Source organism: Epinephelus fuscoguttatus, linkage group LG5 (genome assembly GCF_011397635.1).
Source record: "Epinephelus fuscoguttatus linkage group LG5, E.fuscoguttatus.final_Chr_v1".
Taxonomy (NCBI): domain Eukaryota; kingdom Metazoa; phylum Chordata; class Actinopteri; order Perciformes; family Serranidae; genus Epinephelus; species Epinephelus fuscoguttatus.
Window position 1 is genome coordinate 33,622,232 of NC_064756.1, and position 144,179 is coordinate 33,766,410.

The following is a 144,179-nucleotide window of genomic DNA, read 5'->3' on the forward strand; positions in this document are numbered from 1 at the left end:
TATCAAAAATAGGCCCACATGTTGTGTCATTGATTTAATTATTTGAATAGGTGAACTATATGTTACTTCTGCATTTGGCAGGATTATTGAGAGCTCAACTAATTTGCTCTGAAAACAAATAGGTCTTGAAAAAAAGAAGAAATTGAAATGTTGTTGTTGAATAGACAGTTTAAAATAGTTAGCTTACAGTAACAGATAAACTGTTAATAGTGTCACTGAAATAGTTAGCTTAAAAAAATAGATATACTGTTTGAAATAGTTAGATTAAAACAATAGATATACTGTTTGAAATAGCTTAAAACAATAGATACAGAGTTTAAAGTAGTTAGCTTAAAACAATATACCGTTTGAAGTAGTTAGCTTAAAACAATAGATACAGAGTTAAAATAGTTAGCTTAAAACAATAGATGTAGCTACTGTTTGAAATAGCTTTAAATATACTGTTTGAAATAGTTCAAAACAATAGATGTACTGTTTGAAATAGTTAGTAGGGTTGGGAACGATTTACCGATACGACCGTATATCCGGTTTGACAAGCGAGAGATACAGCTGTGTCAGTAGCAGCCTCCTCAATCGATACGAATCAGGCATGATTCGTATCGATTAGATGAATCGATTGTAGAGTCATGGATTGGGTATCGCAAGACTAGCAATCAGTTGACTGGCTTTAACAGTTTGCATCTCTAAAACAACGCGGGAGCCGGCGGCATGCTCCATAGCAGGCATTACTGACAACGATAATGGATGTAAACATCAGCGCCAGCTTGACCGGTGGAGATGAGGAACAGAAGCTAATGCTGGTTGGATAAACCAGGGAGCAGCCAAGCCGCAGCAGAAACTAACGGCCGGGGTCCATCAGGCACGTCAGCAGCGTGACACGTCTGCAGCGCGAGTCCCGTAGCAGCTCGCCCCCTTTAATCAATTATAGCGGCTCCACCGGCAACGGGAGCGGTGCAAAAACCCCCGTCTGCCACGCGACAACTCTCTATTTTACGCGGCTCTTCTATTTTTGTCGCGCTACGCTCCTCTACGCAACCCTCCAACAGCTAAAAACTACATGACATAGTGTGATAAACAAGCACAATGTGTTTTTAAATAAATAAACCATTATCAGAGGTGATATGTGATGATTTTTTTTCATGCATTTACCCATGTTTATCCGTGACATTGTGTAAATGTTCGTGGCGGACATTTGAAAGAGTAGATGACAAACAGTACAGTAAACTTGTAGATAACTCAAATATATGTAGGCCTAATAACTTAGGTGGAAAATGCTTTAACATTTCATGCAGCCTACATGCAGCGTCTTGGCTCGGCAAACGGTAAACAACCCCACTGGCTTCTTTACGTGTCGCTTCAGTACGCAGTCAGTGGAGCCCAAATGAATACGCCGCAACGCTATGCTGACATGATGCTTACGTTTGCAGCCGGTGGGGCCTGGCTGTAAAGGCGAATCCTACCGGTTGTGGGTTGAACGGGGTTCACAGACACAGACAGAAATACGTATTCCTGTCAAATACGGTGGCCATAGTGCTCCGTGGCGCAAGATAACGGCTTACCGGTGACCGAGAAGCCCAGCTCCAGGTCCAAGAAGTCTTTGTTGGTGTCATGACTGCCCAAAAATACCTGAACAGCCGAGCCGTGGCGGCACACAGGTATGTGACGTGTCAGAGGAGAAACGAGCCGTTCACATTTCCACAAACCTCACCGCACTTTAGGGACTGTTCTTTACTTGTCAGGGGAGGAGGGTGGCTGGTTGATTTTTATTTTATTTTTTTATTTTATTTTGATCCCCCCTATGTTAATCACTTATTGATGCTGTTTTTGAAGTATGAATAAGTCAATAAATAATTTATTCCATTGAAATATCATTGATGTATTATAGAAAAGTGATTTATCTTTTTATAAATGACAGAGTGTAGCAAACACAGAGAAATATGTAAGAAGGGATTTGATGGGATTTGTAGGAAGGGAGCCATGGTTTACTCAATCAATCAATCAATCAATCAATCAATCAATCAATCAATCAATCAGTTTTATTTATAAAGCCCAATATCACAAATCACAATTTGCCTCAGAGGGCTTTACAGTGTACAACATCCCTCTGTCCTTAGGACCCTCACAGCTGATCAGGAAAACCCCCCAAAAAAACCCTTAATGGGGAAAAAAAAACGGTAGAAACCTCAGGAAGAGCAACTGAGGAGGGATCCCTCTTCCAGGACGGACAGACATGCAATAGATGTTGTACAAACTGAAGTACTGACTTAGTAGTGAATTCAGACCCCCCCCTTCCCCACACACACACACACACTCACACACACACTCACACTCACACACATTCACAAACAAACACATACAAAGCCATGGTGGTCAATTATTGCACCCTAGTGTATATTATGTAATTGCTATGTCACTACTAATGTAACTACTAATCTGTAAAACTAACAATCCCCTTTCCATGCATTGCATGGTTTTATCTTAGTCATTCAGCAGGCAAGAAAGCATCCAGAAAAGCAAGAGACAAACTGCGTGAAGAAATAGAAGAACTAAAAAGGAAACTCAAACATCAATGTTGTGTCATTCATTCAACCCTGTTACAGTGTGTTCAACCCTGTTACTTGATACATTGTCATACATTTTTTGATAATAATAACAAATATTAGATAAATGTTTCTTGAACTGTATGCAGAGTTTAGAAGACAAGCAGAAAATATATGAAAGCCTAATCTAATGTTTATGTTAAAGTTTATTTTCATGATTTATGAAGACCGCTTGTACATTAAGTTGCCATATCCTACTTGACAGTCAAATTATTATTATTTAGAATCAAATAAAATATACTTATAATAAGTTATTTTACACAAGGGACAGATGATTACCAAGACACTGCAAGAATTAGTTTGAATATCTTTTAGAATTATATTCACACAGCAATCAAATTGTCCCGTTACGGGGTTGAATTTAAAACAATCTAAGTGACAAAGAAATTCCTAATAATGTTTGGGATTTCATGCCTAAGGTGGGGAAACGTATTTTCTCAGAGGTTCAAATAGTCCTTAATCAGATGCAATGTTCAGAAACACAATTATTTGTGGTATTTTTTTCAGTAACAAGAGAACCCAAAGTGCACCGAATTCAGAGAATCACCCACCTGTTGCGATCAAGGAGGTTGAAATAGTTGCTATATGGGGTGGGAGGGGCGAGCCCTAGGGCTTAAACGCACATGCGGTGTTACTATGACAATAAACAGAGAGCCTACGTGGGCCGGCCGCAGCATGCAGCTTCTTCTCATTGAAGGTGAATGCAAACGCGGGTGACAACCAATCATGCGGGACATGGTCTCAATTTGCGTGACGCGTGAAAAGAGACAGACATGCTGTGCAGTCCCACGCAATGCGGAACGTCTGGTCACCTCACATGTTTTTTTCCTTATCTTACTGTTCCATAAGTAATGGATAGTTAGCTGGCGCTTCATGGTTGGTTTTTCACGTACCCTACAGTCTGTGGCACACTGTACCGGACTGTATAGCTTCTGCTGCAGTATGCGCGTGCAGAGAGCAGCGCCAGATGTCCGGAGTGAAACACGCAATCAGACAAGCTGCTTCTCCACATCTTCCCGTTTTTATCATTAATGTGGTGAAAACGTGAAATGCATCCACAAGTAAAACAGGCAAGCTAACTACCAGTATTTGAAAGCAAATTTACAGAAATACAAACAAACTCCAAACTCCTTCTAATAAGCGGACATGGCAACCATGGTGCACTTGCTCCGTACTGCCTGGAATATGCCACTTGGATTGAAAATGGGGTGCAGAATAATTCAAATACGATTATTTAAATATAAATAAGATGAATTTAAGTAATTTTTAAATTACATTTTATATTGAAAATAGTCAGTTAAATATTATGCAACAACATTTTGACTTAAAGAGTTGAAAAAAGTGGTGCGGGGGCAAAATATGAGTTTTGCCCCCCCACCTTGAAAAGTGGAGAGGCATTTGCCTTACTTGCCTAGGCGCCAGTGAGTGAGCAGACGTTCGCCAGAAGGACGCTGGGAACAGCTGGTTTGATGGGGTTAGCTCTCAGCCTAGAGCTAACCCCTCCGCGCTTCCCCCGCTTCCATATGCTGCCACAGCGCTGCCGGCGTTTCCCCGTCGGCACAGCTCCAGGCGAAACCACGGTCATCTCAGGGCTAGCTCGACGTAGCAGGCCAAGCTTGCTATCCTGAGCTCTCTCAGTTGTAGCGATAGATCTCTGCAGCGGTTTCGAATGTTTGTTAGAAATTCGCGACTGTATTGCACTGAAGAATTTATCTCTTGTTGCACCGTGTTTACTTTGCAGGTGTACGCAGAGGCTGCCGCAAGCATTGGTCGCGCTGCCATGTTGAGTCAAACTTAGAGGCAAATTAAAAATACCTGTACAGCAGAAGCTCTGCGACCGTCTCGCAGAATGGTATAATTATGAGTTTTCATCTCTGGTGGAATTCACTTTTTTTCCAGAAAAATTTCCAGAAAGGTAGGTGTTGCTTTAAAACAATGGATAAGCATTTTTAAATTGTTAAAAACAAAATGGTACGGTGATGCCGTGATTAGCATTACTACCTCACAGCTAGAGGGTTTTTGGTTTCGAACCCGGGGTGGGGGAGCCCCTCTGTGCGGAGTGTGCATGTTCTCCCAGTGTCAGCGTTGGTTTTCTCTGGACTTCCTCCCACAGTCCAAAGACATGCAGGTTAACTGGTGACTCTAAATTGGCCATAGGTGTGAATGTGAGTGTGAATGGTTGTCTGCCTCTCTGTGTCAGCTCTGTGATAGTGTGGCGACAGTCTGTCCAGGGTGTAACCCACCTCTCGCCCAGTGTCACCTGGGATAGGCTTCAGCAACTCCTAACAGGATAAGCAGCTATGTGGAAAAAAAATAAAAAAGGAACTGATAAAGAGTAAACTCAAAACAATGGATAAACAGTTAAAATAATGAGATAAAAACAATGGATAAACAGTTTTTAAATGGTTTAAAGAACAATGGATAAACGGTTTGAAATCGCTAGTTTAAAATACTGGATAAATTGTTTAAAATAGTTATCTTAAAGCAATTAGATAAAGGGTTTCCAGTTTTACTACAAAGCAAACTTTATTAAAGCAACCTAAACATGCACAGTTCAGTCATATGAAGATAATATTACAACAATATCCACTTTTATGTAACTAGTGTTAAATAACATCTACTTTACTGCCAGCTCTGGACATAATTGTTCCAGATGAAGGGGAACTTGAGCCTGTCTGACAGGGCTGTGAGAGTACTCAGACAAAAACAGGTTGGGAACCACTGATTTAAATGATTTAAAGTTCTGCACTTTGTGTTAAAGCATTTTATGTGTTTAGGATTTTGTCTTTTTGCATCTAGGTCTGACTCTTTGCGGAAAGAGTTTACTTGTATAGAACATACAAATAGACTGCTGTAATCTGAGTGAAAACAATAGCAGGACACAGTTACATTTTGTTTGTGATGATAAATAAGCTTAGTGACCTTTGGATAGCGTCGTAGCAGAAAAGCGATGACTCAAATGTGCAAGCAGCGTGATTCAGGAGAATACTGTGACTCTAGCTATGAACTGAATATCCTGTCTTTGTATTGTTAGTTGATGATATGCGTGTCTCTTAGTGGCACCTAGAAAATTGCTCACCCTCAAATCACAGCCAGTATCCTGCTTAAATTGGCACGCATGCATTACATGTGTAAAAATACACCTCAGTAAATCACCATAAAGCCTGCATAAGAGTCTCCAAAATGTCTTTTAAAACAACAGAAAAGTCCAACATAATTGATTGATACCAAAGCAAAGCAGCTTGTTGTTCGGGCCGAGAAAATGCCAGTCAAATTTCACAGACACGTCACCTCCTCTTCATATTTAATACCACAACAGCAGCCCCAATTTACTTTTTAATTCCCATCTCCGACAAAGAACAAAACAGGCGGCAGAATTTGTAAACAACTGTCTCTGTTTTTTCCAACTCAGTGCTTTGATGTGACCCTAAGGTGATGCCAATGGGATTGACAACACGCTCCTGCAGGGCTTTTGGATTTGGAATAAATCACAGAGACAGGCCCTACCCTCTCAGTGTTGTGCTCCTGGACACTAATATATCTCCCATATAGCTCACTGCCCCAGTCACTTCGTTCAGATGAGAAAAACGACAAGGTGCCTTGGGGGAAATGAATTGGATGCATGCAATTTACTAATACATGGGAGAAATAACACCTCATAAATGTCGGTAGGTAAGGGGGAGACGCTGTAGATTTGACAGCGATTAATTTATTCCCAACAGCTCACTGCTTTAAATACAGAATGAAGGTGTGAGACATCTCAAACTTAAATCAAAGTAAATGAAGTCAAAACAGCAACAAATGAGAGACACAACAAAGAGAGAAGATGTCTGATATCATACTTTCAGATCAAAAGACCATGAACTATAAATGCAGAATAAGGTCAATGATGGGTTCCTCATATCACCTGGCAGAAAAATAACGAGCAGTTATAATTTCATATCATTTGGAGTATGGCTCTATAGTCTTATAACAGCTGTATAATTTAACAGTGTCAAATTTAAACAGCGGCACTTTAAAGCCATATTTGGAGCCGTTCTTCAGCAAAGGTGCCTCTGGAATTTGTCATTCGAGCCGTCATGCATAAGAAAATGAACCCTTGATATTTTGTGTGTGTTTTGTTTGATTAGGTTTCACCAGAAACGGTCGCAGCAGGGGCTTGCATATTACATTACACCCAGATTAATGCAAAACCAGTTGGCAGATTATCCTATGGCTGCATCACATCTTATTTCACGGGTAAATAAAGGATCAAGAACACATTAGAGACTACTCGCGTATTTAATCAAGTTACAGCCGAACATTATTTGCAGACATGACATAATAAAATGTTTCATTTCAAGTGGTTGTTAAGCATTTATGCCACAAATCACATGACCTCTCAAAATATCTCTTCCTTTTTCATATTTTATGCCTCCTGCCTAATTTAAAGGAAGGAATTAGAGCATAAAATTACTTAGCTCTCAATGGGGGAGGAGCAGTGGACACACACATGACATTAAGCGCTATCCTTTTCCTCACCCCGAGCTGATGACAACAAAAGAGATATTTCTTTTATTGCAGGATGTAAAAGTCTTTAATTTCAAAACATCCAGTTTCTTAAGGAAGACGTGGCACTTCACTTTCATGTATTAAGATGTTCAGCAGCAACAGATGCAAACGCATTGATATTCAAACCCAAACATGCGGGGTTGGGGGGTGAAGGATTACATGTTTCAGAATCACAATAACCTGATTAATTCAGATGTAATCTGTTGCCAAAAATGGAGTAGATCATGCTCATAGTGGAATAACAAATTCCTCATTCAGGTCATTTAAAATGCAGAAATGGAATTTTTAATTACAGCACTTTGAGCACAAACAACGCCGTTCATGCTGCACTTTGTAATAAACTGTAAGAAGTTGTCCATCATGTCTCCAGTTGACGTGACAACTTGTTGACCCGACAGTGACAGAAATCAAATCATATGCCGACTTTGAGTTGTCCAGTGAATTATGTATATCAATTTAAAGAAGCTGCACTGCCTGAAACCAGATTAACTGCATCTGTGAGTCATTTTTAATTTGGATTATTTTCAGTCTTACACAATTAACAAAAAAACTCTGCTGCCTTTAATATTTAATAACACAGTTGCACCAGTTTTTCTTCAACACTGAAATACTGTGTACCCTACTCTGCACCAAAATAGCATGGTGTTGATCAGAAAATGGTTCAAAGTTCAGACAAAGAGCAAAATCCTCTCTGACCACTCTGGCTGGAGATAATACAGTGAGCGCACACCAGGGATCAGTATCTCGGAGGATCCTGAGACGCATTAGTTAAGGCAGTTCTGACATTGCTTGTATACACACAAAGTCTGACACACAGCCTACTTTTAGTTCAGAACTACTCCAGATAACAAGCTACATTGCGTCTGTATCATTTCATTCACAACAAATAGAAATAGGGATCACAGCGGCAGAAACATGTTGATGTCGACGTGTTAAAAATACAATACGGGCTCTAAAGGTTGCAATAACAAATGTGTTTTTCCGCCAGCTGTGCCAGTGACAAAACAACCAACCTAATTAATTTCCTAAATAAAGGATCAAACTCTGTGAATCGTCACCTCATTAGACATTTAATATCGGTGTGCTTTGTGACCCCTACTTAACCAGACAAGTTAAATGAGGACAGTTCTCTCTTCAGTGCAACGGCCTGCTTGGGGGAACAGTTGAAGGGAGATGCATTTGCACAGACAGACCCACCGAGCAGCGCATACAACCACACAAACAGTATACACACAGTGTACAATGACAGCCTTATATCCCCAATGACAAATGATACATTTGCTGCCTGATATGCTGTAGCTCTGTAATCGTAATCTTTCTCTTTCAGATTTCTTTAATGTCAGTACATGAGACATGACTGCAGCTGGCACACTGCGTGGAGTGTACATGAGGAAAGGAGCCTTTATTATGGATGTAGGGGAAAAACTACTGCCTCATCCCTACTTTCTTTTATTCAAAGCAAAACAGAGGTTCAGTATTTCTGAGAGTAACAGTGAAGCTGCGGTGTTATACTGAGTGGTGTGTATTTTTCATCTTTTGCCAAGTTTTTAATGTAAAACCCACTGAAGCTACATTTGCATCCACTGACACACACACACGCTTGAGAGCGCGTTATTGTATGCATTGTACGATTTATTAAAAAGTAGAGCAAAGGCATTGACCTCTACAAGAGGTGCCACTTCTCAGCCTCCAGAGGTTCTATAGCCCAATCTCACAGCAGCATAACAGGATGTAAAACATGCATGAGTAGCTCGTAGCATCATGGGGAGTGTTAGCTAAGCCAGCCTTGACATCTCTTATATAATGCTAATAGGGAATCCAACAGTGGGATCTAAGTAGTCTTTTGCTGTCTCATGGCGATTCCACTGCAGCTATTTCAACAAAAAAAAAAAAAAAAAATTCCATTTCACCTCCCTTGTAATTCTGCCTCGTCTGTATTTCTTTTATTATTCTTTTTTCCTGCATAAATAAAATGAACGACCTGTGTGCTGCAAATGGACTTAAATGCACTGCCTTGCTCACACCAGATGCACATAGTGCTCATTGCTCAGTCAGTCATTTCAAATGTAGAAAATTCATTACACATGCATCATTGATTTTAAGCTGCATTTGCATTGTGTGGAGCCTTAGGTGTTGACTGGGGAAAGGAACTGTTTTTACTGGCAAACAAAACTCCAGCTAAAGCAGACACTAAGCACTTTGTTTTCTACCTCTCTTTGAGGGTTTCATTGTAACATCTTTCATGAGTTAATAAAAGCAGGAGCAGATGAAAAATGGCATTTCACACTATAGCTGCTTTGATTCTCTCAGACCAGCATGTTGGAGATTATTTGATTTAGTTCCAGAGCCAGAACATTACAGGCACGGTGATAATCATTTCTAAAACTTTTAAGGAAATGCAGCAAATTTTGTCAGTTTCACAAATCAGGTCTTACACAGGGTCTTTCTTTTAAGCTCTGCAGTGTCTGTTGGGGTGCATGCACTGCTGGATCAACACTGTGATCACAGTGTCACATTGTGGGATGTACTGCATTCATTTAGAAGTCAAATGTGGCACAGCCTACAGCTGCACTTCTGAACCTGTCTGGCTGGAATCCTCCGAAATCAAAGCGACAGCCGCACTTTGGTGCAGTGGAATGAATTAATTGTCTCGAACAGAGCTACTTCATTTAAAGAAAAGGTGGAATAAAATCTAAGGATTTGGTTTCTTTAACAGAAAGGGACTTTCATCACAGAGAGGTGAGACACCAATTATAAATGTGTTTTTTCTTTAAGTTCACAACTCATGCTGTTGTTTTCAGAGCTGTTGTTGAGCTGGTGACAGGAGTTCCATTTCCTGATTGCATCCACGTAAGATTTATTTGCATTTTGTTCACAGCAGACACTGACGATGTGACTCCAGTGACCGTGACATTGCCTCTCTGCAGGCTGGCGTAGTAGGAAGTTGGGAGACGGCCCTTAAAATAGGCTCAAGCGACAGCAAGCATGCAAGCTACTGAAGTGCCCTTGAGCAAGACACTGTAACAGCTACAGGCATGCTGTTCTGTCGCTGGAACAACACAGTGACCTCTGTGGATAAACAATTTCTCTTTCAGGAATCTCTAGCCTCTCATGCATAAAAAAAATCCAGACTGTGGCAGCTCTCCTCTTTGGTTACATGAATAAAATACGAAATATACAGAAATATTTGCAGCTGAGCTCAATTCATGGAAAAAAAAAAAAGTCTCTCTTAAGATATGAAAAGGTTTCAGTAAAAAATGTGGAAATTGCACTTGACTGTTGCAATGATTAGTCTAATCAATGCCAGCCGTAATTACAGAATGTTGCAATGTCTGTTGCTCTGTGGCTTGAGAAAATGTTTTCCTATCTCCCCCTACACCCATCACATTTTATTTTGTCTGTGGCTTTGGAGGACATAAAAAACTGGGCTGTTCCCTACCAGAGGGAGAGGACGGTCTCCGGGGAGAGTTTGCGACAGACGTGATTATCATCCATCTGTTCAATTAACTGTCAGCTTTCTCAGAAATGAATGAAAAGGGCGCAAAAATAAAGTACATTGATAAAGTCAGAAGACAAATTGAAACAGTGGCCTCATGCATTTGAAAGCGTGAAATATGAAAATGGACACATAAAATGCAAACTGGGAAAAAAAAGGGAGGATTTAGCTAATTTCCGAGAAGAGCCTCACAAAATATGCATAATATCGATATCTCGCCTCCCTGACAAGTGATAAGGATAATGAGCTTTTCTTCTTCCTCTGCTGGGTTCAAGGAAATCACATTCTCTCTGTTACAGATGTAAGTCTCATTATCTGACCTGAGTTTCTTCACTTCAATTCCCACAGTCTTTGCTCACTAAGCGCATCAGGCTGATTAAAGAACTTTTTCTAGGAGACTAAGCCTGTTTTATGCGTGGGTCCCGTGTTATCACACCACAAGCACAGCCCTGTGCTCTGGCGGCCAAACAGATAGTGTAGCCTACGCATCCCAAAGCTGGCTTTAACTCAGACGGCAGCTCATCACCTTCCTCGATTCCTCAGGTTCCCTCTCCTTCAACCAGCATCACACACACACACACACACACACACACACAAACATACACAGTGTGGGACCATCAAAGCATTCATGCAGTGAACTGTAGAGCACTTTTGCAAAGCTATACCAAACAGAATCACACAGCATCTTTCAGAATGTTTGGTTTGCTCAGATTAACGTTCACACACTTTTTTATATTCTTATTGGGAGCAATACAAGTTTATGTGCAGAAACCATAATAACTTATCTTAGCTGATCGACAGGAAATGAAACACTTCAAACAAAAAAAAAAAAAAAAAAATGCAAAACATTCATTGGCTTAAGCTCCTCAAATGGCCAACATGCTATTTTAATCTTAATCTTCACATTATATATTTATTCAATGATCAGTGATCCAGTGTTGTTGATGCAGAATAAAAACACTGATATATCGTCATCTTTAAAGCCCTGTTTCCACCAAACACTTTCAGTATGGTACCTTTGGAACCAAAAGTAACCCTTCAGACATGTACCTAGACCCTAGCTCTGCTTAGCGTTTCCACTGCAAACAGTAGCTACTCTTACAGTAAACGTAGGCGGGGTTGTTGTCACTCACTGCTCCGTCCAGCACTCACTGTATTTCCTCATTACCGGTGACACAGATGGAAGTCTACACCTCGTTTATTGTACACAAAACAAGGTTATGCACCGATATCTTCAGAACAAACTAGAACAGGCTGCAGAGTAAGCAAAGCAAGCCCAGGGATTTAGAGTTGTTGAGCCCACAGGAATGACGCTCCACAACAATTTTTTTTTTTTTTCCCAAGTGAGGATTTGGATATATGCCTTGCCGAACAAAATTAGTTTATGTAAACACTTGAAGATCCACTCATTACTAAAAGTTTCTAACTAATTGAATGGTCAAAGTTGTCAGTGAAATTTAAGGTGTGTTGACTGATTCATGTTGTCAGCTCATACATAGAGTGACATTACAAGCTGACGTTCCACCTTAAAAGTCGGTGGCAGTCAGCCAAATGAATTAAGTTATTTTTTTCTGACTACAGCTGCTCATGCATTTTATAGCTACAGTCTACCAATAAAACTCTCCACGGTATAAACAGTGGTTACATGAGCTTCAAAATCAGCCACAACTCAGCTCTGAGCAGAGTGACCGTCTGCTATTGACCAATCAACAGACTGCAGTGTTCACAGTTCCACCTTTTAGTACCAGATCTGTGTGCTAGGTACCCCAACACCAGTGACCAAAATTGGTAAGGGTACGGAACAGTTCCATCCACAACTTTTCATGGTGGAAACAGAAAAAGCATACCAAACTGAAATGTACCATATTTTACTGCTCGGTGGAAAAAGGGCTTATGATATGCTTTTATTTTGAAATTACCACGGCACATTTGTGTCACCATTTCTACCAAGCACATGTCATAAATGTCCAAATAGTGTTAGCGGCCTAGTGCCAGGTAGATAATGTCAAGCAGCCAAGAAAAAGACGGCGAGGGTATTTACTGATATTGTCTCATATTGATTGTAGGTACCTGAATTCAACAGAAACTGAAACTGTATCATGGAAGACTTTGTGATATCAGCAAATATTGTGTCATTGTCCAGAGAATCAATATAATATTGTGTCATGATGAAATTTACACCCCAACTGAAAATCTTTCAAAACCACCAGCACTGCACTTTTCATCATCCAAATATCAGTTGAAAATAATTCAAATAATTATCAGTTGCATCAAATACAGATTAGATGGTTTACACTGTACATGACATCCTGGGATATACATCCTGGTTATTCTATAAAGTGAACCTATTTATAACCTCAGAAACTTTTTGCCTCGGAGATCAATGTGAGGACATCAATACTGATGCATTTTTAATATACATTCATCAAATGAAAACACTGACAAGCTTCTTGTGCTCCCAACACACCTCTTGTGAAAGCTGTATGTGTCTGTGATGTCTTTCATCACTTTAACCTTTATTCATACACAAACAGTTCCAATGGGAATCAGTCTCTTGCAAGTGTGTACATGTTTACATCCATCTCAAGTGTTACCTTTGTATTCATATGTGGTACACTCTGCTTGAAACACACCGTTTAAACAGTTTTGCTATTACATTATCACCAAACAAAGATTCAATAGATTTCTTAAGATATGAACATTAATTAATTAATTTCCATAGGATTTTGTATGATAACAAATTGTGTTAAACACCAAAATGGGGTTAATACTTTAAAATACTTTAAAAATATCGTAAATGTGTAACATTACGTGTCCTTTTATAGAGTTCTCTCTATTTGGAGAGGTCATTATGCAAATGTAAGTCTGACTTCTAAAGAGGACGCTGTTCCTGGGTGAAATGATGTTTGAGATCCTGTTTGATCGAGCCAGTGTGATGGCTTCTTCCTCCTTCCATGGGGAAAGTAAAAATATTGTCAGGTCGACTTATCATCAAAAAGAGCCTCAGACTATGAGCGTCTGGCAGCCTTGTGGGACTGGCTATTTGGCTATGTTTCCATGACAACAAAAATGATATATAAATATATATATATATATATATATATATATATATAAATATATATTTCTTTTATGAGTTGTGTAGTTAAGGGGGTTTGCTTTGTGGTCATTTCCATGCTGCATCCTTCAGTTACATAACTAATATCGCTTGGTGTACAGGCTGGGAAGAGTAATTTTCGGACAACACATTGATTTCAAGCCCATTAGTTCAGCCAGTTTCAAAGGCTGAGAGTTGTCTGCACAGAAACGACAATGCCTCCAAAAGTGAATTTAACTTTTTTCTCTTTTTTCAAAACCCTTTTATTTGGTAAATCACATCAGATCTATTCCAATACATTTCATGGGCTTTTGAAAAGATGCTGCTACTTTTCCGATTTCCCCCAAGGACAATACGTTCACCTCCCTTCCATCAGGAGATATAATTATGTATGTTTACGACAAAAGGACCCGGTTTCCTTTTATTATAACAATACCACCCATTCGGTGTGCATTTCTTTATAACAAGTTGAAAACGCAGCATGACGCTTTGCATATTATTCAAATGATGATTTCTGCAGTGGTGGCAGGATGCCTCTTTTGACCATACAGGCCCAAATGCTTTTTGTTTTGACTCATCACTTAGTTTATGTATGCTGTGTTATTTATTTCACTCTCTCTAAGGACTTTGTATGTTTGAGCCACCCGTCTCTGCATCTATGTACACTTAAATATATATATACTCTGTTTATCAAGATAATCTGCATGCCTATTATGTCTTGGCTGGTTTGGAGGAGTCCTGGTGGCAAGGCACCAGTCGTGGGTGGATCAGTGAGACAGGCTAGGCTTCAGCTAGGCCTGTCTGGCCCACGGAGAGGCAGGAATGGCTGAAATACTGTAATTATACTGCCACTTGTTTTGGGAAATAATGGTTTATTTCAGCCTAGCATAGTTCCCATGTATGTGACTATTGTGACTCTATAGGTTGTGCTAACTTCGCCCTTTGTAGAGATTCGGAGAAGGCTTGCGTGAAACAATGTAAATCAGGGTAAGCTGCACAAGCCTCCTATTGGTCCAGTTAAATGGGATTTTCACATCAATTCAAATGCTTGTGTTTGAGTCCAGCTGAAAGTAAACACAAGAAAGTGGCCACCTGAAATAGGCATCAGGGCTAACTGCATTGGGCGCTACATCCTAACTAATCTCTATAAATAGATTATATATATATATATATATATATATATATATATATATATATATATATATATATATATATATATATATACAGGCAGCAGGACAAGATTTTGGTATCTAGTCGGATTGTAGTCCGAGTAGTGTTTACCAATCATGTTTGAACTTCAGATAAACAGTCCGTGATAGTGCAGATACCTGCTTACAGACGTTAGCGGAAATGACCATCACGTGGAGGAGAAAGGTAGAGCTGCAAGTGGAGCAGCTACGTGACCCGCCAACCATCAGTCCACGATCAGCTCCCTTCACCCCTAGGTCCGGAAGAGGAAGTCCTCAAGAAAATGCTAAGTTAGCGTGTAACTAGCTATGAAGTGTGAGGTTAAAAGAGAGGCGGCTCAAGTTAGGGTTATATCTTGTTTCTTGTAAGGTGAATCATGTCTTAACAAATAAAGCAAAGAATAAATGGGCTATTGCTATGTTTGGCCTTGTATTTATTCATGACAATGTTGCGCTGTATCAGAGTTCAAATACCCTTTGCATTAATGGGTTTATTTTGTACTGGTGGTGGGCATGGTTTCTAGGGGCATGTCGTGTAGGCTTCAAATTGAATGTGGCTGCAGCTTGAATTGTTGGCTGCTGCCAACAGAGGCTTTATCATTCTGAGACGATAGCCGATGGGTTCCAAGATTGCATCCTCACCACAATGCATATTAATCCATGCATGTCTGTATGTCTGTGTTTGTTTACATGTGTAAGACTTTCACTGTGGTTATGCTGTCTTCTAGGAAACTCTAAAAGCTAAATGTAATGCTGGGTTATCCCATAGACTGTAAAAAGGCTAATGTGAGTCATTTCCCTTTGACAATGCTCATTTAAGCAATTTCTACAAGTATTATAATAGTGCCTGATACTGTTATAGCTTTATTGCCCCTTTATTGCTATTAGAGCTTTTTGTATGTTTTACCTTTATAGCATCTAATGTACGGAAGGTGCAAACTGAATCTTGTTATATAATGACAAGACAGATATTCTGTTCTATTCTATTTTATGACCAACTGTATCTCAAGATTTGGATGCTGTGATGTAGCTCGTAGGTCATTTTGTCCAGAGATGCAGTTCTTAACCTGCAGAAGCTGTTTGCAGTGAATTTGAATCGACTGCCAGATCTTGTCAGCCTCGGGGCTGAAGCGCACCAGCGTCCCAATCGTCACCAGCTTGTACACTCCTCCTAGGAGGGTAGAAGCCTGGGGGGATGTGCAAGGAGCAGCATGGGATCATGCCTCATTTCTCCCCTCCATACATGTCAGACACATGCAAGGAGAGAAGTACAGTGATGGATCAGTCAAGGAAATCACCATCGCTCTCCTGATCCTGCTCCAAACCTGTAGAGCCCTTTAGTGGGCGTCCCTGTGACCGTAGAGCTTCAGCTACAACATGAAATTAAATGTTATTTTTATACCAAAGATAAATATTTAGAGTAAATGCTGAAAGGCGTGCAATGATAGCTGAGTTTTGTCAACTGGCCCTCAGCTCCCATCACGTCCCAAAAGTGGCCCTTGAACTAAGCTATTTGATTATCACAGATACAGGATGTTATAAGTCAAAATCCATTCCTCTCTACTGCATTGTTCAGTAGATTTTGGTTAGATCAGCAAAATTCACATGCTGAGGAAAACGGGCTGTAATCAATTTCACCATCCTGAAGTCTTATCAGCTCCAGCAGATCCTCTTTTCTTTATTTATTTCAGTTATCTCCGTATTTTCAAATGTTGCTTCCTCGGCTGAAAAAAAAAAAAAAAAACACTTTTTCACAACAACTTTATAAGACAGGTTGTTACCAGGAGGTGATGCTGATAACCTCCTGGCATGCTCAGAGGGTATTATTCAAACTCATGCAGGCAAAAAGACATCAGAGATAGGCTGGTGGACTGTTGGGGTTTCAAACAGGAACATGAGACCAACATGACAGGATCACGTTTTTTTCTGATTGATGGTGTGGATTTATTAATCCGTGGCTGTTGGCTGGGTTTTATTTTCTGTTAGACGACTTATATTCCTGCAGCACACTTGCTCCTTTTGAATCAGATTGCACCTTATCAGGAGAAACAGACTGCGCAGAGCTATCTTAAGATACTGCGGCAGGCTGAGCTCTCGATCCACGTGTCGCTCAATAGGCACATTAGCCACATCATTATTGCAGGCCCAGTGACACTGCCGCTACTTTGAGGTAACCCCCTGTTGTCGGGCTTGCTAAATATCTAATTGAAAACCAGATGTTTCTCTCACATAAGCATTAAAGAGGATTGATCCGGAGCTGATTCCATGCCCCTACCGTGATAATGCGAAAATAAACAAGATGCACTGGAGTACTCCAGATACAAACAGCTCTCCATCCCTCTGTCAAACAGAATGTGTGTTTTTCTTGGTCTTTTACAAAACAAAACATGTAACACCTGAATGTGTTACATCTCTCTGCCTCAGACAAGAGATAATAATCCTTTAAGTTCCATGACTTATTTTTCCGGTGTTTCAGCCATAATAAAATGCGCGATGGGACTGGCTGTTGCCCGCAGCCAGAATTTATTCAGACGGACAGAGTAATTTTGTCTTGTGTGCACCTCCAGAATGGTCTCTGTGATGAGCCCTGTGTCACTGCCCACCCATTTGCTGATAGCCCACTGGTCACTCACCAACTCTCTCATTTTCTCTCTGCAGGCCTTTGAAGCCTGAGACTGAAATTAAAGATCTCCTGATATAATCCTTTCCTTGCAGCTCTTGGGTCTCCTTTCCCCATCTTGCTCAGCAGTTTGCCACGCACATTAACATGTGTTTTTGTGCAGCATCTGTATCTTGAATTTTGTTGTATGGTATACATGGCGTTTAATCTACAAGCCTGAATCTGCCACCAATTTTTTTTAACAATGGAACATTTTTACTTGAATTCCTCAGTTTCAGTGGACACCTCCTACAGCACAGCCTTCCAGTGGTGAAATATTTAGAAACTAAAAGACGTACTTTGCTATTTTAAAACCTGCTTTGTATCATAATAATGTGAGTAGGTTGTTTAAATGAACTGTGGTAAACTTCCCTGTAGCGGCAATCTTTCATCCATCCAGTAGGCCTGTTCCACATTACCATCACTATTAAGCAGTCCGTTGGCAATAAGCTTGACAAGAAATCAATCTTCCAAGGCAGTAACTCCGTTTGAAAACTTTAATTAAAAAATCAAAAAACAAAGTTACAAGATTCAGTCTTAATTGGCTCAACTAGGCACACCGTCAAAAAACTGTCTTGCTCCTTTGGCTGCTTAACCATCTCTGAGGGCTGTGACATCATCAAAGGCATACCTTAAAGGAGCATTTCCACATCTTAGTAGTAAGTAAAAGTAGTAAAACTACCATACGATTCTTACCAATATCAATATGGCTCTTACATTCCCTCCATCTATTTGAATATTGCAGGAGATGTGTCCCCTCCAACATATTATAGTTGTCCAACGTTCAAGTGATTGCAGTGTCCATTGTCTTTTTTAAATGAATGCATGGTATTCTGAGCTTAAACGTTTTGGCCTGCTGAGCCAAATGTACCTTTTTGCTGTTGCTAAAACTTTTCTCATGCGCTGAGTTTGTGACTGCCAACCACAGATAATAATCCCACTCAAATGACAGAATAAAATATATCTCCTGCCTGCAGTGCATTTCCTGAAAGCTTAACATAAGAGCTATTGATTGAATTTGGATGCACATCTGATGGCTTTTATAATTGTTAATATTGATGGCAGTGCAGAATGTTACAATGAAATTTGCAAGAACACAAGCAGTGAAATTACTTTCTGTCTGCTGCCATGCTGTTAAAAGCATTAAAGTGTATTTATGGAGTGCAGACATTGTCTGTCATCCTTATTGTGTGTATGAATCAGCAGACAGTCTCCTCTAAAAAGTCAAATGCTGCATTGACTGATTAACCTTTTATCTGCTCTGAGTTTCCTATTGTTGTAAAATGAGACAAATTAAAGGAAATTTTCCTTTGTTGCGATGATGCCAGGCAGCTATAGCAAATATATATATCGTCAAACTTTATAACACCAACTCTAAATGCAATCCAACTTATCATACAAACAAAACTTTGAATACAAAACACATACAGGTATACAGTGACTCAGCACTGTGACATCTGTTTCATGATCCCTACTAAATTTTTGGAGCATGATGACGACCAGCCTTAAAGTTTATTTTCACACTCTGCTGCTCCTGTTTCCAAATGCCAGCGTATTTAACTCTTTTTTTTTTGGCATCAATGCAAAACCAAGAGTGGCCTTTTGTGTCACTCCTTCCTGATAAATTTATGCTAATAACCTGCTGGTAAATAAATCATGAAATATAAATAGAAGTTAATAGGCACCAACAGAAAGCATGTGTCTCTCTGCAAACACTTTTAATGATGTATTTCTTTGAAATAAAGAAATGAAATCACCCGCCTCGGGCAATAGTCTGGAATAGCCTGAGCATGATGCAGTCAGCATTTCAAAATGTCCAATCAAGGTTTTTGTACATTTACTTTGCATTCATTTACAAAGTCCAAGGAGAACAACATTTCATATAAATCCATTTCTTTTTCTGTCATCACCCAGTGTTTGTTGGTTGCTTGGTTGGTTTGGATTACTTGCAGTCAAAAGCACAGAAATGGCAATCTGTGATAAATATAACGGTAAACAAAGCCTCTTACTGCAATAACTGTTATTTGTTGTTTACAAACAGCACATTGGGGGTGTGCTGTGTTGTGGAAACATTCACTCATCGAGGGGTTGGATTTAATGATCATGTCGTAGGTGACACAGCAGATGATAGACAATATAATTACAAACAAGCAATTTGGTTAACTTATTGCTGAGTCATCAAGCATCCCAACTGGAGGACTGAGACTCTGATAGTAACATAGCAGCTGTGCCACCTCTGGGTGTCCTCCTTGGAGTCTGACAGATGGAGATTTTGTTTCCTGTTATTACTTTGTAAAACTGCTGATGTAGTCTATATGTTGACAACGCTGTGGAAGTTTTTTCTACATTGCTTTTCGACCTTGTAGATATTTGCATCGCCTCTTTGCTCTCTAGATACTGGAGGCTAGAGGTGTGGTTGGTGGGTGTAGCCGACTTTAAATTGTCCTTAAATATTCCTGTAGTGTCCTGGAGCCAAGGTAACGGAGAGTCTTTATTTTCTACAAGGAGTCGTGCAGCACCGCTGGGGTTGTTTTCCAGCGTGCTAAATCCTTGTTGTATAGGACCAGGAAGGATGTCAATTATATTAGGCATTTTATCAGACAGGACAGGCCTGGAACATTTTCTGCAAATTTGTGAAGCACATGTGCTAAACCGTGGCTTTGAATGTTGGCACAAAAGCTGGATTCAATTCGTTCTCCATTCAGCAATCAATTCAGCAAAGTGGATATTCTTCAAAATTCAAAACAGTGAAAAGCTTTTGGCATGAAAAGGTTGTCATACCGAACCAGGAGATATCTGAGTGAATACTCGACCATTAGCAAATGAGGCAGTTTCTATTTACAATTTGAATTGATTGGATTGAAAGCGAATCAACCCCGTCTGGCACACATGGACACTAGTGACAGTAACCTGCCTTCCACAGCTTTACAAGGAACAGTTATGCTAAACCTCGTCTATTTTTAGCACTGATGAGTGAAATAAATGTGGCTTATTGCCATCAGGAAGGTACTGTGATTATGAATCCGTGAGTGATTTAGGGATGGCTGATAGCACCCTCAGAATAATAATTCATTTTTCATGTGGGGGGGTGAGTCTGGTCGCTTCTGTATGAGAGCAGAAACATCCACATTTTAACAAGACAGCCAGTCAAAGTGGAGACAGCCTAGCCAGGCTATAGGAGGTTGAAGTGGCTTGAAAATGAGCCCGTTGATAGATAGTTAAAACCATGTAACTTAGCAAGTGCTGCCATGCATGTGATCCATCTCATTATCCTCCGAGCAGAGATTTTATCCTGCTGCCACTGCAAAAGCGCCTCCGTGCTGAGATGTAGCTGTTGGATCCACAGTTTGCAAAGATTGCAATCACAACACTTCTGCACAGATTCAACTCGAGCTGAGAGCCGCAAAAATCAAGGGTGAATGGATTAGTATAGCTTTAAATATGGGAAAACATAAACAATCGGAAATGTGAGGGAGTAAATTTCTACTCGAGAAATGGTGGGGCAGATTCTAGTGCCAAAGAACATCAGTTACACTCATATTTCAAACTAATAATTTGGTTTTAAATCCTAAAGATGAAATTCTAAAGTCAAAAACACATTAAGTTCCCACTTTATTGTGATAGTTTGTCAGATATATTGTTGATGAGCCAAAGAGAAATGTCTTCTCTGTCAACTCAGCACTCTGCCACAATAGCTCTCTTTTTGTTTACTGGCACATAAGGCTAATGCTCACTCATTAGTGGCAGCTAGCTAGCAGATAGAGGTCAATTGTATCTCTGCAGATGTAACTGTGGCAATGCAGTACACTGTGAGCTGTTATTCCCTCATTTGCCAGCTTCCTAGTTATCTCATCTACTGTAGTAGGTAAGTAACAAGATGTGACTTCAGCTACTTTATTAGAGATTGATTTCCTCTTTAAATTGGAAAACTGGCATTTTCCTAAATGTTCCCTGAAGGAGAATCATCCAAAGTCTGTCTCTCCAAAGTCTGTCTCTCACATTCGCATATGCACACACACACACCCACATGCACAAGTACATCATCCTTCCTTGTCTTGTAACTGAAACACAGGCTTCATGAATAAAAGACTGAATACCTGCTCAGTACGTGCAGTATGAAATGCTGCAGGCTACAGTACGTCGTCTGTGTTTCTCTGGTTAGCCATCATCTTTGTGTTTTAAAACAAAAAAAGCACAACAGCACTGAACTATGGAAGCATATTGCGTTGGGCTTGACAAAGAAAAATCACCGGGCTTTCTTGCAGTAACAAGGTCTTTTGTTATGATTAGGAGATATTTTCTTTTTATTACAAAATCTGTTTCCATTCTTATGAAAAATGATCTAGTATTATCAAGGTTTTCTCTCTCATTATTAAGCATCTATTTGAACCCTTGTCATACCTTATTAAACAGTGCTCATCTCTTTAACCACGTATTTCAGTGAAATCTACTAATTGTCAATAACCGTGACATGCTGGTGATAGTAGTAATCATTTTTGTTAAAGACCTGATCAGTGAAACTATCAGTTTTAAAGGTCAAGTGTGTCGGATGTACTGGCAGAAGTGGATTAAAATATAATGAGCATGTTTTCTTAAGTGTATAATCACCTGAAAATACACACTCTTCTGTTTTTGTTTCATTAGAATGAGCCATTTATATCAACATAGGGAGCAGGTTCTCATCCACAGAGCCCACCATGTTGCATGCTGAAAAGCGTTGGAGAAATACTGATTTGTAAAGTGTAACTGCTTCATTCAGTGTTTTTAACAGTTTAAAGCACCGGGTCAACTTGTTTTGGACAGGAGGAGACCTCTGTGGACAATCAGCTCCCAGCAAAAACCTCATAAATGTCTGGATTAGAAATAGGTGAGCACACATGAGCAGGTACTGGGTTAACGGCCCCTCTGTGGCGTGTTGAACAGCGAAGAGAAACACTGATTTGTAAAGTGAAACTGCTTTATTCAGTATTTCTACTAGCCTGATCTGTGATCTAGCAATCCTAAAAATTAACGCTGAAGGAATCCTAAGCGGGAAAAGTTTCAGCTGGTTGCAATCTGCAATCCTAACCACTAGATGTCACTAAATCCCCCTGAACCTTACACACTGTTCCTTTAAGCTGATATTTTTTAATTATCTGCATAGTGATGCAGTGGTTAGCACTGCTGCCTCACAGCAAGAGGATTTGCAGGTTCGAACCCAGCAGCCTTCTGTGGTCCTTCTGTGTGGAATTTTGTTGTGTCCAGGTTCTCCAGCTTCTTCCCACAGTCAAAAGACATGCAGTTAAAGTTAATTGGCGAGTGTTAAATTGCCAGTGAGTATGAATGGTTGTCTGTCTCTATCTGTGTGTTCCATACTACCATACTATATAGTGTCCAAGAAAAAGGATTTAGTATGTCCCAGTACATAGTATGTTAAACACATTATGCCAGATACAACAAGATTTTCTACTACATCTGGTCCAATGTTGCAGTATGCAAGCCTGCATGCTTTTCTGGCTATTCTGACCCACAATCCTCTGCACAGCGGACGATACTTCACATTAACTGAGCTACGAACAGATGAGAGTTTGACAGGTCATTGACAGCTGATTGACAGCTGTCAGAAGTCGCAATGATGGATGACAGCGCATTAAAGTAACTGATGACCATTTGCAAAGTACTAATAGGTTAATTGATTGTTTAAGTGAACAAAATAATCATATATAATACAAACAACAACAGCAACATTTCCCTGTTGCAGATATAATATGTTAGAATCTACAATATATGCCGTTATAACTTTAAAGTTAATATACATAAATTGCAAAGTAACGACAGCAGAGCTCTCCGGGTTGGTCATATACTCGGGGAACTCAGTAATTGGTGTTGGTTTTATCTCTGAGGTAATGGATATATAAGCAAGAGGGTCAAAGGTCAGGGTGTAATGTTATGAGAAAGTAGTATGTCCTGATTGTGTGCGTACTGCATGCAACAGTACATATTATTAAGGACAGCTGCAGTACCTACTATGAGTAAAAAGAAATGGTATGTGAGTGAGGTGTACCCCGCCCATTGTCAACTAGGATAGGCTCCAGTCCACCCCCACGATAAGTGGTCACAGATAATGAATGAATTTATATAAGAACTCAGATTTTTTTTTCTTTGGGGGGGGGGGGACTACAGGCTATATTTTGTGGAAAATGCCTTCCTTAATATAGACAGAAACAGTAGTCCAAGTACCTTTTTCTATGTTGAATGTATTGTATAATGCTACTTATTCTAAAATGTCAAGACTGAATGTGGAGACCATAGATGCCATTTGAGGGTGTTAAATAGTATCAACTTCATTCTTACATGCCAGTACAAACACAGAGATCTGATAAAGGTGAAATTTACATACATGTACATTTCCATCAACTATGCAACATTAAACATCTCATATGACAGACAGCAGAGTCCAGATGTTTCCATTTGCATATTTGTCCATTTGAAGCACAGATCATGGACAAAGGTCAGATATCAAATGTATATATGCATATTTAATATACCACATCATTGTCTACTGTTAGAAACCTCATAAAACATTCATCATTGGCCACAGAGGTATTTTCCCTTCAATTTGTCCGACACCGAGGCACCAGAGGTGAGAGGAGCATCAATGACTTGTCATGTAATGTTTTCTTGGCTTTTCCTGGGCCCCTGCTGAGAGTTAAACTCTCTAAGACTTCTTCTTTTCTTCTTCCAGTGATTTTGGAGCACATGCTGCTAATGCCAGAGAGCCAATTTCTGTCCCTTTGATTGGTATTTGAAGAAAAAAAGATAATACTCTGTCAATGAAAACACTGTAACAGGTTGATAAGACCTTTCCGTTCACTCTAAAGGAGATTAGCTGCCTCATACAGTGCAGTGTTGGCTTTTCTCTGCTATGCTGTGTTTGTGTGTATTCAGAAACATGTTACCGAACATCTTCATGGTATGTCCAGCATAAATTAAGTCTCCTACAGCGAGTCATTTGTTTCACATGTCTTTCATGTTTTAGCTCTGCTGGCTGCATTGGTGGCAAATTATCTTTTAGCTGGTTACCACTGTGGTCCAGTTTAAGTAGGAGCTGCAGGCTGTTATAATGTTTGTCCCTTAATTATGTCTATAAATGATCCATAATCATCTGTGTACCTGTCTATCAACAGCTGGGAGATTGGACAACACTTGAAAATTAATCATTCAGTAGTTCAAGTTGTTGCTTCTAGAGGATTGAAGACATTACCAGCCTAAGTCTCTTGGGTGAAACAATTACTACCCACTGTATCAAGTCATTACTTTATGGTCAGTAATTTGTTTGCAATATAATTGCACTGTATTAAATGATGAGGCAAATCAGTTAACAGCAGCCCTGCAGGGGTGTTTCCACATGTTAATATGAGAATCATCTTTGGTATCACATGACTTCCATGTTCAGAGATAAACAATTATTTCATTTAACTGAACTGTGTAGATGTGTCTCTGTTCAGAACAAATACAGTTTCTATAGGACACAGATTTCTCTATCGCATGTTTTCCAGGCCAGGGAAACTAACAGTTCTGGATCAAAAAGGGTTGTCTGCTCTCCAGGGAGGCAGACTTGGGTCAGGCCCAATGCAGATTTCATGCTATTCTGGACTGCTAAAAACCTGGATTGTGCTTCGCTCACCAGCATGTTGCCAAACTTCTGCCATCATTTTTATGCTCGCAATTGCAAGTTTGTGACAGCTTACATTAGGTCACCAATATGACAGATGCCGTGTTCTATAAATCAATGTTTGCCTCACTGACAGAGGTGATGACAGAATGTGGGACAGAGGCAGATTAGACTCAAACCCTACTTCACACTTACAGAGAGATGACATAATGTAACTATTATTGATTGAACTATCATCGATATATGACATATTGTAACTGAACTGGGGTGTTGTTGATGTCTAGTAAATGTGCCCATTACGTTTTATGGGATTGTAATAGATAAAATTTTATTAATTTTTTTTCACTCAAATTGAAACAAGATGCCATAATCAGAATCTGATTCAATACATTACCTGCTTCTGTATTTGTTGTGCTAAGATTCAAGCAGGCACTTTATTTCATATCCTTCCCACTATATTTCTTTGAGGTCCACTGTGTAGGATTTAAGGGCATCTATACTGGCAGAAAATAATATTCATAACTATGTTTTTATCTGTTTATAATCATCCGGAAATAAGAATCATTGCGTTTTTGTTAACTTGGAATAAGCTGTTTATATCTATACATGAAGTGCGCCATGTTCCAGAGTCACCACTCATCCTACTAGCCCAGAATGGACAAATCAAACACTGGCTCTAGAGAGGGCCATTTGCATTTTTGTTTCACCCTCCATACAGTAGTTCTCCCTTAAGCTCGGCACAAGTGAGAAAGTTTCAGTTCTGCAACTTCACCACTAGATGTCACTAAATCCCACACACTGGACCTTTAAATAAATACATTTGCAATACTGGCATGAGCAAAATATCACTACTTTCTCTCTGCTTGAAAATAATCATCACCATTTATACGACAATGACGTATTAATCAGAAACCTTTCATCTGTACTGGGTCTACAATTTAGCCACTGCTACTTTTCTCCTCCATCTCCAAATATTCTTTATGCAGAACACTTCCTGTATCTCCACATTGGCTCGCGCCTGGCCTAGAGCTCTGGCACACGCTGTAGTTCAGAAAGAGTGTATCAGATTTCATCAGCCTGCCTGTAAATCAATCATAACCTCAGCCGCTCAATGAAGGGGGCCCTGGAGTTAATGCATCAAAGGCAAGGGTCACACCCGGAGTTTTTTAGCCATTAAGTGTCATAGGAAGTTTGGCCGAGCGTGGGAGCTTTTTGTCAGGAGATTTCAACTCAGACAGCTTCATACGCTTTCTGTTTGAGACCACTGCTGACCAATGAACTCCTGCCACTGGAGCAAATACTTGTTAAGTGCCTTGCTCAAGGGCACACTTAAGGTAGTTGCCCTTGAAGAGAGGATTTTATACTCCCTTCCTCCCTTCCAAATTTTCCATCAGATTAAGACTGCTACCCATCTCTTAATAGCCCCAGGCTGCTGCTGCTCTGACCTTTCAGGGTTTATGAAGTAAAGTGATTATCCTCTGAATGGTAAAACGTAGTGTAAAATTGACATTGTTAATTCATACTGTATACTTTATTCATAGCCCTGGAAATACTCCTGCTATCTAGCGTGATACCCGTGAGTTTTCTCTTTCTATGTGTGCCTTGTCAATCTATAGTAATTCATTTCAGCTGCAAATGACAGAGTACATCAGAGTTTAAGCTAAACATCATTTAGCTTAAACCGCTACTTTGGGTTAAGCATGAAGAATTTCAAGCAGCAGCTGCTTCATTTTTCTTCACAGCTTTTATTTGACAAAACAAAATGTCAGGTCTTACAGAGTTTATCTGTATGCTCCCAGTCGCTACCGATACACTAGTCTGGTTTCATTGCGTTTAACAGGATTGTAGGCATGTTTATTAACTGCACATCCTTCACTTAGAAAGGATAGCGTATGCCGTGAGTAGTTTCCCACTTTAAACAGCATGATTTATGTCGTCGTGCCCCAAACACTACACTGACCCTAATAACCAATTGGCCCGGTGCTGTTTTGTCATGCCAGGTAATTTCTCTTGCTGTTCAGCAGATAATTCTGCAGCGCTGATAGTGAATCATGACCAAAGACTGGACTTTGAACACGCGCAAGCCTGCAAACTCCAAACAACACAATCGACTCAGTGATATTAAGCATGGTCTGTTGTAATTATCTGCAGAACTACTGTCCACAAGAGGGAAGTGTTATCACATTCATCCTCCCATTCATTTCCAGGCAGTGCCTTCACAGGCCTGATCCTGTTTGGTCGCTTCTGGGGAAAAGGATGAACAGGCTCAGGAGTGATGAGGAAGGAAGGAAGGAAGGAAGGAAGGAAAAAGGGGGGCAGGGTATGGTTAGTTAGCTTTCACAGCTGGTTCATGAGGTGATATAGATCCCTCTCTCCCACACATATACACTCATGTATTGTTGAAGATGTAACGACCATCTTTCAGTGACTTTATTTTCCCCTCTAAGATCATCATCCAGTGTTGCTCCCCTTATTTTTGTTTTACAAAAAGTTACCTCACTATGAGAATATGTTGGGATGACTGTTTGGATTATATTTTAGCGTTCACTGCCCCACCCTGACATGTTTGTTATTAGATTTGTGGTTAACATGAGGTCTGGGGTGCTTCAGGAGCCATTGAGAGAATCTCTAGTGGCGTCTTGCATTTACCTAATTTGAAATATAATAACTGGTAACTGGTAAATGTCTGTTTCTTGGGGGTAGGCTATATCAATGTAAAATGTGACATGCTCTTGTGGTCACTGGACATCAGTGAGATTAGTTTAATTCAATTATCATTTAATTCAATTATGAGTTTTAATTGGGGAAACATTTTGAGAAAACTGACATGAAAAGATCAAAATCTAGAATTATTTAGTCACTGGTTGCTTCTCGCCTGTGGACCTGTCAGTACCTGTCAAAGTGAGGCTCAGGCAGCTTCCTCAACATAAATGAGGTAGTGTTTTTTTAAATATAGCAATTTCTCTAAGTGCCAGTTTTGGTTTTACCTCTCACTTCCCTCCAGTCTCAAAGGTTTCGGCGTCTCAGTGGGGGCCTGTGGGGTTTCAGCATATGACTGGTGTTTCACAATGCATTATTTCACTTCAGCATGACTGTACACGCTGTTATTGTCCTCGTCCCCCACATCCCCACCCTGCCTCTTCGACGGATCTATCGCAATCCTTCCAAAATTGTTTTTCCTTTGCGCACAATGTGATCACCATCTGCTCCAAACTACTCATTTTAAACACCCTGTACGTGCTCGAAAAGTTTGAGAGTCACTTCCTAGGGGGCTACTAGGCTGCTGTAGCTTTCTGGTTTTTTTTTTTTTTTTTTTTTTCCCAGGCGATGCTTTTGCTTTTTGCAGGACAATCCAGGCTCCTCCCTTGCACAACGTCACCGATCCCGATCTCTCCCAAAGCGTCAGCGATAGTCAGCAGCACACTGTGGTGGCAGATCAGCGGGGCGGTGCGCATAGTGGGATAAAGAAACACTGTTTCATCCACAGGAAAGAAAAACGAGGAAAAGAGGGGGGACATCCCACCATTTCCAGAGTTGCAACAACTTCACCTGCCTGGTGTGCTGATCTCCGGCTGGCCGTGGCTGCAGACAGGGACAACCGGGAACTTAAGGAACTAACACCGGGACGGTACCAGCAGAATATCTGTTAGGTGCTGTGTCAATTTTTGCGGACGGAAGACAACATTTCCCCGGCGGAACTCTCCAAGTGTTGGAAACTTCCCAGCGCAGCATCGATCGAGGACCTCCCGCTCACTTTACCTCTGATCCACAATCCTGGAAGGAGGGAGAGAGTTGTGCAGCCGCTGCGGTGGATGGAGAAACAAAGGCTCCATGGTTAAACTAGAAGAGCTGCTTTGATAACTCTCCTTCTTCTCTCCATTTGCCTGCTGTTACCCAACAGACTCCATCATCCACACGGCACATCTGCAGCCGCTTGGATCTCATTTTGGGGACCCCGGCCAGGCTCGACTTAGTGCAAACTCTCCGCCAGAGCAAAGAAACGCCGCAGACGTGCCATTGATGCTTTGGTACGGAGAAGCGCAACACCGATCCTCTAGTTTTACGAAAGTCTCCTACTGCTCAGTGAGGGAGGTAGACTAGTTCGGATCCGAAGTGGGATTTGCAGAAGTTGCATGCTTGGTCTTTGTCGTCTCGAGTGATCCCCGTTCATCCACTCTCAGGTTATCAGACGAGATCCGGATAGTTGAGGTGCCATGGCGATGTGTGTGGGGATATGGATACTCCTGTTAGCGCTGCACGTCCAAGGTAAGCTGCAGGGAATCATCTGAGACATATGTGCTTTATTTTATCATCACATGCCTGCTCCCCACTTTGTGTGTGTGTGTGTGTGTGTGTGTGTGTGTGTGTGTGCTGCTTGATGTTTTTGCAAGACTTGATTAATGCATGAATGGGTGGATCGATTTGATGGCGCGGTTTGTGTTTTGGAACAAGATGTGCAAATGAGTGAGAGAAAATTGGAAAGTGTTTTCAGTCCTAGAGTCAAACCCACGGAAAACGGCTGCAGAATACTTATTGGGCTGCAAAAATAATGAAGTTACCCGAGCAGCAGGCAGATGGCGATATGTGCGAACCGTGCAGGGCCAGCAGACTCCCAAGTTTTCCAATATCTCATTGTAATGGCAACTCGGAGCCACACAGTGCTTCTGAATGATAATTGAAACCTGTGGCCTGTTCTGCTCAGCTCCTGTCTGCTAGGTAAATATTGTAGAATTACTTGAAGGACTCATGATGTCTGAATCCTTCATTTTAAACTGTTCATCAAATCCACAGGCCTTTGCTGCTTTTCATATTCACTCATGATGTTTCCTGAGGAAGAGTGACTCAGGACGTGGTGACATTTGTCTTCAACCCCTGTCATACTTTGAGACACTGTCCTGAATACATAATAGATCATAGAGGAAGAGAGGTGGTGTGTGTGTGTGTGTGTGTGTGTGTGTGTGTGTGTGTGTGTGTGTGTGTGTGTGTTTTGGGTGGAGAATTGGAGCACTGGTGGTTGATAAATGGAGTGATAATTTGACATTGATCATCCTGGCATTAAAGCTTCCTCGAGTGGGTCTAATCATTTAAACACATGCTTAATAAGTGTATTTGACTGCTATTGGATGGAGCATCATTATTCTGGTTATATTGACAACCGTCTAATTGGGAAACAAAACGAGCCAGAGGCAAAACGTCATGTATAGGCTACGCCTGTGTTTGTGTGTGATCCATTATCCGGGGGGGGGGGTTAAGGCTTAGCTGAAAGTTTACTGGTTTGTTTACATCACGGACAGGTAAATTCTGTCTGGCGCCCCTATTTTAAGAAAGGAATGGACGAGGGTCAAGTGTGGTCAAGGAATGTCCGATGATGTTTTGAATGGGACTGGGATCCTCATTTTCTCCGACAGACTGCAGCTTGTACACTCAAATGTTATGTTTTGGTGGTCTTTTTCTCGTCTAATGCGTCTGTACAGGCGCATATTTTATGTCACATCTGAGTTGTTTTTCTCCCACCTCCCTTTGAGCTCGAGAACAACCAAGATGTTGACCTTGTTCGCAGCGAAGCTCCTTGTGGCGTCATGTGTTTAAGACTGATTGAATACTTTGATCAAAAGCCCTGTCTGATTTACATTGAGATGATCCCTTTGCTTGTGGAGAAGATCAGGATTAACTGGTTCCCTTGGGATTCACGGTGGAAATCTTTTGAAGCTGTTCAATCAAGGGAGTGGAGAAATGTCTCAAAAATTGCTCTTAAAGCGTCCTGGAGTAAAGCAGGAGGTGTTTTCTAAGCCTAATTAGACACCGTATGAACAACTTGGCTCTTCTGTCTTTTTTTTTTTTTTTTTTTTTTTATTAGTGTAGTTTATTTAACCAAAGTGACTGCACAATTTGTGCTTTCAGACATCACTGTGAAGGGAAGGGCTTGGAAAATGTTTTATTTCAGCATCTGTTTGGACCCGTTTCTTTTGACATGCAAAAACAAGAATCTGGTCTTTCACCCTGAGGTTAAAGGGTGTCGCCATAAATGCCCACTGTCTTTGATGGCCTAATTGATATACAACATGTTCCAGACTCTCTCCTCATTACAGAAGCACAAACAAGTCGGAGAATGGCCCTAACAAATGCAAGTAGCAGCAAACCCTGTTGCAGTTATCCATCAGGGAAAGCCATTTGTGCTTGTCATGGTAATAACCATTTGTAAAAAACACAAGAGAGCCAAATTCATAAACAGAAAATATTCCGAGCCGTTCGCCAAATAGATTATCAAATAAAAGGAACATTGAGAATAATGCATTTGTGAATAAAAACGGCAGCTCTGTTCCTGCTTTCTTATATTAACACTCAGTCTCTCCAGTCTGATATTTAATTGAGTGTGGATTGAGTTAGCAACCAGGTGGTTGTTTATAGCTTGGCTCCATCCTCGGGTCCTGGTGCTGTTCGAGCCCATATAGATATCACTCTCAGTGGTGGGATAAAGAGATTTTCCAGCTCTAATTCCGCATCTTAGTTGGATTAAACATTGGGGAAATGAATGCTGAATGGTGGACGAGCATCAACTTTGAATGTACAATTATTCAGGAAGGGAAATTGTGCAGTTGTGAATTATAATCTTTGTAATGACTTGGCAGCGTGCGGGCGAAAATCACTCTGCTGGAGACCCCTGTTGTTCGGTTCTGTCAGTCATTTCATGGCAGTCAGTCAGAATAGTTTCATTTGAATGTTTGCTGGTAAGTTTCTCTGCTATACAACACAGCTGCATTATTTTGTGTGTCACTGCCCTTTAATTGAGTTTATTTGCTGTGTGAGTCTCACATGACACTTCCTGAAGGATGCAAACCACGGGTGATGTTTCCTGTTTGCTTTTGATAGACAGCTTTATTGTTTGACTCTTTAGGGTTAATTGCGAAGCCAACGGCCTGATTTCTATGCACAAGCTTGTCACCGAAGTCTGATGCACAACAGTTCATTTTGACTCATGACAACTGGTCACATGCTGTGCTGCTGGAGTGTGTATTTATTTTCCAGAGGCATTCTGCAAACTGAAGTCTACCTTTGTGTATGAAATGTCACGTACTTCAGTTGGATTGATTGACTGAACAGTTGGGGGGTCTGAGCACAATTGCAGGCATGTTCGTGAAATGTGTTGAAATAGATGTTTGATGTTGAGCGCTGAAACAGGCAGGAAAGTGTTTCCTCAGATGGGTCACGGAACAAATACTGCTGGAACATTGCAATTAGCATTTTGACTTTCCCTCTTTTTGAAGAAAATCTGTAATTGCTATTCCGTGGCATTTTACATTTCATTTGGATGACAGTTGTGATATAGTGTAATGGAGAGCGTCACTATGGGATTGTTGGGCCTTGATGGTTCGAGTGTGAATGCAAATTGCTCTGATCCTCATTCCTTTGGGGAGTCTCCCTTTGGTCCCTGCTGAGGTGATGGATGGGAGAGAGAGCAGCGAGTCCTGGGAGACTAGCTTGAGGGGAGCTGACAGGAGATTAAGCTTCGTTTTTGCCATAGAAACTAATGGAGGTACTTGGCCACTCAAACTTCATCTCTTAGAGCATTTAGCTCATTGTACTTGTGCTGTCAGCTCTTTAGCAAATCCTTCTCCAATGACTGCGTGAAATGTCTCTGTAAAATGTAGTTTCTCCTTTTTTTATGCGTCTGCTTTGATTCTGGAAATGGAGTTGCCCTTCGTTAATTTCAGTGATTTCTCTTTTCTTTGGTAAAGTATGTGAATTAACTAAGTTTTGTTCCCACACCGCAGCAGTTAATGTAAAAAGCACATTCTCAGTTTTCTTTTGTTAGTTCACGATGCACATTACCAGCCCCTTGGTCTCTACATAAAGGCTGCAGTATCACAAAATAGATTAATAAAACATGACAATAAGCGCTGAACCTAAATAATGGAAAGGTTATGCCAAAATGGAGTGTTCTCTGCGTGCAGACGACTGCACAAATACTATTAAAGGCTGAATGAATTAGCTCTGCAACTAACAGTTATTTTCATTATTGATTAATCCGCCCATTATTCTCTCAGATAATCGTTTTGTCGATAAAATGTCAGAAAACAGTAAGATATGCCCTGTTTAATTTTTCCAGAGCCAAAGGTGACGTCTACAAACAGTGTATTATATCCAGCCTATAGTCCTAAAATCCAAAACTATTCAGTTTATCAGCCCTGTCACCAGAGGAAAATGTTGGCATTGTATGTTTCTGCAAACCACAGACAAGTTACATTTGTATGTTTCATACAGATCATATCAACGATTCTAAAGCGATGTAGTTCTGATTGTCCGTGTATGAGCTGACTTTTACATCAGGAGGTGGAGGGGATGGTGGACGGCGTGGCACCTGGGCGAGATGGTTTCCATCCGTAGACCACTGTTCTAGACCGGAGAACAACAAAACCAGTGCTTTTTAGTGAGACATGGACTACATTTTCATTGATGCCACCATAACTGGATGTTTAAGCCAAAGCATGATCTTTTCCTAATCATAACCTTATGGCTAAATTTGACCACACATTAGCCACAGTGTTGTTGAAATGTAAAGTTTACACATATCTGCAAAAAAAAAAAAAAAAGCACGAAACCAGCAATTTTTTTGCTTTCTTACTCAAGAACTTACTACCACAGTTATTTGGTTATGAAAAAAGTCACCAATGACTTTTCGGTCAATTGACTAATCGATTAATAAACTAGGCCTTATTGTTGCAGCTTCAGAATGACTGTTTAGCTGTTTTCTCATATGAACTCTAGAAAATGTCCAGAGAATCGGGTCTGGACATTGTTCGGAGTTCAGAATTTCCCTTTCACACATGCAGGAGATTGTCTGTGTCAGAAGCGCTCTCACCTTCAGGAAGTACTTTGTTTATCTTAAGTGAGGGGTGGTACCTTGGTAGAGCATGCAGGAAGCAGGACATAATGCAGATTACACAGCAGTCACATACCCGATTTGTAATTCGCTCATAAACAACCGAATGTCTTGCTGTTCCTCGAATTTGTCTGATGATTCCAGCTTTAGCCCTTGCGGACGGAAGTTTGCGAATCTCATCATCGCCCCAGCTAGACATTTTTATTGCCATCTTTGTGTAAATTACTCTACTTCTTTATCATCGGATGTTTGTTGTCTTCCAGCTTCGTGTGAGCTGCATGATAGAAACATCATCAATGCGCCCACTCGTTCATTGTGAATTCGCCAGACAGTAATATATAAGTCCGTTTACTGTCCGATCCAACTGATTGAGACATTTGCATTCTCACATACAGCTCCTTTGGGTAATGTCTAGATAATTTCAGGTTTGCAGTGCATGTGTTAGAGGGGCTTTAAATGAAGTTAACCTTTTTGATGGTTTGGAGTCGGTAGTTTACATGCAGGGTTTTAGTCTTGATAAGGAATTAATGAATGTGTCAAGGCCTCAAGTGAGGAGCTTACAGCTGCATGTCTCTGTGATGATGAAACACTTTGGATCACTGGATGAAGCTATTTTAGGGGATATGGAAGGATAGTCAAATATCACAAGTAATGTTTGTCCCAGACACCGGCTGTCTAAGGTTACCAGACAGCTTGTTTTGTCAGAACATGCAGTTCGGTATCATATGCAGTGTTTTGATTTGGTTGTTATTTTGGTGTATAGTGTCTGTTAGGTGTCCCTTTGCTTTCTTCACACCAGACAGTCACCATGTTGGATCAGGACGGAAAAGACGTTTATCAGGAAGCTGCAGCTGCAATTTTCTGCTTTAAATCCTTGAAATTCGTCTCTGTTTCAGCTCAAATCGCAGAATCAGCAAAGTAAGGAAAAAGGAAATCAATAAAGGGGATCAAATCTCGCCCTGAGCTTTTCTGATTTGGCATTAATCTGTCGAGTCGTTTTCTTTCTATTTAGCCGATCCTTGTCAAGGGATTAAATGGTTAAATTCCTGCTCTGCTCTTGAGAATGAGAATGGCATTGACTGACTACACTTGTTCCATATTTTCCTTGCAGTTTGTCAGATAGCTGTTCCAGCATCAGAGGATAGGCTTATTATGGTTCCTGAGTTGATGTAAATCTTCTCTGAAGAAAAAGCAAATAATCTCACATGTTGGAGGGATTCTGACAGTCTGCACTGTTTTTATGTGCCTGCGTCTTGGCTCGCCAATAGCTTGGAGAGTTTCTTTGCAGTATTTCTCCCTTAGAGCTCAGTTACTATAGTTACTACCTGTAATCAGTCATTTCAGTAAAGGCAAATCATATTTATTTCTTCACAGGAACTGCATCCATTTCTGTGTTTTTCCGAGCTGCTGTGCAAAAGAAGCGCTGCCTTTTAAATGCATCATTTTTATTTTTTTTGTGCAGTCGTCTTGTATTTTCTGCTTCACCGGTTAAAAAACAAGAAATCATAAGGGAATACCATGCTTTGCTCATTGTGTCTGGCTTTACAACTGGGGCATTTAGTCACAGGCTGATCTGGGATTGAGAGAGTGGATAATTCCTGGTCTTCCCACAAAGGCTGTATGCCTTTAAAATAAAGCAGATCTGATCAGGGCAGCCCCCACCCCCCCATGACTGCCTGAACAAGTCAATTTACAACAGGCAGCTGGGCTGATGTGCCTCCATTAAGGAGCACAGGAGTCCTGATAACCAGTCAGTGAACAACCTGCTGAGTTTGAGGATGAAGGGGAAAATGGAAGCTGTAATGTAAAAAGACAAAGTCTGTCAGTAGCTGACCATCAAGCAGTGTCTCAAAAACAAATAAATAAATAAAAAAAATGTGTATTTTCTGTCACCAGTTTGGATTGATTAGCTCTGAGGTTTTGTTCCATTGGCTGTGTATTGCACTCATGGCTTTTCTCTGAACTAGTTGAGGTGGACTGGGATTCATTTTAAAACTTGATGGACTAGTTGTTGCTGTTGCCATGTTTTTTTTGTTGTTGTTTGACTCAGTTGAATTTTGTGCTGACTTGTGCAGTCTGTTGACAGGAGCTGGCCTGCAGCTCTGCCTCTTCCTGTCCTGGGTCAGACCGATGTATCAGTTTGCTGATGTATTGCGCCAATAAGGGCCTTAAATTAGGGATTTAATCGAAGTTTCTCCCTGACAACAGTGTCAGTCTGATGTTGCTCTTTGCCACTATTTTAGACAATTCCACTGCTGAGATCTAATATTTCCAGGTTCAGTATGTAAGATTTAGGGGCATTTAGGGGCATCTAGCAATGAGGATTGCAGATTGCAACCAGCTGAAACATCTCCCAGTTAGATTTCCTTCAGCGTCATTTAGGGGGGTTTAACTGCATGATAAATTATCTGCAGAGGTCTCTTCCTCTCCAAAAGAAACACCTGGTTGTTTTTAAACCAGTTAAAACACTGAATGAAGCAATTTCGAATTTAAAGAATCAGTGTTTTGCAGATGCTGCAGAGGGGCTGCTAATGACAGTGGCAGACACTGAAATGCATTTATCCTTATCTAGAGACAGTGTTTGGTTTGTCCATTCTGGGCTTCTGTAGAAACATGGACGTGCAACATGGCGGACTCCGTGGACGAGGACCTGCTCTCTATGTAGATATTACTGGCTCATTCTAAGGTAATGAAAACACAATTCTTATCATGTTCCATTTCTGCCAATTTAAATCCTTTACACTGGACCTTTAATTGTTGTATAATTTAAGTATAATACATTTTTCATAGCCAACAATGCCTTTCCCTGTCTAAGTTTCTTCCATCCTGCCCTAAATATTTGAAAGAACCATTTTATTCTCGATTTTATTGGAGATTTCTTATGCCTTTGACACCCGCCTGCTGAATAAGAGGCTTTTCTATCCTTTGAAAGCAAATTCTGCTGAAAATTCCGACACTTTTCTGAATTTGTGACCTCAAGCAGGTCAACTTTATAAGACACTGAATATTTACACAAACTGCCTCCAACTTCTGACTGCAAACATCTGTACCACCTTCAAAAACCATATCTGTCAATCCCATTACAAGCCTTCCAGCTCACCCACTGCACATGCCATCCACTGATAAATACCCTCCAGGGGTGAATCTGAAATGGAACATTAGCTTGCCGAGCACATCCGAATGAAGATATCGAGCATTTCTGAAAATTTAGCAGCGGTTTCAATCCTTAGTTGCGGAAATGTTCAGAATCAAAGTGGTATCGAAATTTCCGTCATTGTTACAGAGCACCCGGGGTTTTGCGAGGCTCAGAGCTGATCTCCTGCCAGAACTTTACATTTTTCTCTTTTACTTTCTACAAACTTGGATGCACCCCCCCTTCCCCTTTATCCCTCTTCTCCCCTTTCCCCCCGTCTCCTCGCTCTGCCTTTGAGGACGGTGCTTGCTGAGAGTCGGCTTGGTTAGCACTTGATACAAAAGGGGGTTTGTTTCATGAAATGTTTCCCTTTTTAATGAGTGATGGTGTTCGCTCATTTAATATTCCGCACTGATATCTCTCCGGGAGCTGACTGTGCTTCAAAGCAACAGCGTGATTGTAAATGGGAGTGGGTGAAGGGGGGGCAGCAGCAGCAGCGGTGGCGTTGGTGTTAAAAGAGAAGGGGTGGGGGAGGGGGGGGGCTCCTTAGAAAACACAAACACAGGTTTATTTATTCTCCCTGACATATAGCTAAGCTTCCCGTGTGCTGCAGCTTGGTGCAAAGCTCCTTAGTGCCCTCGTCCTGTGCAGACAGACTAGCAGAATATGACTGATAACAGGTCAGCTCTGTGTCTGTCATATTTCTCTCCGTGTGCACCTTTCATTCATGTTTGCACCTTTCCCTGCTGTGATCGACTTGAGAGATAATTGCTCAGTTCAAAAGGATTTCAATTGCTTATATGCCATCATTTCTCAGAATATATTAGCTATCATTTTTCTCTTCGCCTACAGCAAAATAGACACCATATAGTTTAACATTGCTGGCCATTATACTGAGATTGAGGTCAGCCTACACGAGTGGTAGAAATTCTTCATATTGCCTGTTTGTTAGCGCACATGTTTCAACTTTGCTGTGAATGAGATGAAGATAAACACAGAGATGGCCTGCAGTTTGGCATCGATCCTTCCGTTTTGTTAGTAGGGTCTATTCCAAAGCAACTAATGTAGTCTGCTATTGATTCCCCAGTTTCAAGCCTGGCTGAATTTGACTTCAGTTTTGCATTGTTTTTAGAAAGTCAGGTGTGCCAAATGGCCTCCTTCCTGTATGCCCTGTCTGTTTTTTTTTAAAAATTGGCATGGCATTGGCTGTGGCTGTCAGTAGATTTTATATTTAAATGTGTGTGAAAAAGAGGTGGGCGAGTGAGTAATGGAATCACTAGTCCCACCGCAAAGCAGGGAAAGGGGTTGTGTTTATCCCTTTATCTCGAGCTGTACCAGACGGAGTCTGCGTCAGCACTGCAACTACTTAAACTATTGACTTGTATGCAGAAAAGCAAAGCTGTAGAGTATGGCTTTGTTGTGCTTTACCTACATTTCCTTAAGATCTTTTCAGTTCCTACATCTATTAGGAGACAATTCTATGAACGTGAACCAAAGGGACTTCCTTGCACATCCCCTTCACATTTGAGGTCTCCATCACAGGGAGTGAGCACAGGGCTGCTGCACTATCCCTAATGTATTATTTCAGGGACTGACAGGCTGGAAAGCAGGTTTCCCCCATGAGGTCCTGCTGATGCACCTGTCTGTCCTCTTCCACCCTTTGTCTCTTCTTACAAGGTCCATGTTTATATTTGAAAATATGTGACACAGTTCTTTAGGGATATATCAGCTGACATTTGCTGCTTGTTTACATGAATATGACATAAGCTTAAGATTTTGGCAAGGGTGCATCAAGTTAATTTTGAATTGCAGTAATGATATGTCTAAGACAGGACATTGTAGAGTTGCAGAAGAAGTGCCAGTGCGAAATATGACAGCAGATATAAAATAAAAGCACATTTTGAACGGTAAGCCATTGAAATTTTATGCAAACTAAACTTAATTTGCCAAACATTAGGGCGAAATATAAATAAAAATGGATCCCACTAAACTTTACATCAGTTTCTTTTTGTCTGCCAACATACAGTATATCGTGACGCCAGTATTTCTGTGATGCCCGTCTCTTATCTTCTATAGATTATATCTATCGGCAGCTACTTTGCATTTACCCAACTTGTTATTTTTAGTATCAGACAGAGGGATCACATTTCCAGATCTGCAAAATGTTCAGTGATAATGTCTTTCATTTGATATTTGTGTTACAGCAGCTCATGGCAACTAAAGTACAGAGTTTAGGTTACGGCTGTCGGGTTATGATTGATTGGTAGATTTTCAGTATGCAGCTAAAACAATGTGACAGTTAGCCACTTTGTTAGCATGCAGGTTGCAGTAACGTCAGCCATAATAGCTAGAGAAAACATTACTTTGCAAGACGGCTAAGCTGTTGTGTGCTGTTTTTTTAGATGAATTGCCAAGCTTGTTGTAGACTTGTGATGTGCCAGTTTCCTTTGGCATATCTGGCACTCAACTCTTTGGGGGTCATCTTTGTACATTTTGAAGCTATTACAGACTCTTCACTTTCTTGACATCTTGAAAATGTGTCTGTTAGCCTGTTGCAGGTGGTAGTAGTGTTGTAGTCACAAAACTAGATTGATGACTTGTTTACATGTCCTTGTCTGAGAGTAACTAATAATCTATGCTGATGCATAATGAATTCGGTTGGATCACTGTATTTTTTCTGATTGATGGGATTTTGGGGGTAATCATGAAGAAAAACGGAGCATTTTGATTTGGACATTGATTACCATGGCAGTGATCGATGCTTGGAAGCATGGATCAACCCAAGTTTAGGTTAGGAGAAAACCACCAAGGCAACTGAAGTAAGGTTAAACCATGGTTAAGTTTAGGCAAGGAAAAAACGAAAAATTCATTGCTTGCGGTTATAGAATGTTCCAGGTCATAGATGCCCTGGATTTGACTACTAGTCGGCATTGACTTTTTGTCTGGGTTACTTTTTACTATTTGCCCTGAAGGTAATCCTTTCTAATGGAGAATAGTTGCATATAAAATGCCTGCTGTACCCCCCACCCACCTCTCTCCTCCTCCTCACTTCTTCTTGCCTCCTCCAGCTAAATAACTTTGCCAGGGGTTTCCACATGGGAGCTTCCACTCTGGCAGCACACGTCTTGCTTGGCTACAGGTTTGCAAGTGGAATTAACCAGTCAGGAATCTGGAAAAGGGCTTTGATACCAGTAAAGGACTCACGCAGGGCCATTTTGTAGTTTACAGCAATTGTCAGCTGAGCCGTGAAGATGCCAAATGTCACTTCAGGACAGAGAAACAGACGGTTTGGGGGTCAAGCCCCCCCCCCCCCCCGTCTCCCACCCACGTGCCAAACATATGAGTTGTAACATTTATATGATGGTAAGTTATGCAGATATAAGTGGCCACAAGAACACCCACTCACTGACCCTGCACCCACGTAGCCCATAGTCTCACAGAGTGAGAGTGAACAGTGCAGTTTCCTGCCTTTATTGATGCATCTGAGTTCCTCTGCCACTTTAACCATATGTTCTGTTTACATTGTGCACAAGCATAGAAAATATTTATTTGAGATGGATACAGGGGCTTGTGATTGTTCCCGGGGCTTGTACCTCCTTCGTCAGCAATATAAAACTGAAAATAGACGCTAAAGAGGAACAAATGTTGGAACTAGAAATTTGATATAGAGGCTGTTTAATACCACAGCAAAACCGTTAAAATACCTCCCCTCCTCTGGCCCTGCAAACTCATACCTCTCACGATGCCAAGTTTCAAATTGTTCTGCAGAATGGGTCTAAGGATTGTACCTTCCTTTATAAGTCGTGGAAGAAAATTTGCAAGGGAAAATAACTGCCTACATGTAAAGAGGAAAAGGGGAAATGGAGATTTACATGTAGACCCTGCGGGGGATGAGAGTGTGCACAGGGTCATGCTGTTCCTGAATGAGACTATGTTCCAAGGGTGATTCTCGTTTGCCTTTAAATAGTGTTCTTGGCTGTAGTTGTATTTAGGCACATTGGGGCTGCTCGCTAGAAGAAAAGACTTGAGCAAATAAAAGTTCATTCAATTTTTTCCAGCTCATTAGGCCTTTTTTCTTTTCCTATGCGGGAAGCCAGTGAACCCCGACACACACACCAACTCATATTCTCCATTTAAGCTATCTTCAAACAAATGCCTGTTGCATAATTGTAAGAATATAATGACACATAAAACAGTAAATTAAATTAAAAGCTCCATGATGTGCTAAAGATCATATTGTCCGCTGAATTAGTTTAATTAAAGCCTCTCTTAATTTGAGTAATGAGTGATTCAGAAGCTCAATCAGATCTTTCAGAACAAGTGGGTTCAAGTCAAGATTAAATTGAAGTCCTATGTTTCAATAGAGTGCTCAATATGCTATGAAAGTAGTCACGGGTTGAAACTGATTGGATTTGCCCCACATTGTCATGGGTGTGTTTCATCCCTGCTGTTTGTGAAATTTTGGTGAGGCTGAAAAAATGAGAAGCAATTCCTGCCAGAGTGAGTGGCGCTCCAGTGGAAGTAATCCAAATAACAGGGGGCTGATTCTGTATGGCATGTGGGATTTATAGGGTTAATCCTATTGATTGGGTTGTGGGATTTGCCAGTGTAATTCTGGTGGAAGTTTTTCTGACTTCTCGCCGTTGGAGGGATTCGGTGTGTGAGATTCAGCCCCCCCCCCCCGTTGCCCTAACCCCTCTTTTGCACCACTGACGTTTCCTGACTGGCGTGGGGTGGGTGTTTGTTTTTCCTGGGAAGACCCAGGAAGGGGTTCACCGAGGCATGAACATGTGTGTGTGGGTCTGTGTGTGCATGTGCTCCGTAGAATGCGCAAATGCATACGTCTGTGCGCAGGCCTGCGGCAGAGGCAGCTTCACGTTGCCGGCCCTGCTCCCCCCTGATCCTGACCCACTTTCTTTTCCCCGCTCGGCGCTCCCTCTTTAATTGCCGCGCGGCACACTGAGGCCATCTGCTCGACTGAGGCCCGTCGCCATGGAGATGCTGGGAGGCTTTTCGGATTTGCTGTGGACTGACCAACAGGGAAAATAGAGGTCAGGGAATGGGGGTAGGGTGTTGGACAGTCATAGGGGCACCAGATCTGTGTTACCAAATACTGACAGCAATAGTACACCTGTATGATACATCTGAAACTGATTCTGTCACGTCCTCTCAGTGCTTTTTTTTTAAATGATATGTTGCTGGGCAAAATCAGCTTTTTCAGGATATTTGGTCCAATGGATTCAATGGGGCCTGAGAGGCTCTCCTAAATCTGAGGGGAATGGAACATTTTAATCCCCCAATTTAGCCTGAAACATGAAAATAATGACATTTTGAATTACATGGATTTGATCTGACACCAATAGCAAGCTACAATGTCCCAAACTGGAAAAAAACAAAAAGTTTATCTGAAACTTTTTCACATGCAGTTGTATTTATTGATTCCAGAGGGGGAAAAGTTTCTGAATATTACAAATTACATATTTCACTTTTGCTATGAGGGCATTTTTTTTAACAAAGGGCTATTCATCTGTGTTAAGATTACTGCATTGCCCCAGTCAGATGTGTATTTAGCGGCGTCTCATCTGCCTGCTCCGATCATATTGAGTTGTGTTCCTTTATCCTCATGAGTGTCTTTGTATATTTTGCTGCTCCTGCTTATTTCCTTTCCAATGACACGCCTCAGTGAGGAAGCAGTTGTGCTGTGTTTCCAATTAACACTCAGGCATATTTCAGAGCCGTGGTCGGCGCGGCTAGGCTGCCTCTTGCTCCTCAGTCTGTCAGCTGCACTTGCATCAAGCCTGTCCCGCGTGTTGTTTAAACATTCAGGTATTCCATGCTGGTTCCACGGGATCATTCAGCCAAATAGCCAGGCTTTTTATTCCAGGAGAATGTTTTACTTAAATGGCTCTAATGGAGTCTTGGTATTGACCTCTGGCACATGCACAGTGCTGAGCTTTGGGAGACACTCTTTATATTTACTCCTCTTTTAAAGGTCAATATTGGTAGCTGTCATTTCTGAAGTGCCATTTATAGGTCAATACCTCATTAGTAATCTGGGGGAGTTTGGATCAAATGCAGCTGCTGTCTTGTCTGCAGCCATTTACACTTTCCAGTTCAGAGCAAAGCCACAGAATTATTTTGCACAGATGCAGAACACAACATGTTTAATTTAGTTAAGATAATGGGGCTTATTTCATTCTGGAGCTGGATTTAACAATTATTTACCCTATTTTTAGCACAGGGATGTTTTAATTATTTTTCAAACTGTTTGATCCATTCAATGGAAGAAAATAATGAGAAGCTGGAATGTTTTTTGGTAGTTTTGCTTGATGAATGACTTAAATTAGGGGTGCACCAATTGTGAAATTCTGGGCCCATACCAATGTTTAAAGTAACAGTTTGGCTGATAGCCGATATTGATGTTTTTGTTGTTGTTGTTCTTATTTATTTCCCCCTTTGTGCAATGGTAACAAAGAAATCGTCATTATAAAAAAAACAACAGTTTTAAAGTCATTCAGCCCTTCATTGTGCTCTATTTGAAGGAACAGAAATTCAGTCCCACAAATCTTTGAAACTGCCTTTAATGTGACCTTCTTTCACCTGAAAACGTGTTTTTAAAAACTGCTTCAAAATACTTCTCACTTATATACGATATCATAATTCCCTTTAACTTCGATTTTATGTTGCTGTGAAAACCTCAATGAATTTCTCCTTCAAACAGCTGGATTTATTCAAGTTTCTCAGCAAAAACTAAATTTTACAAAAGTACATTTGAATACATCATAACATTATAATTTACCTTCGCCTAAAAGTCATTTTTACTGAATAGAGCTTGAACGCTTCATAATGTAACTCAATGTAACGTCTGTTAGCGGCTACCTCCGGCCACAGGCAGCCAACAGCTAATGTTAACTAGCTCTCCTCATGCCAATACAACACATATTGTTATTTCCAATGTAGCATTATCAGGGAAACAATAGGGTGCATCATCTGACGCATTGATAGGGAGTTAACTGCACCCTTTCGTCCTCAAGGCGTCCCCAGGGAAGATCTCTGTTTGTCCCAAATATGTTTTCTATTGTCCTCGGTTGATTGGACGCCATTAATCTTGAGCCCTGCTTTTTTGCCTGCGCAAAATTGATTTGGCGCAACGCAAAAACATCGGCCACTGCTATCGCTGAATATTATCTTATTTGCCAGTAGGCCGATGGTAGTCAACAAGGCAAATATCCGGCGATATCAGTGTTTGACCAGTAAATCGGTTCATCACTTACGGATTAATAAATTAACATAAATGTTGTCAATTGATTTTTTTATAACCAACCTGCATTAATTGACTCATTGTTCCAGCACTATTACAACCATTAGGCTACAGTCATGCTGTTGCTGTAGGATACAATAGCTTTAGTAGGTGTTTATGCGATCAGTAATGTGTGTTGTGTGTGTAGTCAGCATGTCGTGGCAGACATACTTTACCGAGAAGGCAAGTGTGCACCTCTTCCATGAAATTCTACTACATTGTGGTGTCTGAGTAACAGTGTGTTCCTACCAGATTGCTTAACAAGAGTCAGACCTCCTACGAGGGCTGTCAGAATGCGCCGACTTTGATGTCGTCACTATCTGCATAGATGCCTCAGACAGCTTATTTTGCTCCTCCATCACCTGCCAGTGACAGAGAAACACAGGAGGCTGTGACAGCGGAAAAGGTAGCTCTGTCAATTTAAACTCCAGTGAGCGCTTGATCTCTGAGCTGCCCAAATGTACAGTCGAGCTGAAGTTAACAAGACAATGTACCCAGTGCCTGTAATTGGACCAGGCCCTTTTCAGAAGTCTGGAGAAGATAGAGAGACCGTCAGTCAGCCTGCTCTCCAGTCAAGGTCACGATGTCGAGCGCTGGATGTGTTGTATTTGCTACCATGCCCTTCGTCCTATCACAGCTTATCCAGCTGCTGCTGTGCAGAGGTGGGGTGAGAACTGCTGCGCTCTGTGGGCAGCACCCTAGATTATGTGCTCAGAGAGATTAATCAAATCGTATGATGTTATGCTATGAAAGAGTGACCAAGTAAAGTTTCATCCAGCCGGTTTTACCCACATTTACCCCTTAAGCTGCATTGAATGTTGTTTTGTTTGTCCGTCCTGCCTTTGCCAAAGGGGCACTACATTTATAGCTTGACATGAACTGCTGCAGTGATGAGAAATAAACTGTCTTTCCAAAGGATTATGTCACGGCCGTGCACTGTGGACAGACCTAGTTAGCTGGAGTGATTTTCATAGTCCTTGTTGTGCCAAACTCCTGATTGCAGTTTGAATGGGGGCCACGCTAAAGGAGGACTCTAATTACCCCTCCTCAAGTGCACATGCTGACTGCGCAGTGGTGCCTTTTTGATTTGTTTAACAAGGGCCGCCTGCCTCTTCTCTCCTTACTTGAACTGAGCTTTACCGCTACTTTTAGTACCATCAGACTCCGAACTGTCCTCTGCAACCGTGTCTGTGGCTGCTTATGCTCAGAAGCCTATACTAAAAAGAATTTTATTCCCTTTTTATGGACAGCAGGAGGAAGAAAGGTTGTTCACTATTCAACAGTATGCAATCCACTCCACCACTCAACGGAATATTTATTTATTTACCCTCCCGGTGCCATTTTGGTCTGCAGAATCCCTGGAGAGGAAAATGCATTAAGCCACTCACTGTATTTACTTGTGTTGGATTGATGCTGATGTGTGAGGGCAGGCCAGAGGATGGAGGATGGGAAATTGATCATCGGTGAATGAGTGTCAGGGGAATCTTGACATCCACAACTGCTTTTCACGCTTGGAGCTCGGAGAATCCATCAAGCAGAAACTCTGCGCCATCTGAGAATACATCTACTTACAAAATAGATTAAGACATTGGTGTTTGTCGAGGCATACACACTAGTGATGCGCTTTATTTGATTGTATGAGATAATTGACTCGCTGTGCTTGTTTGCACCTTCCAGGTCATTATGGTAAACCCAAACACACACACACACGTCATGGTACTGAGCCCCGGTACATTTGTTAATGTGTTTCCGCTCACTTATAGTGACGATATGCTCATGCAGTGTGAAAATAAGACCATTTTCCATAGTTACACTTTCTCTAAAAGTATAAATAAATGGATGGATTGCAGACTTACAGATCCCTCCAGGAGTTTATGGCATTGATCTTTAAACACAAAGAAAAACTTGACACAAAAAAATCCCACCAAAAATCAGCAATATTTGCACCGGTCTTATGAACATCCCAGTGGTTTGCAGCAGCGGTGTTTGCCTGCATAGAAGCTGTCGATTTTATAATTCCTCTGCAGTACATCAACGCCAAATCAACAAAACACTGGCCTTTGACTCACTGCTGGTTGCTGCTCTTATGCCAAGGATAAACACAGAAAATGTCTTGATACATTTCACAACAATCTGCAGCACAATTAGCATCTTCAGTCACAATCACCACAAGATCAAGATAATCATAACAATCACAGCAGGAGGAACTGGTTAAGTACAGCCGGCTGTGAAGATGGCCACAGTGGTATTATGTTTGAAAGAAAGTGAGCTGTTAGATAACTGAAGGCTTGTGGTATTATATTAGGAAAAAAATGTCCAAGTGATGGGTGGATTAGCAGTTTTTTGCACTCAAATCGAAGAGCGCCGAACAAAATGCTCTGTGTAATAGTTTAGGTCTTTTGTGGAGGATCGCTCTATTGAGTATGGGAATGACAGTCATGCATTTGAAAGGTAATCCCTGGAGCAAAGGTCTGGTTTATTTAACATTTACACAAAGAGCGCCTCCAAAACTGAGCACAGCTAAGAGTCTGTATTCTGCAAATACAGTTTGAATAATGAATGATATCCTTTTAAAATTCCCTGCGAGATAAACAAAAGCCAGGAATGAAAGGCTTATCTATGTGCCTTTGAGGTTTGCCTTCCCACACACCTTGAACAGAGTTCTCATCTGACAAATCTTTTTTTTTTTTTTTTAATTTGAAAGGCCTGGAGAAATTTAAGAGGGGAACCAATGAAAACTACCATTAAAGGCTGTGTTATATTTTGAATTAAAGGCATTTCAAGGATGGGTACGAAGATCTCCCAGGCATGAATGAGCCCTTTGTGCTGCATGTGTAGACTCATTTGTTTAGCTCGTCTGGATGTAGACAGTAGTGATTTTCATGCGGTGGATGAGAAATTAGACTTCATGAATAACGAGAGGATTACAGGCATTACTGTTTCATGATAATGCAAGTTTACTTGAATCCACATAATTGTCGATTATTTCACAATCTTTGCGGGAGAGTAGAACTTGCTCCCACAGGTTTTTTGATGCCTGAGCATATTTCGGCAGTATTTGCTGAAATTACCAAGTCATTATTGTGAATCAAATTTTGTTCTGAGCTGATTTCCCTGGCTAAACAAAGGTTTAATTAAAAACTAAAAGCTGCACTGAATTAATGTACATATTGTGATGCAGTTACTTTCACACAAGTTGGGACTGAAACATCATTGTGCCCGTTCTCTCACTCAGGTGATGTAGCCAAGGGCGGCGGAGACAACTTCCTGTACTAGTTTATTCAGAGGATTAATTAAATTTAGTTAATTAATATTCTTGACTGGTTATGTATTTCAGATTATTCACCACCATGACTTGAACCTTAGATTTATGATTAATATTTATAAGAGACTGTCAGGAGCTGTCAGCCTCCTATGAATCAACAAGGCTTCGAAACTCAAGAGCAAGTTGATGTGCTATAAATCAAAGGTTGAGAGGGGAAAAATCCCACCAAGATGAATAAAAAGGATCCATTAAGAAATGTGTAACCTTTCTGCAGTGAGACTTGCTCTCTGATTTATTAGTCCAAAGCTGTTTGCTCCTCCTCCTTCTATTATATGTTTTAAGTATTGGAGGAGATGAATATGTTGGAGAGTCTGAATGAGCTCTGGCAGCAGGACTGCAACTCATGCATCACAATGGAGTGTGTAGGCTTCTCTTTCATGCAAAGTCGCCTCACACACACGCACACTCACACAGCGCTGAGGTACTACTATACTATCCAATCCCCCCGGAGCTTGCTTGCATGTGTGTAAGTATTTTTAGCAGCACACATGCACACACAGCGGTCTGTGTTTCCAACGCGATGTGTCAGGGCGGCATCATGTTAAGGATTCAGTCAGATGGTCCTTAACGCTTCGCCCAGAGCTCTGCAGAAGGGATGTGTTTGTACCCAGTACTGGAGGGGGGTCACGTGCTGACCTCATTGTGTGCACGAGTAAGTGCACTCTGCAGCATCACTGTGCAGCTCCCCTCCACATAATGAGAAAGCGACTTATTTCAGCGCTTATAGCTAATAGATTGATTTCCTTGGCACAAATATCCTAGACAGAAACATTTTTTTACCCTCTCAAGTCGGCGAGAGAGGCAAAGGCGGCAGTGAGAAATGAAAATGGACCCCTTCTCTGAAAACGGAAAGATTTAATATTTTTATCCCTAGAAAGGAACTGACACGCTTTATTACTCTTTGCCTCACCACCCCCGCCCATCCCTCATAGGGAGCTGTGTGCTACAGTAGTGCCGCACTGCTATGGAAAAGCACTTTGCAATGAAAAAAACACATTGCTCCTTTCGTAAACACAGAGGTTAATGTCTTATTTACAAGCTGCAGCCCCCACGGTTGACGTGTTGGCACAAATGTCTCGCTGTCTTCTTGAAACAGCGCAGGCAAAGGTGATCCAAGACAGACAGATCCATCTTCCGCCATCCTCTTCCTGGTGTCTTGGCCTCACGGAAGTCCCATATCCCCCCTCCTGGACCTTCAAAGATTGCAGCTGGCCGGCTTTCTTTCACCGGTACATTAACTCCTGCAGCCTGCGTTGCTTCACTGGAGCAGATGCAGCCAAAAGAAAACAAAGCTAGCAGGCCAGGGGGTTAATCACACTCATCTAGAGGTCTGTCGCGCCATTGCCAGGTGTGTCACACTCAAAGTACACTTGGCTTCCTTTTGTTGCTGCTCTTTGACCTCTGCCTTTCACACCAAGTGCAGGATGTGTTTGTGAGCTCGTAAAAAAAAGCAGGATCTATTCAGGATCCTGAGCCTATGGATTCTGTTACAGCCTATATGTCAAGTCTACATGCAAGAATGGGCAGGAAGTGAATTAAGCAAGGATGCTAAAACCTCTCAGTGGTGTTGTATATTTGGAAAAATGTAGAATTTAATTGCTGGAAAGTAAGAAAGTACAGTGGTCAGGAAACACTTGGAATATTTTTTTTCTCTGGTTTTCACTGAGGCTCATCAAACAGCCCTGAATTCTAGTCTCTGAGGGCCGAATCGTGCGAGCTGACAACAACAAAATACCACTGTAACCAAAGAAACACGAAACACCTTCAATTTGTTTCACATATCTGCATTAATGCTTGGTGGCAAAATTTGCGGTTGGTTTCAGCTATTATGTTTTCCGTTACGACTTTATGACATTTGATTTCACATAGTGTTCCAGCATGTTTTTATTCCATCTCCCATACATTGTCACACAATACACCAGGGCTGCCTACATAGAAAATAGTTATTCCTTCTCCTTCACTGATTTGTGGCATTCACATTGTAACTCAGATTGTATTGCTTGTGACAGATTGTATTTGAGTAAGGCCAGAGTTGTATATCAGTATGCTAGTGAGATTTCTATTATGTTGGCTCTTGGCAGCATATTAACTTTGTTTGCATTTGTAACCTGCAGGGAAAAGACATTTCTTTAAAAGAAGGACCTGTGAACGGCTATTGTTGGCATACTGAAATCATTTGAGAATGAGGTTGATACCTAAAGAACATCAGGGTTGTCTCTTGGCCTTGTATTGTCTCAAAACATAATGTGGAATTTTCCAAGCTGGTGTTGCTGTGGTTGAATTCTTGCTAAGTCTGTTACATGCTTATCATTTCTCTCAGTTTCCAGTGATGCATTTGTGTGGTAAAATGCCAATTCCCTCTTTTGAATGCCTCTCCTAAGACACAGCTGCCTACTTAGATAGCTAATGGCTGTGTTTTGTGCTGCAGCGCTGTGAGCCGAGTGTGGCGTGATGGCATTTGTTCTGTCTGCCCAAGGCCTGGTCTGTCATGGCGGATCAGGCCGGCCAGTGGCCATGACTCACACATGAACCCTCTGGGTGCTGAAGCTCACCAAGAAGACACAGGAGTTTAATGTTCAGCACCCGGAAATACATTTGTCGGTGTTTGGGGAGGGGAGGGGAGGGGAGGGGAGGGTGTGCAAGGGCAATGCTGATGAGGAGGTGTTAGTGAATATTTTCTCATCATAACAGCTGGGCCTGCAGAGGTATTCTCACTGCTGAAGGTGTTCCTTTTTTTCTCCACATCTTGATCTCGACAAAACCGTCAGGATTTTGCTCTGCAGAGGTATTCTCACTGCTGAAGGTGTTCCTTTTTTTCTCCACATCTTGATCTCGACAAAACCGTCAGGATTTTGCTCTGCATTTGCTGGAGTTCCCTCTGCAAGCAAACAGCGTGTCCAGTTCTGTGGCATCTGCTTCCTTGGATTTTCTGTTGATTTAGCTGATCTGTTTAGGCATTGGCCTTTTCTTTGTCTGCTCAGTCACAGTGCTGCTCATGCTAACCCCCCCAGCTCTCCTGTTTATTCTCAACAAACTATTGTTTTCTGCTTTTACAAACTTAAACCACATCACTTCCTGCCCGCTTCCCCAGGAGTGACGCGGCATTTAGCACGGCAAATGTAAAATCTTTCACAACCTTGAATGGATTGCTTCAGTTTCTTCATGAGTTAATGACAGAGAACAGCAAAACAAACAATAAAAAACATGTAAAATGTCACAGATAATTACTTTAACCCGGGTCCCTGAGATGTTTGCTGATATCGCCAGGTTTCTGTTTTTGTTCCCTTTGCCTGCCTTGCTGCTTCCTCTGATGGCTTCATCTCACAAGCTGACGTATTTTCAGAATCATATCCATCAATGGATGTCAGCGAGCGGCCCCCCGTTCACTGACAAAAACAGTGGCCGTTGTATAACATCATCTATCATCCTGGGGCCTTTGTTCAGCATCCTGTCTCATACGGGGGCTAGCAGCCAGTGCGAGGGTGGCATTCTATTTGACAGGCCAGTGCAGATGCTAAATGACAGTGACACAAAGAGGGGGCCCACCACGCAGGTCCTGACAGGGCTGTTTTCCATAGAGAAGAGGCTTGACTTGACTTAAAGGCCCAACCCAAAATCAGATTACAGCACCGCTCTTGACACCTCTTTGGCCCGGTTTTGATGTTTGTAATTTCCCTCGATAGGAAACACTTTTCATGTGAGCGCTGAACGTCAGATTGAAATGTACTTTGAAGCTCTTGGTGGTTTCTTTGCCTTTGTGTTGCTTGGAAATTATATTCATCAAGTGTCTTTGTGTATACTTATGATTGAAATGGGTTAATAGAAATGTCAATTCAGCTTTTAAAGATTAACTTTAGTTTCAAAGTTGGGAGTTTAACCATTAACTTGACACGATTCTGCTACAACTTCCCCAACATGTAACATCAACCTTGTGTCCTGTTCAAGTGTCCTAGAGCTAGAAACTGAACCGCTGTCAATTCTCTTATTGTAGTCATCCCGGATTAGAGCGTTTGCCAAATGCCTCAAGAGGAAATGTAACGATAGTATTCATTATAGTGTTTCAGTTTACCTTGTATTCATTTTCTCTGATGCCCTGCAGGAGAACTGCTGCTCTGAAAACTTTTGTTAGAATGCAGGATAAAGTGCATCCATATCTGTGGTCATATCTTTTGTTGGGATATGGGTAGAGAAATATTGCCCCACTGTAGTCAGATTACACAGAGTTGCCATTTGCAAAGTTGTCTTTCTTGACTAGGTGTGTCAAGGCTGGTCTTGGATTCACAACAGTTTTGTTACTGTACCAGCTGAAGGCTGTAATCTTCCAGGATTAGTGTCTTGTAAAATAATTATTGTCCCCTGTATTGTTATTTTCACTGTAGCTGTCATGTGAGTTTACTTTTCTGGATATTAAAGGTATCTGCAGAGCGCTAATGAAGAAAAGTTATTTTGGATGATCAGGAATGTACAAATTTACCGTCACAATGTGTTGCAAACATGCATCCAGAACCAGAAAGAGAATAATTACATTAATGGGGACATTTCAAAGCTCTTTCTATGCAACTTTGATGTCCAGTCAGTCTCATTGTGTGGGATCCATTAGGGAGAAGGAAAGATTGCCTTGATTTGCCTCTAGTGAAATAAATGAAATATAAATGCAGGGTATTTATAGATCTGAGGTGGCTCTGCGAGGATGTGGCTCTTTGAACCCGACAGTGACGAGAATACAGATAAAAGCACAGGACATGCTGTGTTATATGTTCACAGGTGACTGATTGTCCACCTGGAACCAACACGTTGATACATGCGTAAGACTAACAGACGGTTGTTACTCATGTTTGTGCTGTGTGGTGGTTGCAGGCATTCTGTGGAGCTGAAGTCACAGTATCTGTCAGCAGGATATGTTTCACATGTAGCTAAAGGTTAGATCATAGGCTAAGGACTAATTGTTAGTTTTGGGTGCAGATCTGAATCCGTTTGAATCCAAGGATTTCAAAAAAGGTCTTTAAAGGGGACCTATTATGCTCACTTTTAGGTTCATACTTGTGTTTTGGGTTTCTGCTAGAACATGCTGACGTGCTTTAATGTTCAGAAAACACTATTTTCCTCACATTGTCTGAGCTGAAACACCTGTAGTCATTCTCTGTCTGAGAGGGCTCCATTTATATACCCTTCTCTGGAAAAGGCCCAGTCTGCTCTGATTGGTCAGAGTGTCTGGGTCTTCTGTATCTTGGCATCTTTGCACTGTCATTGCAGCTGGGGAATGACTATTACGGAGAAAAGTTGCACTTTCTACTGTTCAAAAATTCCCCAGTAAAGTTTCTAACACAACTGGCCATGGTCCAGCAGGACTGTGATCTGAAATCGGGGAGAAATTAAAAACTTTGACAACCATATTTATGTGTTTCCCTGATGTTAGTATGTAGCTTCATGTAGCAGTGTAGGCTACCTAATGTGAGCACGCCAGAAGCAGACGACCATGTAAAGAATTCATCATGAGCTGACGTCATATTGTAGACAAAGTGTAAAAACCATTGAAAGCAGAGTGTTTAGAACGTACTGTATGCTGAGGTTTTTGCTCACAGGGTCACTCCCTCATACGTTAACCTTGTTATTCGAAAATTTGGCCGCATTTAATGTGTACATCCTTCATTGTAATAATATATATGCAACAGAAGATAAGGACAAGCATAATAGGTCCCCTTCAAACACTATGAAATGGGTTATTTTTAACACCTGTGCTATTTTCTAAAGAACTCCTGCCCTTGTTTAAATGGACATATTAGTAAAGGATTGTGCAGCCTTGGTGGTAGTATGCGCACTTTGAGTGCTCTCTAGGTAAAAATGCATTAGGTAATTTGTGACCTTTACTTATTTTATTAAAGGACATGCATTACATCTATATAAGACCTTGTGTTTTCTACAAGCCTCTTTATCAGGTAACCTGAAGTAGGTCTAAGGACCTGAATGTTGTATCTTCAATTAAGTTTATTGCAAGTAAAAGGACATAGTGGGAGACTTCTCTCTACTCTTGCCTGTGGGTATTTTTCCCTTTGCACCTGTTGACAAGAAACTGGAAGTGTGCACGAGGCTTTACAGTCAAAAATTGAGGAACTGTAAGAGAAACATTTTCTAAGGGCCCATGATTAAATACACCTGGAAAAATACAGCTTGCTTGGCACACAGTTTTGTGGCCTTGATTGCATGTAATGGAATTGTTGGTCTGACCTAGCTTTGGAAAAACGGGGTTGAAATAATTCAAATGAATTGTCCACCTGTTTAGTCTGTGAGTGACCACTTTTATGATGCACACTGCCAAAAACCATTTGCAAAGGAGTGGCACTGAGCTTTTGAAGCTGGAGGTCCAAACAGACGACACAGAGACACTGATGGCTCATAAAGCTGTCATTATCTAAAGGGTTAAAGGGACACCATGAGAAGGGGAGGGGGCTGCATTCACAGAACATGTTGTGTTAACTCAGTGCAGCTAGAAGGACGCCTTTTATTTAGTTTTGAATGGGTTTACCCATGTCTTAAAAGGCAGACTCGTGGGTTGGTGGAATATCTGACTACATTGTCTGTCTCCTTTCCGTTGTTAAAAAAAAAAAAAGAAACTTGCCTTTAACTGGCCTATTTAATGGCAGCATTTCAGACACCATCTTCGGGTATGACACAGCTAAGTTTCTTTTCAAAAGGGTACTTCACACTTGCCATTAGAAAAAGATATGGATTTAGTGCGCAGCCTGGCGATTCACTATCTAGGAAAAAGCCTCAGTATCTCCAGAGGAGTGCAGGAATTGCAAGTGTCAGCTTTAGCTTTTAGTAGCCTAAATGCCTGACATTTGCTTCAGCATTAGCCTCTTCTGTGTAGCAGTGTGGACTACAGGGATAATGCACCAGAGAGTTGAATGCTACAGGTCCTGCCATGATGTGAACTTACTATAGAAATGCTGAGAAACTAAACACTCTTCATATCCTGTTCACCACAGGGAAGGCTGACTCATCGAAAGACGGCTCAGTTTCCTCCTTGGGGTAGAAGTTAACAATTTTGTTCGTCCGGCCTTCTGTCGTTTATTTATAGTAATAACCTGGGGAGACTTTGTAGTCTAGCTTTGTGTCAGTGCGCATCACCTGATCCTTAAACTGTAACAGCATCCCTCTCTACACCTTGCCATTCTTTGCTGCAGAGCTGAAATTCCACCTTGCTTTCTTTCTGAGAGCTCTCTGCTGCAACCGTTTTTTATACGTCACTGCACACTTCTTCTTCTACATAAATAAGACACTGAGCAAGCAGTAAATTTTATTTTTAGAGCAAAACTATAGGTAATTAAGGAGACATCTTAAATAAAATGCTAACAAGCTAGCTTTTTTATTTCAGGAAATGAGGATTTAGCAAATTCCTGTCACAAGGCTCTAAGAGGCGACAGGCGAGAAGCGTCTGAAAAGCCTGCTGCCGAATGCAAGCTGTTTCCTGTGACAGCTTCATCTGTGAAACCATATTCTCCAAGGGCTCAAAGCCTGCCCAGGGATCACTGAGACCGTTTAAGATTACATGTCTGCTGGCAGGGAGCAGCAGATAGGTGAAAATAATTGGCTTCGTCACTATCCGCCCCTCCACCTCCCCTCCCCTTTTACTCCTCGCGGTGACGACAAACGGAGTGACACGGCGAGGTAAAGGGAACCCAACCTCCCAACACCTACCTGAGCTGCTCGTCTTGTGTGCACTGATGCCGTTACCCGGTTCCTGTGGCATATAATCAAGAGAGGGAACCCTCCTGCCCCCCACTGATTGGGTGTAAAAGAGGTTGCAGACCTAGTTTCATGCAATTAGTGGAGGAATGCCAGACTCTAATGGAACACAGAAGTGTTGGCAAAGCATTATGATGGGATTGTTGGGGCCACGGGAAGTAAAAAAAAAGAGGACATTTGCCCAGAGGAAGAGTAGCACTGTACAGTATATGAAACAATAAACTGGAATGGACTTGGGGGAAATTATCCACACACAGCATGCTTTTGGGTCCGGGGCTTATTAAGGAGGGGCATTGTGGGAAAGCGAGGCTGCTCAGTATAACATGATAAATATTATTGAAGTACTGCAGATGGTTAGGCGCAGGGGAGCGCTCTTGAGGGAAACAATAGTGAATGGGTATTTCTGTAGTAATTAAGCTCTAATTTGTGTTGACGGTGGATGCGGCGTTGATGCTTTTGCGAGACTCTCAGCCAAATCTGATTGGTGACAGCAGAGGGGAGGAGACCTTTTGTGTTGACACAAAGCACCTCAGAGGGGAAAGAAGCAGAACATCAGAACTTGGGGATTTATCCTGAATGCTTTAAATGTCACGCTTTGAATGTGCATCAGAAAAATAGTGATGCTTAAGATAGGTTGAATGTTAATGCTCTACTTCAGAGTCTTAACAAGACCGGGCAGGTTTCCAGATTGTGTAAAATTAGTGCCGAAATACTCATGTGCAAGTAATTTGGCTTGTTTATGTACTTTAGCATTAACAAGGCACCCTGTTGAGTCAGCTCGGCAATCAGTTTGTTATATGTTGGAGGTAACTTTGGAGTTGAATTTGAAAGGATAAAAACAAGGGCTGCATCATTTTCTTTATTGATTAATCTGTCAGCTATTTTTTACAATGAGTGGATTAATCTTTTAGTCCATAAAATGTCAGACAAAAGTGAAAAGACCCATTACAAAGTCTCAGAGCCTTTAAAATGTCTTGTTTTGCCCAACAAACAGTCCAGAATCCAAATATATTCTTTTTACAGTGATATGAAACATAAAAAGCAACAGTACCAGCAAATGTTGAGCATTTCTTAAAGGAGCAGTGTGTAGGATTTAGTGGCATCTACTGGTGATGATTGCAGATTGCAACCAGCTGAAACCACTCTTGTGTGCCAAGTTCGAACTCCGGATTAGAATTACTTCAGTGTTCATCGTTCAGGTTTTTACCAGGAGCTGAATTATCTGCAGAGGTCTCCTCTCCAAAACAAACAGACCAGGTAATTACAACTGGTAAAACACTGAATAAAGCAGTTTCACATTACAAATAGGTGTTTTCCCCAACACTGTTAGGCTCATTGGACACGGGCTGCTAGCCCAACACCTGCTGTTGTTGTGCTCGCCTTTTGTCACTGATAACTTAAGATCCAGACGTTCAGGAGGTTTTTACTGGAGGCTGAATTATCCGCAGAGGTCTCTTCCTGTCCAAAACAAATGGACCTGCTGATTTAAACTGGTAAAAAGACTGAGTAAAGCACTTTGATGTTAAAAGTCAGTGTTCTTGCGATGCTGTTTGGCTGCTAACTACAGTAGCTGGCACAAAAAGGCAAATAGCCCTATCTAGAGCCAGTGTTTAGTTTGTCCGTTCTGGGCTATTGTAGCAACATGGTGGGCTGAAGAGGATCCACTCCCTATGTAGATATAAAAGGCTCATTCTAAGGTAGCAAAAACAATTCCATAACAATTCTTGTTTTTAGGCGATGAACAATACAGGAAACATACTTATTCTATTATATTCCATATCTGTCAGTATATCCCCCTAAACCCTTCATACTGGACCTTTAAACGCTAAATTGCTTATCAAAAATGTTGGCAATTGATTTTCTGTCGAATGACTTTAGCCTCAGCACTAATATAAACCTTTGAGATACAGGGTGGAGATTTCAGACAAGAAGAGAAAGCAGACAGAAAGCCATCTTTCAGCTTGATTGTGAGAAGTGTTGCTGCTGTGTGAGGTTGATACATTCTTAAACCTCCAATGTTTTATTCAGGTCATGTCTATCAACAAGAAGTCATACAATGAGCAGGCGTTGCAGAAATAAAGATGCACCCTGGGACAAAAGTGGAACAGTGCTAGTTCAGCAGTAGTCGGGTCGAGGAATGCATCTTGGTTGGCTCGGTGGCATCCCTGTTAGCGAACCAATTAGAAGACACAAACCATGACGGATCACATGAAAGCAGCACAGATAAATTGGGAGATTTCTGTAAGTGCAGCAGATGCTCGGAGTTAGAGGGGATTGTAATGTCACCACCCCCGAGTCAGTTTGCAGCTATGGGGAGATCTGAACAATTTCTCCGGCAGTCTCTCGGGTTTTCTTCTACTTTTTTTTTTTTTTTTTTTCTTTGTTTGCCCTTCCCCCTCAAGAATGCTGCGCTGCCAAAGTGTCACTGGGGGTTTTTAAATAAATAATCACAATATGCACTTATCAGATGACAGCTCTGCATTCTGTGCACCAGCCACACTCATCTCCTGGAAGTTCAGGTTTGAGCTGTGACAGGAAGGACAAGTCCCTGCCTGCACCTACAATGCCAAACCAACTGTCTCTGTTGAAACAATTACTCATAATACCAGGGGCTCAGCCCACTGAATAGGGCTGTTGTTTAGCTGTTGCCATGCGAACATTCCTCACATGAGTCATTCTTGATATTTCCGAACCTGCACAGTTTACACAGACCTTGACATGGTGTCAGCTCGTAGATATTGAAGGAAAAAGGTTGGATCCAACATAGCTGTCACCTTGTGGAGGCCCTAAGAAAATCGTACAATAAAGCCATTTGCTTGGAAGAAAAGGAGCAAACAGATGGGCGAGTGAGGGAAGAGGAAGGTGTTTCCCCCACAGTACAGCTCTGTTATAGCCTGCACTGTTTTTCCTCCAGAGGCACAGTGTCCTTGGTACAGATGTTGGGGATTTCATGTGTGGTTAGATCACTTTCATAGCCTTTCAGACACACTGCTCCTTGTGAACAATGGCAGGAGACGGGCACAGAGTGGCTGTCAAACCTTGGAGCTTGCTTGCACAAAGCACGGGGTGAGGCCTGTTTGGCTGGTGACGGCGTTCGCTGGGGTTTCAAACGTCTCATATTGGCCATGTCGTGGTTTGGGAAATGTGTAGAAATTACATGTGACTCTGGCCAGAGAGTAAGCTGCGGCAGAGGCGGCCACACCCGGCTCGCCCACATGTCTGCGCCAAAGTGAAGGAGGAAAAAAAAAAAAAAAAAGAAGCAGCATGGTTGACATCAGCTGTGGACCGAGCTGTTTAACCGGTCTGTGGAAGGGAGTCGTAATCTAGAAAAGCCGTTAAACTCACCCTCAGGTGGTTTGGACTGGTGTGTATATGTGTACGTTTGCTAAAGAGGGAGTGTTTGTATAGTGTGTATTTCCATTAGGGATTTGTTTGAGTTCGGGAGTAGTGTATTGAGTGTGTTATTTAGACACTGTGAAAGCTGGGGATTAGTGTGGTCGAGTTTGCACAAGTGGACCCTGCCATTGCTAAATAGGGTCACATACATATGAAGGGGAGGTGATCTCTGTTTCTGATTCACTGTCATGCATGCAAGCAGGAAATGCTCTGAACAGTAATACTGCTATTAGTGCATGTCCTTAAGATCACCCCGGGTGGAGGAGGTTTAAGGAAACAAGAAAAGGACATTTTAGAGCACAACTCCCCAGAGGTGTGGATTTGAGTCACATGACTTACACTAGTCAGACTTCAAAAAGACCTGGAACTTGTCTTGGACTTTAACACTTTAACACCAATGACTCATGACTTCACTTGTACTTGAAACTTTTGACTTGAAAATATTTGATACCTTCCCCCAAGCCCAAATATTAAGAAGTAAGTTATTTAAAAACTGTGCCACTAATCAGTTCATTTTCTGAAACAACCAAGGCTAATCATTCCCAGGAGGTCAACGCTCAATGATCCACTTTATTTGAACCAATCTGACGCATCCAATCAAATTGCAGGAGAGAACTATGAAGAACTGTGACGACTTGAATCTTGTTTCAGCAATTGAAGTTGCATTAAGAAAGAGGGAAGAAGTTGAGGCTAATATTAGCATAGTTAGCGAGCTAATGTGGGTGCTATGCGCTAATAGTGGTACTAATTAATAGTTCTATATGCTCTGAAAGTACGATGTCATCACTCCTTTTTATGATTAAGTGGGACAGGGCAATTAACCAAAGCCAACATTCAGAACTTCTAACCGACATAATCTTGCCCATGTCAGTATTATTTTTTTGATTTTTATTTATTTTTAAATTTTGTTAATACTTTCCCCACTGTGTGTGTTCCTGTACTGTCCCCCTAAAAAAAAACGTACCAGCACTGTGTGCTGTGTCCGTTCTTTGGACACATTTGGGTTTTGTAAAGACAACACTGTACTGAAAAAAATCAAATGTAAACCCTGCAGGCAATCCATTACAAAATATCTAAATTCAGTAAGTAACAGTAAAGTGTTGTTCGGTGTGTGTTTCCTTTACTTAATAAAAATCACAAAGATAGGATATGCACTCTTTAATTAGAAAAAATATCCCAGCTTTAATAGTTGAGCATATTTACAGTACTAAGCTTGTCAGTGAACTATGAAGGCAAAATACAAAAACAAAATAATCATTCATTAATCCTAATTGAGGTCAAATGTTCAATTAATCACAATACTATTTTGAGTTCATATCACCCAGCCCTGTGATTAAGGCCAGTTGCACTTGTTTTAACAAATAAATACAAATTTTTAGAAAGCATTCATGATTTTTGGCATTTTGGTGAAGAGCACATTGTGATTAATTTAGGACTGGAAACTCAAAGTTTAGCACTTGGGAACTGACTTGGGGATTGTCAGTCTTCACTTGTGACTTGAATTGGTTATCAACTGCCTTGACTTGAGTGCACTGACTTGAGACTTACTTGTGACTTGCGAAAACAGTGACTTGGTACCACTCTGAAACACCCTGAATAAGACGATTTTTCAAGATTTGATCGACAAGTGCAAATTTCATTAAACTGTGTGGTTAAAACCTGCTTCGCTCTGCATATAGGCAGTGAAATGCTGTGAAAGTGACAGTTATATGTACCCCAGAGGTCTAAAAATCACTCACTTTCATCCAAATTTAGCCCAGTTTTAACCTAGACACCCAGACATCTTTTGACCTGCCAATCATTGTGAATTTCTGGGTTTCCTCTTACTCCCATTTGAATCTGCCGACTTACAAAGCTGCGATGTGCAGCTTTGATTATACAAGAAACATTACCCATTTACCCCCATTAAAGAAGAAGTAAAATTAATATTTTATATGTCGTACATGACACCAATAACAATGCATGTTTTTTTTTTTACCCAGCTTGCAGTACTGTGTCAATGCCAGGCTGACTGCTGTGAACAAATATGTCTTATTATGGGAGCAAGAGGATCGGGGACGAAAGACTGCATTTTAATAGAATCATTGAGGTAGAGCCAAAGGCAACATGGACACATTTATTCACTTCATTATATCCAGTCATAGTGCTGATATGTTTACCTGAAACATTCATTTGGGAAACGTGGCAAGAAAACACAATGAAATTCCCTCAGCTTTGACGGGTATTCATGTCAGGACTGAATACATATTTTTAGTGTCTTATTATTATTATTGATATCACTTGCCTTAAACCTGAAAGATATAGATGCTTTTTCTTCACAGATCTTCAAAATGAAATATTCACAGAACTCAAATTTGGTGCTTAATGGGAATTTCACTACAAACTCATGTGGCTTTTGAAAGTGTGATCAGTTCCGACTCAATTACCTTACCGTTCTGAAATATCACAATTTCACACTACAGACCATGAAACAGCCTTATCACACCAGCCAGCCCTCGCGTCTGCTGCTGTTAGGTGTGCACTGCTCTCCTGTCTCATCTATAGTCCAAGGATTTTTTTTTCTACTTCAAATTTATTGATCTTAATAGAAACTTTAGGAATTTACATTTGATGTATCATGCTTTCTGTATTGCATGTCCTGAGCTTTTGCTGTATAGCCTCTTTCCCTGTCAAGCAGCCCTCAGTGTATTGCTTTATTGACCTGCGCTGAACCAAAGGCTGCCTCGTCTTGGAGTTATTGAACAAGGGGAGAATGAAAGGGAAAAAAAAAAGAGTGGACATGCCTCCTTGCTGTTCTTGCACCGAGTGCTGGTTGTTCACACATTTTATTGGAGCAAATTATTAAGCATCCTGCCTACAATTTAATAAACTTGTTTTATGTCTGTGATTATTGTAATCCTGTGGGCTGTTTATTCATTCTTTTTACACCTACATTACAGAGCGCTATTTCTTCTCAATGGCACATCTGCTAACTGCATCTGTGAAGTGGGCGCCAAGGCTGGAAACCAGGTGTGCTGCCGTACAAGACCTGAGTATTGCACGGAGACACCTCATTTCTCAGGCAGAACGTTCTTCCCTCCCTCACTTATGGCTGCAGACTCTCTCAGATATGCGCTGCAATCTGGAAACGCTCTGCCAGGTTAACGTGTTGGCCTTGTTTTTGAAAAGGACTCGGATGCATATATTTTGTTGGATCAACGTTTCACGTTTTTTTTTCCCCCCTTTTTTTTATTTCTTGACAAGGCTGTCTTTATCAAACTCCAGCGAAGACAGCCTTGTCAGAAAGGATGACAAACGCTTGTCAAATGTCAGTTTAACCTTCTACCTATTTGTTTATTTCACATTTGTTGCCAGCGTGCTCCTTTCACCAGGTGCATTTTCACATCATTCATGTTTTTTTTCCCCATTTGAAAAGGACTCTGCAACATTTTCTACGTACCTCAGGTATAAATAAACACAGTCACAATGCCAAGGAGAGCATGCTAACAATGTCCTTGGAAGATCGGACTCCAAAGAGAGACTTGTGTGAACCTAACAAGCCAGCTACATTTGTAAAACTGGCTGAAGCTTTGTGGTTTGTTGCAGTAAACTCACCTTGTACATACATACATGCTTATGTTGCCAGGTGTGCCAGATGACTTCATGTGATGCAACCATCATGGCTTTATCTGTAGCAGTGACCCATGTGTGAAAAGCAAAAGTTATTACTTTCTAGGTAGTAGATAAACACAGTTACAGTTCATGACTAAAAGGGAATATATATCCTTTTTGCAGGATATGAAGTGTGTCTTCACATGTGTTTCTGTCATGAACATAAGACCTGCAACTAATAATCAATTAATAGATAGGTTGTCAGCAACAAGGAATGCACCGCTTGTAATATTCGGGACCAGTTCTAAGTTGTTATTTCTAAAAATAACAATTTGGGTGATAGCTGATACTGACACTGATGTTTTTTTCTTTCTTTTTGCTGTTATTTTATGTTTGTTGTTATTTATTTATCCTTTTGTGCCTTAGAAACAAAGAAGTCTTTAAAAATAACTGAACTGTTTTAGTCATTCAGCCCTTTATTACACTATCTTTGCATGAGCACAAATTCAGTCATACACACATATGACCTTTAATATAATTTTTTTCATATGAAAAACACCTTTTACTGAATCATAGTTCTCTCTCTCTCTAATATCTATTTTTATTGCTGTGAAAACACCAACAAATTTCTCCTTCAAACAGCTGTATTGTTCAAGTTTCTCACAAAAAGCTGAATTTTACAAGATTACATGTGAACACGTTATAATTTACCTTCGCCCAAGCTTGAATGCATCATAATGTTACTCAAGACAACCTTGGTTAGCTGTTAGTTACAGCAACCGGCTGCAAACAGGCTAATGCTAACTAGTTTTCCTACTGCTGATTTCAACACGGATTTGTAGCTCACAATGTAGCATTTTAGAGGAATATAGGGTGCGTTCCCTGATGCGATGATAGTGAGTTTACTGCATCCTTTCATACTGATGGACTCTGGGGGAAGATCTCCCAAATACATTTTCTGTTGTCCCCGGGAAGATGGGATGCCATTAGTCTTAAGCCCAACTTTTTACCCTGCACAAATATGATGTGACACAACAGAAAAACACTGGCCACTGCCATTGCTGATAGGTTGATGGCAGTCAACAAGGCGAATATCGGCCATTACAGGTGTTCAGATGATAAATCAGTGCATCCTCATTGGCAGCTAATTTGCTAACTGATTAATCGGTTTGAGAATTTTTTTTATTATGGAAGCACCTTCTTGTGAATATTCTTTCTCCATCCTCTTTGACAGTAAACTGAATATCTTTGTGTTCTGTACAAATCAAGATATTTGAGGGCGTCATCTTGGGCTTCAAACATTTTTCACCATTTTCTAAACAACTAATCAGTTAATTGAGAGAATACTCAACAGATTAATGGACAATGAAAGTAATAGTTATCTGCAGCCCTTGTGAGCACTGAAAACATCCTCCAAGATTTTTTTTCTGATCATACCCAGGAGGACCACACGTACACGTCTGTGAATACGGGCCTTGTTTACAATCAACACTTCCAGCTCTGACATGTTGGTTTGTGTGAGCATTTTGGCAATGATCTCCATGGAGACATTCCAGCACATGTTTGCTCAACAAAAAAGTATAAACAACACACAACACTGGAATAAGACTCGCTCTTAAAACTGTGCATGGGCGTATTGATTTGTGCCTCGCTCAGTTATTGTTAATGTGTGCATAGAAATGGATGACATGTAGGTATAGACTGAAATATAATGTGGCACATTCCGGAATAATTGCACGCACATTACAATCTAAATACATATTTTGCTCGATGGCCCTTCACTGTCCTTTAATTAGCTTAATTAAATCATTCAACTGTGTTCTCATCATGGTCTATAAATATGCCACATTTTTATTCAGCTGTTCCTCAAGGATATTTTCTGCTGCTTTGGTTCCATAATGCAGTTCTAAGCTGTGCACTGATGCTCGTATGAAAATTTGATGCACTACACGCTTGGTTCTCCCTCATCGCTGCACAGGGGCAAAACAAGCCTCTCCCTCGCTCATTCCCATTTGATCTGGCACCCCAGCTGTTTCTCTGCTCTCTGTCCTCTCCATCTACCTCGTGGTCCTTCGTCCTTTTCCATTCTGCTTGCCGCTTCAAATGTGGAGAAATTGAAAATTTTAGGCTTTTTTCGTGTCTCTGTGACATCGGTGCGGCACTGTCGGATTTCAGAAAGGAGCCAGTGAGAAGCTTATGTGTGCTGTTCATGAAGAATTCACCCTTGGCTGACCTTTTAGGTGTCAGGAATCATAGAAGCACAGGAACATGGCTTCTGGGTGCTTTTAAGAAACTACCTGGGGAAAACTGCTGTGCTGTCCGAAAGCGCACTTAGTGTGGTCGCTCTGTGTGGCTTAACAATCGATTCCCAAAGCAAAATTGAAATCAAAATAGAGTGACGTAAATAAATAGCAAACAAACACTCCTAATTCCCCTGTTAAACTGTCGGTGAGGTGTCTTTGAAATGACTTTGTAGTCCTTCCTAGAATAGTCCCTCACAATTTCTCTCTCCCAAATACCAATTCCTTCATCAGGAACTTCACTGTTTACAGTGTGGGCGTCGCATGTTCACAAGGTAGAGTGCAGTATCTTGCTAAACACATAAAAGAAGACAAAGGAGACAGAGCAAATGGAAGCGCCGTCTGATAAAATGAATCTCTGAGGAGTGAAAGTGCTCATCTCTGTCTTTCGCTTTCTCATCCCACTGTTTGTCTATTTTCGTGTCTCCCCCTGCCTTCTTATAAAACTCCCCTGCCTCCTTTCATTCTCAAAGTATTCTATAATAGTAGTAGGTTACTCTCACCCTTGGATGTGACAGTGTTTTGGACGTGTGAATGAAAATTAAAACAAAGATCTTCTTCTCTGTCAGCTTTTGGAAAGAAAACAGTTGGGTTTTTCACAGCTGGAGATGGCCTTTTTGTTTATCTGTATTTTTCGGTTTCTGTGTTCACTCGTCCTCCTGTCAGTGGCCCCTCTGAGGATCTGCTACATGACTCTCTGAGCCATACAGAGCAGGCCATATAGTCAGTGTAAACATGTCAGCACCAAGTCTCAGGGTGATAGCCTCAGCAAGGTCAGTCAAGGGCGGTGTTGTCTCAAGGAGAGGACACACGAACACACCGCGCAATAATGCTGAACTGCTATTTTATTCATGCTCTCACTGGGTTGAACATATTGAATATTTGGACAAGATGAAATTTAAATGTATCCCCGCTGTTGTTTTTATTCATTAGGGGCTCAAGGTTTAGAAGCAGGCCATTTCAGGTCAATGAATTCTAAATAGAGTAGAACCTTATTTTCCCCGGCTTTAATCCTGTCTGTAGGCGTTTGAATCTAAATGACTCTTTCACTGAATCATGAACTGCATGTAAAATATTCGACTAATTTCTGAATTAAGTGCAGTTAATCTGCAGCAGCACTGAGAGTACTTCCTGAAATCTGAACACTCTGTTCTTGAAAAGTCTGGATTAATGTGGTGGGTTTTTTTTTTTTTTTTTTTTAGACAGCAGCAGCTTCAAGGGCATCTCAGCAAGACGAATCGAAACAACTCTTCAAGAAAGAATAGAAATAATAATCAGTTCTTAGTTCGTGCCATACTGTTGTGATAAGGCAAGAGTTAAAGTGTCAAGCAAGTGACAGCAACATGTCTGATTACTTTAACCATCAGCGTGGCTAAAATAGAAATGTCAGCTCAGTTTGTGTCAAATAGTTGCCTCAGATGCGGGGTGAACGCCGAACACTCCAGCTTTATATAATTCATGGCACAGTTTTGGAATAGTTATTACGTATAGTGACATGTATCGAGCTAAACAGAGCTCATCGCTGCGACTGCATGTCCCACACTTCACTTGTTAAAGTGCTCGGGCTCTCGCAGTAGAAAACTCTTCAGACTTGGCTCACTAACTCAGGACTCCCAGCACTTAGGGACAGACCGAGGCTCATTTTGCCTTTGTAATCATCAGTACATTTAATACGGAAAGCTTTCATATTTTATGAGGTAGAAATTATATTCTTGTGAGTTAATTTATCTCTCTGGCATTTGGAGACTGCAGAGAATGTAGCTCCCATAGATTGCAGGAGTAGGTGGCTTTTTAAAATAAATGCAGCATTTTTTTTATTGCCAAATTATTTTTATGCACTTGTATTCCTCAACAATATAACACCATTTCTGTGTGTATTTTAGCTTTGTATTAATGCAGTTTTACTTTTAGTAAGTGGCTCTCCTTTTATAATGGCAGCTCTATTTCTGCGTAATAGAGGTGTAAATCACAGGTTTCATTTTGATGCAATATTTTGATACTATTCTTATGCACTGTTGGTACATATATCTAGGAAAGGAAAAGCACCGCAATTCATATATAACCCATGTAATCATGAGCCACTAAGTGGTGTAAAGCACACGTCGGGAGGCTGCAATATTGTGACCAGTGTGCTGACAGAAGTAAAGAAGGAAGTAGTACACCAAGCCAAAGTCCACAAAACGAGGCAGGTGGTAGATGGGTCAAACAAACATGTGACACTCCTGTACAAGATTGGTGTTCAGGACCGTGTGAAACCAAGTGAGCTTTGAGTTCTTTTTAGGTACATTGTCACTCTTTCTTTTCCTAGACTTAACCTACAAAACTTTACTTGCCTAAACCTTAGCTACGTAACATTACGTCAAGTAGGCCTACAGAACGTTACGTTAAATGCGTAACTTGACGACGCCCAACCGTCTTTTCCCAAACCTAACCTATGTAACTTATGTGAAGTACATAATGTGATGATGCCACTGGTAGGGTATTAATTCGTTAGATATCATACGAACCGTTGTACCACCAACGTACGAGGAAACGTTATATTGATTATTTAGGTAACAATAGGATATTTGCTGAATCTGGTATCAGACATTTTGCCACAATATAATTTTTGATTCATTTCAGGGGCCTGTTAGGAGACAATATCGGTGACCTCATTGTCTTTTTCTTGGCTGCTTGCCATTGTCTGCCTGGTGCTAGGTCGCTAGCACTGTTTGAATGTTAAGGAAGGAGGCGTGCTAGGATGGAAATGGTGACACACAATTTCAAAATACAGGTGAATCTTAAAGATATGATATGCATCAATGTTTGCACTTAGTATTGATAATATTGGATATTTTTGGGGGCTTTTTACCTTTATTTGATATGACAGAAATAGCGTGAAGGGGGGAGAGGGAGGGGGGATGACATGCAGCAAAGGGCTTTTTTTGTGCATGGGGCACCTGCTCTGTCAGGTGAGCCAGTGGGCGCTCCGTAATATCAATCATTGAATTGATATATTGATCCAGATTGATGTTGTGACATCCCTACTGTTTATCACACTCAGTTGTAGCTAGAACACAATGCAGACCACACGTCAGTGCTTTGAAACATCACTGACTTTCACCATCTTTAACAACATGCTGCTCTGTTACAGTCTGGACTGTATTTGGCCAGTCACATCAACGCAATGCAACACTCAAGAAGAAGAAAAAGAGGACATGCTTTTGTTTTCCTGCCACAAGCAACTCAGAGCAGCTGAGATTTACAAGGCTGCATGGAAGGTGTGATATTTTTAGATTTCAAATGAAAGTCAATGAGAGTTAGTGCTTTCTCTTGGACTTTGAAAAGCATTCCAGCCACAGATATGTGCACCTACATTTATGAAATACTGCCTGTGTAAGCCCTGGTCTTGTAAAATACATTGACTCTAGTATATTTGAGGATTTTTGTACAGGAAGGTGCCACTTAACACCCAGTATTAAAGCAAGACCATATAATTCTCACTGTAAGATGGCCACTGCAGCCATGAGTGACAATTACAGGATGATGGTAAAAGGTAAACTGCAGTGTAACAGTCGCAAAAGAGAAGAGTCATAAAGTCAGTGAACTGACTTAATAACATCAGTTTTGCAGCAATATAAAGATTGCGAACATTAGCTACCATAAAGCACTCATCACAGCAGAGCAAGTGAGACTGCAGCACTTTTCCCAAGCTACACAGTCCCACTTTAACAAGGCCAAGAGCAGTTTTCTTAAATGGGCTTTAAGTTTTTTTTTGCATCTTACAGTCATTCAAAAAAATATTGATGTATGTATTTCAACATTTCACAGATTATTACTTAAATTACGGCCTCCTACCTCTGTCAGACACTTGTTTAATCACACAAATGAATAGGCTCCTTTTTGTACACAGATAGCAGCCGTCCAACTGTTATCCAATCCAATTATACTGCCATCCACCCTACGGCTAATCAAACTTTTAATTCTCTCATGGTGCCTCATTCTGTAATTGGTTTACGTAGGGAAACCAACAAACAGTGCACATCTTGACTAGTAATCCCCTGATAGCTACACATGCTGACTCCGCTAAATTAGCTCTTAACAAATCAACAAAAAAAAAAACTTGAGAAAAGTTTAAGGAAATCCGACCCTTGTTAGTTGGATGTAGACGGCCAGCAGGGACCTGTCAGGGAGTGTTTGGAGAGGGGTTAACGGTAACTCTGAGGGATAAAGTACTAAGCCAGGAGAACCATTATAGAGTAAAATGGTAGATTGCAACATAATTGCTTTACTTGGTGCTTTTCTTACTGTCTGTCTGCCTAGTTTGAGTTTTACAACCTGCCATCACAGAGAAATTAGTCATTTTCTTTGTTTTGAAGTGAAGGAGTGATAATGTTAGTTATTTGAACATGAATGGCTGCCTCCTGTAATCACTTGGATTAACTGGAGTTGTGTGCTGAACTTTGAATGCGTGAATATAAACCTGTCTCCATGGACATCGACTACTTAAAGATCCAAATGGTTGCTGTTTTGAGACGGTCCCTGCGGCTGGCTTTGTGCAGTTTACCTGTTGTTTTAGAGTGCAGTAATAACACAGTGGGTGTAAACAAGGTCTTGGATTTAAATACTAGGTGTTTTATCCCTTTAAAACGGTTAAAAGCAAGAACAACAAGGGAGTTGTTTGCATGAATTTCACTTTTCAAGAGGCAGCTACTGAAAAAAACATGTTCGACATAGACAGAAATATGTTCTCCGTGCCGTAACATGAACAAAAATTCATCTTGTGGGAATTCATCTCACCATTTTAAGAGGGCTCTTTGTATAATAAGCATGCAGAGGTTTTGGCTGCCTCTCCCACTATGGGATTTTCTCAAGCTCCCTGCAGAAATGTACAATGGCCTCACCGATTGCTTTTGCAGCAGCCCCTTCATGACCCCCGGCAGGGTGAGCGTTTATGGTGCTGCTGGATTCTGTTCCAGCCAGTGTGAAGCAGATCTCGAAGTATACTGACATGAGGTGTTGTATGTTTCTGACTTGCAGAGAGTTGAAAGAGCACTACAAAATAACAACCACCCCAACACACAGGGCCTTTTGTAACCCCTTTTAAGTTGTGAGGGGAGAATTATCACAAAACTACCAGCGGAAAGCTCCACAGTATGCTTTGAGACCTATAAATGATGGTGATAGGTTCTCTGGCTGAGGTAGAGATGGCCTGTAGAAGTGATCTGAATAATGATTTAAAAAAAAACAGCAATCTCTTCACACACACTCACTCAGAAACTGTTGTTTAGACTTGTGAAGCAAGTTCCCTGGAGTTTGAGTACTCCATTGTCTGCGATCACAGGACTGACTCATTTTAAGTTGTGCAATGTAAATCATGTCTGGGCAGGTTTGTGGCATCGTTTATGCTCTTCTTCTTGTATTGAAACATAAGCAGCTGGCTGTACAGCCGCAACTCTTACATCCTGACAGTGAGGATCCTTCAGGTGTTCACTGGAGTGTGTCACGGGTGCAGCCGAGCCAGCTGATACGAAGGTTGAGAGCCATCAGCAGAGTTCAACAATGTTTCACACTCTTGCTCTGACTGGCTTGCCTGGTGAAAGGAAGAAAAAAAAGCAGCACAAACAACCTTGGAGTTGTGTCCCGTCACAGTTCATCAGCCAAGCAAAGTCAAGCTGGCTGAGCTGTGGGAAAGAGGGGAGCGTCACCTCAGCCTGTCCAGGCCTGCTCACCCTGCAGGGGAGTGGCAGCACATTAACAAAGCGCCTCAGCCTCCTGCAACGAAGAGCCGGAGCAGCCAGGGTCTGTCCTTCACCCACCTAATCAGCCAAGGAGTAGGACACAGACCTGGCTGCCCCGCGCCCTGCTAACAAACTGTCGATAAGGATCCCTGTGCAAAATATCATGCTCTGCGCGGCCGTTTCTGCATGGCTAGTCTCACGTACAGAGGGCGAGCACGGCTTTGTCATGTGGCATTCTTCTAACTAGGTCACAACAAGTTTCATTTTAGTGCAGCCGAGCGAGATCCGCTCGTAGCTAGAAAATGGCTATATAAATATTAAACAGTTTTTTTTATTCATGCTTTTTTTTTTTCTCTCTCCTCACAATAACAGGATTAAAAAAAGGGGATGAGACATTTGTATTCATAAAGTAAATTCCATTTCAAAACTATAGCAAAATTATGGTGTGCATGATAATTGCTAAATAACTAACTGTTTGGGGAGTAGGAACACAACGCAGAGTTAATTGCTTCGCACCATCGATGTTCCCACCTCCCAGGAAACTAATGTCTTTGATCATTGCTGGAATAAAAAAGATATGCAGTTAAATCTAAATGCATCTGCTATTAATGCTAGTTTGTTGGTTAATCCACTTTCATTAGGAACAATAAGCTGACATATTAATAAACTACTGTTGCTCTACTGACTCACAATGGCTCAAGTGGAAAGTCAGGATTGATAGATCTGCAATATTTAGGATCTTTTTTTTTTCATTTTTTGCAGCAACAAGCTTTCCATCAGTTAAAATCTTTGATCCTAACAGTCACCATTCAAGAACAACATTAACTCAACTAAATTCACATTAGCAAGTGAGTGATACTTAACCAATGAGATACAATATCAGCAATCATTCTTTCAGATGTTGTCTGATGCAAAATGGCGTCATCATTCGCCACTTTATTAGCATGACAAATGTAACCTGCGTCACTGGAGAAGCTGCTGATTAGTATAAAGCACTCAGGCCTGGCAAAACATTCAGAAAAAAAATATCTCTTATTGTCTCGGCCATGCATCAACCCCTTAGCCTCTAGCTTGTGCAGCTCCATGGACACCAGCACATGTATTATGTATGAAGGGTCGACTGTGTCACTGTACAGCATGTGAGCATACATTGCAGCCGAGCTGGAGCAGATAAAAACAGCTTTAAGAGCCCAGTTTCTGTAGAAATCCTTCAGCCTACCACTAGCCTTCATCAGTCAGCGATTTATTGGATTTTATTCCAAGACAGTGACAGTGTGTGACGGGTTAGCATACATTTTGGGGCTGTAAAAGGTTTTTTATTGCAATCCTCTGTGTCAAATCTAGCTGTGTTTGTATTAACAGTGTCCCCTTGCTATTTGAGCCAGGATTAGCAAAGCTACACTTCAGCTGTTTTATTGTAACTTAGTTGCCTCTGTGGCTGTTGTATCTGCATAGCTGTCACAAATAGCTCAAGTCTAGCCCGAGATAAAGTGATTAATGTGATTATTTGCCCCGTTTTCTTTTCTTATCCTAAACATATCCATCATTCTGAAATTAATACGAGCTGTAATTACCACCCTGGTAGGCATGACGGAATAATGCACAACACAATCTAAAATTATAAATAACTTTAAACAAGATTAAACACAAGATTATGCCCACAAGGAATACCCCTGTCACAGCTCACTGCCCGTTATTTCACTCTGGCCTGCATTAGCCCATATGTCGAGCCTTGTTCCAGCATCCATTCACAACACTTAAGTGTGTGTTGCAGTGTGAGCATCACCAACTTTGAACGCACAAACGCACGTTTTGTCAGTCGTCGAGACACTCGGCTCATTTCGGCTCAGATGTTTTCTCGCATCTCGGTGAGGTTGGGATTGCAGGTGAGTGAGTGCGGGAGCCCAGGGTACACATGCAATCTGTGAAGGGCACAGAGAAGATGAGACATTTTCACCCAAGATACTGTCATTTGTAGGCAACAGATATGTGCACTATCTAATGCACTGTGGCTAAAAAACACCGGCATTTATAATCCTGGTGGCAGGAAGTGTTCCCAAGGTGTCTATAAAACTACCCAGGCTGCAAGGCAAAGCTGTGATCCTTACCTAATGACAAACTATCTAAATCTCATTCTTCTGATTGTCACTGGTGCTCAATGATTATGCTGAATGCCACAAGTAACGATAGAGAGAGGATGAATTACTGCATGGTTTTATTTGTTGAAAAATGCAGTGTTTTCTTATAAAGATTTTATTTTCTTCACGCATCATGCAAAATGTCAAACTTGCAGCACTGTTTTTTGACAGCAGAATGATTGTGAAAAATTGTGCCGTACGTCTAAGGCTGGGTATAATTTGAATCTTAGTTCGTATCAGTGCGATATTTGGGTTCCATTAACAAGATATGTATGTGTTGTTTTGAAGAGTACAAACATAGTTTTCTTCAAACCTCTTTTATTTGGCAAAAAGGAAAATAAAATTGTGCTTTGAATCAGTAAATGTCTGAATAAAGAATAAGTAAATACGAATAAAAATCTGAGCATGCATTCAGTACCATTTTGCAATATAATACACATTTCAGTACCAAGAAAGTTGTGAGGTTTGATACCCAGTCATAAAGTGTCTTTCAAACATTCACCACAGATACCATATAGATTTGTAGCACCTAAACATTGCAACTCGTCTTCCCTCTTGTCCTTCTGACCTTGTCTGAGACCAGCTCTTTAGAATAAAAGGAAACACATTCATACATAAGAAAGGGCAAAGGAGCAGCTGCAAATGGAGACGTGACCTCGCACTTCACCAACACCTTCACCCTTTCCTCCTGCAAACCCACTTTCACACCTACTTGGGAACACTACTGGAGAAGTGTGAACTCTTTCACCTTGCGCTTGTGCTACATCTTCATCAAATATCTAAATGTGGAAACACATAGTGTTAAAGTGTGGTTCCCCAGATCAGTCGTGTATTGTTGCTCCTTATGTGGTGTAAGAAGTCATTAAGCACTTTATAAATAACCCCAAACAGCGCCGTGTCTTTGTAGTCCAGCTTTGTAGGCAAACACTGAAGCGTTTACAGTTAATCTATTTTTATCAAGTTAACAGTTTCTTATCTTTTGCGCTCATTAGTGAGATGATAACGACGAAATTATGACATTAAAGGCTCAAGTAATGATTCCCTACAGAGGGACAGATGAGGAAATGAGCAGGTCTGATGCTTTGATAATTCTTGTTTGGCAGTGTCTTAAAACATCTCTTTGTTATGCAAGTCAGTTTAGTCAGCGACTTTATTTTCTCACAGCAAACAGAAACACGATTACAAACCATATTAATGTGATAGAAAAAAACCTGCTGCACAATGCACCTGTGTGTTCAGCCACTGAATCATATCAAGAAAGACCAGCTAGGTCACTTTGTGGGGGAGGGATCCAGAAACCTGGGAAACTCAAGTACTCTGGAGATGAAAGTAGTGATGAGTGGTGTGTGGGACACGCTTCGAGATATCTTTTTGGTGAAAGTCACCCATCCCTTGAAGTCTTATCCCATGGCTAAAGCTATGGTATTAGGTTTCATTTTATAGATTACTGTGAGATACAATGTCAAAAGAAGAACATTTTCTCTTCTCTGAGTGGAAAGCCTACCAGAGGGGATGAAACCGGTAAGGTATCCAGGAGCAGGTATCTTAATTCACTATCATCCAAACTCAGGCTCAAGTAAATTGAAATGTCCATTTCTGGATTATGACTCCGGAGAGCATGACCAGCTGTTGCAGTGTGTGAAACCATCTTTTTTTTTTTTTTTTTTTTGAAAGAAAACTGGTTACAGCGAGTGAGAAAACGTGTGGCCAAGATACAATAAACTGTGTGATTCGAGAAACTTATTTGGAGAGACTTCAAATGAACTTGAAACATCTCTTTAATGATCTATAATCCTTTGGCAAATCTTCAGTGGGCAGCCGGGCTTTCAAAGTTATTTTTACCAGGATGTGGAAATCCATGATGAAGTTAAGTCTGAAGCTGGGAAAAAAATAAATACATCGCAGTGTGTGCTTGTCGCTCTACATTTTATTCTGGAGAGTTTCTTTTTTTTTATATACCTAAAGCAAAGGCTACTTGATGCCCTTGGTTGTACAAAAATATGTTCATCTCTGACTAAAAAGAGCACTTTCCCTTTTCCATATGACGAGAAGCAGAGGGAAGGAGGAAAGAGGAAGAGCCAGGTGAAAGGTTCTTTGCAAGCCAAAATAGCGCTGTCAGAAAAAAAAAAAAAAAAGAAAAGAAAAACGTTGGGTCTTAATGGAGCCATTGATCCTGCGCCAGTGGAGGACACACCCAGTAGGGGACTGGCTCACAGTGAGGAGACAGGTGTTCGCTCGATATCTGTCCCACTTCTCTGACCTTAAAGCTTTTAATCAGCTCTGCCAGGGAGCTTGTCAATCCTGTCAAACAATGAGCAGCCCACAGTATAGACACAGTAAAGGAGGGCAACGCGAGGGTAAGAGCTCCAAATAATACTCCTGCAGCCCCGAGGAAAAAGCCTGTACATGCAGTGTACCGCTATTTTGTCCAGGCTCCCACTGGACAGGCCGCGGTGTCTTTCAGCCAGCTACAGCGGTAGTCTGAACCATGTCAGCAGATTTCTAAGGCTATTAATGTCAAAGCATAGGCGTTCATGTGAGTGATTTCATCTGGGATGAAGTTTGTTTGTGGCTACAAAAAGCTTTGGGTTGACTTCCATACCATCACATAGAGAGACGCTGGCACCATGGGAGATGGGTCCCTCGCCTGCTCACAAGCCTAGCATGCTAACCAGACTTTTTTTTCTCCTCGCAAAAATCATTTCATTGCTCCATCGGTTGAGTGAGTGACAGGGATTTCAATATGGCCTAATTGAGTTGTTGAATCTCCTCGTGACTGCCTGCTTCACTTTCCCTGCGTCTGATCAATAGTAATACACTATCAGGATTTGTCAGCGATACTTTTTTTTTGTGTTTCATCAAAGCCCTACGAGCCAGAAGCCGTCCCATCCTCACAGGCTCATTTCACTGCATCCTTCTGCATTTCGAGTCCGAATTGGCACGCTGTGAAGTTTAACTACAGAATATCTCTTAACACGGAGGGTAATTATTGTGCTGGTTTGATTGCAGTTAATAGCACAAGCTGTCAGCAGAGCAGTCACACAGCAGTCACACATTTACAATTTGGCCACACTGAAATTGCATTGAACCGCACAATTATCTCCAGTCACTGGCAGCTCTCTTCGCCATTGTTCATTTTTATCTGGATGCTTCTTCATATCAAGTTTTAAATGTTGAGATCAGTAGCGAGTGATTGTTGATCCCACTGCTTGTATTCTGGGTTCAGTTTTCTCGAGGGCTGAACGCGTTGAATCCCACTCCTTGATTTCCAACAGCAGCAGCCACACATTGAAAAAAACAACAACTATGAGTTCATTTCCTGACTTTTTTTTTTTTTGTATGCCCACAGCCCACCCACTGCGGTGTTTTCTCATGAAACTGAGAGAGACCCAGAGTCATTGTGTGATTTTTGATTCCTATGATTGATTGCTGCTCCATTCTCTCTCTTCCCTGTCACATTTCAGAAGTGCCTGTTCTCTTTTTCTATCCATGTACATCTTTGAGAATACACCAAATGCTTTTTTTTGTGTCCTGGGTCTCTGTGTCAATACACATTGTTAGACATCCAGCGACCAGTGGAGACTGGAGTAACTCATACCACCCGACTCAGCTTTCAGGCTGTTCCTTTCCCCTTGCTGTGGCTTTGTGGTTCCCTGCTCATGTCTCCAAGCCAGTTGCTTTTCTCTTGAAAGGCCAGTTGTGAAATGTGCAGACATTTAAGTGCTGTTATTTCATGGTTTCTTTTAAAGCGCCCCATCAAAAATAATGTCACAATATGAACAATGAAAGGCACGGATACCCTGAAAAATAAATATCCAGAAAATTGTTTCCCTTGATATTATCATTAAGTCTTTAAAAGTAGCTCAGTTTGCCAATATTGTGTATTCTGCCCATGCTGACAAGTTGGCACACAAGAGAAATGGGTGTAGTGTCACAATGACATATAAGCTGAGATCCAAGATATTTCTCAATATCCCACATACTGGTGTAGAGCCTGATGTACTGAAAGCCCCGCATGGAAACATACTGAGTTGTGAGAGAGTAATGTATATGGTGAGGCTTGGAGACGGGTGGGAAAGACAATACTCGATCACAGCTGGAAAGCACATGCAGCAGAATATGAACATGGTCCTGAGATGTGGTGAGCATTCCAACGGTTGTATGTATGTGGAACATGGAGCCCTACTCGCCTTGGAAAGATAGCCTGTGGTCGTGGTTTAGGAAATGGTTCAGTCCCGGTCTCGGAGTTCTGCCGAGAACCGCTGGATTTCGCAGAGGTTTATGATCAAAACACACATGAAAAAGGGGAATTTGGCGAAGGCCAGAAGCCAACATTTATGCTGAAACCCTGCGTGTTCCCATGTAGCCATCTCTGCCACATGTTAGCATCAATCTTGTCATTTTGTTTACATGTCATACTCGCTGTTGGTGCTTCTGCTGTAATTTCTGTGGCAGTTTTTACAAGGAGCTGGTTCAGAGTCAAGGTTACAGAGATTTCAGGGCAGAATGATGCTGAACAAAAAGCGTGGCAACCGTGCAGTGTATGTTAAACCAGAGCAAGGAATACCTGATAAAAAATGTACATGCATTACCAACGTGAAAAATTATTTAAATAACAAGATAAGATAACATGTTCAGGCATGGAATAAGTGTAGCATATCTAACTTTATCAGCTTAAGTAACTGAGCACATTCATTCCTCCAGTGGTGAAAACAGGATACTAATCCATGCCTAAATGATGTGACTGCAGGGCAAAATTCATAATCGTGTTTATTTGTACTTAATTCCTTCCACACGTGTACAGAGATGCCTGCTTCGTTACAGTATTAGGTCGATGCTACTGGTGAGTTGATTCTATTGCCTTCGGTTCGCATGAGATGTTCCATGTGATGCGAGGGCTGGTAATCAGCTAAAGATTTGCCATTGTGAAAACACTTGCTTTGAGCAAATGCATGGCATTTGTCAGAGTCCCATGGTGATCATGACTCAGACACATACTAAGTGTGCTTGTTAATTGATAGCAGACTGGGGCTTCAGCCCACTGCCCACTCCAGCTGGAGTGTGAATTCCCTCTCCTATATGTTAATGGATCCGCTGTATAAATGGCCTGCGCCAGCAATGCTGGTGAAAAATAGCTCTGTGCGACACACCAACAAGCTGTGTGCACATTGCCCCTGCTGTCCTGTTTATGTCCCAACGACAATTAGAGATGCACTTTGATGACAGCCGGTTCTTCTGTTTTTTTTCCCCACGTCTTTAAAAATGCATGATATGCACAACATCAATTTATTTCAAGAAATCTTCGGAGGCTGCTCCATCATAAGGCAGGGCGGAAATGTTTGAAAAAAAAAAAATCACAAGTGACTCTAATCAAATATTGATTGCATGTTCTATTTTCTTGGTTTAATAAGCCAGTGGTCATGCAACAGTGCTTCCTGCTATACTGAAGCTATTTACCCCCCACAGGCGTCTTCCCTCCTGCAGGTCTGTAAGATATCAGCTGGCCTTTGTCAAAAAAGGCATAAAAAACTCCACCAGTAAAGGTCGATACAGGTCAGATGCCAAAAACGATATTGCTTGCTTTCACTGAGTATTTCTAAAGGTCACCTTGCATGGGATGTATGGATTTACACCCATCTGATGTGTTTTCACTGAGCGTGCCAAGCAGAGGGTCTCCACATCACGTTCATTTCTGTACGTACAACAATTGATCATCCAGTTTCAGCCGTAGAGTGGTTTGATTTTTGAAATCTTAATGTTTTATAATGTATCCCAGCACAAGTGCTTGGCATTATCACATGGAAGTATTCAGTGTTTGTACTCTATGCAAGACTTATCTTTACTTGTGGACAATGGAACAGATGGTGTGAGAGAAGGATTTGTCATGCATGGTTGTCCAGGGCCAGACTCTTTCTCAGCACTTTTTGGCAGGACTTTATATGCGTTTCATGCTGTATTTGCTGAGTGCTTAACAGAGGTATAGGGTACTGCTGTGGTGCTGGCTCACACTGAGCCACCCCCATCCTATACGTCCCACTCCAAAGCCATTCTTATAGATAATCCTGGGTGCTTCATTGTCCAATACATATTCAGTGAACATATTTGTGGTTCATACTTTGATTAAAAAAAAGCATTAACACTGACTCATGGAGGCAAAATGAACAACCATCACTACCAGCAGGGATTAGGGCGGCAAAAAAATATTATTTTTATTACCAATTACTCTCTCAGATATTTTTCATATGAATTTTGTAATATATAAAATGTCAAAAAATAGTGAAAAATATCCAGTACAAGTATGCATGCCCAAGAGGATATCTTCCAACCAACAATCCCAAACTCAAAGGCATTCAGTGCTATGAAAAGCAACGAATCCTCACACTAGGGAGGTGGATTAGCAAATGTTGTGTCTTGAACTGCATCCACACTTTAAGATTTTTGTTTTGCTGTGTTTATGCCTTGCATCCACACTACTCTGCCATTTCCAAACCCCTAAATTGGAGATCTTTGAAACACTGCTGACCTCTTTTTAGTTTGATTGCCTTTTGGACTGGACAGGCAGAAACAGAGTATTTTGAAAACAATGATACAGCCGTCAGCATTCACTTCCTGGTTCTTATCTGTGACAACATCTCAAGCCAAAAAAATTAAAGCTAGGCCTACATACTTTCGGTGGTTTCATCCTTCTTGTAAGGGTATTTCATTTTACATTGCCATGGCTTCATCCAGAGATGGATAAATGCTCCTGATGCCGCTCTAAAATGTTGCTCTATTTCCTTTACAACGTCTGTTCTCTGCTGCTTGACCTCCTTATACTCATGTGTTACTTTCAATAACACCTCCACCTTATCGTCGGTCCAGGCAAAGAAATCTCTGGTCTTACTTCTCCTCTGTTGTATTTTCTTTAACTAAGCAACCAACTGCAGAGTAGCCAATCTATTTCCTGTTTACATTGGTACGGGAATGATCATGTGATAAGCATTTTCAGGGGTGTTAGTGTGGACAGAGATAGTTTGCATTTGAAAAGGCTGTTTTTAAATGTAAACATATTAGTGTGGATTTACCCCAATAAACAAGTCATCAATAACCCCAATTTGTGATTTTTTTCTTTACCCGTTGATTGACTCTTTCAGCAGATTTTTTATCAATCTTTTAGTGTCTTTTTGTCAAACCCTACCTCTGCTTGGGATCATTTATATACTTATCCTTATACTTACCTACAGGTCCTAATGACAAGATTATTCATCCAAAAATCAGTCTTAATTTGGATCAAATAAGGTCTTTAAAAGCATTAAATTTAAGTTTCTGCTACCTGTAGACACCTGAGGCACAGCAGACCAAGGTTTGACTGTGTGTGGTAAATAAGGGAGCCTCAGCCCACCTTTAAGCATCAAATTACTGTAGATCTAAATTAATTTTCCTTGTAATATTCCATTAAGAAGATTTCAGTCTAATCCTCTCTGACCTTTCCCACGAGGGTTGCATCCTAACCTCAGGCCATGAGGCGAAGCATGCTCCTGCAGCAGTTGTGTTGTTGTAGCTTTATGTTGACTGTGTCAAAAGAAATGTGCACATAGCCTCTGTGTCACCCTGCGCTAATACTGAGATTTCCACGGGAGGTGTGTTGCCTGCAGCATCGTCTCTCCTCCACTTTAATATCCTGAGTGCTATAATCTGCTCACCACGTCTGACCCGCTGCATGTCACTCTCACCGCTTACCCTCCCCTGTAACTCCCCAAAATCCTCTACATCACATTTATGTAACCCCACCCCACCCCTCAACTGCTCTGTGCTTTGAGCCTGTACCTGCAGCCCCCAGGGTTCGGCCTGTCTCAGACCATAATGCATCACTTTGCAGCGTGCTGGTGGCCCCCTTTTTATTTATTGATCAGCTCTTTCCTATTAAGACGTGCAACAGCTGCCCCCGTTTGAAAGCCTAGGAAAACTTTTGCATTATTGAAAAACAACCATCATGGTGTGCTCGGAGCCCATTCTGTGGATGCGATGCTTTGTTGACTAATTGTCTGGTCTGTGTAAGTGCTCCACAGTGTCTTGGCTTGAGATCTGTCTCATAAAGCATATTATTATCTCGCTGTTATTGCTCTCGCACCACAACATTACATTTCTGATCCCACACTCGCAGTACCTGCATCTGTGCCCTGTTTTCCCCCAGGTTTCAGTCAAACAAGCACAACTGTAACTTTTACAGTCATTCATTTACCAGGTGGGGTGGAGGGGAGGGGGGGGGCTCGCCCTCCCTCCTTCCGCTTTTGTTTACTGACAGTTGCTTGTTATCTGGTATCAGTGGGTGATGTCATCTCGCCATTTGGTCAGGTAACGTCAGTGCTGTTTATTTTGTGTCGTAGAACCGAAACCGTGGTGGCCTTGTTTAGTTAAGCTGCAGGGGGAGGGAGGAGGGTCAGAGCTCTCTGATACTGTGTTTACACTCGGTACGTACTCTACTCTCCCTCTCTCTCTTTCTCTCTCCCTCTCTCTCTCTCTCTCTCTCTCTCTCTCTCTAGGGTAAAAGCCTTATTTTATTTTTGGCCCAGCTTTATTTGTCATTGCCGCGGTCAAAGACAACTAAAATCCCAGATTACTGCTAGCATGTTTCCTGTTAGACTAGAATAAAAAAGAGGCATTAATTACAGGAGATCCACAGGCACAGTTACCCACTGTATATAATAAATTCAAAGAATTATAGGTAGAGGTTCTCAAAAAGGGCATGATATACTCCACTGTGTCATCTCTGTTTGGTTCTTTGAAATAGTCTGATAACAAAATGGAGTAGCGGTGTTTTCCAGTGTTTTATTCATGGATGAATCATTATCACGCAGAACTAAGATGAGAAGCTCTGTTGCAGGCGAACTGATGCATCCCCTTGACATTTGAAACGCCTTAAAGCTGCTCGAGGGGCGTGTGTGTGTGTGTGTGTGTGTGTGTGTGTGTGTGTGGGCTCGTGTTCTGAACCTCTCGTTGCCTCAGAAACGATGGATGCAGCTACATTAGGTGAGAATTGGTGCGTATGGTTAACTGGCCTATGCTACGCGCCGTCAACCCGAAAGTTGTAATTTTATAACCCATGTGGAAAACACACGACTACTGTGCCGCGGCGCTCAGTCGTTACGCCTCTCTCTCTCCCCCCCCCAAACAAAAGGCCGTAGGGAATAGTTAAAATGAAATGCACAGCGCAGTTCATGGAGCAATCCCAGATTGGGAAGTTGCCTAACATAATAAATATTCCCGATAATCATTAACATTTACAGAGCAGCAGATGTTACATTGTCCTCAATGAACGAGTGTGTTGTACAAAGACTATTTCAAATTTGAAGCAGATAGTGGAAAATTAGGAACAGGTCTACTAACCATCTGTTCCAGCGAGGTTTCGCTTGCCTCTGCAGTTGAATGTTTGCTTGGGGAGACAGAGGGTAAAGAGAGCTGGTTTGGCAGGTACACCATTGTTTACCCAAGAGACCCAGCTGATGCACCATCAAATAGTGTCTGAGTGAAGATTAAAACAAATTGTCTGACACATACTGCTCCCGTCTCAACAGGCTGAACGGCCACGCTCAACAAAAAGCAACATTAAATATAGGATATGGCTGCTCCTGCTAAATGAAGTGCCCTATCTGGATGTATTAAAGCCTCCATCAGAGTGAGGGAGCTCCCAGTTATGCCTAAGAGTAATACCATCGCTTATTCCATAAAGCATTTTGAAAAGCACTTGTGTCTGTTGATAACATGAGGAAAATGCCACTGGTTGAGCTCCAAAATACTGACTGACGACAAAAAGAATATAAAGTGTTCCACCGGGGGAATAAACAAGCAACTAATGGGTGGTTGTTGTGTGTGTGTGTGTGTATGAGACAGAAGATTTGGACTCCCCCCTCTGAACACCCCATGTGTGGTCATGAATAGGGGAACACAGAGGCCTGTGCCATTGCCGTGGGAACTGGGACTACATTAAACAGTCATTATCCCGAGTGGCTCAGGCCATGTTTTATCTCTCAGCATCCCACTTAAGGAACAATGGGGCAACCAAAGCATATGAAGCATGAGGAGATGATGTGTCTTCATCTGATGAGCTTTTGAAGCTGCTTTTGGCAAGAAGTTTATACCAAAATACGCTGCTTTAATCGCAAAGTGCAGCTGCAGTTGACAAGATTGTCGCATCTCTACAAACTCAGATGTCATAGATTTGACCTATTTGCCTAAATTAAATTTCAGTGTCGGGGTCGGACAGAAGCAGGAGCTCTGCCCTTTCTACTGGAAGAACCTAGAGAGTGGTCGGCCCAGTGAAAATGGAAACTCTTCCTTCTCTCCTCCCCTCGAAACCACTGAGAAGTCGACATTTAGGTCCAAGACGGGTGCAGTTTAATGACATCACATTACACATTTTCTGGGGTTTTGAAGTCTTCTTCAAACTTCAAACAGAGACATCTCGCTGCCATTTGGGACTGACAGTGTGCCAAGTTGCCTTGTGCAGCTTTAAATAGAAGACATTAATGAGTGCCTCTTCTAAAATATGCATTGAGTCCTATTTAATCTTTGCCTTCCTCACATTGCTGCAGCTAGAGGTGAATTATTCTGAACTTTATTTGACTCAGGCACAAATGGATTTCTCTTGGATGAGCTTGGCCCAAGCATTGGTGAATGAGCCAATAATTGTCTTTTGAAATATTGTTGGTTGTGGGCCAGTTCAGCTAAAAAAAAAACCCAAAACAACAGACAATAGTGTTACATATCCATTACGAGATGAGTTGCCAAGTAGCAGTTGTTTTATGGAAAAGAAGCTTCCTAGGCTTTTAGGGAGGCGCCCTGGTTTTCAATTTAGGGTTTTATGGTGTTGTTATTGTTTTATATGTAGAGCGAGGTCTGGTTCTACATTGTGCTGAAGAATATCTGGGATTAAACAGATGGATGAATGTAGTATATTTGGCGTTGAAACTTTAATTTGATTTTTTTGTCTCTCCGCAGCACAGACAAAAAAGCAAATATTAAATGTTAATGTCATGTTTCTCATTCATTTTTGATTTGTTACAGAAAGGAATCAAGCTTCTTTTTTTTTCATATTTATGTTTGCTTTCCCACATGGGTAATAAAATGTCTGCTTGATTTAAAAACATTCAACCCTCAGCTTTTGTGTTTCAAACCCTTTGCAGTGGAGATAGCCCTGCAGGTTTGTATTTTCCTGGATATTGTCCACACACCAGAGGAAGCCCATTTGACTGAGGGCTGTTATTTGGTGCAGCATGCCCTGTGCATTGTCCAATGCGCCATATGCAAACAACACAAAGCACATGCTTTTCCTTGCTGCCTGACTGGCCAGATCTTATTACAGTTGAATGTTCCTGTGCACAGCTCTGTGCCGCGGCCTTGGGAGTCTCTTGCTATCAGTGCAGGGCCAGACGGTACAGCAGCTGTTTTAATAGTGCCCCTTATGTCCCCCTTGATCCAAGTCAGCTCACCTGGTGTGAATCAAACCACTTTTTTTTAATATTTTGCCAGCTTGGGCATACTTTGTTTGTTTGTCCTATTGCTTTTCCTTCCAGAAATAGGACTCCTCTCTCCACTGGCAACTCTCAAAGCAGTGTCTAGCCTCAGGTGTATTAGAGCATGACTACCCCCCACCCCCCACCCCTCCAAGTCACCCTGTTGTCAGTGTGAGAACAAAGCAGCAGCAGCATAAGCGACAATGCCAGCCAGCCTCAAACCCGCAGCACACCTACAAATCTCCCCTAAGCTCCGCCTTCCTCTTTGTCTCCCTCTCACCAGTTCTGCATCTCCACTACTTTGCCTATCTTTTTTTCCTCTCCCTCCTCTGTTTCTGCACCACTGGCTCTCATAACCCCCACAAAATCCACCTTCTTAATGCCTCTTGCATGTATATGGCTCTGCTCTTCTATGGCTTTGCCGCTCTGTGGTGTAGTCTGTAATTACAGCTCTACTGTGAGCTCAGCCAAGGACTCCTCCAGTCCTTGAGTGAAAGGGGTCCCCGTGGGCGCCCCCGGTCCTTTACGGAGGGGATTTGGGCTCTGTGGCTGTGTAATTATGCCTATTCCTCTGGTTTCCATTTGCGTGAGCTGCTGTTTATTTGGTTCAATCTGAGTGGGGAGCATCAGACTCAAAGGAGGAAGGGCAGAGGGAGGGAGGGAGGGGCTGCAGCTTTCCACACAGCCAGCCCCTGCCAGTATTGTTTTAGCATTCAAGTGGATGAGGTCTGGCCAGGTACATATTTATGAGTTTTTACAGCCCTCCTGAGCACACACACACACACACACACACACACACACACACATCCACCCACTTCGCTCCAACTTAAGATTAAACTTTAACTAGTGTTGTCACACAGTAAATTGTGTTTGCTATTTCAAAAAATATCATACTATAGCTGCCACAACTGGTAATCTAAGCTGTGATAAAATGGAGTTAAGCATTGCCCCGAGGTGCACAAGGACACAGGTGTTTCTGAAGGTACAGATGACAAGGTTGCCAGTCCTCCCTGTCAAACTGTATTAGTAAATCAATCTGTCATCGTCAAATCCCCCAAGTTTAAATCTCTATAGAGAGGGTCTTGCTGATGTGGTCCGAAGGAAATGAAAGATGATGTGCACTCAGTAACTTCAAAAGGTTGTCACTTTGTTTTTTTATATGATTTGATGTAGGCGGTGGAGGCTGTACTTGAGTGAGAGTATATAACAATGGATAGAAATTGCCTTTCTCTGGTAATGCGCTGCTTTCCAGCATAAGCCATTCAACCAGAGAGTTGTGCGCCCGCCGTGCAAGATGGAGAGAAATACAATGTTCATCGTAATGGTCTTCTAGCCAGAGTCTGCGCCAACTATTTCTTTATTTTCGTGCATGTATTGTGCCCCGGTGTCCACCGGCTGACTACCTACACTTTTCATAAGAAACATCTTCATAGCAGTCGCTGTCGCTGCTTAGACAGTTTGACAGCCCTGAGACACATCTCCCCCTCCTCACTGCTTCACATTCATGTATAGTTGAAGATAGAGTACATCAGATATTTTATTCAGTGGGTGTATACGTAAATGGATCTCTCTCTCACGTATTCTTACACATTTTAAAGCCCCCTGTGGAAACTTTATCTCTGAGCACGGCGATTATCCATCATTGTGATGCAGTTACTCAGCGCTAAAGAGCTGCTCTGTTTGTGGGGCATGCGTGTAGGCCCCAGTCCTCCACTTGAGGCCACAACATATTTTCTCTCCGTTTATGACTTTATTCACTGGTGGCTTTATGAGTCCAGTGTGATTAACGGAGGAATTTCACTCTTTCTTCCTGTGGGTCTCCGTCTATCCATAGAAGATAATTATAGCTGTGACTGGTTGTAAATACAGGCCCCAGCCAGGGGTTGTCGGACCGGGAAATGGGACATCATCAGACTTCACCTGGAAAGGAACATAAATCAGAGCCGGAGATAACAAAGATGTGTCGGAGACAACAGGATGCTGGAGCCCTGCAGCAGTTCAATGACACATCTGTTCAGACTGCAGTCATTCCAGAGCCCAGATCAGGTGTAAATGAAAGTCGTTGTTTTTCTTCACTCTTGACTAGAGCTGCACTATTATTGCCAAGATGATAATCAAGACTATTTTGATCAGTATTGAGATCACAGTTATTCATTGATTTTAGGGACAAAATATTTGTGTTGAACTTTCATATTCAAATAAATAGAGCCTTGCTTTCACTTCCCTGTTGTGCTGCGTTCCTGCTAATGTGCAACTCTTGTACAAAATAAGACTGGCTTTATTCACAGTGCATTTTGCAAAGCAAAATATAAGTATTTAAAATAAAAGTATTTATTGGACCCATATCTTTGGCCAAATTGAATATGATTGCATTGGTTATTACAGTCTGTGTTTGGAAGCTAGATGGATACAGTAACATGCTGTATGGCATCGCTGCGATGGATGTCTGAGTTGACACTGCAGCCGGGATTCAGTGAGGTAACATTAGCGACGTTAGTCTTCTTGCCCTTCATGTATTCATTGTACTGCAGAATTTGGTGGGTTTTTTATAGGTGGTTTAACAAGTTAGAGGTATTGCCCTGTGGTGCAGTCACAAGACTCATGTACTTTTTGCATATGATTTGTCTTGGCTTAACATCACTTGCTCTCAACCAGAAATACACCGAAACAATGGATGATGATGCGTTTAGAGGGACTAGCTCTCTGCCTTCTGCCCGAGACATTTTATTTTTGGTTTTGCTGGTCTGCAGCTGCAACACTCACAGTGTTTCACAGGCTACTGCTGTAGGGCGCACGTGCAGCGGCATGTCAGCTCCCCAGAAGCATCCGCCTATTAGTTTAGGAGTCGCTTGATTTGATGTTTAGCAGAGTTTTCCATGATCGGAGCACACGTTTCAAACGTTAATACTCAATTATGTTAATTTGATTAATTGTGCAGATCTACTTAAGACTCGGATTAAAGGAACAATGAAGGATGAGAGATGGGAGAAGAGCTGCAACAATTGTTTTCAATATTGATCCATCTGTTGGTCTATATTTTGATTCATCATTTAATTATTTAATCCATAAAATATCATAAGAGAGACAAGATATTCAGTTTACAGTGATACAAAAGCAGCAAATTCTCATTTTTGAGAGGCTGGAATTGGCAAATGATTGGCATATTTGCTTATTAGATGACTAAAGTGAAAAACTGATCATCAGAATTGTTCAGTTAATTTTTGTCCATCAGTTAAATGCCCCTGCACATGATAAAAGTAGGCAAGCTGAAAGGGACAGGCTGCAGACATATGATGCAGTAAGTAGAAAGCTGAAGGCCATGAGAAAGGAGGGAGTTTAGTAAGAGGTCAACATATGCATGAAAGATTAAACCACAGGCGAGTTTACAGAAGGTCTGTCCTTTGTAATTGACCTGTTTTTTTTTTTTTTTTGTTTTGTTTTGTTTTTACCAAATTCCCCACGGGCTAAGATAGTAGAGGAGAGGGGCATAATTGCTGTTTTTTATATAGCTAATGTGTGTGTTCTCATTGTTTTGAGTGCTTACACAGGACTCCACATTGTTTCTTTTAATAGGAGCTCCGGGCAGTCATTGAAGTATTTGTGAGTAAAAAGTAATTAAAATTACAATGGGCTAGCCAGTGTGTTGCTGGGGAGGTGGACGAGGAGCGCAGCAGACGATGACTTGGCTCCAACTCGCTGCCCTTGTACTCATTCATTAGTGATGCATTGGTTCTCGCCTGGCCCTTCCATCTCATCAGAAACCGTACCCTCGTGCACAAAGACAGGGGTGTATAGATCTGCCCATTATGTTAATAACTCCCCCGGCTTTTACACACAACCACCACCATGTACCAGCTCCTTACAGACGTTGCTTCTGTAGGATATGGGGAGTGAGTGGCTGAATCCACGAGGTTGACTGTGGGTGTTGTGCGTGCATGTACTGCCTAGGAGGCTGAATGGACTCCTTGACTTTCAGTGCATGTACTTGCTATTGACTAGAGTGCTTTGCTTGGCCTTGGACACTTGTTAATCGTAATTAAATGTTTTCTTTTTTTTCCTCCTCTCTCTTTCTTTCTGTCTCTTACTTCTAGCTGGCAACGGGCAGATGGTACAGATGGACTCCAGTAAGTCCGGCTTTGTGGGTTCACAAGTGGAACTGCGCTGCATTTTCATCAACAGTAACCCGCCAGTCAAGATCTCTCAGGTCACCTGGCAGAAGCTCCTCAACAGCACCAAACAGAACGTGGCCATAGCCAACCCGGCCCTCGGCGTGTCCGTCCTGCCGCCCTTTAAGGAGCGAGTCAGCTTCAAGCAGGCAGCGGTCCGTCATCGTACGCCCTCGCTGGAGGACACCACCATCGTGTTCTCCAACCTGCAGCTGTCTGATGAAGCTGCCTACATCTGCGAATATACAACATTTCCTGCAGGAAACCGGGAGAACATGGTCAACCTCACTGTATTTGGTAAGAACAAGTACAGAACACAAGTTACATTTTTGGAGATTATCACTAATATGAAAGATAAAACTGGCAAACGCCTCCACCTCTTCAGACCTGAATCTTTTTAATCTAAACTTTGTTCTCTTTGGTAGTCATGCAGTTTGTTTACTTCTTTATCTACATCTGATTTGTCTCAATAGGAACAGTAGTTGCAGATACAGCATAGGGTTTGAATGTATAAACATAAATTTCTGCCTCGTCAGTTCAAGAGGTTACAAACTTTAAAGGCTGCACCCTTTAAAAGTAGCATCAGCATTTTTCAGAACTTTAACGGGTGTCTTTTATATTGACAAAATGTTTGTCTGTGAAAAGCACTCAAACATCAACTGTTGATGAGCCAAGGCAACGGCCCAACGCCCTGTTGTAACTTTGTGACATTGATTTATTTTCCAAAAAAAGATATTAAACTTAAGAAGTAGGAGGATTTTCTCAGCCCATTCATAATCCTTCAGTTTGTTTAAGATATGTAGTTTTTGCTGGAAATCAGAAAATGCATTAATATTTAGTGCCACAACCTGATTGACTTTGATACCTGGGTTTTTTGTCAGCGCTGATGCCGTTTCTCAATTGTTCCTAACGAGGAGAGTGTATGTGGCCACATTTGGCCACTTTGAGAGTTTTTTCAGAGCTCTCCGGCTTTTTTGTGCGGCCACTCCGAGCGCCTCTTGTGGAACACTTTTGAACTTTTCACAAAGGCGCTGGTGATGTCAGTGCAACTTCTAGCCATCATCTATTATGAGCTGTGCAATTTGTCAGTCAGGAACTATGACTATAAGCACAGAAAAGCCCATTTGTGGGAGCAGGTCAGCCGGACACTGAATGCTGCTGGTGGGTATTGTTACCTGTGTAGTTAAACCCTCTGTTCTTGGATTGTTACATTAGGTACCTTGCTAACGTTAATGTCAAGATACTGTTGTCATAGAAACAAAACCCCCATGCAGCACCCTGCCACTGCTTTTCTGCCAAGGAAAATCACAATGTGGACACACGCCGTTCATATGCAACTGGTTATTTTCAAGCTTCCACATGTTGTAGAACAAAGATGGATTGGACAGAAGAGAGTGTGTAATTGTTGCAGTGAATCAAGTATATATCAGAATGTTTTGAACCAAAAAAAAACAGAATAGAAATCAGATTGTAAATCTTAGACTCAGTTAGGAGTTCTTTCCTCGAGCAAGTTATTGCTGGCCTGAAGAGAAGTCAGAGGGCTGTAAAACCTGTCACCTGAAGTTGGTTTGTCTTTGACTTTAGGCGGAGAAAAAACCCCCCATCTTTCTAAATCAAATAGCACAGGGTCAAACTGACATCCTCCTTTTTAGTATAAGGCTTAAAGACAATACTTTTACAGCTCTGCTCCTCAACATTACATTGCCACAGGCTTTGTTGTGAAGTAGGCTGAGTATCTTTAGAACACCTCGAACCAGATGTTGTTTCTCTCTGCTGGAACTGCTGCTGTAATCACGTTGTTTACAGTTCAGACTCTCAGTCTGTGATTGGTGAACAGCACCGCCATCCACGGTTGACTCTACAAGGCTATCATTCCATTGAGGACTTTGTTGTTCATGCATGTTCAACGCTGAAGTGAAAATAATTTTGACATATTCATGATGTGATGATTGGGGCGACGTGTCGTTTAACTCCAGTCCCAGATCGGCCCATGTGGCTTTTATAAAAAAGGAAACCGCCGCAGAGAGCAGTCAATAAAAATGGCAGGTGGGACGTAAATCAATAAGGCCACTTCAGAGTGTGTAATTTGGCTTGAATAATCTCATCTTGTGGAAAAAAATGCGGCGCCTGAGATGCAGTTTATTTTGGCAAGAGGCAGCTTTGAAAAGGTTGTGCGCTGACTCTGATTAGATATCTAATTAGAAATTAAGTGTTGGTGTGTTTTCCATTAAGTCTCAGTAAAAGAAAGAGCACTTGGCTTAAGTAGTCCCTGTTGCCAGAGCTTCTTGTCAGCTCTGAGTCCCCATTTTGTGTCACTGAGCCTCCCAGGTCTTTTTAGGCTTCTGCGGCTCAGTGAACGTCAGGAACCTGTGCGCAGATAACCAACCGGCAACGTTCAAAGAGGCCTCTTCATGGCCTATCTCTTTCACTTGTGCATTCGCTCAGGCTCAAGCCCGCCTTTTGATGTACTAAGGGTAGATTGCTAATTGGCAATTCACAAAGGATTCAAATTGGATGACTGTGCATTTGGGTAGGCAAGTGGGTTCTACATCTGTAAGAGCTTTGACAACTGCTTTGGGTTTGAGGAAAGGAAGAGGCAAAACTTTGCCTGATTTGAGTTGCATTGCTGTTTTCATCTCACATCCCTTTTAGGTTAATTTACTTCAAATAGCTGATTGTGAAGTAGACAAAATTAGACACTATAATGAGATGGAAACTGGAAGAAAAATCACAAGATCTATGTTTAACAAGCACTAATTAAGTTTCTTTGTCCTCTCTTCTCCACAGCTCGGCCTATGACACGTATGACCCTGACAACGCCCACGATTGTAGCCAGGGCCCAGAAACGCAAGATGACTGTTGCAACTTGTGTATCAGCTAATGGGAAACCCCCAAGTGTGATCAAATGGGAGACCAGATTGAAGGGCGAAGCCACTTTCCAGGAGACTCGCAATCAAAACGGGACGGTGACGGTACGGAGCAACTATGTGGTGGTGCCCAGCCGCGAGACCCACAAACAGAGGCTTACGTGTATTGTGACGTACCGGAATGAAAAGATCACAGACAGCGTGGTGCTCAATGTGCAATGTAAGAACTCCTGTATCTCCTGTATTAAGGCTTTTCTTTTTTAAAAGTGCTGTTTGTAACTCGGGAGAAAATAGTTGATCATTGAGTCTCATTCCTAGATCTTCAAATACTGACACTTTAGGTTGATGGTTTGGTCCAACCACCAACCAAAATCATCTTTATTTGAAGACCTGGGACTGAGGCTCAACAATCAACTACCTTTTATAACATACAAAAGCCTTAAATATTCACAAAAAAAAAAATCACGTTTTCTTTCTCCCTCTTTTGTTTTTTAAATGAGCAGTTGGTTTAAACTTAGCTTCACCTGGATTTCATGTTCCCATGCACCCAAATGTTTTCTGCTGCAAGAGTAAACCGATCTCCACAGTTTACAGTAAACACGATCCTCTTGCAAACGAAACTCAGAAACTTTCCCAGTTGTACAAAGTCAAGAGAGAAAAAAAAAGCAAATGAGCTGCTGAGTATGCACCAGACTTCCACTGAGAAAATGTTATTGCAACAAAACCAAATTTCCACAAAGAATGTTTTCACGGCTCTACTTTTTTTTTTTTTTAATCACAAAAAAATATAATGCATAAACAAAGCCTCTTTAATCAGTTTTGTGCTGAGAAGATGTAGCAGCTCATTGCTTTATTGTTAGATATCATTCTCGTGGGTACCTACAGTGTCTTATGGTTGTGTTAGATGATACGTGGGGCACGGTCACACATGAGCTAATTTAACACTGGTGAAACACTGGTGAATATTCGGCTCCCATTTGCTTCTATTCAGTGCAAGGAGAAGGGCAAATAAAACATAAGTTTCAGCCTGTCACATTCACTTTGTTGAACTTTGACCAGATAAGTCACAGCCTCAACCAAGAGCAAAGAAGTATGTGTGGAGTAGACACTGATTGTTGCCATGTTTAAGCAGCCAATGTTGTACGATACTGGCCATGAAAAATACAGACCCACATGAGAGTTGCTGCCTGGCTGGCTGGTCGGGGGACAGGGATGAAAAATATACCAATAACATTATATTTGTTTATACCTTACATTAGCTAAGAAGCTAGCTTTCCGTGCCTGGCTTTGAAGCCAATTTTACATGGTGGCTAAAAGTGGAATTGCACCGCCTGGTTCTGTCACCTATTTCCATTAGAGATGCACCTTTGAGTATCAGCCGATACCCGATACTGATCCAATACCATGGTTGACCTAAAAAGCTATATACCTTTACATGTAGAACAGAAAAGACTAGAAGCATCAGGCATTGATGACTACACTGTTGTTTCCTAAGATAAAATGAAACAAGACGAAACAGATCAATGCAATGATGACCTATTTATTTTTAACAAAAATAAACAATTGTGCAACAGCAGCAATAAAGAATTATCTATCAGCATTTTAATTAAAGTAAATTAGGAGGATACAAATCTTTAAAGAAACAAAAATACAAATGTTCCAGCCTAAACTGCACTGTGGGGTAATGTAGGAATAGTTATCAAGAACATTAATGGTCAAGATCAGGAACATTAATGCAATGAATGAACTACTTACTGACGTAGCTTGCGTCACGATAGATTTAAAGGGAAAGGATTGCCTCAGGTATAGGTTGCATTTTCCGATACCCGATCCATCTATTTTGATATGCCGATATTCGATCCAGATATCGGATCGGTGCGTCCCTAATTTCCATGGGACCCTAAAAAGGCGTTTTGCCATTTTGCCAACATTCCAGTCCAGAAGGGCTGCATGATTAAAATTATTTTTTCCCCATTCAAGTTAGCAGAGCGCTTAACCGAAAGCTAGCCATTCGGCTAACTCGGAAGTCAGGTACTCCACCAGCTGCTGTAAGTCTCCAGTGCTCTTGCCCTATGGGCCCCCAGTGCAGAAGATCCAGGTTATTTCATACCACGGATATTGAGCTTCCTTCGCTTCATGCACCACTGAGTAGTTTTGATAGAAATGAACAAGGGCCTGCTTTCAACGCTGTACCCAGTTCTCTTTATACATCCATGGTCACATCAGGGACTGCCCACATTAACAGGAATAGTGTCTCAGCAGGCGATGGTCACTCTCCTGCATTCGCTCATGTGTAACAGTGCCCATATATTGTACTTTGTCTTCACGTGAAAACAGTATTAACCTCTGACACCTGTAGTATCAAAACGTAGTAAGCAGTGATGAGTAAAAAAATGTGAAGAAATGTTCATGAGTTTTTAGCAATAGTTACATTGCTTCAACAGAGGTATAGTGATACAGTGTTTTTGGATAATGTTATGAAGGGATGGACTGACTTCAATGTGCCTTCCTTGCAGATGAACCTGAGGTGAAGATCGAGGGCTTCGATGGAAACTGGTACCTGAACCGTCAGAATGTTCAGCTGACCTGCAGGGCTGATGCTAACCCCCCTGTCACGATCTACCAGTGGAAACTGTGAGTCTGACTAAACTCTAACAAAACCCCTTAAGGCTCCAAAGACAAGACAGCATTGCTATGTGTTGTTCCTCTCACGTTAGGTTTCTGACTGGGGAAAAAAAAGAGGTGTTTTTGTGGAGGGCTTACTAAAGCAGAGGAAGGCAATTTTACAGAACAGCCCACTGGAATGGAGTCTGCTCTTCTCCAACATTTGTTTCAAGGTGCATGTATATATAGGAGAAAGTAATCTTCAAAGATAAAAACACACCAGCTCCCTTCATCCTTTCCAGAAATGTGTCTCCGCTTATTTGTTTGTTTATAAAACGTGTAATGAAGATAAGACCTGGACCCGAGGCGGAGCACAATGGTCCTATTACGGCTGCAACACACACCCCTATCTGCCTGATGGTCACAGATACTGGGAGATAAATGCAAACAGAACACGTTTTTGCTTTACACTTGGGGCTTTTGCTTTGAAGTCTGAGGACCAGCATGCAGGTAGAGAGGGTAAGAAAGCGTCGTTGTTAGTGCTGTTGTGTTCTGTGGATGGCAGCAGTTTGTCCCCTACACGCCGAGCAGGGGGCTGAAACTAAGAGCTGGAGTAGGAGACGTGGATTAGGTCGGCATACCGCTGGGCTGACATCAGTGTTTCTGCCTCAGACTATCACTGCAAATACATGAGCAAGAAGAGATACAAACATGTTTTCAAGGCCTCGGGGGAATCGCCAAATAACCTCGGGTTTGATCCGCTGTGAGTAATTGCATGAAAGTTGGTCATGCGGAAATGATGTAGTTTGAATATAAGCATTGAGACATGGAAGGCATACAACTCGAGTGCAGGATTGTTTGTTGTGATTTGCACTGATCGAACTCTGCATTTTGATGCCGGATACCAAAAAAAAAAAAAAAAAAAATGTTATACATAGAGGAACTGTTGCAGCTGTTTGAATATAACTCAACTTTTCTGAGCGTATTACGGTTTTAAATGAAAGTATTATATGTAAAATTGAGAGATAAATGTAGCAATTTGTCGTGCCATTGCTCGGTGAAGGCTGGGTTGAGAAATATGTCACTAGACTTGAGTGGATGTGGATTAATAGACCATTGTGCCCTCATTGTATCTACTCTACGGGCCACTGTTGGATTTTAATGAGACATGGGGAGTTTTTTCCCTTTTTTTTCTCCTACGCATAGATTTAGCTCTCAGGGCAGAAACACTGATACACACAGCAGCAGCAAAAGAAGACGACAAGATAGAGAAGATTTGACCTGCTTGGAGTTTTTTCTTTTTATTCAGAGGCAAAGGGAGATTCAGGGAGATAGGGGAAGATAGCGAGAGAAGAGGAGGAGGGTGAAGAGATGTGATCTAGAAAGACGAGGGCACTGTGCTGACAGATAGGAGGGGACGGCCATTGCTGCACTGAAAATGAGATGCCAAATCTGTTGTGAAGGTTCCCCTGGGCTCCAGTGTGGAGGTCAGCACAAGGCTGTGACGGAAGGATCCGGAACAGGCCGGCAGGGTTGCGTCACCACAAACACACAGACACACGAGGTGTAGCCAAATCCAATAAATATTTATATCTTTGATATAGATCAACATTATTTCCACAGACGATCAGTCGTGCAGTATTTATCTTACTGAATGAGATCCGAGGTTCGCATTGTTTTTTTTTTTTCTAATTCATTTGGCGTATTGTAGCAGCCATAATGATAAAAATAAATATATTTATTTTCTACTATCGGACTTTTTCTTTGTTCCGCTGCATTTTGTGGAGTGTGCGGAAAGCCTCGGCACACACACACACACACACACACACACAATCCTTGAAAAAAGTATCCGAGCATCTTTGATTTTTTTTTTTTTTTTTTTTTTTTCCTTTTTCTTAGAGCACAATGCCGGAGCTATTTCTCAAAATGGGTTAATGGGAAGCTGTAGCGAAATAACAGAGAGTCGACTAAAAAAAGGACACACCCTATTTGAACTTTATTGTTTGTTTTTGAAATGTTTGTTTGTAGGGCATTCTTCGCTCGCCATGCTCATTTGTTGAGTCTGTTTTAAGTGCATAATGGAGTTTTCAGTGAGCACAAGAATACTAAGTGGGGGAAGGGGAGGCTGTGGAGTTGTTTATGATCACAAAGAACTCAATTACTTGTGTGCTGCAATTTCAGACTTTTTTTTCTTCTTTCCCTGAAAAGCAGTACTCCAGCACGCACGCACATCCTCTCCATCCACGATGCATTGTCAGTTACTCAAAGATAATATGGGATTCTATAAATAAGAAAGCAGTGTTGTTGTTATCACGACATGTTGCAGTGTGATTACTTCAAATTCAGCGCTAATTAGCCAACTTCCTTATCTTTATTGTGAAAATGTGATTCTATTATTCATGTCCATTAAAGGCCACCGTAAAGGAAGCGTCGGCTCAATTCTGCGGTCAACAATGGCAGCGGCTAAAACGCAGAGATTACTTAATGTGCTTTTGAATTATCTTTAAGTCAGGTTTATGGCCCTTGTATTTAACATAAGTAGTTAGTAAATATCCCTAATGTTGTCTGCGGCTCCTCAAAGACACATCAAATATTAAACATGAATGTAAGAACACTTTCAGGCCAACTAAACAGATGGATGTTTGATTAAAGATGCTGTCATGTAATGCTACTTATTTGTTAGTTTGAAGTCCAGAACAAAAAGTCTCAGATTCTTCTTTTAATAGAGTGTTTTAATCTCCTCTAATCAGTTGCCTGTTGCCAATGTGAATTGTCATATTTTTAAACCTGATTACAAAGAACAAAAACATTTTACATTTAGTCCTTTAAGCACGCAAGGTCTGTTTTTCTGGATTCAAGTTTAAAGCCACCTCCACACGATCGAGCACTTAATATGGCGGGTGGATGGAAATAGTGTCCTTGAGTCCCCTCACCCAACCCTCCACGCACACTCATCTGCACACACACGTCACATATATGCGTGCACACAAGCACGCCAGTCATCAAAGAATCTGCATCACTCTCAAGCTGTTTGTTAGCCTTTCATTTCGCTGGCCCTCAGGCTCAACACACACACACAGACACACACAGACACACACACACAGACACACACACACACACACACACATTCAGATGTCTCATACAAATGCAGACATCTCTGGTCGCCACAGAATCTGTGGTGAATCGCAGTTTGCCAGCCTTTCATTTCTGCAGCAAATCAATTGGGCTTTGCAGAACTCAGCATTTGATAGAGGCTCACAAGACAACTGATTATTGAATCGTGACATACTGTATTGAAGGGTTTTTGCAGCTCCATTGCAAATGCGTCGCCAAGGTGGCCAATGAAAAACAACTGGACCATATGCTTTCTCTGTTGCTTTTGTTCTGAACTAAGGAGGCTTTAAAGAAGAAGAAATCTCTGTGCTTTTCATTCTGACTCGTACTAAACACCCGCTCCACAATATGCATTTAACCACGTATGGATCAGCTGTTTGTAATTGACATTTCATGATAGATTAATTAACAAATAGCTCGTCACTGTGTCTCGTCCCCTGTCACTGGAGAGCCTTGTTGAAAGCCTGTTTAGTGCAGCTCAAGTGCTTGATGTGCGGCCATTGTTAGCGTGAGACCTAATTTTGCTCCCTCTCTGTAATGTCATTTTGTTTTTCTCCGGCTGTAATAAATGGAGCATTACATTGTTTTTAATGTGCTCGCACACCAGCAGATCTCAAAGTGTCTCTCAGACGGAGAGCAAGTCCAGGAGTGAAGGAGTCTTTGTAGTGTCCTTATTGTTTAAAGAAAGCAATGTCACTCACATGCCAGCAGCTCAACACAGTCAGATTGGAGAGCTATTTAATATTATCACAGTCCTGTTTGTAGCTCCACTTAAGCCCAGTCCATTCAGAGCAGCTGATGAAGCTGATCGAGGGGAAGGCAACAGGAAACGGCTAATTGTCACGAAATTTGATACTTTTTTTTCTACAGCCTCCGGGCTTCATAAAAGGGGTCCAGATAATAGAATGGAGGGTTGGTGTGCTCGTGATCCGTGACCTCAAAGTGTGCTGACCTGATCAAAGGACACGAGCATGTCTGAATGCGGTAGAGATAGCGAACCATGAAGACAAACACCTCAGGCAGGAGAGACGGGCTCCAGTTCTCATTGACAGCCCGGCATTTGGTAGATTCTGCATTTATCGCTTGATCAGCTGCCTCTCTTGACAGTTCCCCTGAGTTTTGAGTCCAGCCATGTGAGCTGCGCCGTAGTTGAGGAAAGAAGCGGCTCCCTTTCACCACCACCCCCACCCCCCTTCTACCACTGTCTGTTTTGTATTCCACATGCCAAAAAAGCCTGTGTCCTCAGGCATCAGCTATGTCTTACCTGTTTGGACCTGCTGGGATTCCCTGTCCTCATAATTTTGTTTGGACTTGATGGATGATGGCTGAAATATAGCGCTGTCAAATATTTCTGGTATTTATCTCACCCTCACACACACATCCAGGATTGTTTGGCACTAGAGACTGTATTTTTCATGCGCCTTGAATTGCTTTGCTGCTCCTGGGAGAGGGATTTTTTTTTCTGCTGTGGTCTGGTGTAATTCTGCCTTTTTATGGTGTCTGTATTATTGCCTCTCTCTCTCACCACAGCTTGAACGGCTCCCTGCCCAGTAATGTGGAGATCAAGAACAACACCCTGTTCTTCAAGGGGCCAGTGACCTACGACCTGGCCGGTACGTACGTCTGTGACGCGACCAACGGCATCGGGACTCGCACTGGCATCGTGGACGTCAACATCACAGGTAGGTTGATAAAGGCGGTCACTTCCGTTCTCCGTCTCCTCAGTAACTCTGGCATGGCTTGCATCGATACAGTACCCTGCTAAAAATTTAGTCAGGGAACCATCAGACCCCCGTCTGCACAAGTGAACACAAATATCCATGCATGCGCACAGACCAGCTGATTGTAGCAGATTGCTTGACTGTTCTCGATGCTGTTCCCCCCTGACCCGACTGTGCGGGTCCCTGCTGCACTGTGTGGCAGGTTAGAAGAGGAGAAAAAAAAAAACCCTCTGTGTTTGTGTATCAGAGCTCCACACACACTGTGAGAACACAACAGCCGCCCCCTTCCACCTTGCCCTGTTCCGCACCCTGGTGCATGTGTGGGAGTGATATAAAGCAGGTCTATTAACAGCGCCTAAAATAACATCAAGGAAAATGGGGGTTTGAGGTGAGGGTACTGTATTGATCATAGTTTGCTCGCATCACGCTCACATTTCTCCGAACAGCCCGTGCCTCTTTTGTAGTCGAGCTCTGCGTTCGTTTCTTTTGTCTCTTCTGTCTTCTGGGGAAAACAAAATGCTGAACAAAACTGATTCAGTTCCCTTGCCTTCCACATAATCGTTGGCACACACGCACTGTGGTTCCTCTGGGTTCTTATCCATAGGAGACTGTATTTTGCAGTCAAAGCCCTTGCTGCAATATATACCAGATCTAACTTTTGCTATACGTATTACTAATGTGGGGACCTTCTATTGGTCCCAGCTGTGTGTGCGGTATTGGGAGACTGTCACAGTTTTGCTCTGGTCGAACTGGAAAGACTTTTTCCCTTTACTCTTTGTGCCGCTTGGTTTCTGGGAAGTGGGGGTGTTCTAACTTGCACTGCTTTGCATGTTGACTCATGTTGTGTCTCTGGGAAGGCTGCGCTTGGTGTGAAGTGAACAGCTGTGCCTTACAGTATCATCGCATACCTTTTTTGTTTTCCTATTTCCTCTCTTCTAATGTGTTCTTCTCTGCTAGTGAGGGTAAGGCTGGGACAATGCAGCTTTGTAGGGACATGATGTCATTACCTGCATTGTGAGAAGTTGCTCATCCAAAGTAGGCGGGTTAGTAGTGCGATAATAGAAATCTCTAAGGAGCATGAACAGCCCTTACTTATCAAGCAGGAAAGTGAGGAAGTAATCTACTGTCAGGAAATCACCATGCACCAGCTTGTATTGAGTAATTGTGTTCCAGGGAGATTGTACTGTTTGGCATAAAGTACTGTATCCCTTTGGAAAGGCAAAACAAAGGCACCAAAGTCATTTTCTATTTCTGCTTTTTCATTGATTGCTTAAATTAACAACCGCATTGCTATTGTCCCTGAAGTCTTTCTGTTTATTCTCATCATTTGTCCGTATAATTTTATTGAGTGAGTGAGGTGAACAATGTGCGGGTACATAATTTGAGCACATTCAATTCAATTTGTCTTAATATAAAATTTGAATCTGAGCCTCTTTTTTCTGTTTTTTTTTTTCTTTTTTTTTTTAATATCTAAAACCATATAAAGGTTTGCAGGGTCATTCAGCAGCAGGTTAAAAGAAATGTAATGAATGAATTTAAAGCTGTGAAAACACTCTCAGCAGGAGGTAGTCATTACCTACTATCACTCTGCATATTTACAGTAATTAATACACTTAGTTATTTCAGGTCATTCAGAGACCAGGAATTACGCATTTGAGAAAATGGTTTTCACATTTTCTACTTGACAACTTGATTGTCACTTTTTCGTCAGCTGAAAGAACTCCATCCTTGACATCTGGAGTTATACTAAGTACCATCATGCCGACACATATCCTGAATATTAAATGAAGCAAGGCACTTGGTGGTCTGTTTGTATCCTCCATCGTAAGAAACTGGCTGGATTCTAGCTGCAAGTGGTGTTCTATATTGTTGGATGGCAAAAGTCCTGAATCTGTTTAGGGTATGTTCCTGAAGGGTCCCATACGAGCTTTAAAAGCATGTTGCCAGTTCCCATAGTAACACTGACAAGCTAGAGGGGGCCAGCTAAAGGGCAGTTCGGAGCTCCAACAAACGCCCAGTCAAATTGCAGACGCTTGCAAACAGCTGAAGTTGTCTGTTACACATTAGTATGGTTTGATGCTTGAGGTTGCAGAGACGAGTGCAGCAGCATGTACAGACAGGGACAGAGCTGTTCTGCCCTTGTGTCTCATGCAGCTCCAACATGGATATGTTACAGTGGGATCATACAATGCTCTTTGCTGATGTTGTGAAATGCTAGCCCATTCCAGTCATAATGTAGGCTTGTCAGCATAATATCCACTACCACGGAACATCATTATGCTTCAAGGGCATGAATAGAAGAAATGTTTCTCCTTAGGAGATATTTCTGTGAATGTCGATCAGCTCGTGGAAGACTTGGTATCAGTTATGAAGACGTGAATAAAAGACTGTTAGAGGTGAACTTGAGGGTGGGCATGGCGTTTCCTTCTAATTCTTTGAAGTGCTCTGTGCAGCCTTGACATTGGGTCTGTGCATAATGACCCGGTGGCGGAGGTAAAGAAGTATGCTGATGCTTCATTAACTTCAAAGAGCATCTTTGTGCCTCCCAACAGCCTCAGACAGGCCCAGCTGAGACATGGCAGGTGAGAGAGCCCACTGCTGGCTGCTGTTCAAGGCTGCAGCATCGGGCCTCAGTAATGCTAGCTAAGTGTTCTCTGCAGAAAAGGAAGGTGACCAAGCTGATAGATGCAGTACATTTGTTCAACAGCTCACAGAGCCAGCGCAGCTGACTATTTCTAGATGAGTGCTTCGCATGAAATTATTATTTCTTTTCCCTGTTAAAGGGCACAGTTTAATGGTTTTGGATTTTCGAGGCACTTCGGAGAGTCCTGTGCTTCTAGAGTCAATAACTATGGCCTTTTTTAGCCCTCTGTAAACTGTATCCGAGTAATGACAAATATGACACTTAAACAGTTTATCAAGCACTTCATACAACCATTGTCTATAGTGTTGCCACTGTCAAGACCTAGATTTATCCAAATGCAGTACTACTAGCTGCATTATGCATGGGTTTGGCAGAAGCACTTTTTGTTTTCATTTTGAAGTTGATTTTTAGATTGACACTGCAATATACACCTGCCAGGGAGACAACCCTGCTTCCAGTGTCAGGAAGACAAAAATATCCATGACAACTTGTTTGTATCACAGAAAAGCTATTTTCTCACACTGGGAAACAACACTGATGGAGCACTTAAGGAAGACGCATTTTAATCAAGCTCCTCAGTTTTCATGGACGGATTTGTGGGAGCTGAATAACTGTCACCTCGGCAGATAGCGAGGCCACAGAGCACCTTGTTTCAATTAGTTTGGGGATAGTGTTTGCTGTGGAGATGGCATTGACTATGGTAAGTCACATGGGCTAAGACGGCTTTCTCCAAGGACATATGTTCTGCAGATATGGTGTCGCTTGTCAGAATCTAATGAACCACTCTCCTGTTTTAATCAATCCTCGCTCTCAGGGAAAAAAAGAGGTGAAAGAGGGAGTCTGAGGGAAAAAGGATAGGAGAGAGAGAAGAGAAGATGGGAGGGGATCTATGGTGAGAGAGATGAGCTTCATGTAATGGGCCTCCTCTAAGCAAACACCTCTCTCATTCACATTCAGTTCAGAAATCTCCCTAGGGAAAGTTGACAAGTCGTCAGATCTGATTAATCAGCGAATTACCAACGGGCATCAGAGGCCATGTTAAAAAATAGAGACAATTAAACAGCCTCACAATGAAAGTTATTTTTGACGATTGGATCTCAGCAGCTTTTAACCATCTAATAGGAGTGCCAGTCAACCAGCGACTCCTGTGAAATATTGCAGCTGAGAAAGCCGCAGGAAGAGAGCTGAATAATGTGGTTAAACCTCAAAGATCCTCCCCAACTTAAAAGAGTGAAATCAGTCTTTCATTAAGATAATCAGCTTTTCCACCATCACACTCGAAACAAATCGATGCTGCCATCTTAAATTTCTTTCCCGGCGCATAATAAGACGTGATGAATGGCCATTTTGTCAGGATGGCCTTACAATTATGTCATTATCACCCCTGAGAAAGTAGATGTGTGTGTTTTTTTCCTTGGCGATGCACAGTTATGGGACTTGTGGGAACACTTCTTTTAGTGAAGCCGCACATTCACTACAGATTTAATTTGTTTACTCACTTGAATAATCTTTTAAACTTGATTAGATATTTTTTAACCTTGACTCTCCCACACAACGGCGCTAATCTTTGTGAGTCGGGGACCGGACCGAGTCAAAGACAATGCATAATTCCTGCCACATTAGCAGGATCAGCTGTGAAGGATAATATCAGATCAGCTCGGGGTCAGCCAGAATGTGAACCTTACTGTGATTCCACTTATGGCCCAGCAGCACTAACTTTCTTCCCCCTTTTGTCAGAGCTGCGACGGCGAGTTGCTTTTGAGAGCAGAGGTGCAGTCAGCTTTGCTACAGGGGCTTTTACCACTCGGGTTAAACTGGATGGAGTGAGAGCGTTCTCATCAATTTAGCAAGAAAGCGTGAGGATGGATCCTTCTGTAAGCACAGGCAACCGGTGCAGACATCTGTTCACGCTCGCCTGAACAAGCAATAGTTCGCTCCCGTGTGAGAAAATGAAGTTGAGAGAGAAGAGGTGGGGGAAATATCTTACCCACATGGAGAAAATGAGATGAATAAAACATAGACAGTCCAATGGAAATATAAATAAATAAAGATATCCATGTGACCGAAGGAAATGCTTCAGTGGGTCTGATTTTTTTGGAATTTAGTTGAAGAGGTAAAGTGGATTCCAGAAATGGGCTCCCAGGAAAACAGAAACTGGAAGCGGTGCAGAGGCAGAGGTGGAAGAGGGTGCAGGATGCTGTTTACATGACTCCATCTAACAGCCTGTGTCAACTCGTGGTGTTCACTGCTTGTCACTTCCTCTATCCTCCAAGTCCTACATTACGATGACGAGCAAAGACAGTTAGATGCAGAGGTAGTGAAAGGGACTGACATTCTTAAAAAAGTACCACCGTGGACTTTTTCACTGTTTATTTACCAATCTTACTTTAATTTTTTTGGCTCCACATAACCAGTGCAAGCAAATGAGGCCATTGCCGAGAACATTAGCTGTGTCTATATAATGATTCCAAATGCTTGCCACCAGGTTGGCAGGAAAGCAGCAGCGGGTTGTTGGCAGGAGCAAAGGGAGCTTTCTCAGCATAAATTTAAATTACTGAGCAGGAGATGTTACTCTGAGCCGGCATTAGATGTTTTAATTGTCCGAAAAACTTATTGCGACTTGAACTGGATGACATTTATTAGACCTGTATCCTTTACGAGACAGGTATGGGTCTCATTAGTATACGTGTTGCAAGATATTTTTCTAAAAATGACTCTCTGGTTTCCTTTCTTTTCTAAAGAATTGAACAGCTGGGACATGGAGGGTTTGAAGAGCCCATGAAATGGACACTTTCTGAAAAACACTGAAAAACAGTCACGCCTTTCTTCCCGCCCTATCAAATTAAATTTCCTCTCCCTCCGTAACTGGTACTAATGATTGATTCCTCACTGTCTTGTTTCAGTGAAAAATATATCACATTAAAAGTCCAGTATGTAGGATTTAGTGGGATATATTGGCAGAAATGACATGAAATATGATAAGTATATTTTCTTTACAGTATAATCAGCTGTGAGTGAGCTGTTTATATCTACATAGGGTGTGAGATAGGGCCATTTGCGTTTTGATTTTTTTTTTTTTTTTTTTTTTTTTTTTTTTTTACATGAAACTGCTTTATTCTGTATCTTTATGGCTTTAAATCAACGGGTCTGTGTGTTGTGGAGAGGAAGAGACCTTTGCGATAATTCCACTCCCAGTAAAAACCTCTCAAATGTCTGGATCTTAAGTCGTCAGAGAAAAAAGGGTAAGCACACATTAACAGGTGCTAGGCTAGCAGGCCTTCTCTGACAAGCCAAAAATCATAGGAGAAACACTGGTAAAATCCTCCTAAACAATCAACACTGAGAGAATTCTAACCACATGAAGTTTCAGCTGGTTGCAGTCTGCAATCCTCACCACTAGATGCCGCTAAATCCCACTAAATCTTACACTCCATACCTTTAAGAATATTAAACTGTTTAATTGGACTTGAAAAAGTCCTAAAAATGCTTCAACAATTTCTCGCAGGAGCTGCCAAACCCAAAAACAGTTAGTAGTAGCTTTACAAAGTGACCTAACTGGTTCCGGCAAACTATAAATAATTGTAGGTGTTGACGGTATAGTTTGTTTTTATCAGCTGAGAAACAGACATGTTGCTCTTTCCATCACTGTGAGGTCTGTCAGTTCTCTCACCGTGATGGCTCCGTGTGATAAAACTTGCGAGACGGCGGCGAGAATATCCTTGAATAAAACAAGTATCGCACCATATATTACTGACATCTAACAGCAGAACGGCTCCGTGCAGCCATTTGTCTCTTTTCTTTTCTCTGACAGAGACAAGAGACATTATGATGTCAGCTTTGCAGAGGCTCCCCCAGCAATGTGAAATTTGTTTGTCTTCGCCTGTCATGGTGGAGTCTGTCTCAATCTGTGCGCTATAGCACAATGCAGTGTCGCCTTCTCACATCGCCGCCTGCATTATTCATAAATTCAAAGGCCACACGCGCATATCTTGTATATCATTGCACCCTCACTTCAAGTAGACACATGCTGTCAGGCAGGTTGAGGAGCGTACTCAGTGTCCTGTCTCCTGCTCTCCCCGCTAGCTTCTCATCACCCTTGAACTTCCCGATCAGGCGCCTACAAACTTAAAATGATTTGGGTCTTCAGGCTGATAGAGCGACCGACTCGTCCCCACGTCCTCACTACAGGAGGGGCTGCTTGCTGCTCACATCCTGCCAAGAATACACCTCATTATCCAAATGAGACATTAGCATGAGCCGGTCCCTTGCTCGCACACCATAGGCCGCCCCATAAAGCCTCTGCTGTGCTGCGCTGTGCCATGGAGAGCACTGAGGGGGAAGACATTGTGGCTGCAGCTCATTTTGCATAAAATGGAGGAGGGGGGTGTTCAGCGTGTAAAGGGGTCTTTTTTATTTGGAGAAAAAGAGATAGCCCGGCTGTGGGAGTGAAATGGAAATGTCACCAGGGGAGAGCATGTGAGAGCAGAGCAGCTGAGATCGTAGTGATTTATCTCAACATTTGTTTCTGCATGGCTAGCTGTTTCTGCTCTCCGGAGGATATGCAGAGGAGAGGGATGTGGCAGACAGATGGAGCAGGGGGATTGGCTGAGCCCCTTCGGCCCAGCTCTGCTCCTCTGTCCTCCTCCTCCTCCTCCTCTTCCTCCTCACTGTCCACCCGTGTGGTGTTGGATCTGTCACGCCTCCCTGAGAGCCTGATGAAGTAGGTCAGACGCTGTCCCAGGGTCTGACCACTGGCTCCAGAGCTGCTGCTGCTGCTGCTGCTGCTGATGTTGTGTGGTGATTCACTCATTACACACACAGCTCCAAAATAACAACAAGGAGACGAAAAAACAACAAGGAAAAAAGCCGGCAGAGGAGAGGCTGAGGGTAGGACTGTGCAGTGAACAAACATTGCCTCGACCTCTCCTGGCTTATCTCCTACTAACATGCAGATTTGTTTGCTGCATGTCTGCTGACCCAATAACTCGTCCTCACGGCGCTTCCACTTAGCACTGCAGCCACATGCAGGCTTGTAGGGAAATGTCGTGATGCATTAATAATACAACCTTATGAGCAAACATGATTGTTAAAAGAGCATTGGTGTTTAGATCCCAGTGTAAATATTCATTGCTCATTAAAGGTATGTTAGGAATGATTATTACAACCCCCGCAGCACAAAATGACCATATTACATCAACAAGGGCACAAAACACGCTCTCTTAAATCACAAAGTATTTTCCAGTGATTTCAATCACAGTGTTGATGTAGAATCTCTAATTTGTCATCTAAGTCACTGGTTCCCAACCTAGGGGTCCCAACCCCACTAAGGGCCACCAAAGCTTCACAGGGGGTCTCTTGCCCTTCTTAATTTAATTTGTTGTAAGAAAAAATATACAAAATAAATACAGTATGCCCATATCTCTGTGAAGAAAACCAACTGGAATGGTTATTATTGAAGTTTAGATTATTATCCAAGATATAAACTTCTCACAAAATCTCACATGTTGAAGGACCCAACACAAGCCATATTCACAGAGCCTTCACTCTGCTACACAGCCTCAGCGTTAGAAAAGAATACAGTTAAAACAAAAATGTGGGCAAAATGGCAAAATGTCAGGGAGCGGAAAACACTGAATTTGTGAAACAAGAAGCCTATCAAGGCCACGATCACACAGAAAGCGCTTTGCAGGTTGCAAAATGGGAGGCGCACCACACTGCCTTTTTTTAATTGAATGCCACCAGTAAAAAACAATGTTTGCTGTGGCTTTTTATTGTTACCAGGCAACCAACCCATCCCCTCCTTACCCATAACCTTCCTGTGTAATCAATCTACCACTGGTTTTCTTAAAGGGAAATTTCGGTTTATTTCAACCTGTCTCCTGTCGTCCTAAATTTGTGACTAGTGACATACAAATAATAGTTAGCATGTTAACCGTTAGCCTAGATACAGCTGGGGTGCATAGTAGCGTCAGACCTGTTAAAACGTAAGTGAATGGGCAACCTTCAAGTGCAAAGTTAGTCCACTAAACAAGCTTTTTTTCCACAAAGACCGCCTCATATCGTTAGCATAAATGTCAGAGAACATATAGAAAACGACATGTAAACATGTTGTCTTACCTTACCAGTGTTTAATTTTATTTATTTGACAGTAATTAGTAGCTAATTCCTAAAATGTTGAGGCAGAGGGTACTTGCTGTATCTCTGGTTGAGGGTGAGAGCCTGTCAACAAATGGTTTGTTGGGCACAAGGAAACGCAGATTTGTGTGGATACATGAGACCCTGATGAAGAGGGTGGAAGATGGGGAGTACCCCCAGGTGGTCCAGGAGCTTCACCTCAGTGATGGTCGTTTCCAGGCATATTTTAAGATGACTCTGTGGCAGTTTGACAACTTGCTGTCTTGTCATCGGGCCGTATAGCTCTGGGTACCCAGCAACTGCTACCACAAATTTCTCCTCCTTTGTTTACCAACTGTAAACTTCTTGTCGTGACCACCAGGGAAGGCCCACCTCTCGAATCATCTGATTGGACAGTAGGGGAAAAAAGATGACAAAAAACAGGTTTTTCTGCCTTGATCAGAGTGTCCTGGGAAAAACGTCAGGCGCCTGGAGCACAGAAACTCCATGTGGGTCACAACACGAAAAACGCAAGCAAAAAGCATCACTCTCATTTGAAACAATTACAAAAAGCCGCCCCCAGCTGCTTAAATGCTTTCTGTGTGATCAGGGCCTAAGCATGTATGGTTGTTAAAAATAAGAATACACAATACTGAGAACTGTGTAAGAAGTTACTACAGATACCAGGAAAACTCATCTCTGCTGTAATATTCACAGGAAATAATCCTGCTGTTATTGAGGTCACTATTTGGGTTCATTTTAAGTCTGTCAGCTGTTCTGTACTGTTAATGTTAAGCACTGAATAGGATATAAAATGTGCATAAATATGTCAACTTAGTCAGGTGTTGTCAGTTTACTCATTGATAAAAAAATGGGTTCTGTAAGGAAAAAGGTTGGGAACCACTGACTTAAGTCCTGCTTCTCATTGAAATGACTTTTATTTCAACTACAAACCACCACAAACATAATTCAGTGACTGTCAGTGTTGTGAGTCCTTGGTCATCAGTTTAGCCCAAAAAAAAGTCAGAGCTTATGTGCTGCTTCTGCTCAGGAGAGATGAAAACACGAAGCAGTTTCTGCTCTCTCTCTCTGACAGGACCGTCCCACGAGTCGTTGCATGTTCACAACACGCCCCAAATGACGTCACCAGCGTTTTGATGCCAGTATTTCACAGCGTTATCTCCTCCGGCACATCCCGTGCCTCTTATCCATCCGCTTTTTAACAGGGAACTGAATTTGCATTACCAGTCTGAAGGGTTTAATGGTGTGTGTGGCATTTACCTACATACGAGGCAAGCTTATGCCTCTGTAAAATCAGTGATAGCCAGAAAGAAAATGTGTTGACAAACAGAAAGAAATGGTAGATATTGGAAGGCGAGTGTGCGATAGTGGGGGAAAGAGCTTTGCCTTGGTGTCGGCTCCCCGGGCAGCATGTTAAATTCCTGTCAGTGATGAGCTTTTATTCGTTGTGGCAGCATTACATTTCCATGACTTCACAACCACTGGCAAATTCAGACAGGGGAGTAATGAGGATCGTTGGAATCACCGAATTAATGTGTCCTCCCCGATTGTCCCCATCCTCACTCACTCATGATGCCATTCTTTATTTGACGTTGTCACTCCCCGGCTTCTCAAAGGCACTCGCTCCATCTTCTTTTTTCCTCCTTGTTGCCACTCCTCAGACTCTCAGAGTAGCCCTCTATTTTCTTTTCATCTTCTGTTGTCTGCAGCTTGTTCCTCATTTAGTCATATTAAAACACCACTCCCTGTACCGCTCTTTGAAATCCTCTCTCATTTTCCCAGCCCCTGTCATAACACCTTGTCCGAGTGATTGCGCTAAGACTCAGGAATGTTTTGTACCTGTCTCTCTCCTCCTTTTTTTCATGTGCAGACATGACTGGAGCACACCCAGAAACTGTACCTGCAGGACAGAGTTGTGATACAGTTTCTTTCACTTTAAAGCCCCTTCTGCTTCACACATTCCTCTCCTTCACTGTCTTTGAACATTTGCTGCTGCTGGTTGTTTTGTACTATAGCCTACACTGAAATACAAAACCCTAAATGTGTGTTGTGTCTGAAGCCACAAATCTACCGAGGACCTGATGTGTCATTCCCACAACAAGATGTCAGGCTTTCTTTCTTACTTTTTTTTTTTCCGAGTGTGCCACATTTGTTTACCGTTTGTTTCTCTTAAATATCACTTCTGTTTTACACAGATGACTCAGAGGGAGAACACTCATCGAGTTCTGAAGGAAACGGATTTCGCCACTAAAATGTTTAGAGGTTGTAAATCATCCACTCGATCAAGTCAGATCTGAGTGTTCAAAATAGTATGATTAATGCAATACAAAACAGCATGGTTGCGGCGTTTAAATAGCTGCAGTATTTCATGTTATTCATTACTTGTATAAATCTATCTTGCCTTTGGATTGAATTATAGCCTTTCATAGCACATCTTGGCACCTATTAATCTCAATAGTACATTTTAGTTGTCGCAACTCAAGGTTACGCAGCTATCTGCATATTTCCAGCGTGGTGTTAATAGACACTGCCTTTTGTTGCCTGGAACAGTATCAGGGCTGTTGTTGTGCTGCTTTGAGGTCTTTTTTATCTATCTGTTGGCAGGTGTTGCCGGTAGCGACGACATGCTGGTGGAACGCCTCCTCCCTCCTCCGTGCTGTCAAACACCCCTACGTACCCCGACCATTTCAAATGTGTTTTATTATTAGTGTTTCTGTAATGTGATTAGTTTGCACCATAGCCACTCTCATTCCTCATACCCACATTCACGGAGAACACGGACGAAACAAAGCCGCCGCATTGAGAAATCTTTTAGCTACATTTGTTATCTTCGTGGATGCGCAAGGCCAGTGGGCTGAATGGGAGGTGGTGTTCTGATGTGACCTTGCGGAGGGATAAGCACAGAGCAGAAGTGTGCCGGATAAAGCAGTGAGAACAGGCCCTTCTCTTTGCCAACGCACCTCTTTGAGTTGCAAAATAAAAGCAGTGTGCACCTCCACGGCACTGAAGTGATCCGCTGAACGTTTCTCGGTGTTTCTGAGCGTCTTTCTCTGCTTTTAAAGTACCCCCATTTACAGAGGCAGAACCATCTGAGCACTTCAATACACCTCCGCTCCATTCCTCTGGTAAAACATCTTAATAACTCCTTTAGAAACTCTTCTTTTCAATATGGCGACTTCTGAGGCTGCCTTGAAGGTGGATTTGCCGGCCAAAGACCCACAAAAATACCTTAATGTTTACAACTGCTTTCATGTCTGGTTTGTTTGGACTGTAGCACATTCTACAATCACTGGTATTGACGTTCTTCAAATATAGATGTCAAGAGGTGGTGTCACTTGATCCTCTGTCAAACTGGAGGTGATGGGGGCGCCTTTGAAGGCTCGCTGCTTCTTCTTTTACTGCCACCATTCTGTAGCTTAAATGGTCTTGCCTTGTGTTTCTCACCTCCCTAAGTGGTAAACATTGAGTCTTGGCAACCTTAGAAATGCAAAGCAAAGGGCTGCCTAATTAAGATTGAATAAGGGGACTGATGAGAGGGAAGACATATCCTAGCAGAGGAAGTCAGTTAATGGCAGAGGAGAGGATTACAGGAGAACGTTCTCCCTTTTCTCTCTACTCCTTCAATCCTCTGGATTTTCACCCCTCTTTGGACTTGGTGGGAGGATGTGTTCTCGAGCAGGGGTGACCTGGCTCTGCTCTCTCATTCATGTGTGTAATGAAGGCCTGTGTCTGAATAATCCCATTAGGTGGTCAGATTAAAACCTGAGCTGATATTTGAGACTGTGCCCGGCAACGCTTTAGAAATTGGAGAGCTTTGCTGTCGTCCCTGGGAGAGAGGGTGCAGAGGAAGAGCAGCTGAGGAGAGCGACTGTGTTTGGGAGGTCGCTCCTTTGGATTGATAGGGTGCCATTGTAATTAAAGGAGAAAGAAAGGCTTCAGCAGCTTCTTTACTTCGCCCTGTACCATCATTTTTTACCAGACATATGCAGAGGTTTATCTTTTCCACTAAAAAGCCATACTAATCGAGTGTAATAGATGTGATTTAACAGTTTAGGGCAATAATTTAAATAATCATTTTCTGCGTATGTGGGGAAATGTCTTTTTTTTTGTCTGGCATGATGAGGATGGCAGAGGTTGTCGGATTGGCTGGTTTTTGCAGCGATGTTTTGATTTGAGTCTATGTGACTTCCCGCAAGGCAGCGCAGAGAATTTCATATCTCCAAGGAACTTTAAGGATTGCTTAACATGAACCTTCATTTTGGCTCAATTATGATCAGTTTCCATTGAACATCAACCATAATTGTATACACTGAATTTAATAGTTTGCTGTTTGGGGTGATACTGATGCATCCATGTTATCTGCCAGTTGTTGCCTTTTCATGACACCAGCTCACACGTCTCCATAGATAATCTGTGCATATATATTCCCTGTTAATTGTGTTGCATTGAAGGTGTGACATGTTGGTGTTTATTGGCATGAATGTGTGTTCAAAAACAATTAAAAAAAAAATTATATGTTTATATAAATCTAACTTGTTTGCTTCACTACTTGTCGGATCCAGATATTTTCTTTGAGAAGACAGCACATGTTCAGATCTGTGCGTACTACATTTTGATGTGTCATAATAGGATTATAATAAATCAGTAGGACAGTGGGCAGAAATAGCATCAAAAGCAGTAAATCTTCTGTATCTTGTCTGACTCGTCGTTTCTGTGGTTTGCCCTGCGTGAACAGGAAGCTCCCTCCTTTCTTCCTCGCTGTTTGGCTCTCCTTTTTTTTCCAGCCCTCTCCCACACCATTTGTTTTGGTAGATGGTTTAACTCTTTGTTGCAAACCCCCCCCCAATCTCCACCACCACCATCACCACCACCTCTCTGCTGAGGATGCAGCATTTGCCATTGAAGTTAAACGTGCCTCTGCTGTGCAGGTTTAGACAAGCACTACCTGTGCGCCTTCAGGCTTTGATCACGTTTCAGATAGATGTGTCTTATGTCTCTGCGTTTCAAGGAGCTTTGCACAGTTTATTTTTTTAAGTGAAGACATGTATGTAAGGGACTTCGTTTTCAATGCTTAGGTTTACTGTAAGCAACAACCACGCTTGTCATGAGCATTGTTATCTCCCTGCGAGGAGGCACTCTAAAATGGTGGAATGAATGTGATGTTTCAGTTTAGCTGCAGATATGGTGCCATCATGGCCGCTTTGAATATAAAACAAGGTATCTGTTTTTTGTACTTGCAAGGCAAAATCCCAGCCTTCAGACTCTGGCATATTAGTTATTGTTTGTCTCTAGCATACCATTAGTCATTGTCACTCTGTTCTCTAGATTAGAGCACATCTTTGACTCATTTGATACTTTTCTCTTCACTGAATAATATAGATTTTTCTCTGGAAGCATTTTCAGTTTTTTAGCTGTCTGCTCTGCTGCCTGAATGTTTATCAGCTCTCTTGATGCATCGTGCCTGTGTATGCTTGGCTGCTGATAATCATCTCTGGCAGTGCTCTTTCATTTCATTACCGCTACACTGATGATGAAGATGGTTATATGTCATGCTGTGCTTTTTTATGCTGGACTTTACAACAGTATATCATTCGATATGCTTACTTTGACTGTCGATATGCTGACTTTGAATGTATTAACTGAAAGGCCATGTGAATTAATTCTTCCACAGTTGGTTTATTAAATTGTGTCATTTTCTTCCGCCTTCTAAACAGAAGAGAAATGATGGTTAATGCATGCTGACAAACTTCATTCACTTTAATCTCTTCAGTCATTTTACTCTCTGATGGTGTTGTGCACTGGACTGACTGTTTATTTCATAATTCTGCCTGAAACTGCATGTGACTGTTAATGACTGAGCCACACTCACTATGGCTCCTCAGGGGTGGGGGTGGGGGGGTTGTCATGGGGCTGGGGGTCCTTCCTTTTCCCTTTGCTTTTCCGTCCTTGTCTCCCTGACTTCATCTTTCCTAAAAAAAAAAAAAAAAAAAAAAAAACTGCACCTGCACAAATGCACCTCCTCCCACCAGAGCACTGACACACTCCCTTCCATCTGTCTTTTCCTACCCAGAATTCCCTAACAACCCGACACCTAAGGGCCATGAGATCCCGCAGGAGCAGCACAATGCAGGTGCCGCCATCGGGGGCGCTGTGGGGGGAGTCGTCCTGTTGGGCGTAGCGGCCATACTGCTCTTCGTATTCCTGCGCCGCCGCCAGCGCACCTTCAAAGGAGACTACAGCACCAAGAAACACGTGTTTGGTAACGGGTACAGTAAGGCCGGCGGCCTGCCCGCCCACCCTCCCATCCCCAAGAACCTTCAGTACCCGGACGACTCGGACGACGAGAAGAAACCCTCACAGATCGGTGGCCCCGGAGGGTTTGAGGCGAGCGAGCGCGATTTTGACGCAGAGCAAGAGGACCTGAAGAGGCCCTATTTCACTGTGGACGAAGGGGAGAGCCGAGATTATGACGAGCGGACTCTGGCTTTCCAGTATGACCCTGAACCTGAGATAGCCGATGATATGATCTCTCAAACCGACGGCTCTGTCATTTCTAAGAAAGAGTGGTATGTGTAGTGGCATGCAACAACCAAACCAAACCCTTTGTCCCCCACCTGCATTCCACTGCACCCTTCACCTCCATCACAACCCCGCCCTCCCATTCGTCACACTGCACCTTTCACTGTCCCACTCCTCTTTTGGTCAACCTAGTACCCCCTTCCCCCTGACTCCCCCCACATCAGACCCCATCCAACTAATCTCAATTAGAAAATCAAGCGTCTATTTAAAGTGCTAGCAACACCAACTTCTCAACATGACAACATTGGTATCAGTTCCATCAGGTGAATGGGCAAAGAATACAAACTAAGGTATGTAAATGGACTCGTTGTCACTGACGTACGAGTCCAGGGAGGTGATTGGTTGATTAATACTGGTGTAATATTCTTTTTTGTGTATTTTTTCATGTTCTAAATGTATTAAATGTATAAAAAGAGACTGCAGGTTGAGGTTTTGCTGAGCACACTTGTGAAAGTCCTACACTGGATGTGCGATTTGTTTTTGTTTTTTAATACCATTGCCTTTTTGTTATTTTTATAATGTCTTTTTGTATGATTTTTAAGTGACCAGAGAATTGAGAGTTAAATGTTTGACATAATCGCAGGTGGAGTTGTAAGTGTTTGTAATTCTGTGGTCAGATGTTTCAGACAAAGGAAAAAAAAAAAAGACATATAGCACCTGTATCATTTCTCCTGTTTCTCACTGGGGTTAGTGTCCATAAAATTACTCATTTTTGTATATTTACAGCATTAAAAGCAGACGTGTTATTGCTGTTTTCCAAAGACATGCTTAGTATTTCTTGACCCCCCCCCCCCCCCCCCTCCTGTGTTTATAGGCTTGGTTTGTTTCTTCACCGAGAGGGAGTCAGTCTACTGAGCCATGTGGCAGATAAATTTTTTTTTTTTTTTTTGCCCAAAATTTCAATTACATTAAATTAGCTTCCACATCAGTAAATCAGAATAACAGGGGAGAGAAGGGCTGCAACAGTTTCTACTTTTCAGTGGTGCATCACAATCACATCCAGAGAAGGTTCGGTGAGTCTCAGTGTCCACAGAAACCTTCAGTCATGCTCTGAAATGTCACGATTGTCACTCGACTTGAACAGGTTGACCTGTGTACGCGAGCTCTCAATTTTACCACTATAATGAAATGTCTGTTTTTTTGTGTTGAGTTGTCATAATTATGTTTTGTTCTAACCTGTCTTTTATCAAATGGATGTCAGAGAAAAGAGTCCAGGGAGTTTCCCAATAATGACTCTGTCTCTCCTTATAATTATGTGACTGTGTACTGAAGAATTGGCCTAAGCCTCCCTCGCTTACACCAACAGCATTTTCTATGAGGAGTCGTCCATGGACACAAAGGACACGGATAGGAGGAAAATGTCAACAGAAGCTTTTAGACAACATTTTAACATGTAAAGGGAATTGAAAATATGATGGTGGCCATGCTGGAGTATAAAAAGTCACCTGCTGCTTTCATGATGTATTCATGATGTATTTTTTTTTTCATCTTTTCTTTTTCTTTCAAAAATGAATTTCTGTAGCTGTTTGGGGGATTTTAAAGGAATGAATGGTTGTCCTTCTCTTAATGTTGGCATCAGAATCTGCCAGTAGGGCTGTCAGAAGGCATTATATATACCTGGCTTTTTGAATCACTGTTAATAAGTGCCAGTGGATGCTAGCATAGCAAGTGACTTGTTTCTCTCCTCAGCGTTGAGGTCCATTACACAATCCGCAAAATGCATTTGCTTCGAACAAAAAAAAAAGTTCAATGTGAAATATCAGATAAAACAAAAGCAAAGGAGTAAATCCGTGGATACAAACAACACATCTGACTGGCTCTGAACAATATAAATACTATATTAACCCTTATTTTATGCATGTTTTTTGTGTTGGGAGTGAATGTGCGTATGATGCTTTTTTTTCTGTATCAATTCCAGTGCATATGTCCTCATTTGCAGCTCAAAAGGCGACACTTTGTCAGTGTTGTCAGTATTGACAGAGGTTTGAGTTTATGGGCACACAGTACCCAGGAACAACGTTGCAGTTAACACACACAAAAAAAAGTATATAAATATCTATATAAATATATAAATAAAGATGAAAAAATAGCATCTCTAGGAGAGCAGATCTCTCTTTCAGCTGAGATGTGAATGTTTTACAGTCCATGCTTGTCTACTGTATGTTTTTAGATGAGCATGTTAATCATGAGCCTCAATTTATATATTGCATTTTCAAGACAAATTGACATTACAAAGTGGGGAATATCATGTTCTTATTAAAAGTCTGTTGATTTTCAGTTTAGTTTCATTTTTTGTTGATTTCAGTTTAATTCAGTTTCACTTCTTACAGCCTTATTTCTGTTTTTTCTTCAGTGTATCTACAACCGTTTGAGAACACACCTGAGGTTGCAACAGATAGTGTGAAAACTAAATGACAGTCACAGGGTTGCTAAAATTGCAAAAGCAAATCACACTTTATTGCCTTTAGTTTATTGTTCACCTGCAGGTGAACTGCTTTGCTGTAACTTTTTTTTAAATCCACAGTTTGCATAATAGAAACAAACGTGTGAAAAACATATTTCTATATTTTCTTCTCGCATTCAGTGCCTATCAGAGTCGGGAGACATGAGGTAGTCTGAACAGTTGCTGCTCCATCGTTTAAGTTATTTATGCCGTAGAATAACATAATGAGTAATATTGAAATATGACATGGACTGCAAACTTCATATCAGACAAATGCTGGTTCTTCACTTGCAGTGAATCGTAGTTAGTATAGTGGGCATGTGATTCCATCTGAGCTCCAGCACAATACTACCAATGTGTCTGTACTTGATCTTTAAATCAATTGATCTCTTAAAAGCTGCATTCATTACCATTTGAAAGTTTAATGATGGCTTAATGGTGACACAGCACTTTTTTCCCAGTCAATACTGGGTAGTTTTAAGTCCTTAAGAGATGAAACTTTTGCAACTTAGTCGCACATCGCCGACTTCTCAAAGCACAACAATTGAAACGCTCATCTTGTGAGAAGAGATTAAATTTAAATTAAAAAATGTAACTTTGGCCCAAAGCAAAGATCAACCCTACCCCCATTTTTAAAGCACAACTTTGAGGTTTCATTTCACTTTATTTCTGCATCCATTATGAAACCACTGCCACACTTGCTTCTCAGTCACGTTGGAGAAAGAAAAACCTTTCAGATCGGAGTCGGCATTCTGTATACTGGTAGATGTAAACATTGTCTTCATGTTGTCGGGGTGTTATGAGTTTCTATTTTGTAATACTGACTGTAACTTCATTCCATCCTAATCTACTTTTTGTATTCAGTATGTTCAACATTCCACTGTAAATACTGTACATACGGTTGAGATTATAGTTGGGATTTATTTAGGGACAACTGCGTAGGGACCCTGTTCATGTAAAATATACCTATTTTGATCGCAAACATAGAGACTCGATGATGGGTAGATGAAGTTGATGCATAGCTTATTTCCAAAGTCCCACATAGAAATGCTCCTCCGGTACGTTTTTGATATGCCACTAGCGGCTTCACTGTCATACTAAGGGGTGATGCATACAGTTTGTCGATTTAATGTTATTGAAAGAAAAATCAAAAGAGAGAAATTGTCTGTATGCAGCCATGTGAATGTATATTTCTGAGGGTGTTACAAATATGAAAAAAAAAATCTCTTGTTCAATTGTGATGACCCAGTGAAGTAACTTGTATTTGTTTTAAGCATTAAATGAGTTCAATAGTCAACAATGTTCTGTCCCAGTTCACTGATTGGATAGATGGGTGTTATCTGATTGAATATGGTTGTAGTCTGCAACACATTTCTTAGCACTGTGTATTGATTTTGGTAATTGCAGCACTTGCCCAATAGCTTTGATCAGTAATGTATTGCTGTCGCCTCGTGCAGGTGCTTATTTGCTTTTCAGCTTCATCACTTCCTCTGAGCCTCAAGTGTAAGACTCAAGAGGTTTGTTCTGCAAATAAACTTCTCCTTAACAAGTGCAGATCATGTTAGGTCAATATTTAAACCCTGGTGTTGCTCTGTTCCCATCCAGCTATTAGACAGAGCCGCAGTTTAAGACAGAGCAACAGCCAATTTTCTCTTCATTGTCGATCTGGTTTTCAGAATTAAAAGGCTACATAAGCAGCTGAAGTGCTAACACAGGATGAATATCTCTTGGGATGCATCCACACTTCCTTCCATTGTTTGCTCTGGTCTTCATGTCTGAGCATCATGCCTGAGCATGAGATGAATCTGATGAGCAAAAGTAAAGCAATACAATGAGACAGTATATATATTTTGCAGGTGTGGAAGGTATTTTAAAAGATTTACAACATTTTCATTGCCAAAACAGCCTCTGTCACTGAGAGAAGGTCATTTAAAAACGCCGAAAGGGTCACAGTGTAGTAATCGTTTGTCGTGAGGTAAACCCAACATAGATAAAGGGATGTATGCAGTATAAAACAAGGGTCTACCATGGTTATTACTGTACCTTTTAGTGTTTTTTCTTCTTTTAATTGGAGAGCAAAAACTGTCAGGCAGATGTTGGTACTGAGTTCAGTGCTTAATGAAGCTACAGTGATATGATGAGAGAGGCCCAGTGTAGAGCCAGACAGATCTGTCTCAGACTGTGGGACTCAAGTGCAGACATCTGCACCGTGCACATTAAGAACAGCCCAGAGTTTGCAGCTGTTGCCATCCATTTGCTAAAAGAGCCCTTTGTAGCCCAAGGGGCTTTGATGGCACATAGGCTTTTAACATGCATGGCCATCAGTTTTTTCCCCCTCCTAACAGAGCCGCAAGTGGAATTCTACAACATTTCCTCTATCAAAGTACTCTCAGGATGAAATATGGCTGGATTTTTGTTTTAAAATATGTTCCTCCATGGGCCGTAAATTCAAAAGCGGGTTTGTTAAAGCGCCTCTTATGTGATGCCACTCCATTCAACACAGTGTAAAATCACAGAATACAAATTGCAGCTACGCAGCATTAAAGACAACAATCACTGTGGAGAATATTGAGAAATGATCTCACTGTGCCTGCTATGATTTTTTTTTTATTTTAGATCACTAAGTTTTAAGGCTTATAATTCTCATATTTCTTGGTGCTAATAAGTTCAGACGAGCATTGTATTTGGAGTGGAGTAGGCCTCCAGTAGTCACAATGCAGCCCAATGAGTTGATGAGTTTCATAACACTTTTCTTTTGAATCACATTGCTATTCAAATACAAGTTCCTTTTAACAGTCGCTTTGATTTTATAGGCCACAATTGCTCACTAACCTCTGGATTGGTAGCTTGCGTTGGAAGAAACTCTTTGCCACTGTGAATAGTCGAGCTGTCGATAAGCTAGGAATTGGAAAAAATGTATCAATCCAAATGGCTTCAAGGAAAGCACACAGACAGCCAATACCACGAGTCATTAAACTACAGCGATTAAATGGTTAATGGACGCACTGTATATGCATGAGCAATTCATTGGGCTGGATACAGAGTGAGAGTTTTACTCATTGATCAGTGAGATGGCTTATTGCTGCACTAGTTTGTAGCTTTGAGGCCGGTTTGTATACAGAACCACATACTGATATAAAAGAGGGGGAAACATCAGATGACTGGTGTTGAAAATTTCAGATCTCTATTCAGTGGACTGTCCTGTGTACGTTACATTATGAAATGTTCGCTCAGTAAGTATTGTTGTTGTTGTCAAAAGAGACCCAGCAACCTAACCTGTGTCACAGCCTGCAGAAAAACTAAAAAGTGCTTTGTTTTGTCACCATGGTATGTTAATGCATAGTTATTTCTAATAACCTTTTTTTGATAAACAGATTGTTCATGGCTTCAATGGCTTAAATATGTATTCCTTTGCTCTTGTTTTCTATCTGTTTTCAGTGTGTACAGTTTGAGGTCACATGGGGTTGTCCATAATAAAAAATGTGTTACTGTAAATGACGCTCTTACTCTTATGTTAAGCATCCTCAGAGGTGTAATGACGACGATTTTAATTTTACACTCCACCAAGGCGACGATAATACAGTCGCTCCTGCAGCCCTCAGCCCTGCAAAGTATTTAAGATGCATTTTATCAGCTCAGGTTAATCAACTACACCATCAGGAAAATGTTTTAAAGATGTCTAATTACATTTTTTTTTTTACAAGTGCTTCCAAAAGTTAATGTACTTTAGATATGTTAAAAGATAAAATATGGGTTTTAAGGAATAAGTGAAAAGATAATGTGCCCAGAGGTGACTTGTTGTTTAACAAGACTAAGGCCCAATCCCATTTCTTATTTTTACTGCTGCCCCTGGTGTGTGAGTGCCGCTTTGCCCCTCAGAGAAGAATAATAAGGGACAGTTGTTAACGTCTCTCCCTATGAAATGGGACAGCGCTTTACCATCCTGATTTGTCTTCAGTGGCATTAACCTAAACAGATGCAATTATGGTATTATCACAATGACAGCCATTTATCTGATGTAGATAGAAACGCATGGACGCTCACGATTCATTCACAATTTAGGTTTCACACTATCTATCGATCACACAAATTAAAAAGAGTATTGCTTCATCACCAGGCCACAAACAGTGCTTTGTAGGCTCACGTTAGCAACCTTTGCTCCTACCTGCTCTGCCAGTCTGAGGCCCCCAGGAAGTGTGCCAGTCTTTGAATCCATAGTGGCCAGACAGTGGAATTACAACCTCTGAGTCCGTCACGTGGTGCAATGGGGCCCAGAAAGACTTTTTCCAATGGACTGACACTGTTTGAAAGAGACGTCTGTAAATCAGCCCCCTTTAAATGTTGTTTCACAAGCAGGATTTGGTCCATTCTGTCCGATAACAATTGGAAAGTCTTGCAAAGATTAATGATTGAATCATTTTATCCCCATATAAGTAAGAGTAGCCCTCAACCAGAGCTACCAGAAGTCTCTAGTATTCTTGCTCCTAGACCCAAGGATGTGGAAAAGGTGCTGAACATCCAGGTAGATATATGATGCCGCTGAACATTTCTGGCTTCATGTGCTTTCTTTTTATACATTTATGGCCAGTCTGCACTGATATTAGAGGAGTGTTAACAAATGCAGCAACCTTACTGCTGGACTTTAGTTAAATTTCTGGGCATCACATGCCATTAAAGACAGGAATGTGACATGGAAATATCAGCAATAACAATGTAACGTTAGCTAGCTAGCTAGTTAGTTAGCCATCCAGATTTTGTTATGCTTGCATAAAGAAAAGGACCAAAACATTAAAATGACATTAAACCAAGATAATTCAATGCTTATCTTATTTTTTTTTTTACATCTATTAATAACAAAAATACATTTGTTGGTTTCTTTTGTTGCTTCTGCCTCTGAAAAACATCCATTCAGAGGGCCACATAGCCTGTACACATTGCCCTATTCCTCTATTTAAACAGTAACTGGGGCACCCTACCCCTAAACATGAACACACAAAATGGAAGCATAAGGGTTAAGTTGTAGGGAAAGCGGTGTATTGGGATTTGGCCGTAGAGTCTGCAGTCTTGTTAGTGGCTTTGTTAGGCTGTACAACTGTACAACCTTTCTTTCAAATATGAGTTCAGTTTGAAAGTTGACCACAAACCTATTATTAACTAGCCAAGTTAGAAGACATAACTTTTAAGTATTTTTATTGTTAGGGTTCCAGCCACTGTTGGAACACAATTATGTGTTTTTTGGCCTACCTGTCACTGAGTTCATATGACACTTCATTTCTCAGGAGTGTGCAACTGTGAGTCCTACTCATGAAACGTTTCACCATTTATGCAAAACACATTATCATCATTTAACTTAGAGACTGTAATGTCAGCCATTCCATACTGCTACTTTGTCCTGAGTCCTGATGCCACTCCAAATAAAACTGCAGCTCCATGATAATGATCAGGAAAGTGGCTGCAGATATTTTCCCCCTCACTAGTGGTATTTTTATTGGTCCTCTGATCAAAGTCCTGAAACTCCATTTTCTGCATTTTCACTCTCAGTTTTTTTATTCATGTCCTCTCAGATTTTGTCTCTCAGGCAACAAGTGGCGCGACTAAAGTTGACACATGTTTCACTTGGAGCGCCATCCAAAAAGCAAGGCACATAATTTGGAGAAATCTTCCTGCCATGACCAAACCAGTGAAATGAACTAAGAAAAATGCACATTCACAGCGCGGGGCGAGATCTGTTCTTTTCATCCCCCTTAAATTGCTCTCAACAATGAGCTGCTTTTGCTCCGTGACGCTGCAGCTGACTGAATGCACACAATAAAACAATGACTATTTTAAATGAATAGATCACAAGTATTTTGAAACACTAACGGCAACACCTGGCTGAGTGTTGCTGCCCTGTTCAGAGCTGATTAGGTATTTGTCTTCTGTTCAGGCCCTTTTCAGTGCCTGTGTATGCTTCACATACCGCCTGTGAATACAGCGTGTACACCTGACTCCTGAGCCTATAGACTGCTCAGGGAAATGAAAACAATGATAAACACAAGACATTTAACAATCATAACAGACGTTGGCTTTTTGTGTTATTGTGTTGGCCTCCCTTTCATTATGTGTACCACTGTCCTTACCAACCTTGTGTTAAAGGGACAGTTCACCCCAAAATCAAAAGACATATTTTTCCTCATACCTGTAGTGCTACTTATCGGTCTAGATTGTTTTGGTGTGAGATGCCAAGTATTGGAGATATCGGCCATCGATGGCATTTGGCTTGTGGTGCTCAAAACACCAAAAAATGTATAATTGAAAAAACCTAACAACAATGTCTCTTTACAGAAACCATGATCCAGGTACTCAAGATAATCCACAGACCTTGTTGTGAGCAGTTTCATTTTGGAACTAGTTTCTTCCTATTAAACTACACCAGCGAACCATATCATGGCGCAGAGGGAAGTGTTGATCGACTGCTAGCTCACCTAGCACCACTGAGCTAGCTAATGTTACAGCTTAGCTGAGAAGGACGCCAATCATCTCGTGCTATTGCAGGAGCTTCTTATCCATGACTGCATGATTGGTCCCTTCTGTGCAGTGATATGATTAGCGGGTGTAGTTTGGTAGAAAGAAAATAGTTCATTCATTCATCTTCTAACCGCTTCATCCTCTTGAGGGTCGCGGGGGGGCTGGAGCCTATCCCAGCTACATCGGGCGAGAGGCAGGGCACACCCTGGACAGGTCGCCAGACTATCGCAGGGCTGACACATAGAGACAAACAACCATTCACACTCACATTCACACCTATGGACAATTTAGAGTTATCAATTAACCTAGTCCCCAATCTGCATGTCTTTGGACTGTGGGAGGAAGCCGGAGTGCCCGGAGAGAACCCACGCTGACACGGGGAGAACATGCAAACTCCACACAGAAGGGCTCCCACGCCCAGGATCGAACCGGCAACCCTCTTGCTGTGAGGCGAGAGTGCTAACCACCACACCACCGTGCCGCCACTAAGAAAATAGTTCCTACATTAAACTGCAACAAGGTCTGTGGATTATCTTGAATAACCAGGTCATGGTATCTGGAAAGAGACGTTGCTGTTGAGTTTTTCAGATGTATTCGTCTGCCTCTTTGTGCACCACAAGCCAAGTGATATTGAGTTCTATTATGCTGAGGAGAAGGCAGACATCTCTATGGCCTGTATCTCCAACACTCGGCAACTCACACCGTAACGATCTAGGCTGATAAATAGCAGGTAAGGTTTTGGGGTGAACTGTCCCTTTACCACAGGGTAAGAAAGGGCAGTGGTACACATGAAGAAAGGTGTCTGTCATGAATGCTACGTATCTTGTGTTTATCATTTCATTCAGGAAAAGTTTTGTTTTGTTTTTGTTTTTTTGTGGTGTGCCGCCCCTTTAACTACCACATATCTCTGATGCTCATAAAGTCTCTGTGGCAGCTTACAAAGTCTTTTCGCAGGAGAACATGCTGCATATGGAAGTTCATGTCATCTGAACTGACCTACCAGCAGGCTTGCTCAGCAACAAGGACATCCCCCTGCTCCCCCTCCTCCTCCTCCTCCTCCTCCTCCTAAACTAAAGACACTTCTACTGGGACTTAACCTGAGTCCCAGGAGTGTTGTACCTATGCTCTCCACTGTGACGCACCATCCCTGGGAGCTTAAAGGTGGAGGAAGCTTTTAAACCACTCCAGACTTGAAACAAAAACAGATTCAAAGGATGTTTAAAAAAGTATCTTCAGTGTTTAGATTTTAACCTTTATGTTCATTACTCTCTCTTAACAGCATTATCATAATACCAATCTGGTACAAAGCTGAAACAAGGCTCTACATGTCTACGCAACCACCATATTTATTACTGTACTTAGTGTGAACCAGAGATTTCCTGTTTTTTTTATGGAAACAATCTAAAACAGTAGGGTGATGAAAATCCATTAAAAATAGAGAGTGCGTGTTTTTTCTTGCTGAGGTTTCCAATGAAAATGGCACTGAAATACTGACTGACTCTTCATCACAAATCATGTACGATAGTAAATTCAAGCCAGTCTCCATGACAGGCACAGATTCTTTGTGTTTCAAAACTTTCTTTGCAATTATAGAATGAAAGCAATCTGTCTGAAGAGTTGAGTAATATAAACATAGATCAATGAATTGCTTTTCTCTTCGGTGAGTCTGTCAGAACTAATCTCTTTGATAATTGGTCCATAAAATAGTGAAAACAGTCATAAAACACAAAAACACATTAGACTCCATGGACCATCTACTAACTGAAAGAAAGTTGTTTATAGGAGCAACCCAGAAATAATTAATTCCCAGATAGAGCTTTTATGTTGTATATCAACTCGTCCTGACACACTGTTATTTATACCATTTTAATTCTTTAGAGTCCTCTCACAGCATTTAAATGTGACACAATCATGCAGTGAGATAGTTACACGTTTTCCAATTTGTTTTCCATTGTGCAGAATATTTTCCGACGTTGTTTGCTCAGTTTTGCGTCTGTTTGATAAAACACGTTTCGCATATAACCTGATCGATTGGGCATGCAGTTTACACCCCGCTGATAGACAGAACAAGTCAATTCTATTTCCAGAAAATGTGAAATTATAATGAATTGGCAATTATTTGGATTAACCCAGGATCAATCTGCCGAAATTATTATTGCCTATTATTTTGTAAATGAAACGGCTCATAAACAAACTGCTCGGATCCCATGAATAAATTTGTTGGAATCTTGAGGGATGCCTGCAGTAGCTGGTGTAGATACACACACACACACACACACACACACACCAGCCCCTGCTTTCACGCCCTCCCATTTTCAGAGCCAGTCATGGCATGAGCAGCTCTGCTATCCAGCTGCGCATTAGCGTTCTCCAATTAAACTCAGCCATCCCAGAGCAGAACGAAAGGCCTAAACCCTCTGGTGAGAAAAGTGCTGACAACCCTCATCTACAAAGTCCTGCTGGGAATACTCTGTCCCTGTGACCATTTACCCAGCGTCAAAGAAGTTGTGTGTGTGTCTGTGTGTGTGTGTTAAGTGTATAAGTGTGTCTGTGTGTGGGTTTAAGAGGCACAGAGAGAAAGTTAGTGTGCATACCCTTCATCCCTTTGTTGACCGATGCTTTTTCTGCACTGAGCCTGCCTGACCTCAGATGCACAATAACTCTTGAATAACAGTATGACTGCTCATTTTTTATTTCAGTAAGAACATAAATGAATGAATTTGCAGCACTTGCTGTGCATATTTGTGGTAAAAAGGTTACTTCGGTTCTTCGTCCGAGGCAAAGTCCTGTCTTGTCTCGGGCTAAAATTAAAATCTCTTTGAATACTAATTCCTGAAGGAGCAGGATGATAAAACAGATTGGGACTGACAGTCTCCCTGAAATCCTCAATTACACAGAGACTAGGCGTGGCCGCAGGAACAGAAAGATAGATTTCAAGGACGTGATTTAACCTTCTAATTTTAGTCCCCATGATGTTAATGCACACAGGCACCATATACTATTCATCATGTGCCCAGCTATAATAAAGTACAGGCACGGAATGTTCCTTTTTCTCTGATTTGTGACATAATTTTTGATAATTTTGGTGCAAATTCAGACCATTGTGTTAATAAATGCATTAAAAAATAATTATAATAATTTTGATTTTAAAAAAGAAATTGCCTCCAGTTGACCTCCGCAAAAATAATTTCCCGTGATGATGTACGTCATTAGTCTGATCATTTTTAAGTGAAGATACTGTGATTTTCTGAGGGCACACTACATGTATTTATTGATTTAATTTTACTTCAGTTTAAGGTCAAGGGTGTAAGATTAAGGGAGAATTTAGTGTTCTTTGTTGTGGAGGTTTTTACCAGGAGCAGAATTATCCAAATTATCCAGAATTCACCAGAATCATGATTTATACCAATAAAAACACAAAAGAAAGCAGTGTCACATTAAAAGCTTTGTGTTTTGGGGGTGCCAATCAGCTCACCTGGTGGAACAGGCACCCCATGTACAAAGGCCTTGCTGCAGCGGCTGTGGGTTTGATTCTGCCCTGTGGCACTTTGTTGCATGTCATCCCTTTCCCTCTGTCACACTAACAACTGTCCTATCGATTAAAGGCAAAAAGCTCACAAAATATCTTTTGAAAAAAATGTGTTTTTCTGAGGCTCCTGATGCGGAGGGGCTTTATGCGAAAACACCGGTGCCGGTGTTTGGCTCATTCCTTCTGGGCTACTGCAGAAACATGGCGGTGCAATATGGCGATCTCTATAGACAAGGAACTGTTCCCTGTGTTGATATAAACAGCTCATTTGAAAAACAAGATTCTTATTTTCAGGTGATTATACACTAAAGAAAACATACTTGTTATACTTTATTCCATTTCTGCTAATATATCCCACTAAATCCTTCACACTGGACCATTAAAAAATAATTGGGGTGAAATATGCATAGCTATACATACTGATTTGCCATTGGCGTTATTATAAGTCAGATATATTCATAGCTAATGGGTTCCAGTGTGATGCAGATTGTTAAGATGATGAGGAATAACATTCAACATGTTCTTTAACACCAATGAATGCACTGTTTTTTTTATTCAAGGATTTTGTAAATTAACAATACCACTTTTTCCCTTCAACAGAAGGATTAATTATGTCCTTCACAGCCTGTATTGACAAGTCTCTATAAGAAATACTGTCCCTGGGCTAAACCCACATATTAGCCAGTGTCCTTGCTTGGTGATCATCATGCATGAATCCGCTGCTCTCACTGGGAGAGAAAATGCATCACAGGGTGAGTCAAATCTCACTCAGCATCATTATGTCAGTTGAAATTAAAGTTTCCCTGGCCCCCAGACATTAAGCTTGCCATGAAATGAACCTTCACCTGTTAAGAATCACTGAACCAGCTGACTGTATGGAGAGCTTTCCCGTCCACATTCACAATGTGAGTTCCAGCGCCTGACAAATGGGACAAATGGGGTAAATTAAGAATCCACTGTCTCCCACCCCCACACTCTCTTCCCTGACTATTGACTCTCACAGCTTTATCAGTGTACATTAGTGTCAGTGCCAGTCTACATTTAGACTAACAGTGCCAGAGGAGGCAGCCCATCAGCACATACAGGCATGTCAGTCGTCATGCAGAGCCAATGACCCTTTGTCAGAAACAATCCTCATCAGCAGAGCCACTAGGCCGAGGCTGCACTGTCCAGTCATTACGGCACTGAATCCTCAACTCAAAACAAATAATGCCAGAGCACAGTATAGAGATTCAAACTGTTAAACTGCACTATGCAAGATTTTTAAGTCTAAACACACCTGCGTTATCTGTCCAATTCACGGTAAAGTGACCTTTATGTCCAAATTAAATTGGACTCTGGGGAGAAATATCACAGAGTGAGATTATTCAAAACTAAAGAGTCTAAACTAAAGAATATAAATGATCTACTTAACAGCAGAGATAGAGAAAACTTGACACGTCAGTATTAGATCACTTGCCTCACTACTTCTGGTATTCTTTGTTTTAGTGCACCACACAATGCTGTGCACACTTCACACAGTTTTTCACTTTTGATGTTCGCAAAATCCACAGTCACCTCTGACTGTCAATGTTTCACACTGCAGGCTACACCCCCCTCAAAAATGTGAACTGTGCCAATTAAAATTTAAATGTGATTAGTTGTTAAAAGAGCAGCGGTTTTTAGACTGGATAATTTTTTTTACCACAGTTGGAAATGAGACAGGCAGACAGAGATGTGGAGGCAGTTGAGAAAAAGAAGCAGTGGGATCTGATTATACGCCAGGAGGGACACACACAGGTAGCTGCAGCGGCGGCTGACTTAACCACTCAATTATCTTTGGGCACCAGAGGTCATCAGAGAATATTTAATTGAGTCCAAAGTTCCACATCTTACACCGCTTCATGTCTCAGGGAATCTGTAGCTGTGGACTTCAGGGCTTTGACCCCCAAACTCTGGACTATGAAGGTTCGGCATTACTGCTAACAAAAATAAATCTCCTAATCGGCTACAAATGCATATGCAGCGCCAGCCATTGATTAGATTACAGTGCTATTTGCAACTCCATCCTTGAAAAGCTGATGTATGCAAAAATGCAAACAAACTAACTGATCCTCACAACATAGCCAGTCGGGACTAATTCCCCTGAAGTCTCGTGGCTGGCCGCCATGACGAGTCGCAACCAATTAGTTGCCTTAGGAGGATTGGCTTTCTCCAGCAGCAGGTTTCAATACCCAAACCTGAGGTCAGTCACAGAGCCCACATCAACAGAGCTGATATTGCTTTGTTCTGCGAATGTATCAGTGGTATTTAATATCCATTTGAAAAAGAAAGCCTGTCGACTTGATCTATGTTAGATGTTAGAGATGTAAAAAAGATGGAGGAAAGATACATTTCTATAAAAACATAAATCATAAAATAATCAGACCACCCAGAAAGGAAGAGGGAGAGATGTTGTGCATTGTACTGACATGCCATTGGTCCGTCTTGGTGAAACAACTCCTCATGCCTAATTGAGAAAATAGCTTGCCTGTCTGCATCTTCGTAAACAACTTATATGACCATTACAGAAAGAACTCATATATACCATTTCTGATCTGCCATCTCTATGGTTACAGTCTGATTGAGTTTAGGCAACAAGAACAACAGGATTAAAAGTAGCAGAGACTCATGGTCATAGTTATGGGTTAGAAATACATCACTGTCATGATATAAAGAAACTAGTGTTGACTATTGGCACAAGCCAGGACATGAACTGTGTTAAAGGAGATTGATACAATATTCACAGCATTAATATGGCACAAACAACTATTTGTTATTTAAAGACATAGCGGAGTAATGGCGCCCTGAGCAGAGAATGAAGTCACACTCCCCTTGTGTGTGTTGTTATCCAAGCTTTTCTGTTCATTGTTGTGGTAGATGGTCCATCCACATGTGCATGTTAGCGCATGTGAGTCCCCACTGACTAGCCAACTGCTGCCACTCTGTACTGTGCTCAAATGGTGCTTGCCACCATTGGATGGGATGGTGTCGTCACAGAAATGTGGTGCCCATCCTCTGGTTGACCCCCACCACCCTACCCCCCAGTTAGTAACATTAGCCCTATGAGCACTTTTGCTGTCATTAGCACTGTTAGTCGAATTTGTATGTAACCCACGTAATCATGAGGGATGCGATCACTTGGCCAATGTAGAGTACCGAAAATGAAGCAAGTAGTATTAAGATCGAAAGTTTGTGTAAGCAGGTTGGTAGGGGTGGCGGATTGGTCAAACAAACACAGAACTTTCCCCCAGGAGACCAGTGTTCGTTTCCTAAGTGAAACAAAGTGAACTCTGAGTTATTTTAATGTAGGTTGTCATGTTACATTGTACCTAACTTAACGTTAAGTATGTAACATGACATGGCCCAACCATCTTTCATTTCTTAAAATGAACCTACGTTGCTTTACTTTTATAAAATGTACCTACGTCAATTAACAGTAGGGATATAACGTGACAACCCCCAACCATGGATCTTTTCCTGAACCTCATCTAACTGATAGGGGCGCTAATTTGTGGGGTGCTGCTGTGTTCGTGAGATCATACAAAGAGCTGTTTGTACATTTTTATAAGATACCATAAGAACTATTGTATGAGGATATACTGCATTCACTGGCAGACAAAAAGCGAAACCTTACATTGCTAGTGAGGGGCTTTATACGTTTTATACACCATTGTAAATGAGACTTGTTTGCTTCCACCAACAAGAGACACAACTTGGTACATACAAGCTGAACAGCTGACAGTTGTGGAATCTAAGAGGTGGCTGTATATTCGAAAGGCCAGGATGATTGGTACAAAACCAGAACTTGTCCAGAGCTCAATATTGTATATAAAATCAAGTTATAAGCCAAGTAGTTAGTGAAATACCGGTTTTCAGGCTCTCCATCTCACCTGGTATGGCCCATTAGGACTGTTATCTGTGCCAGACTAAATTACATCAAGTCATTGTTGATAGAGAGTAAATCAAGTGTCTTTTTCTTGACGCTGGAGACTGAGCCCTTGGTGTGCATTGCCCCCAGCAGTTCCCAAGGCCAGTTCTATAATTGAACTGAAAAAAAAAAAAAAGTCTGTGGGGATATTGGATTTAAATGTTGGTGTTCACCCTGGGCAACATTTATCACTTTAAGCAGACTACAGAATCTGTGAGATATCCAAAGCACCTTTGCACGATAGCAGGTAAAAAAAAAAATAATGTTTAGATTTTTGCCCTTATGTTGTAGTTGGAATGTGACCAAATCATGGAGTAATGTACAGTGTAATCACAGAAGGAACTTACTTAATGAATTTCTGCCATTACTTTTGAAAAATGTATGATGTTTTAATCTCACCAGCAACTTCTGCTGAACTTCATCGTCCATGTTGCAGGAGTTGTGCCACTGTATCAGAAACCAGTTTGGCTGAAGGAGGAAGCAATTTTGGAAAACATGAATAATTCCCTGTCACATACCGTACTTACTTAAGTAAATTTATGTTTTCTGGTTGATGTACCATGAGATTCTCACATATTTTTGAGCTTTAATTTGCTAATCAAAGTTGGAAATGTATTAGCATAATTTAATGCTCGCTATGACTGATGACATGTTTATTTATGTCTGTCTCTCGCTGAAGATGATGAAGGCGTACAAGCTGATAATCACTCGGGCCCTTTTTCCAAAGAGCTTTGTCATCTTGTTTTGCTGAGAAGTTGGCAGAAGCCATGGCCTTCGGAAGCATTTCTGATTACTTTTACTACTTGTTGATCTTTATTCATTACTTGGAATGTGCATATTGTGATGTTTGCTTTGCATTAGCCACCCTCTGTGTACTCAATCATCAAACCGCTTTTATTGCTGTTGTGCTTTGCCATGACATGAACATTTTAGACAATCAGGATGTGTAGGGTTTGAATTTGTTGCCATAAATTCGACTCATTTAAATCTGCGAGTGGTTTATCAAACACTCTCTGTGATACTTGTTTTCCAGTAGTTTGATTGTTTGCATCTGTGACATGACATAGCTGATACTCAACAGCTTATATGAACACAGTAGTACAGTCATGTCTCAGTGGAATAATGTGTGGAAACATGTTGTGTGTTCACTTACTGGTTTTGGGTCCCTGATGAGTACCTCTATTAGCGGGGAAAAAAAGGGGGAATGACTCACACTACATGCACAGGTATCGACAGCAGGACTTCCTGCCATGAGGCATCTTGTCAAAACGAAACATGATACATGAGTGTTGATTTAACAGGTTTCTCTTCTTCCAATGAATATGAATAGCCTTGTGGGGTAAAAGCTTCCTGTTAAAGGAGAAGGTATTCAGCAGCAGCAACTGGATGCTTGGCTGATTGCTTCATGAGTAACTCGGCATAATGTGGCTCTTGACAAGAAAATACATGAGAACACAAAGCTCCACTTTAAACCTCAAATTAAACAGCACCACCACAAAGCTTAACACACGCTGAGGGATCCGGTTGCTTCACACCGCTGCCAGCTGTGTCAGATCTGCCTCTAATAATAAATATGATATTCCCCAGAATGAAAGAATGTAGTCAGCCTCTGTAATGCCTCACTGTATATATTTGTATGTCGGTCTGTGAGTATTTGTGACCTTCACTTACTCACAAAGTGTGCGCAGTGCCTAGCTGTGTGCTGTCTCCACTATTTCAGTGACAAAGTTGAAGAATGTCTTCTTGTGAGTGACCCTGGGGCTTCAACTGCAGCACTACATGTGCTCATGCCACTGAAAAAAAATCTAAAGTACACCCCCAACAAAACCCATCTATCAGCTGGCTGCAGTGCAAGAGAAGTATGTTGAAACACAATTTACGTGGCCTTGATTTTTTTTCTTTATGTCAGAATCACAGTTGAATGATGACCAACACGACCGCTCATGGAGTGCTGTCGTCAAAGGACATCTCTCTAAACACACTGTTTTATCTGAAGGGACTGAGTGCTATGACACATCGGAGATGGTGGCCTGTTTGCGAAATATCTACCATTACAATGATTTAATGAAACATAAGCAAAGCAGATGGAAGTGAAACTACAGTTTAGTTAAAATTATCGCTTCTACCTATAAAGCTTACTGATAATTTGGTAAATCTTTATTTTTTTATTTATTTATGATTCTCATAGAATTTCACATAAAGAAATGAAAAGAGGCCCTGTATAAAATCATTACTATACCTCACAACACTTCAAATATCCTATTGAGCAAATAAATTAAAGGAATAGTTCAGTGTTTTGGGTATATATGCTTATTTGCTTTCTGTCTACTAGAAATTGCATTTATGCACAACTAATATGAAACAGGTGGTGCAGTGGTTAGCACTGTTGCCTCACAGCAAGAGGGTTCCTGGTTCAAACCCTGGGGTGGGGTAGGCCCTGTGTGCGGACTTTGCATGTTCTCCCTGTGTCAGCGTGGGTTTTCTCCGGGTACTCCGGCTTCCTCCCACTATCTAAAGACATGCAGGTTAGGTTAACTGATGACTTTAAATTGGCCGCAGGTGTGAATAGTTGTCTGTCTTTATGTGTCAGCCCTGTGAAAATCTGGCGACCTGTCCAGGGTGTACCCCGCGTCTCGCCCAGTGTCAGCTGGGATAGGCTCCAGACCCCCAATGACCCTTGACAGGATAAGCGGCTATGGGTGATTAATAAATGAATAATTTGAAACAGCCAATAGGCCTACGCTTTTGAGGGAAATGTAATCACAAATTTTCCGTAACCTTAACCAAAGTGCCTTTATTGCTTAAATGTAAGCACAGAGGAGTCCAGACAGCCCATTGTTATTCGGAGGTTGTTTAAAACCAACACTATTATTATAAGTTTCACATGCGACACTAACTGACCACTGTTCATGTTGCATGTGAAACCAAAAGTCAGGGCTGGTTTAATACAAAGTCTACACTATTTTTACATGATGTTACTTCATGTGACATATTTACAACATGTGACATACTTATTTTAAGGCAAAACATGATGTTGTTTTCTAAACCCAACCAAATAGTTTTGATGCCTAAACCTAACTGCGACTGTCTGACAACTTTCACCACCACCACCATGTTACAATGAATTTCACCCAGGAGACAGCTGCGCGTCAGATACAGATGCTTAAGGGTGCATCGTATCACACTCGAGGGGCTTGACAAAGCTTTGGTTTTTGATGTTGAATGTTAACCCAGAATTCTGGTGTCACAGTCCTTCACTTGTGTTCACCATCCACCCCCCTGAGAATCCAGCAGGGTATATAAATGTAGCACATCATTAACTCAGAGAAACATCTGAAAATAAACCAGGTAGTGATTACGTTGCCACTACAGCAAATAAGTGTATTTTTTTTTTTTTTTTTTTTTTTTAAATTCCACTGCTGAGACGACCAGATATGTCCAAGGTATGAGATCCCACTGACATATAGAATATTAGATGAACGGGAAAAACAGGCTGAAGTAGTCTAGATTGCAACCCCCAGCAAATAGAGAAAAACAGTTGAGTTCAATAAACTTTATTTATCCCCACGGGCACAAAAACAACAAATACATGCTACAGTATATAACGCTGCATCAGCTGTACACAATATCCACAGATACTGATACATAAAAACTACCCTCCAGTGCGGCAATAAACACGGTGTTGTGGGATGTTAAGAAATAGACTTCAGTTACATTTATTGTTGTTAAATGGAGTTTCAGCACTTGGGAGTGATTTTATATTACAATACATGAGGCAAGGTTTTTTTTTAGTGCTGGTTAGATTGCTAAATCTGATTAAATGTTGCTGTGTTATATGTTGTAGTGCAGAAAGGCAAGGGAAGCGGGATTGGTTTTCTACCTTAACATTGGACGGCTAATTTCGACTCCAGTGCTGTAGCTGTCGCAATGACAGTGCTTGCTTGTGTGTTGTGTGGGTGTGTTTGTGTGTCTGCTTTGAACAATGGGCAAGTGCTAATAATAAGTTGTTTAATTAAAAGCTCTTTTTCCCCTCCTTATTAACAACTTTTTTTTCTCAAAGGGATTGGCGTTGGCATTATTGAGTTGGCAAATTAAATTTTTAAGACTGTCCAGACAACCACGGACAGGCCTGTGACCGTCAGACTCACCCTGAAATGCTTGCTGTTTTGACACATCATCCCCACCCCTCACTTGTCATGACTGACATGAAGTCAAGCCCATCCTCAGACCTGCGTACTTAGCCCTGTTTTTCCAAATACTGCAGAAGCTTTTAACTGTCTCAAAGGTCAAACAATTCAGCCAAGTGGCTTCACTGCAGAGTACCTTGCCCTGGAGCAACCAGAAGGTCAATTAAGTAAAGAGCAGTCAAATATCAGCATTACTAAGATGAGTAACACGACAGTGTCAGCAGTGGCTGCACAGTAGCGTTTGATAAAATACTACAGACAATCAAGTCAAATATAATCAAATCTTATTTGAGGGTAGACCCATTATGTAGTTATGTATCAATTACATTGTGCAGTTGTACTATTAGACCTACAGTATCACCCACTCTTCCAAAATGTGTCTGTTGGCTACCTGACCACAGAGCAGCTAATTTAGTCCTCAACACTTGTCTCTAACAGGAGCCTGTGAGATGTATTTACTTAAGCATGGGTGACATGCTTTAATTAAAATAAAAATCATGCTGCTTTATTCGGTTTATGAAATAGTGACAACACAAGCTACTGTGACAGCTCATGAACAGAGCTGCAGGGCAGGATGAAAATACCTGCAGGGCTCACAAAGAAAGGCTCCACAAGAGAGATGAACAAAAAAAACAACTGGATGAAATGAAATGAAAGACAGGGAGAAGAGCATTCACACACACGCACACGCACGCACACACACACACACACACACACACACACACACATCTTAGATATGATTTCAGAGGCAAAATTTCCTGTCCAATTTAGTACTATTCCGTTTTTTGGGGTTCTAAAACAAATTAGTGTTTTGTCATCTTCTCAGGAAAGTGTGTCTGTGTCCAGGGTCGTGCAAAGACCTTTAGAGGGGCAGGTCCTAGAAGTTAAAAAGGGGCACATGGAATAATATTTTAAAACACCATACACCAACATAAATTACAGCATAACCATTTGAGTTGTAGCGACTGATATTCAAACAGAAAGTAACAAAGCTTACAACCAGCTGCCTCATACATTTACTTGTTCCCTACCCGATGAAATCAGAGGGGGATTTGAATAAATAAAATTATAATGTCATTTGAATTGACTTTCCCTTTACATTTCTCAAAAGCTCTACAGTATAATCACATAAAATTTGACATGACTATATCGTAAAACTTCACTTAGTAGCCTGGGCTATTATTTGCTGAAATCACTGAGGTCAATAGGCCTTTAACTGGGACAGGAGGCTATATGGGGGAGGCCTTTCATTCCTTTTATGCAAAACTGTTGCTCAGCAAAGATGGGGAACGACTATGAAGATTACTTGTATAAAAATTAGGCTTCAAATAACATATCAATTACAAATCATTCATTTAATCTAGCTCCGACAGACTTCCCTTGAGGTTTAGGGCACCTGGCATACCGACCCCACGCCACTTTATCCTGTTAGAACAATATTCACAACTTGGATTCATTCTTATGAAAAACCCTTATAATTCTTTTCATCAGTGGACCCTTACGGACTAAAGGAATATGAATAGCTTACAGGGTAATCAAGGAATGGGCAAATATTCTGACTTCATAACAGCTGTAGAGGAAGGGAGTCACCTTTTTTCATCATGCCAGTAAATCTGATTGAACTACGATCTTCTCTGCTGCTCATGGTTTCAGTAAAGGAAACTGAACAATTGAATTGTGGAGAATCTGACTTAGCTAGAGATGTGTAGCATCTCCATATTAACCAAAGTTTAAACATTTATATTTGTATGTGCATTCTAACGTTAGCTCAAGTGGGGAGCCAACAATTTGGTTTTATACATCCAAAGAACTTCTATCTTACTTTCTTCTTGCTATATAATGACAAAAACTCTGCCTGTGTGTCTGTGGGTGTGTCTGTGTGTCTGTGGGTGTGTCTGTCTTTGTGTCTGTTCCACATTTTTCTCCTCACTGACTTGGTCAATCCATGTGAAATTTGGCACAGTGGTAGAGGGTCATGGGAGGATGCAAATGAAGCAATACTACATCAGTTGGCCAAAGGGGGCGCTATAGCAACCGATTGAAATTGCAAACTTTGAATGGGCATATCTCATGCCCCATATGTGGTAGAGACATGAAACTTTGCACAGAGATGCCTCTCCTCATGAGGAACTAATTTGCCTCAAGAACCCATAACTACTGGATATATAGATTTTCCTGCATTTTGAATTTTTTGAAAAACACTTCAAATCGATCTCTTCCTAGGAAGTTTGACCAGGGCAGTAACCAGGGTTATGAAACTAGTGAGGTACAAACCATGCATATCACATGAAAGTGCAGGAGCTGAGCTTTCCAGGGATACCACACACATCATTGTGCTGTCATCCCATCATGCTATAAATACAGATTGATGGCCTACAAAATAAAAACCTGCCGAATTTCTTTACAATCCATTATACAGATCTTGTTGTCAGTCACTTCATATAGTGAGGAATATCATATCTTACCACGTCTTAGGCTTGTGTGTGTTTCTCCCTGTCTATCCACATTTGTAGTCCGGCTTTCAAGATGCAAATATCTCCATATTGTCCAGTTGACACTCCATCAAACTTTGTATGACAAGACCAGCCACTTCACCTTTGCGCACCCAGACAACTGCAGCCTAATTATGCATGCTGACAGGGCCGTAGTCACCATATACATTGAGGGGGACACGTGCCCCCCCATCAATGCCCAAAATGTTCCCCCAGTATATAACTGAAACTGAAAAACAAATATTATCTTGGAGGACATCACTGCACTTGGTTGACTATTTTTCTATGATCTTAGATGTAAATATTGCATGTTTCTTTCAGATAAAACACATTTTTGACTTGTGAATGAGTCAATGGAATTTCTTGCAATAATGAAAAAATACTGGCAATTATGTCCGCCTGGCACAAACCACATGTTTTGGACAGCTGTGAAGTGACAGAATGTCCCAGCATCATAGTTCTTATATTGCCAGATTCCAGAGAGTCTCCCCTCTTCATATATGGCAGAATATGTCTTCTTCCAACTTGCTATGCTGAGATGCATGTAAAAATGTAAGAATTTAGGCACACAGATTTGTTTTTTTCATTGATATAAAAATTAATATAAAATACAGGCACATAGAAGGACATGTAATGATGGCAAATCTGGTTAGCCCAGATTGTCCTGAAAAAAAAAACCAAGATATAGCATGTATATGTAGCCTTTATAATGACTGTGATATGAGCTTAAAAGTAAAGGCAGTAAAAATACCCCAAAAACGCCTAGAGCCCAAAGGGTTAATGGGTTCAGTTGACTATTTAATCCACTATGACCTGTATCCCAAACACACACCATGTGAAACTGTACATGGGCAACTGTGCACTCAATGGGTATGGACTAGTAAAAATGAACTAGCAACCAGATTGGCCTTTATTTGTTAAAAGGTGTAGCCACACCGGGCTAGTAAAAGGGACTGTGCGTTTAATTGAGACTGGACTTTCACTTGAAGTTTTACAGTCAGGGTCATCCTGCAGAGAAATCATTTTACAATTTCATATAACCCATTACTGGATTGCTTTAAATGGAATGACTGATATACGGAAATTATAAATGTGTCATAGTGTAATTTGAGGTGCATTTACCTTTATATTTCTCACAAATTGTACAGTTAAACCATATGAGCCTTTGTGTGATCATTGTCAGGGTTATCCTTTTAGCTAACCCATTAAGGAAAGGTTTGTCTGACAGGTCAAAGACGATTAGGCAATCTGATGACATTTTTAACTTTGAAGCTCCCTTTTTAAAATCTCAAATTATTATTGTCATTGGAATTCATATAATATGCTCATGTCATTTTACTTGGTATAGCAAATGTGAGAAATTATTGCTATGGATATGGATCCTTCTTCATGCTTTTTGACCGCTCCAAGCACCAGAACCTTAATAAAGAAACATCAGTATCCAAGCAGCGGCTGGCTTCACCGTTAATCTCAAAACAATGGCTCACTTGACCGCAGTAAGAACCAGCAGTCAGGACCACTATTAAATTAATGTTGCATAACTGATGTATGATTTGAATGTGGTGCTGTTGAACACCCATACTTTACATACAACAAGATTATCAATCAAACACTCACTGTCTAAACGTCACCATTGCTGAGTGTCTGACTGCAGCTTCCTGTGTTGCAACGGCGGGCATGTCAAGGATCACCTGCCGCAAGATAAGGGTCATCATGTGATGTCATGACTGACGGCAGCCAGGTCATTTTATTCATAGTTAAATTATTAGCCTAATTGTTAAATGTTGTGCTTGATAAAGGCCACAGGCAGACCTTCACAAAAAGCCTTGACAAAAGGGCACCTCAGACACGAACGGGGAAAGGGGCAGGCGCTCGAGCACCCTCAGCCCCCTCCTCTGCATGTGCCTGTCTGTGTCCATGCTGCGAGTATAAGGAGTGAACAGCAAATTGAAAAAAAAAAAGATGAATTTCAAATTGGCAGACAATGATGTGTTATTATGGAGGGGAGAGTGCCATTAAAGAAAATTATTCTTAAGAATCTTGTTTCTGATACTGGCTGCTTCTGCCAAAAACAGTGATCTTACAGAATGTTACAAAACAAAAATGAGCTTCTGCTGAAGCTTAAATAACACAATACACAAAGCCGAATTAAGAAAAGGTGTCAACAGGAGGTGAATGCAGTTCAATTAAAAAAAAGTCAAGTGAACCTAATGAGCTTCATGTGCTGTATATTGTATTAGTTTCGGTGCTGTTGTGTGAGATTTAATAATTTTGCACATTTGCATGTTACTGTGTCCACCCTCTGTAATCATATGCTGTTATTCATCTGACTGACAAAGATATGTACCAGAGCAGATGTGCCTATTTAAACGACGACAACTCTCAGAATGTTTCTGAGCAACTAGAGGAGCTTGATATGATTTTTCGTGCCTTGTAATTAAGTGCTTGTTCATCCATCAGGTGATGTCTCTTTAGGTTTGCCGGGCTGAGCTGCAGTTCGTGTTGTAGCAGCCCTCTCCCGTCATCTATTTTCAGGCCAGAATGAATCAGCTTCTCCTCTCTTTTTTGTTCATTTTGACACCCGACAAAACTCATCGCCTCTAAGGGAATTGGAGTAGAGGGTCTTGTTTTGTTCTGGCAGTTCTTTCAGGAATGGCCATCAATCAGGTGATCTATTGTGTTAGTGAGGGACCTTTCTCTATTGAATTCATCACTTGCTGCAAAAAGCAGATGCTACAAAGGTATTGAAAGTTTGCAGGGTACATTACAATCTGACGTGAAAGAGCCGCAGTGAAAGACGAGGGGCAGTGCTTCATAATGATTTCACTGCCAGTTTATATGTCAGGACGAGGTGACCCCATTGGATGGTGCCTCGGCTTTGACAGAATTTGTATTACATTGATATTCTCTCATGATTATCCTCCGCGGACCATGTTCTGGTACAGTGATTCAGAAACACACAGAACAAAAGGGGCAGCTCAGATTATTTGGCATTTTCCAGTAATTGAAAATAAAGCCAAGATTGTGATGAAGCACCACAATAAAAAACTGACTTGAACTCCTTTTATAATTGGCCTTTTCTCATTGAAAAAAAACCCCCAACATAATAATCTTTTTGATTGCAGCTGTTTAATCAGCCTGACATTGAGGTTTTTGAATATGTTTTCTTTAGTCATGACAGATTGTCGAAAAATGAGCAGTCTTTTTCCATGCAGCGACCAAATGTTGAAGGATTTGGTAGAATGTCAGCAGGCTGGAACAAAGAGAGAAATCAGAGGACAGGAGTTGGTTTGGATTTGTCCATTTCGCCTGATGCTCCAGCTGATCGATGCGAGGGTCTGTGGTGAGCTATTGTGAACACACTTACTTGTTGTTTCAAAGAGTGCAGAGTAACTGGGGAGAGAGTACTTTGTAAGTCTTAATTTGCTGGCATTGTCAGTCAGTGCCTGTGTTCTTCAGGCTGGAACTGCCAAGACGAAGGATAAACAAAGTGTAGGCTCTGTTTAGAGAGCCTTGGATGGAGGGGAACCAGAAACAAAACAAGGATCCTGGTGAAATTCTGACTGTGTGCTGCATTTTCTGCAGATGAGGACTTTGGGAACAATGCACATTTGTTTTGGGTTAAGAAAGAAAAAATATGAGATTATTCTGACGGGTCTCCAGGTTAGTGATTCCCAAAACCATTTCTCTGAGTACCACACTGATGTCAGAGCTTGTTTCGCAGCATTTTGCAGCATTTGCAACACAATTTCAGGACCCAGCAGAGCTAATGCAGCCTTTTCAGACACTCATACGGAATTGTTTATCTCTACAACTTGCAAATGCCCACAGCAAAAACAACTACTTTTTTATTAGGAATCCAGACACACAGAATGAACCTTGCAAATTACTTTCCTCTTATCTCAACAATCTACCCTTTCAGTTGTCTCTGAACAGCTGGTTTTGTTGCAACTTTATGCACAATCTCATAATGACAGTGGTTCATTATCATTTTTGCAGATTTGATGGTAGTTACACAATGTCTTCATTTGCAAGAGTGCTTTTAAAAGAGATGTTTCAGCATCATGTGGCCCTTGGGATGCCAGTGACAAACACTCCAAGTAGCACTTTAACAAATACTTTTTAAACAGCTTTTATGCTCTGTGAATTAACCATCATTCTCACAAGAAGTTATTGATTCTTCACGCATTTTCTTTCACACGTTTGTTTGATCAACCGCACACTTATCACTTTCTCAGGTTTTCTTTTTAATGAAATTCTATTCGAGTTCTCTGCCTTGTGGTTTTCACGCTGCACCATAATTATCCAGGGCCCTCATAATGTCGGCAGCCTGTGTCTCCGGTGCCGTGGTGCTTGTTAGGCTGACTTTCAAAAATAGTTCAGGCTCAGTCCTTCTCAGATACTCTGGTGGAGCTTTCAATTGTCACTGTGTTTGAATGTTAAAAAAGTAATGTGGCATTCCCACCCTCTGGTAGCCCGGACCAACATGGCTCCCACACAGTGTCGGTTCTGAGGTCTGCTGTGGAACAGTTTTGTCAGCTGTGTGGTTTAGGTGTGGGTAATGACATGCCTACTACAGATGTCTCTAATGAGTCATGACAGGCAAACATTGGAACCCAGCCGTGGTTATTAATTTCACTGGATAAGGCTTGATTTGAATAGTTGTACACCAGATCACCCGGTGAACTTGGTTTAATAATAATAATAATAATAATAATAATAATAATAATAATAATAATAGGGCGGCACGGTGGTGTGGTGGTTAGCACTGTCGCCTCACAGCAAGAGGGTTGCCGGTTTGATCCCGGGCGTGGGAGCCCTTCTGTGCGGAGTTTGCATGATCTCCCCGTGTCAGCGTGGGTTCTCTCCGGGCACTCCGGCTTCCTCCCACAGTCCAAAGACATGCAGATTGGGGACTAGGTTAATTGGTGACTCTAAATTGTCCATAGGTGTGAATGTGAGCGTGAGTGGTTGTTTGTCTCTATGTGTCAGCCCTGTGATAGTCTGGCGACCTGTCCAGGGTGTACCCTGCCTCTCGCCCGATGTCAGCTGGGATAGGCTCCAGCCCCCCCGTGACCCTCAAGAGGATGAAGCAGTTAGAAGATGAATGAATGAATGAATAATAATAATAATAATAATAATAATAATAATGATAACAGAAGAAAATGGTGCTTGTAACTGCAGAGGGAACATTACATTAGAGTGAACATTATATTATATGTTACACTTAATAAAGACCACAACCCCTTCATTTTGACTTCCTAATCAGACAGCAGTTCATCAAATCAAAATTTAGTTCTTTGCAAATAGCTGTTTGTGATTTTGGCCAAATTTACAGGACACTTCTTACTGATTTTCCTTTCTGAAGCTGTCACAGCAACCTGGTCTCACTTCAAAGTGTTCGAAAACCAGTGTTTGGACGTTGACTTCTGGCATCAGACACAAAAAAAGCCATCCTTTCATGTCGGTATGATACGCAGCAGGTCGCTGTCATTGTTTAACAGTGCCCAGCAGCATCTGGGGGACACGCAGCAGGACAAACATGAAAGTTAAGGTAGCGGAGGTCAGAATATGGTGGGCGGAAGGGGTGGTGGATTAGTCCAACAACCAACAACTTTCACCAGGGAGGCTGGTGTTTACTTCCTGTAGGACTGTAAAGCTAAACCTGTTCTTTTTTCCTAAACCCAACCACATACTTCTGTTGCCTAAATCACTTGTGTTTGTTGTTGAAGGAAAAAAACATAAATCTGCGTAGCGTGTTTATTTTGAAAGAGACTGTATGCAAACTGTACATTTCCTGTGAAAACGGAAGAGTATTTTGAAAACAGGCAATGCATGTAACAGGCTGAAGTTAGCATGGCATCCTAGAACATCAACAACCAATGCACCCAGGGCACCTTGCATGTCATGTGTGGATGTGGAAAGTCCATGACCAAATGGCGAGATCAGAGCGAGAATTAATTGGTTACAGACACAGTATTAATCAGACATGGGGGAAAGTCACACATGTGCAAGTCGCAAGCAAGTCTCAAGTCCTTCAAGTATCAAGCAAGTCCCAAGTTAGTTGTGGTGAGAATCAAGCAAGTCGAGTCAAGCCCCTGCTATAAGTCAAGCAAGTCAAGTTGAGTCATTGCTCAGGTCAAGCAAGTCACAAGTCAAGTCACATGTCACATACAGCAAACATCTCCTCACAATCCGCTAGCTACATGTCCTCTGAATATGCTGTTTGAGTCCAGGCTGTACCGACCAGCCAGCATGAGACCAGCGAACGCAAGCACACACACATGAACACAGTACCCATGTATCACAGTCTCGCGCAAGAGCACACACGTGAACGCAGTGCCCAGAGAGGCAGTTAGAGCTACAGGCTACAACGAGGCTAAAAATAGAGTTCAAATGACGTTTTTCCAAACAACTGTTTATGTCGGGGCTTCAGCACTTGGATCACTACGGACGAGCAGTATGGAGATATTTTGTGGTTTCATTTATGTGTTTTTGGACATTTGAATCATAATACGCTTTCCTGCAGTCTGTAAAATACTGTAAATATAAAAAATAAAAAGATAAAACTTGCAACCCTAATGTTCAACAGAATGTTGATTTAACACAATTCTGCAAAACCCAGCATTATGTTCATTGTTCATTTTGCAATGGTGAAAGGAATAGTTTGACATTTTGGGAAAATTGCAGAGCAATGTTTTGTGTATATGCCACATTGTGTATAACAACTGCACAGTCTTTCCTTTGCTGTGTTTGTGGCTGCAGTTACACTGTGGAGTGTATAATCCTGCATTCTGCCTTTTGGTTTTATAGAAAGTCTCAGGGTTTTTAATTTGAGAGGCAAATTTCCTTTTTATTCTTAAAAATAAAAGGCTACAGCCAGCAGTTGGTTACCCTTGCTTAGCACAAAGACCACAAACGGGTGGAAACAGCTAGCCTGGCTCTGTCCAGCGACAACAACTCTGCCTACCAGCACCAC

At 41.5% G+C, this 144,179-nt stretch overlaps 1 protein-coding gene across 1 annotated transcript; it reads left to right on the forward strand.

Moving 5' to 3' along the window:
- The first annotated feature begins 28,636 nt into the window (after nt 1–28,636).
- On the forward strand, nt 28,637–117,836 carry nectin1b (nectin cell adhesion molecule 1b). Its single transcript, XM_049576290.1, has 6 exons — nt 28,637–29,507; nt 88,355–88,726; nt 91,217–91,516; nt 93,813–93,930; nt 98,545–98,696; nt 113,585–117,836. The coding sequence occupies exons 1-6, from the start codon at nt 29,456–29,458 to the stop codon at nt 114,088–114,090; spliced, it is 1,500 nt and encodes a 499-aa protein (XP_049432247.1). The 5' UTR covers nt 28,637–29,455; the 3' UTR covers nt 114,091–117,836.
- Nucleotides 117,837–144,179: the final 26,343 nt, after the last annotated feature.

Coding starts and splice junctions, on each gene's coding strand:
- nectin1b (XM_049576290.1), top strand. CDS start 29,456: ATGGCGATGTGTGTGGGGATATGGATACTCCTGTTAGCGCTGCACGTC. Junction 93,931..98,544: donor ACGATCTACCAGTGGAAACT/GTGAGTCTGACT, acceptor CTCTCACCACAG/CTTGAACGGCTCCCTGCCCA. Junction 98,697..113,584: donor CGTGGACGTCAACATCACAG/GTAGGTTGATAA, acceptor TTTCCTACCCAG/AATTCCCTAACAACCCGACA.